The sequence below is a fragment of the Diceros bicornis genome, chromosome 13 (genome assembly GCF_020826845.1).
Source record: "Diceros bicornis minor isolate mBicDic1 chromosome 13, mDicBic1.mat.cur, whole genome shotgun sequence".
Taxonomy (NCBI): domain Eukaryota; kingdom Metazoa; phylum Chordata; class Mammalia; order Perissodactyla; family Rhinocerotidae; genus Diceros; species Diceros bicornis.
The window spans coordinates 37168211-37310483 of record NC_080752.1 but is presented as its reverse complement, the minus strand read 5'-3'; the positions used below and the strand labels follow the sequence as shown (position 1 = coordinate 37310483).

Sequence of the window (142273 nt, the reverse complement as noted above, 5' to 3'; positions counted from 1 at the left end):
CACCAGAGTGTTGCAAGTTCGTGGTCATTGAGCTCATTGAGTCGCTGAGATCCTCAGCAGCCTGGGAATCCCTGGCACCCCTGTGGAGGGGGTGGTCCAGGGGCTGGGAACCGGGCAGGAGAGGATCCTAGCCGTTGGCAGTCATGTGCTCACGGCGACTTCCCCCACTGGACGTTGAGCTGGGGCAGCGCACGCAGCCGCCTCCGGGCTGCAAGTGCTACTGGCTGGGCCTGTTGGGGGGGGTGTGGGTGATGGGAAGGTGCCAAGACCTGAGGCTGTCCTAGGTCATTGACTGGAGTAGCACACTGCCCTCCTATAGAACGTTTACAGGCACTGGAGTGGTAGAAAGAGAAATGAGTTCAAATCCCAGTTATTCCATTAAATTACTTAGCATGATAAACTTGGGGACACACTTACCTTTTTGCGCCTCAGTTTTCTAATCTGAGAAATAGGAATGATGCCAATACCCTCCCATGGGGTTGTTCTGAAGATGAAATGTGCTAAAGCGTGAGTATCTAGCAACGTACTGACTGCTCGTTAAATGATAGTTTTCTCCTTTCCCTCCTCCTCCCCAATTTGGCATGTATATGCTACCTCAAATCCTCGGTCTTCTCCCAGCCCCACCCTCCCCCAAACTGATATAGTCTGGAGGACCTGGGTTGAGACCAGTGTGCCTTTGGGCTAGGAGGTGGGGATATAATATCTTGCCCGTGTTAGGAGTGCCAGAACAAGTTGTGGTTGCTCATATTCTCCAACAAATTGTGATTCATAGCCTGGCGGAGTTTTTTTGTTTTTTCTTTAGGAAGCCTTTGGGCTTTCTGCCTGTTGCCATTCCAACAAGAGAAGACTTCACGGCATCTGACACATGCTGAGGCCACCATTCTGTCCTGCATGGCATTTCTGACTCTTTCTGGCTGTGTTTGTCAGGCCAGCTTTCCTGTGCTTTGGAATGTCAGGGTAGGTTGACTCTAGGAATTGCCAGGGTCACCCCCTGACCCCAATTCTGTCTCCTGCCTGACAGTGCAGGAAGGGATCCCAACAGAGAGGAAGTCGTCTTTGTTTGTGACGCAAACCTCAAAAGGATATGGTTGTACGGCCAAAACCTGGAGTTTCCCTTAATGGCCAATAGTGGGTCTGTCCTGTGTGAATTTACAGCAGCCCCTTCACCTTGTTACTTCTCTGTGGAGTATTAGGTTTCTACAAAACTGGGGAGGAAGCGTTTATTTGGTAGCATGGACTTAGATACACTATCTCACGTACTTATTCAACAATCCTATGAAATAGGCTTTATCATCTTTGTTTTACAGATGAAGACGTGGAGACGCAGAGAATTTCAGCAAGTTACTAAGATTGTACATCCAACAAATGACTGAGCTGGGAGGCAAACCCCGGCCCTTGACCAACCCCCCATCAAACACCGTGTTAGGAAACCACCCCTTTCTTTTAGATTCTGGGTGAACTGCTCAGGCCCTCCCATGCCCCCCGCCCTGCCTCCCACACCCCTCTGCAGAACTGAAGCACTCCTTCCTCCAGCTGCTGGGAGTGTTGGTGGCTGACAGCTCTCAGCAGAGTCCCCTCTGCTGGCCTGCCTGCCTCAGTGCAGCACAACTCTGCGGGGCCACCCCAGCTCCAGGCTCCCAGCGGGATTGGCTGAGGCTTTAGTTGTGACTATGTTGCAGTTCTATTTCTCCTGCCCGCACCTCAGCCTTCACTGGTGCAAAGCTGTGATGGGGGGGCACACTCTCCAATAAACTTTCCTGTATAAATCTCTATCTCAGGCTCTGTTCCTCAGGGAATCCAGCTTCAGTGGAAGAATATTCAGTGGCAATGTCCATATTCTAGCGCTTCTGCATTTGGTGCATGAGCCTGCATCCTGCTAACAGGAGATGGAGGATGGCTGTGAGCCATGCGGCCTGGATTAGAACCTTACACTCCACCACTTAGCAGTGTGATTTGCAGATTGATTAACCTGTTCCAAACCTCAGCTTCCTTATTTGTAAGAGGGCATCATAGCAGTCTGTCTCATCAGCTGTGGCGATCAGGGTAGGCCATGCATTTAGAACAGAGCCTGCCACATGGTGACGGGCAGTAAATGTTGGGCATCAGTAGTAGCAGACCCTGCTGAAAACTTCCTCATCTTCCCCGCTTCCTTGGTTTCCTTGAAATCACACACTCTTGGTTCCACCCACTGTTCTCATCATTTGCCCTGTTTGCTGGCTCCTCTTCCTCCTCCTCTAAATTTGGGTGCCTTCGGGTTCTGCCCCTTTCCTGCTTCTTCCTTTCTGTTCCATGTTCTCTCTCCAGTCTCCTCCACTCTCCTGGAAAGTGGCCCGCAAGCCCTTGAGTGCAGCGGATAGCCCTTGAAGCGGGCTGCAGGCATTTTTCAAGTGGTGCTGTTTATCAGGAGGATGGGCAGACCCGTCATTTGCATGAATAACCAGAGCATTTCCCAGTTTGGCTGCTCCAAAAGTCAGTCTGTCAAAGCTTTTGAATTGTGTTAGAGATTTTGTTTGCAATTTATGCCCTTGAGTGAGGGCACCTGCCTGTCTTGTAATAGGTGCTATTGTCAAGGCTGATAATGCAGAGAAGGCAAGAGGAGGTGGAGAGAAAGGGAACTACCATTTGAAGTTCTATGACAAGAGACAGGGTAAAGGGATTCTGCCATGAGGACAATGAGCCATTATTCTCAGGGCTTCGATTTTAGACTAAATACCTTAAATCTCAATTGTTTACATGTGAATTATAGGACTTCTAGGAAAGCATAAAACCCATGAAAATTATATACAAGAAATTCTGCTGATGGCCTGTTTTGGATTCAACCGATCTACAGCTAAATCAATGAAAAAATATTTTCTGGCTTCAAAGGTTAGGGTTTAAAAATGTGATTTTAGGAGGAGAAGAGGAAGAGAGGGGCCTGAGAGAGGAGAAGATGCTGCAGAAAAAGGTGAGGAGAGAAGGGAGAGATGGGAACTAACAGTTATTAATCATTACCGTGTGTTCAGCACTTGACAAGTGTTTTCACATTTAATAGCCACAAAACCTCAGTAAGGATAGAGTCTGTTAGCCCCATTTTACAGATAAGGAAACAGGGACTCAGAACAGATAAAAATCCTTCCTAAGACAACCCTCAGGCTGGTCTGACCCCAAAGCCCATGTCCTAAACACCCCACCCTGCTGGAAGGGCTCACTGGTGTAGGAGTAGGGACTGTGATCTTGTAACTTTAAGATCTTTAGTCAGATTTCTGTCCTCACCTTTGTGACATGTAGGGACAGTGCTATAAGGTTACACTAAATAAGATATTCCTAAGTAATGACCTTGATTTGTTTATAATACAAACCAATTGAAGTTTCATGATGAATTCATACGCCCCTCCCTCTAGTCCAACACCCATTCCCTCCACACACACGCACGCACGCACGCACGCACGCCATGCACACATTCCCCTTAATTCAGAAAAGTCTTAGAGAGCTTCAGTTCTGATAATTCTCATTCTATCTATGGTAGCCAAATGGATTGAACCTGCTTTCAATCTACTTTCTGAGCTTAGAAAATTCTGGATCAGGGTAGGGTTTTAATAGCCGAGTGCTAAGATAAGGCCTTGTGTTGGCCAGCCAGTGAAATCATTTCATCACAGTCTGTGAAAAATGCTTGCTTATATGAGGAGCCCTACCAAATCATTTATTTTTTGATGCCCTTTTATGATTGCTGCAAAGACATGAAAAGAAGGAGAATTTATTTTGAAGAAGAGGTTTAGGCAAGAAATAAAGATGTTTCCTCTCCTCTGTGCTTGATTTTTTTTTTTTTTAATAATATTAGCAGTAGAAATTTGATACTTGTGGTTTTGAAGAATAAAATTCCCAAGACTTGATGTTGGACTTTTGTGCTCTGACCTGGCTGCCGTCCCACAGTCTGTTCAGCTAAGCATGATCGAAACTCTCCATAGTGGCAGTTGAAAGTAACAGATAGCCGATAACAACTGCCACCGCCTCAGAACAAACATCTCAACTTTTAAAGTGGAGTGTGAGCTAGGATCTAGGCTCGCCTCTTTGTGGTATTGCAAGGAATGATGCTGGGATTCATGAATCTTAGGTTTGAGAGGTCTTTCCAAGATTCTTCTTGGTTGCCTAGAATCCAAGGGTTTCATAAGGTCGAAGAAAGTCATCCTAGGGAACATTTGAGGACAGACTGGAAGCCAAAAGCATCAATTTTGCTTTCTCCCTTTATTCCTGCCTGTGAAATATTTTCCAATTATTTTTCCATGTTGTTCTTAAGCAACCAGTTCTTTGTGCTTTACTGCCTAGACTTTCTAAGTAAGGGGTTGAACCATTCGCTTCAGAAATAAAAGGTTCTCAGGACTCCCTCTATATGGAAATCTACTTGCAAGAATGAAGTTTATGCCACTGCCTCAGGTTAAGAAACCCACTTACATTTCTTGCAAGTGTTCCTGTTCAGCTTGCCTCCACTTTCACTTCCCAGGTCACTCCGCTCTCTGGTTCTGATTTAAAAGCACCTAATTAGGTCGCTAATGAAGTAGTTGCAGGCCCAGATCAATTTAAAAAGGAGGAAGCATCCCTGGTCTTTGCAGCCTCTGCAGGAGATGACATTCGCTTTTGAATTGCTTTGAAACAATTTGCTGAACCAATCAGCCTCTGTCATTGACGCTTGGCTCCTGGTCAGGTTGCCTGTGCCAGCGACAGGGTGCAGTGCAGCAGGAGGGAAGCCTTCCGCCTTTGGAAAGCAAGGGTTCTCCTTTCTCTGTGCTTGATGCTTTATAAATCTTACACTTCTAAGAGGGTTGCTCTGCCCACCTATCCCCGACCACTTATTCTGAGATAACGGCCAAACATCCCGACTAAGCTGAATTATTATTTAACCAGCACATCCCCCAGAGTGTATATATGCATCCACCTGAAAAAGTAGCAGGGAGAATTAAAACCAGATAAATATTTTAAATAATATTTCTTCTTTTGTTTTGTGCTTACCTGGATGCTGGGCTTTAGACACAGAGCTCTGGAGTTTTGATGATTATTTTTGTAGAAATAACAATAGTGGGAGAGTTCTGACATAGTAGGCATTACTCAGTAGAAAATAAAGTTGCTTTCTAGGTTGCAGTCATCTTGCACAATGTGTGAGGGTTATTGTGAAGCCAGGCCCGCAATAGAACAGAAGGGCCTGATGATGGGAAGCAGACGGTGAGATAAGGGAGCTAGGAGAGGGAGGCAGGGACCTGAGGGCAGTGTGTACCAGTACTGCAGAAGAGCCGAGATGTACAAGTAGTTTAACAAAAAAAATTTTTTTTTTATGAGGAAGATCAGCCTTGAGCTAAAATCCATGCCAATCCTCCTCTTTTTGCTGAGGAAGACCAGCCTTGAGCTAACATCTATTGCCAATCCTCCTCCTTTTTCTCCCCAAGGCCCCAGTAGATAGTTGTATGTCATAGTTGCACATCCTTCTAGTTGCTGTATGTGGGACGCGGCCTCAGCATGGCCGGACAAGCGGTGCGTCGGTGCGCGCCTGGGATCCGAACCTGGGCCGCCAGTAGCAGAGCATGCGTACTTAACCGCCAAGCCGCGGGGCCGGCCCCAACAAAATATTTTTTTAAATACATATTGAGCACCTATGGTGAGCCAGGCACTACGCTGAGTGTGGATTATAGGGCAGTGAACAAAACATGATGCTTTGGAAGACAGACAATAAACAAATGATTGTAAATAAATTACAGTGTGCCAAGTGCTGCTGAAGATAAATCCTGAGTGCTATAGGCATGTCCTATATGGACACTGCAGACTTCTCTGAGGAATGAAGTTCAAGCTGAGAAGTGAAGGTCAAGTAAGAGACGGCTGGGCAGAGGGGCCAGAACAGAGTCCCTGTTGCAGGAATAGCACACGAAAGTGGGAGGGAAGGTGAGAGAGAGCAGATTTTGTTCTAGGAGCTAAGAGAAGTCCCAGGTGCTGGAGCGGAGAGCAGGAGGGAAGGATTTCACGAGTTGAGGCTGGAACGGTGCCCAATTGCTCCTAGTGTTTTAAGCCTCACAAAGGATTTTGGACTATAAGGGAATAGGAAAGCATTAAAAGTTTTTAAGCAGGGGATTCTTAGGATCAGATTGTGTTCTTGAAATATCCCAGCAGCTGCGTGAAGAATTGATCAGAAGAAGTCTAGATGGGAAGTGGGGAAACCATTTAGGTTCTTACAGTGGTCCAAGTGAAAGTTGATGATGGTCTGAACTAGAATGCTGACAGCGGGGATGGGGAGAGGAGGGTAGATTTGAGAGACATGTAGAAGATAGAATGAGCAAGAATTGGTGGTTATGGATGTTGAGAATGAGGGAAAGGGAGTAGTCAAGAATGGTCCCTAAAGGTATGGCTTGAGCAACTGGGTTATAGTGGGACCATTTACTGAGATTAGGAGTGGTGGGGAGAGAGTAGAGCGGGGGGTGGGGATGGGGCAATTATGATTCAAGTCTTGCTCATGTTTACTTTGAGGCTTCAAATGGCGATGTCATGGAGGTCGGTGGGATTGGCAAGTCTGGAGCCTGGAGGAGCTAGAGATGTGGGAGTCCTCGGCCAACAGTGGACTGTAAATCCCTTGCAGGGGAGGAAATTCCCTCCTCCGAGAGGAGGCTCAAATCCAGAGCAGAGCCCTGAGGAATTCCAGCATTTAATGGTCCCTTGGCAGACGAGGAATCGGGAATCAGCCAAGGCAACTAAGAAGGAGCTGCCAGAGACAAGAGAAGAAATCCAGAGGACCTTTTTTGGGAATGGTTTTCATATCCAAGGCTTTCTGAGAGATCACTGTGAACTGATAACCACTTCAGGCCTGAGAGCACTGGTTTTCAAAAATGTTTAAGCAGCAGAACCCGCCTGAAAGTAAAATCTTGTGTAGGTGACGCCAGAACGGTGGAGGCTGGGCTTGAGGTCCTGCTCGCTCAGCCTTCCTCTTGTCGCCCCCCGCTCCCATCTCTGAACCCCAAGGCTCTGAGGAAGGACGTTGGAACAGCCCTGCCCTGGAGGAGAGCCACTTGGCCCACAGAGTCTAGGGCTACTCCCGGTAGAATCATCTTGGATTCTCTTCTGAGGCTGCGCACACACTGCCCCATGAACCGTCCAAAGGCCCAGCTCCCTTGCGCTAAGGAGCTTACAGAAATCTGACCTCTGCATTGCTCCAGGTTAGAAAGTGTCGGGGAGCCAATTACCAGACACCTCCCCATCTCCCCGCTTTAAGAAATGCCTCATAATCCTTTGAAACCCAGCTTCGACGTCATTCACTTCATGAACCTTCCTAGGCCCGGCCCCCAGTGCAGAAGTGATCGTGCCTCCCTGGGCTGCTCCTTGTTACCCTCATCTCACCGGCTGCTCGGGTTATTCATTTACACACCCTTCTCCCCCAGGGACCAAGTCTTTATATCTTAAAGCCAAGATAATACCTGGCACAGTGTGGGTGTTGAATAAATGTTTGCCCAACTAGATTAAAGTACGTTGAATTAAACTCAGAAGGGCCCTCAGGTAGTCTACAGTCCTTCTTGGACATAAAGCTAAGGATCAGCTCCGGTTCGTGACTGGTGGAACTAGTTCTGGAATCCAGACTCCTGAATTCCAGTCCAATTTTCTTAAGATCCTTTCTTCAGTGTTGCAGAGTTAACAGCACTGAATAAATATGTAAATGTTGGAGAAAAAACTCCTTAGTCTGCAAGCTGTAGGTGGCTCTAGCTGGTTTAAATGGTGCTATCTCAGCATCACCCACCAGGCCCACGGCGTAAAGTGACTTTCTTCGGAGTTATTTTTCATAAGTAGAAGTGTGACTGTCTCTCCTACTTGTCCCTGCCACCTGTCATGGTTCAGGCTCCTTCACAGATTCCCCGTCACTTTTAATTCTTAGCTTCACAAAAGGGCTGCTTCTCACATTTTCTAGTGCAAATGCTTTGTTTGTTTTTAATCTCCTCTTACAGGATTTGGCCCAAGAGTGGTTCCATTATAAAGGCTCTGGGGCTTTCTCTGTGTGGACAAGGGTTAGGAAATTCCTTGAGGGAATAAGTAAAATTGGCCTCTCTTCCTTGGAGACAGAGTAACGGTTCATTTTTTGAAGACCACTTGAAGAGGGGTTCTCAAGAGCCATCCTTGAGTAGAAAAGCTGCAAACACCTCTCTTTCGCCATTAATGGTGGCAATGCCCCATCCCCAATTTAGAAGGAACCGGTCGAAGGTTCTGAGAACCTGGCTGTTCACTTCTCCCTGCCCTTTATCATTTACCTGGGTCAGTTATTTATTTCCATTTAGATCTCCCCTTCTCACACTACTCCGCCTCCCAGCTTTTGGCCAAGAATTATTGTCGCCCTACCCATTTCGTTGAGGAAGTGGAGAAGGCAGTGGGAAGAAAGAGCCAGCTCTGCCACTTCCCAGCGTGCAATCTGCCCCTTATCCTCTGAGCCTCAGTTTCCTTCTCTATACAATGGGACTACTGACACCTCCCTAGCTGGGTAGTTGTGAGGATTGGCGAAAATGTAGATCAAGCCCCTGGCAGAGTGCTTGGCCCATGTCACCTAATAAACATTTGTTGTTCATAAAACAATTTTTTTCTGTTGAAATCATTAATTTTACTTGCTTTAATCCTGGTTGCACATCCAAAACGGTTATGATTGATCCGTCTGCTCACCGTTTTGTGGGCGTGAATGTCTGGTGCAATAACTGGTTTGCAGCTATAATTACTGTTGTTGTTAACATCACTATTGTGATGCTTATTGATGGAATGTGTCTTTTAAAGACAGATTCTCACATAATAAGTAGTCACTTGTAGCGGAACGCATACAAAGAATGAAACCCAGGTCGCTTTATGTATTTTGCCTGTTTTGTGTTTGAAAAATATGATTTAAGCTATCAAAATAAAAGGAAAAACTGTTTAACCAACGGAGACACTTGGACCAATTGAGTCTTGATTCCGTAGCTACTCAGGGTAGCCGTGGCAACTGCTTAGGCCGGAGCTGAGCCTCCCAGAGCTCTGCTTTCAGATGGAGGACACACAAAGGTTATGCCGTCCAAGCTCTTTGTGTCTGTCAGCGCGTGACTGTAGGCAGTATGTGGTTTTTAGAGAGCCTGTTGAATTACAAGGAAGATGTGGGTGGCCAGATTCTTTCTCTTGAATAGAAATATTATACTTTTTAAACTAATGTCTGATTTTTATTTAATAGCTCTCTGGTTAAGAGGTGCCATATAGCAGGATCTTAACCCTAGTTTAAGAGCAACCTGTAGGGTTACTCTGCTTTGTATCTTTATACCAGAAGTCATCCTTTTCCTATTCATAGGCCCTTCCTGAAAAAGCTCTCCTACTTGAGTAGGGCTTTTGTAACATCAAACACAATGACTGGATTCTCTTTACTTTTTTCAGTATTGAGTATTTGTTGGAAATTATTTTAGTATGAACTAGTTGTATATGAGACTATACCTGAAGGAAATAATCAGGAACACCAAAATAGCTTAGAAAATTCACCTCAGCATTACTCACAATAGGAAAACATCGGAAACAGCTGAAATGTCCAGCAATGAGGATATCGTTAGGGAGATCAGAACACATCATAAGAGGGAGTTTTATATAGCCATGAAAAGTTGCGTTTATGGAAAGTTTTTAATGGAAGACGTGGGAAAAACGTTTATGATATAATGTTAAACTAGGACATAAAATTGTATGGTGAGCCTGATCTTGACTTAAATTTAAAAAGATATATGGATGAAGCCTGAAAGGCAATGTGCCAAGCAGATAATTGTACCAAAGCTGTTACTTGGCAGTGGGACTGTAAGTAATTTTATTTTATTCTTGATATCTTCCCATATATTCTAATTTTTCACAGTACATGTTAATAACTTCGATTTAGGTAAAAGTGTTATTAACAAAAGTAAAGACAAAATCTTGTAGGTTCAGGGAGGTGATGGTGGTAGAGCCTTTAAATTAAAAAATGGTAGCAAGTGGCAGCTGTTGGGTATTAATGCTTAGCACTTATATAACATTTCATGGGAGGCTTTTAAAGTGTTTTATAGCAGCTGAGCTCATTTTCATACCATCCCTGCGTGGTATGCAGCAGGAATTGTAATGATTTTATGGATTAAAAAAAAAAAAAACAGGCACAGAATGAACACTGCATTTTGCTTCTATTGATGTTTTTAGACTGTGAAATTAGGGCCTACATGAGGACATGTTGCCACTGTTCCTCATTCACAGAAGCATAGAGATTTAGGATGGGCAGGGACCTTAGAAACAGTGTGTAGTCCACCACCTTGCAAAGAGGAAACGTAGGTGAAACAGTGAGTTAGCCTGGTATTTGGAAAGGTAATTCCCATGCCTTGTTGTTTAGCATGGAGGATGTTCCAGAGGAGCTTTTCAGTTTAATACATAGTAGTATTCCTGCTGAGGGCCTTCAAAAGAAAAAGGAGAGACTCTGAATTATTACAGATTAGATTGGAGGTGGGGTAGGTAGGAAGGCTATCGGCAGCCAGAGAAAGTGCCCCCAACTCCTGCTTGCTAAATTCCCACCGAATCAGCCTATCTGTGTCTCCTCTCATCCTGTTGTAACAGTCAGACCATCTGTGCTCCTCTTCTGTGGAAATCCAGTCTCCTGGAAATCCAGCCCATCTAGGATAACTTTCAAGTTTAGGACCCAGAGTACACTTCCCTTAGAGTGATAAAAGAATTCTAAGCCTCTGTTCTTCCCAGTTTTCTGATGTGGTTTTTAAAGGTAGTCACAGCCCAGATTCAGAGGAGGCAAATACGCATATTCCCCAAGAGTTGCCATCTGTGACATTTTTATCAGTGCTTCACTGAGGATGGACTTTTCTTCATAGCACCAGAGAGTTTGCAGCGATCCAGGAAAAGGCAAACGTTAATGTGAAGATGCAACTTTGGAGTTCCGTAGGTACCTGGATTTTAATGGACCTTCCCCTTTTGGCTAGTTGACCCTCAGTTTCTTCAAAGTATAAAAAGAAGGTAATAAGAGTAACAGTATCTGTGTTAGTCAGGATAGGCTGGGCTATGCTGCAGTAATAAGTAAATCTGGAAACATCCCTGGCTTAGTACAGCAAAAATTGATTTTTTCCTCTTGCAGAATTTGATGTGTGTCATGTGGGCACTCCCCCAGCTGGTGACTCTGGGAGGTAGATGTCTTCCATCTAGTGTCGTCACTCTCTCAACATGTGGCTTCTAGGGTCGCTGAGCCAGGGAAGAGAGAGCTGAAAGGTCAGGCACTGGCTCTTAAATTTTGTGTCCAGACATGATACATGTCACTTCCACTCACATTTCATTGACTCAAACTCACTGCGTGGCTTTGCTTAACTGCAAGAGGAGGGATATTTAGAAGAACACTTGGGCTACTGAGTGGGCACTAAGCGTCTCTGCCACCTTGCTAACATTCATTGAGCCTTTCCTGTGTGCCAGGCACAATTATAAATGCTTTACATGTTCATCCCATTTAATCCTCAACCTTATGAAGTAATTACTAATATCTCCATTATATGGATGATAAACTGAGCCATACAGAGGTTAGCCAACTTCCCAAAGTCTCCCAGTTAGTAAGCGATGGAACCAGGATTTAAAGCAAAATAGTCTGACTCCAGGGCCTGAGTTCTTAACCTCTGTGCCTATTGCCTCCCTAATAATGTCTCTCCTGGAGGGATTTCTGTAAAATTATAGGCAATGTACATAAAAAGCCTGGTGTACAATGTCTGACATGTAATAGTTACTCACAAATGGCAGCCAATTCTCTTATTATTGTCATTACTGGCTACCTCAAATCCTTTCTGAGTCAAGGCAGAGTATAAATAGGTGAGTATGTGATAGAGCTTTATTAGAAGGTATCTCTTTTGTCCCGGCATCTGGGGTTGCATGGAATGCTTTAATACAACCTTGCAGAGAAGTATCAAGTAATTACCATCATATGGAAGTATTTTAGCAAGTCGTGCCCATTCTTACCCTGTAATGGCATCAAAGCAAAGTCTACATTTTAATTGCTGGCCTGCCATGTCTCATTACTGGTATCTGCAAGGCTTCTCTGAGCAAAATTTAAGGACACAACAGTAGTTTATTTTGTATTTGTTGTAATTGAACATTAGCACTGATCTTGACTTGTCCTGGAGGTAGTTAAAGCAAAACTTGTGCTGTAAAGTGATTTCTGAGCCTCTTTGTGAGGCCAGAAATATATTTGGTGTTGAAGTGACTCCCCTGGCCCTTTCCTGCCGCGAGTTAATTGATGTGGCTTCGGCCCTTTCTCTGGAAGCCTTGGCAGCTGGAGGCAGCTCAAGGTGTGGGCGAGTGAGCAGGCAGCACCACTCTGAGAAAAGGAACTGTTTTGGGTTCTCTAGATTTGCATAGACCAGTGAAGGGCATCACTGAGTTTGCAGAAGGACTGGTTTGTGTGCACAAACTTGTGTGACTGTGGTGGTTGGTGCCACTCTTCCTTGCCAGGTGGGAGAAGGAAGGCAGAATCTTGGTACTTGAGAATATTTCTCCTTCTTTGCTGACACTGGGAGTTGGCGGAGGGCTCCTTTTTATTTCTTACCTTCTTTCGGAAGCCCAGTTTCTGCCACAGACTGCAGCCCACTGTCGCTGACAAAAGAAGAGGCATTCCTAGGACTCTCTCACTCGTTACACTGTAGAGAGTGGAAGGTGCTGTGCTTAGCAATGGGCCAGGATAGAAAGATAAGGAGACACCGCCCCAGCTCTATCACACACAGATAGGTGAACAATAAACGAAGTGAGAGAGAACTTCCAGAGTGTGAAATAGACCCAGGGGAGTGCAGAGCAAGGGGCAATTAACTGAGGATGGGAGGTGGATGGCTGAATCATATATGTGGATGCCTTGTGGTCCTCTCACACTAATCAGAGCTCACAGGTATTACTGTCTCGACGAACTAAAAAGGTCGAGTTAGGTAAGTAATTCCTCAGTATCATTTTAGCTTTAACAGAATATCATGCTGAAGGATCTTTGGATTAGGTATTGACACTTTGGTCATTGGAAACAATGTCAGCCAGACATTGGATAAATTTTGGCAAGTCTTTAAAAAGAAATGTTCTGCAAAATAGCATGTATCCTATGATTACAACCTTACAAAAATATTATATATGTTTCCAGCATCCAGAAGGGAATATGCATGATGAAGGTAGTTATTTTATGGTGATGAGATTATGAATTCTTTTTTTTTTTGCTTGAGGAAGATTAGCCCTGAGCTAACATCTGTGCTAATCTTCCTCAATTTTGTATATGGGTGGCCGCCACAGCATGGCTGACAAGTGGTGTAGGTCTGAGCCTGGGATCTGAACCTGCGAACACAGGCTGCTGAAGCAGAGCATGCCGAACTTTAACCACTAGGCCATGGGGCCAGCCTATGAATTCATTTTTTATGAAATATTTTTTCAATATTGTGTTGTCTTCAATTTAAAGAGAGAAGAACAAATAATTATTCTGTTATATCCAAAACATTACATTTTTAAAAATCAATGGGAAAAGCATCAATGGTGAGGTTCAGAAAGGTAATCTTCAACAATAACTCAAGAACAGTCACACTGGATGGAAATTCTGACCTTTGGGCAGAGAACTTGAAAGGGGTTTTAAAACAGAAACATGTTTTTAGGGAAATACACGAAGCTTTTTAGAAGTCAGGAGATCCTGGTCATTACAGATTTGCTATTTATATTTTTTCAAGTAGCAGGGCAAAACTAAGAACACTCTAAATTTCAGAAAAAAAAATTCTCTATAATCACACCAATGCCACATACCAAACTATCTTTCTATTTTTCCCTTATACTCGAATGTTTGCTCATATATATATACACAAAATTTAACATAACCTAGCCTTAGATATATTTACACCATTTTTCCCCACAAAAGACTATAAGTATTTTTACCCAATACTATACTGTTTCAAATATTCAAAAAAGGGTTTACTGAGACTACCTTTTATTTATATTTATTTTTGTGAGGAAGATCGGCCCTGAGCTAACATCTGCCAATCCTCCTCTTTTTGCTGAGGAAGACTGGCCCTGAGCTAACATCCATGCCCATCTTCCTCCACTTTGTATGGGACACCGCGGCAACATGGCTTGACAAGCAGTGCGTTGGTGTGTGCCGGGGATCCGAACTGGCAGACCTTGGGCTGCCGCAGCGCAGCGCGCTCAGTTAACTGCTTGTGCCACCGGGCCGGCCCCCTGACTCCCTTTTAAAACATGGTTATTCTGGAACATTTGTTGACTTGAACTGTTTGACCTCTAAAAAAATAATAATAATATCGAGATTATGGCTGAAAAGAAAGAGATGTCAGTCTTGTCATCTTTGACTTGAACAGAAGAGGAAAGGTGCTGGTCACAGGTGACCTGGACTCCATTCACTGGGGCCTCCATGGCAGGGATGTGCAGCAGAGGGTACTTGTCCTAAGGTTCTTCCCAATGCTTCTGAGCCTTTGATCCTGTGCGGCTGACATTCTAAAAAGCTGAGCTGCAAATGGAGGTCCAGCACCAAGCCTGCACCGGAATCCTCTGGCGCCTCGCCCTGGTGAAAACAGGGTGCACATGGGGCGACACAGGGGATTCAGGCCCTGCCTCCGGGAATCTGCCTGGCCTACCCAACGGCAACCAGAGCGTGACGCTTTTTCTTCCTCTTTTTTTTTTTTGTGAGGAAGATCAGCCCTGAGCTAACATCTGATGCCGATCCTCCTCTTTTTTTGCTGAGGAAGACTGGCTGTGGGCCAACATCCGTGCCCATCTTCCTTCATTTATATGGGACGCCGCCACAGCATGGCCTGACAAGGGGTGCGTCTGTGCGCGCCCGGGATCCGAACCCGCGAACCCAGGGCTGCCGCAGCGGAGCGCGTGCACCCAACCGTTATGCCACCAGGCTGGCCCCCCGAGCTTTACCCTTTTAAAACCAAATTGCTTTTTGAAGTTTAAGCTCCTGACCATTTCCTGATCTGTCCTGATTCAGCCTGCAGAGCCCGATTGCACCATCTCGGCCGGGTCCTGGGAGAGCAGCAGCCACCGGCACCTTCCCGGGGCCTGGGCCAAGCGGAACCGCTGAACCGGCTGAACCGATACCGCGGATCGATTCCTGCAGGCCCTGGCCAGCTGCAGTTAGAGGCACAGTGCCATCTAGTGGATAAAAGAAAAAGGCCCCCATTGCATTTTTTTTAATTAGTGGAGAACCATAGACCAAAGAATCGACTGTCCTCATTTGATAACAAAGGAGCTTGAGAACGAGAGAAGGAAATGGATTTCCCAAATGTCACACAGCCCGCTAGTGGCAGCACTGACACTACAGAACCTCATCATTTGAGCCTTGATTGAGCATTCTTTGCACAATACCACAGTAAAGAAACCAAAAGAAAAAAGAGCTTCTAGTTTTGGTTGAGGGGCACTTCAGACGTTTGCTGAGGTGGAGGTGAACACATGCAGGGTCCAGTGTCTGAACCCTGGGGCGTCAGTTATTCACCGTCCTATCGAATGCCTTGGCTGGACTCTCGGTGATGGGCGCAAGGCCGGAGCAAATTCAGCTGTCCTCCTTGCCCTCCCTCCCCCGCAAATCTGCCGTGAAGCTCAGCACAAGATAAGACCAGGTACATGGCACTGGGTTAGGAAGCAGGAGGTGCCACAGGTGTCCTGTGCCCTGGGGGGAGAGAAGAGAAAAGCTTGTGTGCTGCCAGCCCTGTCTTCCCCATCCCCCTGCCCTGCCCACTTTTTTTAGAGCTAAGGAAAATTTTGTGCCTCTGATGTCGGTCCTACTTCCTTCTCCCACTTTTTAGAAACTCTCTAGAACTCTAAGTTCCTGGTCCCCAGGTGCACAGGCTAGGTCCCCAGAGCCCAGAAGGGGGGTGGGGTGGGGGAGGGGGCAGCACCATTGTTTTCTGCCCTAGGGACTGCCTTGACCTTGATTAAAGTGAACTGCCATGACGAAGCGCACGACATGTGGGCTTCTCAGCCAGGCTGCAGCTAAAAGGCATCTACACTGAGTCGACTGTTACCCACGATCGTGGGGGGGACGCACGCTGCATTATTCAGTGTCAGTTTGGGGGAGGGGGTGAAAGCCAATGCCTCACTTCATTCCCTCAAAATAAAATCCTAAATGTTGACTGAAAACATATGGCGATGCTTTGGGATCAATCTAGTTTCTCGTGGATATCCTAAAGCAGCAAAAGGATTTCTTGGCTGTGTTCCCTTCCTTCGGAGTCTGGCCTTTCCTTGACTCCTGGACCATCATTCCGCCCACCCTGCCTTAAACCGAAGATCGCTGGCAGAGTCCTGAGCTGTAAACGTGAGTATGAAGGGTGCGCTCGTAAATTTTAAACTTACTCCTTTCATTTAATTTCTTTAAAACTGATGAGAGTAAGGGGAACTTTTAATGCCATTTGTTTTTCTAACCCAGGGAATCTGACTCAGGGACTTCTGTGGACTGGAATGTCCTGAACTGGCCAAGATTTGACAAAGCCTTCGGTGCCCAGGGTGCTGGCTGAGTCACGGTGCAGCGTTGCACGGCCTGGTTCACCCCAAGCAGAAACGTTCTGAGTTCCCTGGATGAACAGCCTACCGGTGCCGATCACTGATGGCCTGTGCCTGGCAGCCCCCAAACAGAAAACCCACCCCCAAGTGGGGTCCTGCTCCAACGTCTCCCCACTGTCACCATCCTGCTCTCCAAAATCCACTCTCCTCCAAAGCGCTTGGTTAAAAGTGGGCTTTGTTGTGATGGCAGGAGCCTGTTGAGATGTAGAAGCACAGACAGTCCTGCTTTTCAGCCCAACACATCCCTGGAAAAGGGGCTCTAAAGAGCACCTTCAGGACGTGGATCGTATTTTCTTACAGGAACACTGTTCTAATTGGCGGGCATTTCTAACCAGAGACCTGGCTTCAAATGATTCGCAGTGATTTCCAGCAGCATGTCATAAAAGCCAATATGTCCCCAAACCTCTGTAATCATCTATCAGAAGAAAATCTCTGACAAGCCTTTTTCTCTTGAGGCCGGCAGGGCCCTCAGCTCATTACTCAGTGTTCCTGAACCGAGCCGTCCCTCCCCAGCTGCACAGGGGAAGGGACCCTCTCTTTCCTCTCCCGGCCTTGATCTTGACGCTGTTAGCCCCCTAGTTGTTCCGCTCGGGCTGGCTCTTCTCCTCTCTTCACTGAATTCCTTTAACTAAAAGACCTTTGAACAATTCACAGTTTCAATGCCCTCCTTTCCCTCCAAGCCCCACATTGGCATAATCCACACTGTGATGAGCAGACCCCAGACCATCATAACAGATCCCCCCGACATGACTGAACCTGGACTGTGATTAGCATATAAAGGAAACCCCTGTATAGTGTGCTTACAGGTCAGAGCCCTCAAACAGCCTGAATGAACCCCCAATCCACTATGCCTTAAGTGGACAGGGTAGCTAAATAGGGCATTCATTCATTCCAAAGGTATTTATTGATTTCTTTCTATGTGCCAGGTACTTTCCAAGGCACTTGGGATACGGCTGTGAGTAAAACAGAAAAAAACCCACATGGAGCTCTAGAAGGGAAGGCACAAGCAGCATTTGTCTAATGAGTAGAAAGACAATTGACTTGGAAGTCTGGGGAGCTAGTCTAGACGCTTCCACTAACTGGCTAAGCCACATCTCTCTCTCTGATCCAGTCTCCTCATCTGGAGAATGAAAAGATTGGACTTGGTGCCAGGAAAGGACTCACACCTGTGACCATCTAAGGGCTCTTTGATTTGTGACCCTCCTTGTACTATAGAATCTTTGCTTCCCAGCCAAGAGAGTAGAGCTCCCCTGCCTCTCCTCAAGTGGGGCATTCATGTCAACTCCACTCTACCCTCATAATTCTTTTCTGCTTTGATTCTTCTTTGGTCCTAAGAAAGAAAGAAAGAAGAGAGAGCACCTCTCTATCGCGTTAATCTGCCTGCCTTCCCCTCTTATTCCCCCTGCATCCTCCCCTCTCCACTTCCATGTGGTCACAAACATTTTCCAAGAACAAATGAGCCCTTCTTCAAAGATGGTTGCTGTGGGTGGAATGCCTCTTTGGGGTCACTGTGATGCCTTTGGGGGCATCTGTTCCCCCAGGCATGCTCAAGGAAGCCAGCGCACAGATCACAGGGAGGATTCAGTACAGTTGGTCCAACAGAACCACTGGAAACCAATTAACGGGCTGAAAACCAGAGAAAGGATGGTGGCCAAAGAACAGGCCCCCCGTGGTAAACAATTACCAGTGTGGGCAGGGACGGCAATGTAGGTCAGCTCTCAGCCGGGAAAGAGTGTTACAAGTGCGAAATGTGAGTCCCTTCTGGAAGCAGAATCTAGGTAGAGGTTTTCTTTCTATATTTGGGCAGATGACCACCTGGTTGTGCTGCAACTCCCCTTGGCTTCTGAGCAGAAACTTGGCTTCCACCTCCCTCCAAGAGAAAATGGCTCAGGGGCCTTCTAACCTTGACCTTGACCTTGATGGTCATGAGAGAGGGGGCTAGATCCTGCTTTATAAACTAGGTCCAGACAGGGTGCCCCTATTGTACTTGCACAATCTGAGGACACTGGATGTTTTCTGGCACCTGTGTGGCAGATTCTTTTCTGTTTGTTTTTGAGAGCACACCTCTCAGCATCTATGGTGCTTATAAAGATTTACCAGTTTTAGACGACTGTCCGGGGAACCCTGAAATTAAAATCAACATCCAAGCTTTAAGGACGATTCTGGCAGGGATTTGGTCAAGCAGAAACAGGAGACTCGGGTTCAGATCCAGCTGGGTATGAAATCGAGTCCTACGAGCCCTTGGCTGCTCACACCCGGAGGCTCAGGTCGGTAAGAGCCATTGTGACGTCTAACCTCCTAACTTGGTGTGGGCCCAGGCTTTTACAGCATACAAAGTGCTTCCACACTTATTCTCTCTCTGTGATTCCTCAGAACAGATTTGGAAAGTGAGGAGGGCAGGTGTTAGCATCTCCGCTTTGCAGAGAATGAAACTGAGGCTGAAAAGGCTCCGGACATGACAGAGCAACCTGGAGGGAGGTCTCCCAGTGCCGAGGCTGGGAGTCTTTCCACCACACCACAGTGTGTTGAGGTGTCTTCTGAGAGCCCTGGGTCAGACCAGGCAATTGTGCTCATGAAAACATATTTCTGGTATCTCTTGTTAAGTTTATTCTAGAAGATACTTCAGGTTTCCTAGTAACTCATGGGAGGCTGATCCTGACATATTGCTTGGTAGAGGTGTTTAGTCCACTGGATACCACTTTCCCTGAGGCCAGAGCCACAGAACACTGATGGGCATTCTTCTAGGCAGTTCCTGACTCTGCTTCAACAAGACCAGAGAGGAAGCTACACCTCCTAAATATCCATGGCTCCCCAGGGAAACAACAGTTGTGTTTACCAAGGGCTTCAGGGTCTCCACTCTCTGGTCTCCACTCTGGTGCAGCTTTGCCCTGAGGCTGTTTTCCTCCCTGACACTGTTTGGCCTCTGGATTATGCGGAAGTGTTGACCAAACCCTAAGATCCTCTCCTTCTCAGGCACTGCGAGGGGCAGCTTTTTGGCATCCGACCCTAGTGACGGTTGGACTTTCTGCTGGTCTTTTCACGGAAGAACAAAGAACTGTCATCCTCAACTTAGCAACATAAACCTCCACCCATGAAAGACACCTGCTCACAGCTAGTCATGGGGCATTTCTTAAAATGGTACATGAGAAAGTTTGCAAAAGCAGTTGTCTGGACTCCTTCTGGTCTTAGTTACCTTTGCCAGCTGAGTTGTCTTCCTAGGTGAGTGACAGCAGAATCCTGCTTTGACTCATCTCTAACCAGTTAGATGAGCTGTAGCTCACAATGGCCCCCAAATATTGTTCCATGCAGTAAATGCTTGGCATGAAACAGTTCGCTTCCAAGCCTCTCTGGGGCCTCATTATAGAGGGATAAATGTTAGGGGTGAAGGAGTTCACTGGGCACCTGTAGGAGTTTAATGTCTTTTTTTAAACCAGGAATTGAGAAGTGTAGCTAATGAGCATGCTGTAAAAGCCACAGACCACCTCATTAAATGTTGGAGTCATTTCCCAGGCTGAGGAGAAATGAAAATCCCCAAAGAAAGGCCACCCCGTCAATTAATGAAGAGCTTTTTTTTCAGTGTGATGAATATTTAGCAGACATTTTGATAGACAAAGAGCATCTACCAGAGGCCTTCAAAAAAACCCTCTGATTTCTGATGGGGTGTGGAGGGATGAGAGAGGGGGGAGGAAGAGATTTCTCTACATGATGTACGTACGTTATCAAAGAGCAGTTGGTTTGGGATTTCAGGGCTCAGATGATTCTGAACTGTTTCTCCCTTCTCTGCAAGGACCCTTCTGTCGTTCTGCGTTTTGCTTAACGCATAGAGCCTGCCCCTAGGGTTGTTGTAGGTTACAAGAGAGAATCCACAAAAAGCTTGTATTCAGGGCCTGGCGCACAGCAAATGTTTAGGGTATTGTTGCCTTAGGGGAGGAGATGTGTCCCTTTTTGTGAATGAGGAAATAGAGGCAGAAGTCAGGGAGGATTGTTGCCCTGGCCACTGCAGAAGGTCTCACCTGTACTCGGCTGATCTTTCCAGGCCAGTCCGGGTGGAGGGACAGTGAAGGAGAGAGCCCAGGCTGCACGTGGGCGGGCCGCTGCTCAGTCTTGTTCCACTGTAGTCCCAGCCCTCCCGTGCATATTGACAATCTGGGTTGTGCTAAGGCAGCAAAGCTGACCCACCAGCATGGCTGTAAATACAAAAGCTCCATACTGCCCTTTATAAAGAACCTTGTTAATTGGCTAGTGGCTTGGAGTGAGGCCAAACTTTATGTTGTAGCAGCCTCAGCTCGGGCCCTCCAAACCGATCTCCCGGCTTCCAGTCTATCTCACCGTCATCTACCCTTCACACAGCCACCAAGAGGCCTTTCTAGAACCAACTGCTGATTTTGGTCATGATACACTCCTGTTTTAAGGTCTCTGCTGGCTCCCCTTTGCATACAGGGTCAAGTCCACACTCCTTAGCGTGGCCTTCAGAGCCCTTGACCATCACCCCACCTAACACTCCCCGAGAAGGACATGCCCCAGTCACTCCGTGCTCATCCTTCATGGCAGGGCAGGCCTTTTCCTGACTCCAGACTTCTGCCCGTGCTCTTCCCACCGCCTGGAAGGTCATCCCCTACCCACTTCTCTGCCTGGCAAACCCCTGTTTCATCACTCAAGACTCAGCTGTAGGACCCCCTCCGTGGCCTTCCTGACTTTCTCAAGCAGAGGTTCACACACTCCTTTGCAAGCAGGAACCTCCTGAAGGGTGAAAGCCAAGGTGTTTCCTGTTGTTCAAGAGCTGCCCCTGCCCCCCACTGCCCCTACTTCTGCATGGGGCTTGCATACCACTGAACGGTGTAGCCTGGCCTTGGAAAACCTTCTTCCAAACTTGTCACATGCCCTCCATTTCAGCCTCCTTAGGAAACACAGTGTGGACATTTACACCAGAAATTGTCCTAGACGTGGAAATTGTGTAATTGATTACGAGATAATACATGCCGCTAAACCGTCTCATCATTTTAGTGATAACAAAATGGAGAAGCACTGGGATTTAGAATTGAAATGTTCTCTCTAGCAGGGATTCTTAACAGGGGTGGGAGAGAAGGTATTTCAGAGTCACCCATGGGGAAACCATGGGTGACTTACACAGATTAGATACAGACGCCCAGCCCACCTGCAGTCTGCCCACCCCTCTGCCACCTCTGTTCTGTCCCAGTCACTGAGCAGGGCTTCGTCATCAGAGACACCAGAATGCTTGGCAAGGCTAATCTTCCTTTCTGAATCTTCACTGCCTCGTCTGTAAAATGGAGGTAATAACATTTGCCTCAGAGGAATCTTCTAAAGATCAAATGAGATTCTACCTATGAAGTTCTTTTTTCTTTTCTTTTTAATTGCGGTAACATTGGTTTATAACATTATATAAATTTCAGGTGTACATCATTATACTTCTATTTCTGCATAGCTTACATCATGTTCACCACCCAAAGACTAATTACAATCCATCACCACACACATGTGCCGAATCATCCCTTTCGCCCTCCTCCCTCCCCACTTCCCCTCTGGTAACCACCAATCCAATCTCTGTCTCTATGTGTTTGTTTGTTGTTGTTTTTATCTTCTACTTATGAGTGAGATCATATGGTATTTGACCTTCTCCCTGTGACTTATTTCGCTTAGCATAATACCCTCAGGTTCCTTCCATATTGTTACAAATGGCTGGATATCGTTTCTTATGGCTGAGTGGTATTCCATTGTGTATATATACCACATCTTTTTTATCTATTCATCCCTTGATGGGCACTTAGGTTGCTTCCAAGTCTTGGCTATTGTGAATAACGCTGCAATGAACACAGGGGTGCATGTATCTTTTACGAATGCACGTTTTCATGTTCTTTGGATAAACACCCAGCAGTGGAATAGCTGGATTGTATGGTATTTCTATTCTTAATTTTTTGAAGAATCTCCATACTGTTTTCCATAGTGGCTGCACCAGTTTGCACTCCCACCAGGAGTGTATGAGAGTTCCCTTTTCTCCACATCCTCTCCAATACTTGTTGTTTCCTGTATTGTTAATTATAGCCACTCTGATGGGCGGGAGGTGATATCTCATTGTAGTTTTGATTTGTATTTCCCTGATAATTAGTGATGTTGAACATCTTTTCATGTGTCTGTTGGCCATCTGTATATCTTCTTTGGAGAAATGTCTGTTCAGGTCTTTTGCCCATTTTTTAATTTGGTTGTTGTTTTTTTTGTTGTTGAGACATATGTGTTCTTTATATATTTTGGATATTAACCCCTTATCAGATATACAGTTTGCAAATATCTTTTCCCAATTGTTAGGTTGTCCTTTTGTTTTGTTGATGGTTTGCTTCGCTGTGCAGAAGCTTTTTAGTTTGATGTAGTCACATTGGTTTATTTTTTCTATTGTTTCCCTTGCCCAGTCAGACACGGTACTTGAAAACATGTTGCTAAGACTTATGTCGAACAGTGTACTGCCTTTGTCTTCTTCTAGAAGTTTCATGGTTTCAGGTCTTACATTCAAGCCTTTAATCCATTTGGAGTTGATTTTTGTATGCTGTGTAAGATAATGGTCTACTTTCATTCTTTTGCATGTGGCTATCCAGTTTTCCCAACACCATTTTTTGAAGAGACTTTCCCTTCTCCGTTGTATGTTCTTGGCTCCCTTGTGGAAAATTAGCTGTCCATAGATGTGTGGGTTATCTATGAAGTTCTTAGTAGACACTAAAAACAATTTAGTTCCGTTCTCCTTGTCTCTTCCTCGCTTCTGCTAGAAATTCACCCCAGGTTCCACGGGCAGCCACAGAATAAGGAAGTTCTTCAAGCGTGGCAGTTGTGGCACAGAGACCAGTCAGGCCAGAGGGTCAGAGGCCTTGGTGAAACACTGCCCCTTCTCTTTTTTCTACCACTTAGGAAAAGCTCTACCCACAGACACTTGATAGTGAGGGTTCCATAGGTTTTAACCCACGTCTGTGTTCACATATTATGCAAAGAGTTGGGGCCTTAGCCACCATTTCCGGCCAGTGCCCGACGTGTCCACTCAGTTTAATCACTGGGGTCTTGATTGGCCTGTGAATGGCTGCAGAGCTCTTCCAGACAGTACACCAGGTGGCGCTGTGGAGCGACGAAAGGGCCTGCAGGGAGGGACTCGAGCCGGAGCACTTTGGGAGGGAGGAAGAAGCAGGCCGCTGACCAGGGCAGTGCTGGCGGTGGACAGAGAGCCCTCGGTGGCCCGCCAGCCGTCAGGCGCAGGCGCCCTGCTCAGGAGCACGCCTCTGACTCTAAGATTGCCTTTGAGCACATGCAAGAGCACCTCCGTCCGTTTTCCCTGCGGATTGTTGACAAGAGTGGGGACCATGAGGCACCTCATGTGTGTTAACCTGTTTAATTCTCACAACCCTGAGAGCGCTCTAAAAGCACCTGGAAACTGAGGCCCAGAGAGGCTCAAGAACGTGCCTGGGTGACTCAGCTGTAGGTGGGAGGCCCGGGATGGAGCCCAGGTGGTCTGGCCCCAGGGGGTTTGTGCTTCAACACTCCCCACCCTACACAAAGAGCTCGGTTTGCCCCCGCAGCTTCAATAACATCACGTGGCTCAACTTACCCTCTAGTCCTTTGAGGTTACATCAGCAGCACCCGCTTCCAGAAGATACTTCCGGGAAGCTGGGCATTCTACTTCCTCTTAGATAACGTACCTTTAGGTTGCCATTTTCAAGAGGCCAACAACCACTGTACTGGGGGTGGGCTCTTGGGCCGTGGGGCACTCATTCATTTATTCATTACCTGTTCACCAGCCCGGGTCCAGACAGGCAAGGGCCCAGCTCACGTGGAACTTACTGGGGCTGGGAAAACAGCTAATAAGTGAGTCCATAAATGCGAAAATTTCAGGTAATAACAAAAACGAAGGAAAGTAGAGGCAGGTTGATGGGGGTAGAGATTGACGGTAGGTGGAGGAGGGGAAGGAGAGAGAAGGATGAACAAGCTGGTGCAGAAGGCAGACCCTTCTGTGTGAATTTTGAACTAAACATTTCCTAATGCCGTGACCTCCTTCAGGCGGAGAAAATGTCATCTGACTTGCACAGCGACCTCTCCCCACACCCATCGTAGACCCACCCTCTCCTGTCACGGCATGGGTTCAGGCACAGGCTAGGCATTAAATGAGGGAAGACTTGTTCCCCAAGCGCCAGAGGGTCTGGAGCTTGGTCAGGCTGCCTGTGCACCTCGCCTGCTTGCCTGGCCCCAGGTGTAGATGGTGCAGAAACGCAGCCCCATGCAGGTTGGGGAGCTGGCCCAGTCGGAGGGCTCCGTGCAATTGTTGAACTTGAATCTCAGATTTGAGTTTTTCGCAGAAAGGAGCCTGTTCATGCTACAGCTTGGCAGTAGTGCTTGCTTTTAGCAAAGTCTCCAGTTATGAGCAATAAAGACCCAGACCCTGGTGGGCTGTAGAGACACAGAACCAAAAGGGGCCTGAGAGATTGCCCAGCGTCTGTCTTCAGACAGGGAATGGGTAAACCATCCTGGTCACCAGCTCCATGTCTCTTCTTGGATATCTCCAAAGGCAGAGGTCACAGAGGGACCCCCAAAATGTATTCACCCAATGTCCTCAGCATTGCAGCTCTGCCTCAGATAGAGTCTCGGAGCCCAGGTCACAGCGTTTTCATTCAGGAACGTGATCCTGGAAAGGGACATGAACAAAGGCCATTACGGTATTTGATTGTGTACTTGTATGGCGGCTGTCTCACCTGCAGACTGTGCTTCTGTTCTTGTGAAAATATAAAACGTTTAGAGAACAGGAACCTACCTGTCCCATGGTCCCTCGCTGCTGAGAATATATTATCTTGATTAAGATAATGAGAGACGTGCTCTGAAATAGGTGGACGAGGACCAAAGCAGATGGACTGAATTAATTTGTGTTTGCCAGCTCCACGCAGAGCACTGCAAGGACTTTGACAACCGTGCCAAGCTCGCTGGGGATGGCATCATTGTGAGACATGTCACTGTGAACTGGCTGAAGGGCTTGGGTGACCGAAACGACCTCAGTTAGTTTTATGCCTTTGATGCTGAGTGGTGGTTTTGTTTTGAGAGCAGGATCTTTAATGGTCTCATTTTGGGGAGGTTGCCACCTGCCGTGTGCAGGGCCTAATGCTAGGTACCCGGAGGAGCACAAAGACAAATGAGTCGCAGGCCGGTGTTGAAGGGCCTTGAAGCCTTGTAGAAGAGACCAGCTGTGTGCTGGTTCTGAGATATCGCTCCTCCCTTGGCTGGCTCTCTCCTACCCGGCCCTCTGAGCCTCAGCTCCCACATTACTTTCCAGAAGCTTCCCCCATCCTCAGTCTGTGATTCTATGATATCCTTTAATGTATTCATTAATTCCACAAACACTTACTGAGCGTCCATCTGTGCCAGGCCCTGTTTAGAGAATTGTGCTGATCTCGTGATATCACGATTTTCTGTGTACCAATCTGCCTCCCCGCACTGGACGGGGAGCTCCATGAGGGCAGTGAGCACATCTTCATTCTTGCATCCCCAGTACCTGGCACAGAGCAGCCTCTCAATGCATGTCTGTGGAACAAATGAAGAAAGAAATGACAACAATATAAGATGGGTAGTTACTAAAATAAAAATTAGCATTTATACATATTTTTATAGGTGTCAAACATTCTCAGTAAACATTACTTCATCTGATTCTTCACAACAACCCCTTGTGAAGCAATCGTTTCCATTTGTGGGTGGGAAGACTGAGGCTTGGGCAAAGTGTGCCCCACCCAGTAGAACATGAGACCTTCGAGGCCAAATCCTGTGGTCTTTCCACTCCACACAGGAGTCTTCATTCTGTGAGAATTTGAGGGGAATAATGAGTTGGGGGAACCCAGGGAAGGGACAGGTCACTTTCAGCAGAGAGCATCAGAGAAGGCTGGGCCTGAAGCTGGAACTGAGAGGTGGCTCCTGACCAGAGAGTGAGGGGTTGGGGAGGAGGACGGCCAAGCGGAGGTTGGAGAGCAGGACGGCCCAGGGTAGGTTCGGGGGCGTCTGGCCTGTTGAGATGGAGAGAAGAGGATCATAGACCACAGGTGTTAGAAGGGACCTTGAAAGGACCTAGCCCAGCCCAGCAGTTCTCAGCCCGGCTGACCCTTAGCATTCCTGTGTGTGGAGAGGGAGTTCTAGAAGGGTGGTTCCCAGGCTCCAACCCTGGAGACTTTAAATCAGGAGATCTGGGGAAGATCTTTTTAAAAAGCTCCAGAGCCTGTTGCATGCTGCGGTCTCCCTTTAAAATCCATTATTCAATTTTTGCCTATTGGACAGTCTTAGAGTTCAAACGCCATTTGGGAGGCCTTTGTGGCTGAGTCAAAGGTTTGTTGGTGATGGTCTGCATTGTCCCCGGTGCTTGCAGACTAGCTCTTGTCTGCCAGCTGCACACCCCTCTTTACACACTGGTCTTCCCACTCCTCTGCCTGAAAATGGAGGGACAGCCTCCAGGGTTGACTGTGAGTGTGTATACTGATTTGTTCTCCCTTGAGCAGGTGGCTCACACCTTGGGCTTCCTGGAGGATGGGACTGAGGAATCTAGACTGGTTGGTACCAGATGCCTCAGCCTGGTGGGGAATGATTTGAGCAGGATAGCACAGCGTGAGCAGCCAGGACCAAGTTCAAGAGCATTTTCAGGAAGTCCCAGGAGTGTCTCCTCAATGGCCCCTTTCCAGTATAAATGGCAGTGGGGGCAAATGCTCCCTGTAGAGGGGACTGACTTCCCGTGCTCCCAGACTGACCTTTGCATCAATCTGCCTCTCACACCTCCTCCACCCTCTTTTTAAACCCCAATTAAAAGGCATTAGAAGACAGTGGCGTGGTAGCCCAGGTCCTCAGACTGAATGCCCATGGCTTTGACCAGGCTCCTGTGAAGTTGAGCATTCAGACATCCTTCTGAGACTGTTTGTTGCAGATCAATGGGAACATTTTCTGCCACTATTCTGCTTAGTTGGTTTCAGATCATCAAATGAGATAAAAGCCTAGTATAGTACATACCACGTATAGTATTTTTTAATTCACATGCCTCTTCCCACTAGACTGGAAATTCCTTGACAGCAAAGACCCGTCTGATTCATCTCTATGCCCCATGTCTGGTGCATGTACACGTTCAGTTTGTTGGCTCAATGAAAAGAGAGGTATTTAAATAAGATCTGATTCATAAAAATCCAACATGCATACTGTCAGTTCATGACTATATGTATTTTGAAAAGTGTATGCTTATATCAAGTGTAATCAACAAATATGGATATTAAGAACAGAGAAATTTATCTCTCAGTCTCCCATCAGTCCCCACTTTCCTTGGCTTTAATTGGAATAGAGTGTCCAATATGATAACAAATTAACTGCACCTTGAGTTTTTAATTTTAATACTAAAAATATGTTGAAAGATATGTAAAAGTGTTAATATTTAATAGCAATCAAAGTCATGCAAAATTTAAATAAAAACTTTTAGTTTCTAGTTTCAACTAACAAAAGTAAGGGAAATTATAAAAAGCAGCAACCTCAAAACTGAAGAAGCTGCAATGAAACTGTTAGGTGCTTGCAATATAATCCTTTGAAAAGCAAAGCAAAATCCATAAAGTTTTTTATGTAATTTGACTGACCTATCCTATTCCTGGAAATTTGTCCTAAAGAAATAATTCAAAAGATGCAAAAAGCTACATAAATGAAGATTTCAGCATTGACTTCTATAGCAAAAAACCTGGAAACATGTAAATGTTCCATAAAAGGGAAATAGTTTAATAAATTACAATAATCAACATGTTGAACTATTAGTCTTAAAATAATTACGAACACTGTAGAATTTTGGAAAAAGAACATAAAACTGCTGTGTTTGTTAGGATTACAAATGTTAAAAATATGCCTGTGTGCCTACTGGCAAGGAAATAATGTGAAAATGAATTTAATCTTTAAGAATGAAATAATATATGCCAAATATTAACAACAGTTATCTTTGACGGAAAGGATTATGGACGTTTTTTATTTTCCTCTTCAATCTTCTTTATATTTTCCAAGTTTTCCATTAAAAAAAAATGTGTTTTGTTTTGGGGCAGAGCGTAATGGATTCTGTAAGAGTGAGTCTCTTCTGCCTGGAAAAATAATTGATGATGATGATGCATATTATGAGTATTTTCTATAATACTATTTTTGCAGTAAAATTAAATATTACTTTTGTAAAAAGTAAATGGATTATATACTCAGAAGATGCCCACTTTCCATGACATCTGTAGCTGCTACTCTGGGCTTCCTCTCTCGCTTGGATGATAGAAGTACCAGCTTTTGCTTGGTCTCCCGTCTTCCATTCTGGCCTGTTCTCAGAACCAGAATGCTGATCTGAACATATATGTCAGAATTGCGATTCAGGACATGCATCCTGTGGCAAACCATAGGCAAATCCAGAAGATAAAGGTGGAGAGCTGCCTTTACAGGGAAAAAGGGGGACTAGGGTGGGGCTGTTCTAAAAGAAAGTACGTTGGAGGAAGGTAACAGTTCAGGGCAGCAATGGCCTCTCATTGGCTGAGCTGAGGCTTTTCTCATTGGCTGGGCTGTTGCCGGGTGGCGAAAGAAATCTTCCTTTGGTAGTCAAGTACCTTTACTTCCTGTCCAAGATGTAAGCTGTTGGTCTCTTCCTAGTTGGTGTAATTTACTGTGGGTGATAGGGCATGAGAGCTCCTCCTACAGGCCTTCCTGACTCCAATTTAGTTAAAGTTTTTTAAATTAATTTCCACACTTTCTATCATACTATATCACTTATAATGTATATTGTTTCTTTTCTGTCTCTCCGCAATGGAACATAACCCCCATAAAGGCAGGGATTTGGGGCCTGCTCTGTTCACTGATAGGCCTGATATGTGCCTGGCATTTAGGAACCTAATATATATTTGTTGAATGAATTTGTTACAGAAGATTTGAATAAGATGAGGGCCTGCTGGGAACTCCATTAAGAAGGAAAAGAGCAGCCTGGGTTAGGGAAACTAACAAACCTTCTACAGAGTCTGGATCCAGAGTCTTCAGGGCCTGGGACATTTAAGTCTGTTCTGGGTTGACAATGCAGTATCCCAAGGCTGGATGCAGGGCTGGGGTGGGGGCAGCAGGTGATTTCCAGACTGTACTTCCCAGTTGGGAGGATGAGAGTTGCTGTCATTCTCCTATGGTTTGTCTGCAGATGGCTGGCCACTCTTGTTCACAGTGGGACTGGGGCTGGAGCTGACCCAGGATGTCTGCAGGAGGTACTCATCAACCAGAGTGGACCTGTGATCCCTACCTCTCCATCAGAGGGTAGATGTCAGAGAGGTGCCGTCCTCAGCTGGTCACAAAAAGGACTGAGACGTTACTGCACAGATCTCCTCATTGTAAAGAATAGGGGAAAATGTTGTAAAGAACACGTGAAAAGAACAGCATGAAAATTAGGAAACTAAAGCTTTGTTAACTAGTCCGAAGGACAGTGGTTTTATTTGCCCTCCTGAGAGAAAGGCATCCCAAGCCAGCAGCTGCATTTGAATGAATGGAATGAAGGGAGGCAGGAGAAGGGTGGAAGGAGGAGGGTGATATAGATAAATAATGTGTTATTTTACTGCAACAAGGATTTCTTATTAAGTAACCTTGGTCAGCAATCATACCCCTAGAGTTAGATGGTAATTGATTTTGTTTAACCTGCACATTAAGTGAAATAGCTGCCTTTTTAGTAGCATCTCTTCTTAATTAAAGCAATTAAGAGCTCTGGGATTCTCTATACACTCTGTCCAAAAACATTCACGCATTTCCTTCCTATGAACATTGCTGCTGGGCAGTGTTTTTCCCCTGCCTGCCATGTGTTTGTATTGTTGCTGTCATGTTTGTTTGTTTTTGCAGAAACAGTCCACATTAGTGATATGGTCAAGCTAAGTCCACTCGGGTAAATCCCAACTTGTCAAACTATCTTGCTTTTTTTTGTTTTTCCCTTAAGAAAATGGATTATGTGTCCAGAATCTGACCGCTTTTCGTGACATCTATGGCTAACCCCCCGGCTCAAGCCACTGTCATCTCTCCCCTGGTTACTGTCAATGGCTAGTGGTTGGTCTTCCATCCTGCATCCTGACCCCTACAGTCTACTCAACACAACAGCCAGAGTGCTCCTTTAAGCAGGACTGCGGGAATGAGGCTGCTTAATTGTACCCATTGGCAGTTGTCACATCTGTTGTTCAACCTCTTGGGATAGGATTTGTGTCCGAAAATACCTCCAGAGATTCGTTCTTCCGCATCGACTGTTCAGGAGCACTGCTGCTTCCTAAGCTGTTTGAAGGCAGAGGAGCACAGAGGGACGTCAGAAAGGGCTGGTAGAAACCGCCCTAATCAGGAAAGGAAAATGTCACGTCACCAGTGTAGACAAAATAAAGCACCCAATTTTCTTTTTATAACGTGAGTTACTGTCTTGTGTGTTAGTGAGTCACCGGAAGTCTGCTCCACTTGGATTGCTGGCTCCTCCGCAGTGGCCTCTGACCTTTTCTGCTTATGTGGTGGCATTTGGGTTGGTTCTGGTTTCAGGGCAAAGCTCCACAGGCTCGCGAACTTTTAACTTGATTGTAGCGTGTTGCCTTAGTGGACTGAGAAAACAGATGTTCCCACTTAATTCTCAGAATGATTTCTGAACTAATGCTAAAGTAAGACAATCTAGTTTTCTTTGCAATTCTGTTTAAAAGGTAGAAAAGTAGATCGTCTTACCAAATAAAAGGCTCATCTAAAATATACCCCAAACTACAGGAAACTGTGCCCCTTTTTATCTCAACTTATCAGGAAGACCTCAATAAAAAATGGTGTAAAGAGAAACTTTTTTGCCTCTTGGGGCAGGAAGGCTTTAGCCGACATCAGAAACCCATTTAAAATGGTGGTAAGAGCATGAAGGAAAGAAAAGTTTAGTTCCTGGAACACCTACTTTTGTGATGCATGACAGTGATAGTGATCTGTCACTAACCTTTAAGGTTTTTAATTGGAATGGAAGCTCAAGGCTTGGTTTCTCTGTCCGTGAAGCATATTATGTGGGAGCTCTGGGGTGACTGCTGGCCCATGGTCATGGTCACCCGCATCTCTTCAGCAGGGCTGCCCTGGCTTGACTGCTGTTGGCTGGGGCTCCAGGTACTTTCAGGGCAAGGGCTGCTGTGTTAAAACCACTTACCATCTGTTGGTGAAAACTTTTTGGATTCTGAATTACTTATTTCTCCTGCTGTTCCTTCGGCTGCCAGGACTCATTTACCTATTCGACTTTATCAGGGGAAGTACCAGAATAACTTGTCATGAAGCTTTGTCCTAGGCAAAGTTCACGTCCCTAATGAGCAATCTTCCTGTGCCAGCACTAAGAAAGAGGGGGAAGAGTTCCCTTTACACTTGACGAGGTGGGGAGGAGACACAGCAGCCGTCCAGCCTGATCCTCACTCTCGGGTCCTTCCGGGCAAAGCTCCAGCCGCTAGCTTCAGTCGGTTTGAGTTGAGAGTCCAGAGTGTTTCCAGAATCTCTTGCCCATGCTCCCTCGCTAGGGCACCAATGCCTGACACCAAGTGTGGCACAGGGTAGGTCCTCAATGACTGTTGGTTAAATGAATGACTGAGGTCTATGACCACAAAATGGGCAAACTGACCTACCCACCAGGAGTAGTGTGCTGGGCCCCGTTTATCCCAGTAGGCCAGGGTGCCTAGTTGGTGCAGAGCCACCAAGTACTCTGAAATTCTGATATAGTCTGTTCTTGCCAACCTCAAAAGGAGAGTACATGGAATAATTCTGGGGAGAAATTCAGGAGACTCTTCCCACACAGACAAGCTTGGTGCTATGATATAAGCTGAAAGCAAGCGCTATGGGAAGGGCGGGCATCTGCAGTCCTGGGGAAGAAGACTTGGATCTAAAGCAGAGCCAAGTGCTTTGCCAAGGAGAAACCTGAGGATCCGACTCACGAGCCCCTCGTCCACTAGAGTGTGGCAGCCAAAATCCTGGGCCAAAATATAAGATACGCTTCTCCACTGACTCAGTTTCACACAAATCGGTTTTTATTGTTAGTATCATCATCTTTTGTCCCCCCCACCAAAACGTTTACTAAAGTGCTTCAAATCTAGCTTTATTCACATATCCTAAAATATTTCTATGCTTTATGCCTTCCATTTTTTCACCACCCCCAAATTCTAAGCTAAATTGCAGCCACAAAACCCTAAGTGCAGAAGATTCTAACTCCTTCAAACCTGCTCCATTTCACGGGAGTTTCTAAAGATCTCCTGCCTGGAGAAATTACCACGTCCCAGTGGGTGGGATTTTATTCTTACGACAGAGTAGGTGTGATCCTGTGGGAGGCTCTTCCCCCGGCTCCTAGATCAGAGGCAGAGTTACGTGCGTGGGTCCTGGGTGGGAGGTAGAACTCCTGTACTGGGAGTACCAGGCTCGAGCCCCCAGTCCCTTCTTCCATGGTCACTAACTCAAAGAGGCGGCCAGTTGCGTGGGCCTGCCCCAGGCACTGCAAGCCCCGGCTGACCTTGGCGGTCAAAGGAGCAGCTGAACAAATGGTCTTAAGAAATGGTATTAGGAAATTTTGCCAAACATTTGAAAATAACCTATTCTAGAGTGATCTGGCTGGTGTGGGATGCGGTTAGGACAAGGTGAGCCTCCTTCAGAAGAAACAATGGTGGTGCTAATCTCCATGGCTAAGTATCGATTTGCTGGAAGTAACATTTCCAACCACATGCCTTATCTAAGCACAAGATACACTTGTTGCTGAGGTAGCGACACTGATATGCTTCTAGAACTCCTGTCTTCTCTGTGTACCTAGGAGGTGCGGTACAGATCGGTACTCGGGGCTTCGTGATGGCCAAGGTCTGGGGAGGGACAAGTGTTCCCTACTCTGAATGGTGATTTGGCCACAAAGGGATCAAGATGAGATGTGGGAGTCTTGCTGAACTAACAATACAAGAGAACTTTGGCAAACTGTCCACGTCACCACTTCAAAGTTGGAAAAACAAGACTCTGTGGTCTTCAGCACAGCTACAGGCTAAGGCAGGCAGAGGCACTTCATGCTGATCAACCCGACGCTTGGGCACACGGTCTCCCAGCACAGGCACAGCAAAGTGACAACAAACTGAGGCACCATCCTCATCTGGAGGATCCTAAATCAGAGAAAGGGGCACTGTTGTCGCTTCAAGGGAGGCTCTGTGTTTGAAGTAGGCGAGACACTGAAACCGGGAGATAAAACAGCGTGTCCACACCCAGATGAGCCAAGGAGGCCTTTAGTACAAACTGGTGCAGATTTGTAGGCTTGTGCAAGTTAAAAGCAAAAGATTCCATTACTGAATAAAGCAAAGGAAATCAGATTACACCGGCTTTTCTGAGTTTTGGAAAAATTTTGTACACAACGTATATCTACCAAAAATTGTAAAATCCGGTCAATCTCTATTAAAAAGTAGCTATTGGCTAATCCATGGTTGTGGAAGCAATTTACTTTCCAGCTCTTGGACTATTTTAGAAATGTTGATGTACTAGGGGATTTGTATTAGCAAAAGACCTGTCCTTTCCTCTGAAGCCACCTCACACAAACAGTAATCCCCAAAAAACTCTATAACTTAAGCCCAGCAAAGGAGCTCCTTCCACGATAGGGTCAACTGCCTATTTCTTAAAGATGCTTGCAAGAAACACAAATGCCAGTTTGACATTTCCTGAACTCTGGTTATTTACCAGATTAGAATCCTCTCTGGGAAGTGTTTAATCCTGCATCAAATACAGAAAGGCAAACCATTGGCTTCATGAGAGTGAGAATTCATTGTAAAGGCAAGCAGGGGCTCCAGAAGGGACCCAGACCTCTGGAAAGGAGAGGCCTGGTCGCAGCTGTTTCAGGAAGAGCCCTGGTAACCTGCCAGTTCACTCCAGTGGTGGAAAGAATTTAACAACTGGAAGAGAATCCTCTTCACGCACTCAGTGCGTGTGCAAATTTCACTGCTTCAAAGGAGATGCTGTGAAGACGAGAGTCCCGAGAATCACAGCTGCACCAGGTTCACGTGACACTTGGAACCAAGCTGCCCGGGAGGCCATGGCACCAGAGCATGCTCCTTGCTCAGAGACCCAGGACCCCAGCTGGTGGCTGCGGACTCAGGGGCACCCCTCCCCATCTTCCTGGGAGATGCCCAGCACCGACCTGTGGGGGATCCTACACTCTTGCAGAGATTTGGTGAGGTCAGAGAAGCGTCTCCTGGGCACCTCCATCGTTTCAATGCTGCAGCGTCGGTAGGCCGCCTTGTTCTTGTGTTCCGCCACAGCAACAACAGTTTGTAAGTCATCAGTTGGCCGGAAATGGTGTACAAACCTTCGGCCCGAAGGTGATCGGACAGCAAGCAGCAGCCTTGGCTCCTGATCTGATGGTTCCTCCAGGTCTCCAGCCCTGGAGGAGTTCTGTCTCTTGGTTTGGACCGCGAATTTCCTCTCCGGGGAACAAGCGCGAGCTCTGGAATCTTCTTCGCTTGTCTTCCTCGTGCAGGTCTCCTCTTGGTCCAGAGCCTGGATGCTGCCCAGTTGCAATGAACCGGCCTTTTCAGCTACTGTTTCCACAGCCCCCTCCTCCAGGGTCTTCCTGTTGATGGAGGGAAGGACCGGGTATTTATTGAGGGAAGAGGAAGCCCCGAAGGGCACCTGCTGCAGCAGCTCGGGGATCTCCTCAGGAGCTCCCTGATTTGGAGATTTGGGTGTGCAGGCTCCTGGTTTCTGGCTGCTTGGCAAGTCGCAGGGAATGGCTGAAGGCAGGGAAGACAGTGTGCGGCGAGAGCCCACCTCTGCACCCTGGGGTTTGTGCAGACTGGGCCGCGTGCGTCCCTTGGCAGACTTGGGCCTTATGACGTGCATGTTTAGCGAGTCTGGCTGCCAAACGAGGCTGTCAGCTGCCGTGCTGACCACAGTGCTGCATTCAGGGGGGGCTATGTTCACAGGGGCTTCTGTGGCCATTGCTTCTCAAGACCCCTAAGGAAGCAGGAGAAAAGAGAGGGGGCCATGGATTAAACTTCCTGGGACTCCTGGATCCGAGCCATTCACTCTCCAAGTGCCAGAATAACCACCAACCGACCAGCTACCGTTGGGGGCCAGAGGCTTCCCTGGATTTCTGGCATCTGGAGAGGAGCATCAGCTGCAATTCATTCATTCATTCATTCATTCATTCATTCATTGCAGGCACTTGGAATTTATCAGTCAACCAAAGTCCTTGCAACTTAAATTGTTACAGTGAGGAAAGACAAGAGTTAAACCCACAAGTAAATCGATATTTTCAAAGAGTAATAAGTGTGATGAGGAAAATGAACAAAGCATTGGACCAGAAGGTGACTAAGGTGGGAGACTAATTCTTATTTTTACTGGGGGGGGGGGATGGTTCTTTAAGCTGAGAGACCAGAATAATGAAAAGGAACAAGCCATGGTACAGTCTACAGCAGGGGTCAGCTAACTTTTTCTGTAAATAGTTTCGGATTTGGGAGCCACATGGTCTCTGTTCCAACTACTCAACCCTGCCACTGTAGCACAAGAACAGCTAGAGATGATACGTAAACCAGCCATTGCAGCTGTGTTCCGATAAAACTTTATTTACAAAGATGAAAGTAGGCCAGATTTGGCTCACAGGCCACAGTTGCCCACTCTTGATCTAGGACCAAGTGTCCAGGCGAGAGAAGAGCGCGGGCAAATCCTGAGGCAGGGCCGGGTTTGGTGTGCTCCGGGGAATCTGCTGGCTCCCGGGGTGGGCTCTGGTCTAGGATTCACCACAGAAGAGCCGCCCTCAGTGACCCCCATTTTCCCTTTCTCCCTCAATCCTTTACTTACTCTTTTCCCACCTACCCAGAGCTTGCCCTTACTTCATGTTCCTTCCTACTGTCTTTCCATTCAGTCTTGCTCAGTGGATCTGCACAAATCACTTAATGCAGGATCCCTCCACTGCCCTAACTTGGTCATTAGCGGTTGCAGGGAGAGGAGCAGGAGGCCCCACTGCTGACCCGCCCACTGGCCAGAACTCACAGAGAGGTACTCAGGTTCTAGACCAGGGGTCAGCAAACCTTTTCTGTAAATGGCCAGATAGTAAATATTTTCAGCTCTGTGGGCCATACAGTCTGTCACAACTACTCAACTCTGCCCTTGTCGTGTGAAAGCTGCCATAGACGGTATGTAAATCAATGGGGGTGGCTGTATTCCAATAAAACTTCATTTATGGACACTGAAATTTGAATTTCACGTGGCACAAAATATTTTTCTTCTTTTGATTTTTTTCAACCATTTAAAAGTGTAAAAGCTATTCTTAGCTCACGAGCCACACAAAAATGGCTGGTGGGCTGGATGTGGCCCGTTAGCCATCACTTACCAAACTCCGTCCTAGACCAACTCCAAAGGGGACTCTGGGCACATAATTCTATAGATGTGTGAGCCAGAAAGGCAGAGCAATCGCCCTATGGTCACAAAGCCAGCTAGCAACAGAGCCTGAAATAGAACCCAGGTCCTGTGACACCCGGTCCTGTTCTTGAGGATGGGGCTTGGCGTCTCCCCAGCACTTACCACAGTCTGTCTCTTCCTTAGCTGTTTACATTTCTGTCTTCCCAACTACCTTGTAAACACTTTGGGGGCCTCTGGATTTGGCTTTTCCACCAGGGGTGCTCATGAGCGCTGGCAAAATCACACGGAAGCAGTGTTCTGACGCGTGGTGGGAGGCGTGAGCATTTCTCTGTGCAGGCCCAGAATTGCCAAATCAGGTCTCCCCCTCTTTCCTCGCCATCTTGGTGGCCCCTTTGCTAACACGGTTACCACCACCTCCTCCTCCCAGTCCCAGGCTGCATATTTCCCTGGACACCACAATGTCTTGGGCTCCCTGCCTCCCTCTGAATCGTGACCACCACTGTGACCGCTGCTCTCTCTGCCCACAGGCTGACCAGGTCTCTCCCAGCCCTCTAAAGACCTTCTGGTAACTTCCCAGTGCCTCAATGTCCCCAAGAAGCAGCATGTTTGGGTGCAAAGGACACAGGAGCCGGTGTCATAAGACCTGGGTTCTATTTCAGGCTCTGCCGAGAGCTAGCCATGTGACCATGGGACAACTGTTTGACCTTTCTGCTATGTCACTTTCCTCATCTATAGGATTGGCTATATGACCTTGAAGACATTATTTAAACACCTCTGAACATCAGTCTCTTTATCTGCAACATGAGGACAGTAATATGAAATAATGTAGGTAAGGCCGTAAGCAGCGGGTTTTGCACACAGTAAAGGCTTAATTAAGTGGTAAGGTTTCTTTTGCTTTTGTTCTTGCTTTTCTGCTTGTTGAGTGCTTTGTATTATTTTTGGTCCAAAAGCCTTACCTGTGGCTTCAGAGCCTTTCCCCAGAGCATCCTTGGTGGTTCCACTTCTTGTCACCTCTCACCAGCTGGGTGAATCTGGGGACTCATCCTGCCCTGCGCACTGCACAGAAATGCTGGAAGGTTGATTTCAGTGAGCTACAGCCTATGAAATTGCCTCAAAAATGTGAAATAAATGCTTCCTAATAAATTTCTTCTAACTCCACACTTTAATTGTATACTTACCTCGAATTCACTTACTGCAAGCTACCTTCATCACACAATCCTGAACAAGGTAGTTCAAGCCTCTCAGATTTGCACTCTGACATTACCATTCTGTGTGCCTTACCATTATTGCCTAATTTTAGGGAGTATCTTCTTCCTCTCCACTAAAACCACAACCAAACGAAACACAATATCCCTATACATTCCTGAAGTCCTACTCAGTTCAAATCTCCCCTCTCTTTCTTGACTTAAAGGCCTGTATGCTTGCTCCATTCTACTCACAGACTGAGTCTGTCCGCACTTTCCACTTCTCACCAGTCTTTCACACCCAATCTGGCTGCTGGGAGTTCAAGAGCCTTCTCCTTAGCATCAAAAAAGACTACCCATCTCCTCGTTAATTTAATCTATTTTATGATCAACTGTGAAGAACGAGTTTTTTTATAAACATATTTTAGTTTTACTTTAGTTCTAAAGTCTTTCACTTGTAATTAAGCAGCTCTGCACTTGAACTCAGGATGGCATGAGAAGGTCCTAATTGGCCAACGGTTCTGCCAAAGCTAAGCTGGACTGGGAAACCAGCTCCCCTCTCTGCCCACCTTCCCCTCCTCGGGGAATGGCTATTAATTTGCCACAGCTTCTACAGAATTATCACAGACTTGGCTTCTAACTCCCACACAAGCCTCGGGAAGGTTTAACTGTCAGTGAGTTTGGTAACTTAGAAACCTCTTCCTTAACAACTTTGACGAGCAAAGTCATGTGTTCTCACAGCTCTCTGCTGGATTATTTTTAACAGGAAAACTTGAGTATGTGCATGTACTTTCTATACCTTTTGGTACTATATAATTATCCACGTACAGGGGGTGTCATATTCAAGACACCCTGGTCATAAGATAACATGACTGTGAGCTATCTCAGAGAAAAAAAAAAAAAAAACCTCAATTATGACTAATTCCTATAAGCCCACTCATGGTTATTTAGAGACTAACACCTCCTTCAGGTAAAACCATTCCATCGAACCTGCTTCCATAACCCACTGCCTCCTCCCGGGTGCAGGGACCATCTGTTACATGGAGGAAACACCAACTCTCCCCAGCCTCTATCACATGGAGAGGAGAGGGGAGGGAAACAGGTGTTGGGGACCTGGACCAACTGTGCCTGTATATTCACACCTTGGGTCCCGAACTCCACCCACCCCCTCAGTCCAGGAAGGCTTCTGCAGCACCTGTCATTGTCCCTGTTCAGCTCATTTCACCACCTCTTAGGCCTGGCAGGCTCTCAACCACAAAGAGATTTGAGAAGATCTGAGCGTAGGCATCCATTAAGCTGCCAGCTGAATGGGCAAGTGGCCTGTTTACTTAAACATCATAGCTGCACCCCAGAGGCCTGCTAGGCATCAGGAAACAAACACTGATAACTGTTTCCAAGGAACTGCCAAAACAGCAGGTGCCCATTCCTTAAGATGAATTGCCAAATCAACTAGAAAAAAGGAAAATTTGATAGGAAAAGCGAAAGCCACATTCTTGCTTTCCAAAGGCACCCACCTCCCACCACAGGGTCAGACCACCCTATTCCACTCACAACCCAAATCTAAATTGACAGTAATGCAATAAAAAATAACCACCCACAGCCCATCTGCTGGTATATACCAAGAATGCATACATTTGAATTGATCTTTTAAAACTGTTTATCAGTTAATACTATCCCCTGCCAATGCCCCCTCCTCCTTTGGAGGCTTCAGGATGAAAACAATCAGAAGAACCGACAGAAGATGGTAGTTGACCTGAGAATGAGAAAACTGTGGTACCATTCTACCCCAGACTAATGATTAGAATACACTGTCCTATGCAGAGTGCCACGTTTAGCAGGAGGAGTGGAGAAATTGGACCATAAGCCACCAAGTGATCAAAGGTTTGGAAAAGGAATTGGAGATGAGTCCAACAGCGGAGGGGTGGGGGGTAGCTCAATTATTTCCAAGAACTGGCAACTCAGGAAGGAAGCAAGCTTAAGCAGCAGAAGGAGGGATTTGGGGGAGGGCAAGAAAGCCAGGCTAGAAAGTGAGAGTTGACTTGGGTGAAAGAGCACTGGTCTGGGGGAGGCTCAGATCTGGTTCCGGTCTCGCCGTGTGACGGGCTGTCCTGCTGTCCCTCTGGGTCTGTGTCCCGGTCTGTCCTGCCCAGCCAAGAGGGCATGGCCCAGCGGTTTCCTAGGCCCCTCGGCTTCTGCAGAGCCCGGCAGGTGTCCTAGTCCAGCAAGGGTGAGCTCTGGCCAGGCTGGCTTTGCCCCTGGGGAGTGGCCACTTCTCTCACGGCCCCTGCCCTGTCTCCCCGGGGGTCGCCCCAGGGCCGGCTCTGGGGAGGCCCGCCGGGTCCATGTACCGGGGCTCGGATCGGCCTCCCTGAGCCCCTTCCGGGCCACGGGAGGGAGGCCGGGCCGCGCTCACCTCGCAGCTGGGCTCCATCCGCCGCCGTCGCCCGGCTCCGTCCCGCTGGTAAACAGCCCGGGTCTCCCGGGCAACCGCGCAGGTGGGGGGCCACGTGCTTCCGGTGTGGGGTGTGGCCGGATTGGCCTGGCCGGGTGGGGTGTGGGGCCGGGCACGGGGGCGGAGGCCCGGGGGTGACCTGGACGTGGCCCGGCCTCACCTGCCTCCTCCTCTTCCTCACCTCGCCTGCCCCTCGTGCTCACCTCTAGGGGAGAGGCCATCATGGGGAGGGGAGCCCCGGCCTGGGGGCTGAGGGTGGGGTGCAGACTCACCTGCCTCAAACCCGTTTTGTGACCTTGGGTCAGGCCCTGACCCTGTCAGTGTCCCGGGCTTTCAGAGGAAGCTGCTGGACTGACTGATTTCTGGGAACTCTAGAATCTGAGTGGCTGCTTTTAGGGCATCTGTTTGAGTTCAGGACCACTTGTCTGCCTCATGTGTCCCCAGTGCAACCCTCTCCACACCAGTTCCTGGACCTCCTCATTTCCACGTCAGCCTCCCGCTCCCGGGCCACACCCGGAACCTGGTTGTCAGCCACCCCCGCACCTGCTTTGTCCCTCCTGCCCACGACCTCTAGTAATTCCAGCAGTTCCAGTCACTTCTACCTCGTTTGTCTTTCAACATCTTCCAGACTCCCGTCCGTGGCCTTCTCTGCTTTCTCTCTGCCTATCAACCTGCTTCTTCCCCATCCTGTGGAGTCCATGGTCCGTTACCTCAGCCAGTCTCTTGCAAGAATCCTCCATGCCCTTGTCGGCCTGTCTCTCCACCCCTCCCACCTGATGAAACCCCAGTCAGTCCTCCTACAACCAGGTACGGAGGAAATCATGACCAGCCACAGTTGTTGAGGTAGTGGAAGCTGGTCTCCAACCTCAACTGGACCCTCAACCCTACACAGACATCCTTCCACCTTCCCCAGCTCAGTTCTGTCTCCTTTCTCCTCAGTGGCTATTTCAAACCTTGTCCTCTCTCCTGAAATTGCCCACCTCTGCCCCCCTCCTCCCACTCAGAAGGTATCCTTACTTCCCTCTTCAGAGAGAAAATAGAAGCCATCATATGGAAAGGTTCTCAGCTTTCTGCCGTCAAATCTACAGACTTGCCTACTTTTGTCTCCTTGCTTTCCTCCTTCCCTCCTGTTCTAACGGGAGGGAACCCATCCTCTGATTCTGTCCAAGACTGCCTGCTCTCCACGACTGCGCTGAAGCCTGTTCCCTGCCACAGGGCCTGACATATGCACACCCTTACCATACTCCAGGCATTTGCTCCTGCTCTCCCCCCAGCCTAGAAGATTCTTCTCCACCTTCCCCAACCCCCGCCCCTTCCTTTGCCTAATGCTCGTTTACCCTTCAGATCCCAACTTAATGGTTGAAGATTTTCTTTCAAGATGGAAGTAAGATTGCTTCATAAGATGTCCTAACTGGACTCATGTCTGCCAGGCGCTGTTCTAGACTCTTGCAATATGCAAATGAATAATTTAGTGACTATATTATTAGAAGGTAATCTTAGTAGATATTCAAGAACCATATCATCAGAAAAAAAGAATTAGGATTCATTACCTAGTATTGTGGCAAAATATTTGCTCTCTTGTCTATCTTGGACACATGGACACAGGATTGCAACACAGCACAATTCTGACCCTCCTACGAGTTCACAATTTGGTTGAGAAGACACGTCGCATATCCATAACGAGTTACAAATCAGATGGTTTTCAATACAGTTTGAGCCAAGGGTGGAAAAGCAGGCACAGGCTGGACATGATTATGTCCAAGTGATTGGCAACGACAGGAAGTTCTTTGGGGCGTGGGAAGGAGGGGATCCTTTCAGTGGCGGTGTTTCTGCCCATCTCAGAAAAGAAGCGCCTGGTCTGTGGCTGCTGCTGCCGAGCACATGCAGGGAGGCATCTGAGGTCCCAGGGGGGTGGCGGTTGTAGGAGCTGATGGTTCTGCAGCTCTGTGCTGGTGGCTTATTTCTTGTAAATGATTCTGTCAGAAATATCTAAGCAATGCTCTTCAGCCTTTCAACGCCCACCCAAAAAAGATGAAAGTGGATTCTTCATCAGCTATTTTAATATCACCTAAGAATTATGCAATCTTTTGGAAAATCAAATTGGCTTCTCACCCCCTTTGTGTGTGTGTGTGTGTGTTGCCATGTGGGCATGCAGGGAAATGGTACTTATGCCCAGGGTGTTTAGTATTTGGCAGTGTGTCCCTCTTGCTCCCTGATGCCAAGTAACGCACAGCCCCAGGGGGAGGCTGGCGGGAAGGAAAGGAGCTGACCAGTCAACTGCTATGCCCGCCTGCTCTTTAAAGAGAGAGCTGATTCTGCTGCCTTTGTCCCTCCTCCTTTAAAGAGGGTGTCTTCAGGGGACGAACTCTGTAATGCCTGGTTCCTGGCACACGTGCACAGTGGATTCTCAGTAAACGTGGCCAGAGGTGAGTGCTCTGCCAGCTTAAGTGTGGACTCACCCTACTTCCCGGCCGTGGTCCCCTCTGCTCCCCAGCTCTCTCCCTGGGCTCCAGCCAGCTTGTTCCCCAAATGGGCCCTCAGCTTTTTCATCTCCAGGGTCTTTGCGCATGCCTGCCCCACCCTGCTCCCTTCCTTGAAGTTAATCCAAACTTGCTGATCCTTCAAGGCCCATCTTAAAAGTCACCTCTTTCATGAAGGCCTTTCCTGACCATCCCCTCCCTGCCCGCCAAACCTCATGTGCTTTTTCTGGTCCCTTTTGGTCCAGTGGAACATGCCCAAGATGGCACCACGCACCCTCACTAGGTCAGCTCCTCTAATCTTCACGATTCTCCTCCATGGAGCCAGCATTGGTCTCCTTTGCCATGGAAAATAGCTGAACCACCTGGCCCCCTCAGGTTAATGAGTGACAAAGCAGTTGTAGAACCCCATCCAGCAGATTCCAAAGCCCACCGTGTACCCCAGAGCCCTGCCTCCACCTCGGCATTCCCACACGGCACTTCATCTGTACCCGCCTATTGCTCAGGTCATAGCAGTTGCAGGCATGGCCTCTGGAGTAAGGCTTGAGTTTGAATCCCGGCTCCCTGATAGCTGAGGACCTGGGATAACTGATTTAACTTCTCTGGACCTCTGTTTCCATGTCTGTAGAATGGAGATGCTAAGAATAGGATTGTTGTGAGGGTGAAATGAGATAACACATGTCAAGGTCTTAGCACAATGCCTGGTACATGGTAAGTGCTTGGTGAGGGTTAACAGTCATTATCATCTTGTTTTCAGCTTACAGTGCACATCTCCTTCCGTAGGTTATGAGCTCCTTGTGGGCAGGACTTTGCCTGTGTCTCAGTCTCCTGCTTTGCCCACACAGTGCCTGCTTCATGGTAGGTGCTCAGCAAATGAGAATTAAATTAATGATGATGGTGATGCTGATTCCACAGCTGGCTTTTCTACTGAGAGATCCAGCAGGCTGCCGATTGGTATCCCCCCAGGGATATCTGGCTTGAAGTCTAAATGACCTCCCCCAGGGCTGGGCGGAAGGCGGGAGCTTCAATTTCTTAGCTTGTCCCCAAAGAGTATTTGGCCTCTTTTTGAACTAGAGACTTCTAGATATTGGAGTCTATGCCTAATCCTACCCTGTCTGTCCTCGATCCCATTAGACATGTTGATTGAGGTCATGGATAACCTTCAAGCAGAAGGTGAACTGGGTGGATATTCTGGTAGAGAGGCCAAGAGGCTGACACATTTAGTCCTGCCTCCCAGTGGATCAGCTTCCCGAGGGGAACTGCAAGAGGGAAGTTTCTGGATAATGAAACTTACACCTTGAAGTATTGCCTGTCTTATTTTTATTATTATTATTTCCCCCACATGACTGGAAAACATTCAAAACTTTATAGCCTACTTCCCAGTCTTCTTAAGCAGAACATAGCAAACACCGTAACTCACCTTGGCTACTGTTGACCAAGAGCTTTCCCCTTCAGGAGCTGGTTGAATCTTGCCTGCAATCCGTGCGGGCCAGAGTCACTGTCTCCACCTCACGCAGTAAGAAGCTAAGGCTCGGGGAGCTTCAGTGGCTCTGCCAGGAAGTGGTAGAGCCCCACTCCAACCCTCTTCTCAAACATAAAATCCGGAGTTATTTGCTCTCCATCTTTGCAGTCTCTTGCACAATGCAACACTTTCTTGGTGACTGGAAGTCGACAGCTGTGCTCCAGGAGCAACACTGTTGATGTGGCTTGAGCCATCTGCTCCGACACTCAGTGGCCCCGGGTTTGTAGGCTTAATCATTCCTCCCTCTCCTTTGCTTTCCTACTAAGAGCAGCCACTCTGGCTTCACTCCTGTTCATCCTCTGGGTCCGGGAAAAAGAGGCTGATATCTTGCTAGAGTTGCGTCTAAAATAAGAGCTTTATGGCATCTGCTTGGATGCTCGGCTGGTTTTTGGTTGTGTTTTCTCAGCTGTGTTTTGGATAGGTGCAGTGCTTGGCTCATGACCACAGGTAAGCGGAAGACCTGCTAAGGGGTTAGTGGAGATGCCCTTGCATTCAGGCACTCCTGGGGTAAGTCCTGGCTCTGTCAGTTTGCAGAGCAAAGTGCCTAACCTCTGCCAGTCTCTATTCCCCCATCCATCAACTGGGGCTGATCATCTGTGCGTCATCGGGAGTGAAAGAAGATTCAAGGATATAACCCATGTCCTTGCATTAGCCCCATTCTGGTTCTCAATAGGTTGTAGTTTTGTTTTGATTTCTGTAACTCAAAGCATGATAGGACTCTGACCATTCATTCATTCATTCATTCCTCAAATGTTTATTTACTGCCCATTTCTCTGTGCCTAGTTTCCTTATGTGCAAAATGAGCATAATAACAGTACTTATCCAGCTGGGGGATGTGAGGACTTAGTGAGTAAATATATATGAAGTGCTCAGAAACCATGCAAGATATAAAATAAGTGTGACACAAGTGTTACCCGCCATCATAATTAGTACTGGTTTGTGCCAGGCACTGTGCTAGTTACACTCTAGGTGGACAAAATAGAATGACCTTTGGCCTATAGATCTTGAAGTCTCCTTCCTCCTTATTTTCTCCATTGGGGGAAAAAGCCAACCAATGATTCCTCACTGTCTATGAAAGATGGACTGATAAGTCTGAGAGGGTAGCTCTTGGGGACCTGCCAATTTGCTGGCTGCTGCCCGAGACGCTGGCATGGGAGTTCATGCCCCCTTCTCTACCATGTTCTCGCCTGTTATCACGTCTCTGTGCTCTTGGTTTTGGTTCAGCACAATCCAAAGCACCCGCAGACGATTAGTCAAATGGAGAGAACCGTGTTCATCTCACCTAACTCGTAGCCATGAAGATCAGTGTCTGTGAAAATACTCTATAACCTTCAAAATGCCGCACAGACAAGAGGTGGAGGCAGGGAGCCGGGTGAGGTGGAAAGAGCACTGGATTTGGAGTCATGGACCAGAGGTTAAGTTGTGGCCCTACCACTTGGTAGCTGTGTGGAACTTTTTCGGTTACTTCTCCTCTCTGAGACTTGGTTTCTCAACTCTCAAATGGGAAAGTGATAGCCCCACCTGGTGGGGTCTTGATGTGCTGGGGTGGTAGTGAGGAGTAAATAGGAGCAGAATGCAGATTTACAGTAATTCAAGGCCCCCTCAAACACCCCCTCTTTCTGGAGGTGAGTTCGCTGCCCGTTCCTCTGAGCTCAAAGGCATTTATTTACACAACCACTAGAGCAATGCTCGTCACTCTACACGGGCTTAGACTGGCCTCCCTGAACACAGACTTGGAGACAAAGAAGTGCATTGCCAGGAGGCTCCCAGGAGAGAGACCTGTCAGGAAGTAAGAGAGGCGAGATTGAGGAGGGTGAGAAGCTGACCCACAGAGAGAGAGTCTGACCAACACTCAGAGAAACTGACACACAGAGGGAGAAGCTGACACTCAGAGGGAGAAGCTGACACATAGAGAAGCTGACACATAGAGGGAGAAGCTGACACTCAGAGGGAGAAGCTGACACTCAGAGGGAGAAGCTGACACATAGAGGCAGTTGCTGAGGCCTCAGCTAGTCCTCCAGAGAGCTCTGGGGCTCGGATGGCCTTTTCAGAACTGTCCTGAAGGAGGCAAGGGACCGACCCTTAAATTGTCACCTCAGCCAGGCATTGGCTACTCTTCCCCTTCTCACTGGGAGGGGTCATAACCTTTGACCAGACAGTTCCCTGCAGCAGAGGCAACTCCCAGTGAGAGAGCAGAGCAGGAGCAGCTGATATCCCTCCCTGGAGAGGGGACTGGCCAGACACTGTGCTAAGCATTCCAGAAACAGTGGAGAACCAGACGTAGAATTTCTGCATGGGGCTTTTCGTCTATATATGATCTATGTTTACCCATTTCGTCTCTCCAGCAGCTTGGAAGCCCCCCCTTGGGCCAGAATCTTGTCTCATTAGAAGAGTGCATAGTTGGTGCTTAATAAGAGTCCGTGCAATTTTGTTACCGGTAATGCACCCGGGTCCCTTTCTTTGTCTCCAAAGTAACATCACCTGCTAGTTTGAAAGATGTGAGTCCTTTCGTCATGGACTAAACCATTACACAATTATTTTTTCAGACTCGAAAGAGAAAAAGGAAGCCAGCCTGTAGAGATGGAACCTAATTTAGAAACATCTCGCGCAGTATTTGAAATGAAGGCTGGCTGGGACCAGGCGTGGTCAGGGCCCAGAATCTCAGCATCCGCCAGAATTTTGCCGCAGAGGGGAAAAAAAGCAAAGGTGTCTGATGAACTCTCCCGGGGCTCTGCAGCAGGACACCCATTTTGTAGTTTTCCTGGGGAACTTGGCCACAGAGAGTAAATCTAGCCGAAGCTCCGCACCTGCCAAATCCTCTAGGCTCAAACGAGCTGTTGTGCATACTCCAAGTCCTGATGTTATCAGATTCAGCCCGATGTATGAGGGGTGCAGAGAGACCACTTGTATTTAAAGAGAGCTGTTGACTGGTCCGTGGGCCTCCACCTGACAACATGGGACTCGGAGCCTACACTCTCGCCTGTCATCCTGTGGGAAGTGTGCTGAATACGGCTACCATTGCCACTGCTGACAGGAATCAGAAGGGCGTGTTTACCTGTGACAGCATTTATAGTGCAAAGCTGCTGACTTGAGTGATTTCAGTTGGTCCCCCACAAGTCTGTGCAGTAGGGTGCTCTGTGAGCTCGAGGAAGTTGTTCAAACTCTCCGGGCCTCATTTTCTCCACCTCTAAAGTGGTAATAGAACCTCTCAAGTTATTGTGAGGATTAGATAATGTAATACCCATGAAGCTCTTAAAGAAAACAGCACCCAGAATGTAGTAATTTCTTATTAAATGTTTGCAATTGCTGATAGGTAATTTTAGTCTCACTTTATAGGAGAGGAAACGGAGGTCCACAGGGGCTAAGTTTATGAATAAGACACCTGGGTATCAAGGAAGGAAAACATGGGGACCAACGTGCAAATGGGGCCAGACTTTCCTGTGCTGCCTTTCCATCATGAACCCATTACAGTCATGCGCTGCGTGACGACGTTTCAGTCAATGACGGAAGCGTAGACGACGGTGGTCCCATAAGATTGGTACCGTACTGCCTAGGTGTGTAGTAGGCTATACCGTCTAGGTGTGTGTAAGGACACTCTATGATGTTTGCACAATGACGAAATTGCCTTATGATGCATTTCTCGGAACGTATCCCTGTCGTTAAGCAACTCTTGACTGTATATGCCTTAAACTTGGGAACAGAGGAAATACAGACTCCTCAAAAGAAAAAAAAGTTGAAGGGATAAGGTTGCCAAGGAAGGAAATTAAAAAAAAAAAAAAAAAACGCTTGCACTTTTCAAACTATTGAATCCTTCTTATCTTTATATTTAGATCTAAATACCAGAAGGGGTATCATATTCAGAGGTAATTAGGTTTGAAAAAGCTCTCATTGCTCTGAGCCCTCCACGAGGGCTTTTGAAGGCTTGTGCTGTGGTGGGGGTTTTGCACCCACCTAGCCTCGCCTCATTTTGGTGGTTTCCTCCCCCGGCAGGAGTTCAACTGGCAGACCCCTCAGGAGCAGAGGAAGGTGTGATCGTGGTGCCTTGGCCCCCTGGTCTCCTCGGGAATGAAGGTCATCGGGGTTCTCGTGGTCTTCGCCTCCTGCCGTGAGTAGCAGCAGCTGGGAGAGCTCTGAGGTGCTGCCCTCCTGTCTGGGTGTCTGTGTCTCCGGTGGCCCCTCCTGAGGCGGCATCTGTTGAGGGAAAATCACCAGCCACTAAACAGAGAATCAGGAGTGGGGCGGGCCCCCACCGGAGTCCTGTTACTTCTGTTTCTTCTGCAAAACGGGCTGATCCCCAGTTTTGGAATCGCACAAAATTTCTGGGAAACCAAAGTTTGCTCACTATTTGCTATGAAAGAGGGCATTTGATTACTGTTTTACCGCACACACCCCTTCAGGAGTCTTTTTTTTCCTTTAGATGCTAGTTGCCTTTATTTAAAGTCATGTGGGTTCCAGAACAAAACCGCAGACATGTATCTGGCTAATTGAGCAACTACTAATTCTTAACAGGAAGTCATTCTTATGGTGACTTATGGAATAATTGGTAATTGTAAGTCACTGCTACCAGGAGATCAGATTACGTACCTCTGCTAAGTCAAAGAGAACTTACTAGGAACAGTGCTGGGTCTGTTGGAAAACTCTTCGACTCTTTGATTTTATTAGTTGAGTAGAGATTTGTCTAAATCCATTTTTCTATGTTTCGGCTACATAGCAATAACTTTTATGTCCCTAAGTCAAAATGTCAAAAATGGGGTTCCTATTTTCGCTTAGTCAGTGGTGGAATTTACAGTTTTCAAGATCATGGTGTGGGGGCACCTGTATGCAGGAGGGCCACTTCTGCAGCCCCCACAATGTGCGCCCAAGATCAGCACCTGAGTGTGGTCCCCCCTCTCTCCAGGGCCTGCTGGGCAGCGGTGACCATCTCTGGGCTTTGGCCCCCTCTGTGGTGCTTTGTGACAATAAGGCATCCAAAACCACAAAGTGAGATGGGAAGGCTCCTAGGAAAATGTCCCCAAACCCTCTGTCTCTGTGTTTCTTCTTCAAGTTCATGTTTTTATTTTATTTTTACTGCAAAATTAATACATGCTTGTAATTAAAATGTAAAATAAGTGAGTACAGAGTGACAAGATAAAACTTCTTTTCATCCTTCCCAGACCCCAATCTTTTTCCTATACCCAGATATGACCACTCTTAAGAGTTCGATATACATTCTCCTAGGCCTTCACACACACACGTATTTCAAACATTTAATAGAAAAGTAATAAATGCTCAGTATAAAAAATATCAAGTTGCATAAACATATATAAAATAAATGTTGCCTGTTCTTTTCTCCACCTACTTCCTCAAGCCCATTGCCTAGAGATAGTGCTATTAAAAGTAATATGTTTTTAAGACATCATTTACTTATTATCCCCCTGTCAGTGGATATGTGGGTAGTTTCCAATTTTTTGATATCACAAATAATGCTGCAACAAACATCCTCATATATATTTTTTCCTCACACTTTTATAAGCATTTTGTAGAAGTAAAAATTGCTGGATCATTTGCCATTTAAAAAAAGGGATCAAGGGCATCTTTTCTGCGCCTAAAGTATTTTGTTTCTCCTATGAGACTGTAAATGCCCCAGGATATTTGTAGGGACCGGCATTTCTGGCTTTGAACTTTCCCATTAAAACTTCTCATTAGACCCAAGGTGTTTCTGCCCAGGACGGTGGGTTTTTACTTTTGGAGGGAAGACTGGAGTTGATAGTAGACTATTGTCCTGAACGTCATGGAAACTGGGTTCTCATTCTGGGCTAGCAAGAAATTAGCTGTGACATGTGGTAGATCTGATCCTATCTTCTTTCCCTTAAAGGGGCCGATGATCACAGCCATGCCCATGCACCATACAGGGGTCTCCTGATGTCCCGAATGCAGAGCATCTAGTCAGCGGATGCCAAGGGGCATGGCACTCATTGCGTCTTTTCTTCTTCCTTATTTCTCATTGGCAGTGATGGCCCTCACCCACAGCAGCTTCTGGCAGTTTCAAAGGATGGTCAAACACATCACTGGGCGGAGTGCCTTCTTCTCATATTACGGATATGGCTGCTACTGTGGGCTTGGGGGCAAAGGGACTCCTGTGGATGACACTGACAGGTGCGTGCAGAGGCTCCGAGGCCTCCTGTCATTTGATTTGCCTTGAAATCCATGCTTAAAGCGACAGGGAATGGGACTTTTGCATTGCAAGTAACAGAAACCAGTTCATGTGCACAGAAGAAAAAATCTGAATGGAAGTGAAAGGAAGGTCTTGAGGAACCCGGGGCCAGGGCTGGCTTCCTGAATGTGTGGCCCATGCAGTTCACAGGGCTGGTGTTCCTAAGGGCTGGCACGTGGTTTACTGCTCTGCTGTCACCATCTTGAAATTCTCAATGATGTTTGAACAAGGACCCCCGCGTTTTCATTTTGCACCAGGCCTCACAAATTACGTAGTCGGTCCTGCTCAGAGCTCTAGAAATGTTTTCAGTCCTCAGTCCTCGTGATCAAACAGGTTCTTCTCTCAGCTCCCCAGTTTTTAGGATTATAGGTGCAGCAAGGCTGACTCTCTGTCTCTCGGTCCTAATTCCATATTCTGGGAGAAAGAATCCTAGGGGCCCAGTTTGGAAAAGTTGTCCTTCCGGGTAAGGTCACCTGGCACAAACTTGGCTGCCAGGCCTGCTCCTGAGGACTGGGAGGGAGTGTGAGTTCCTAGAAAAAGTGCAGCTTGGTGTAATCTGGCGAGGAGATGGGAGGTAGCAAACAGGAGAGTTTGCATGTTGTTTCATTTGAAGAAATAAGAAGCAAAATGTTCCTCGCCACTTTCAATCTAGTGTCGATAAATATGCCCCCACTCCTGGGGCTTCATTCCTCTGGGTTGGGCTCATGAGACCATGGAATGTTCCCCCTGGAAGGACCCCAGAGCCCTGGAGGGGAACTGACGCTGATGAAGTGCCCATCATGTGCTGAGCACCAGGATTGATGATTTGCACCCAGGGCCTAATTTAACCCTCTCAGTGAATGGCCGAGGTAGTGTTACCATCCCCATTTCACAGGTGACAATGATGAGGACCCACTAAACCAAGTGGCAAAGCCCAAAGACACGCAGCCTGTGAGTGGCAGAGTCAGGATTTGAACAAGAATTTGCCTGTTCAAAGTCTGGGCCCTTTGATGCTCTGTGCCTGCCCTTCCAAGTCCAAAGGCTGCTGTGAATTTTAACACTATTAGCCAAAGACAACAGACAGCAAAGAGCCAACTTGCAGGTGGGGATGGTGAGAGAGGAAGACAGAAGCGTCTGGCCCAGGGCATCAGCAGAAGCATTTTCCTTTTCATGTCTTAGAATCCAGTCCCAGGTCTCTGCCTTCCTGCCCCTTGTGCGCTGGTTGAGGAAATGAGCTGAGGCCGTTGCCTGCCCAGCTGTTTTCTCTCCTCCAGTGTTCTCCCTTCCTGCCCCTGGCCGACTCTGAACACCATGAGAGCAAGGACTGAAGGGTCATGTATGTTTTAGCTTCTCAGTCGTCTCCTCAGAAGCTATCACAGAGCTTGGCACACAGTAGGTACTCAGTAAAAAGTCATTAAGTGAAGGAATGAGTCACACGGACCTAGATTTGAGTACCGCATCTATCATTTTCCTGCGGTGTGTATAATTTTGGGAAATTCACCTCTCTGAATCTCATTTCCTCCCCTATAAAATGGGGACGATAATCACACTTCACAGGGTTACTGTGAGGAGCTGTGACGGCAGGAGGTACTAGAAAGGGCTCACTCACTGTTAGTGGTTGTTTTTATTATTTTTAATATGATGAAGAATTTACCTCCCTACCTTCAGCACCTCCTCGCTCAGGGGAGGAGGCAGGTGAGTCCTCACCCATCCTCTGCCTGGTCCTCCAGGGCCTCACCCACAGGGAAGGCCCCCACCTCCCTCTGGTCTGGCCCCCAGATGCTGCCTGGCGCACGACTGCTGCTACGAGAAGTTGAAGCAGCTGGGCTGCCAGCCCGTGCTGAACAGCTATCAGTTCCACATCGCCAACGGGACCGTGCTCTGTGAGTAGCCTTCTCTGTAGAGAAACGTCTTAACCTGAGCCTTTCCTTAATGTCTGCCTCCTCGCAGACCCAGAGAACTTTTAGGAAAGGAGATTTTTCCAAGTGCTTTGGGATGGAAAGCAGCAATTCTGAGAATCAGAGCATTCGAGTCCTTGCTTGGTCTCCCTCTGGTCTCTCCTGTCCACAGCTGTATCTCCAGCACCCTCCAGGAGCACGGAGCCTGGTGCCTGGCGAATACTATGTGCTCAATAAATAGTTGTCGACTTGAGATTACGTTGAATTTCGCAGCTTCGCGTGGCAACTGTTGCTGTTGAGAACATTGCTCCTTGTGCCTGTCGTGTGTTAACAAAGGAGCTCGGCCGTCTTTCAGATGAACAAATATTTGTGAGGGCGACTGCATGCCAAGCACTGTGATAGGTGCCACGGGGGACACAGGAGTACATAGGTGGGGCCAGGGAAGGGAAGTCACATGCCATCGAGGCCATGCAAGGAGGAGGGCAAAGGACAGGCTGGGCAAGGACTGAGTGTCCAGCACGTGGGGAGCGGCCCCAAATATCCCGCAGCTTGTTCTGGACTCTGGGTGTGTGGGGGGCAAGTTCAGTCTAAAGAGCAAGCATGTTGGAAAGCGCTGGGCTGGAGCCGTCTTGCAAATGCCATTCATTCCAGTGGAGCCAGTGGTTTGAACGCCCCTTAGAGCGTGCATCTCGCCTCCTGCCTGGCCTTGTGGAGTTGCGTGGACCACTTTCCTCCCCGAGTGTATTTATTCACAGCTGGAGTGTATCTTGGAGTTCATCTGTCTCCTCCCGAGGTCAGGGAACCACCTCCCTTCCCCTCATCTCCCCACTTTTAGTGGGTGCTCAGCGCTCAGACTCCAGGTCTCCCCAGTGCCCCCACCCAGGGCTCCGGCTCAGGACACACCAAGACCCACCAAGAGTTAGGACTGCGCAGTCTCCCTGGTCCCAGTGGTGAGACCTGAAATGTAGTGGGCTGGGGACTCAGTCCCCTGCAACAGGAGGGCGATCTCCAGCTCTGCTTCTCTGCCTCCACAGCCCCATGCCCCTGGGCACACTGTCAATGGGGAGAGAACCCCTTTTCTTCTATGTGAGCTCTAGGAGACTTCCTGTGTTGGAGCTCTCTGGCCATGACCATCTTCAGGCCTAAAGCAAAGTGTCTCTTCTGTGAGGCCCCCAAAGCCACGTCCAGGAGATGGGAAGGGATCAGGGCCAAGTGGAGGGGCCGGCGACGGGGACAAGAGGAGGTTGCCCCCAAAGCATTGTTTGCTTTGGCGTATGATGCCCTCCGGGGGCCCGGGACCAAGGTTCTGACCACCTCCTCCCACCCCTCTGGGCCCCACACTGGGGGCGGGGAGGAGAGGAGCGGGGAAGTGTGACTGTTGGTTGGTGAGGGAGGGGGCACACAACAGAGGTACCCCCTGACTCTTCTCAGCCTGGCTCATGCTCTCGCTTTCTCGGTTTCGTCTTACCTCTTTTCATCCTGATCTTAACATCTGTCACGTCAAGTGTTACCTTAACATCGTTGAAAAGGCATCACTTTTAGAAAATATAAACTCAAGGAGGAAAGAACTCCCCCAAAAGTGCAGGGACCGAGGAAGAAGGGAAGAGTGCCCTGAGGAAGGAAATGGAATTTCAGCAGGTACAAAGGGCCTTCCTGCACTGTGGTCCCAGGCCCAGACCAAGCCTCTGCCCTCGGCTCCTGCGGGCTGGCTGCACTCATGAGGCCGGCCTGGGCACTCTGCACCTGGTGTAGTTTCCCTATCAACACTCTTCACCCTCCCATGTGGGGACCAGAGCCACAGCTCGGGACCCCAGAAGATGGAGGAGATGGAGGAGAGTGACCTGGGGCAGAGGCTGGAGCCCTGGGTGGTACCACACGGAAACATCCTCGCCTTAGCACGTGCAAGAGGTGCAGGCAGGGGCTGGGAGCTGGACCGGAAGGTGGCCTGGCCTGTGCTTTCTGCAGGTGCCACTCCTTGCCAGGCAGCAGCAGCCAGCTGCTCCTGAAGCTTGACCAGGGCTCCCGGAGTCCAGAGCCCTTCTTAGGAAGTTAGCATGGGGGACACTTCCCCGTCACCACCGGGTCATCAGCATCCCCTCCTCAGCTGACCCTGCCAGTGAGTACACACCCCCACCTTGCCGAGCCCCTGCTCCTGGGAGCTGGGTGACTGGGTTCTAATCCTAGGTCTGCTCTTGATATGTGCTGAGACCTCAAGGGAGACCCAGGCACGTCCATTCACTTGCCCAGTGTTGACTGTGTCCCTTGGGTGCCCATCCAGAGCCAGCACTGGGCCAGGGGCCAGGGGTACAGAAGAAGGCAGCCTCCGGCCCTGCTCCCTTGGTGTTCTCCAGAGCTGAAAACGCCCTTAGGGACCATCCAGACCCACCCCTCATTGTAGTGATGGGCAGACTAAAGCCCAGAGAGAAGAAGGGTTTGATCCAAGTAACAGGCAAGATTAAAACACATGTGTCTTGAGCCTTTCCAGTGCTCTGGAACACACTTCCTGGCCTGAGTGTTTGGGGCCTCAGTTTCTTTATCCATAAAATAGGTTCAGTAACAGCAGCTGCGGTTGATGAGCATCTGTGACAGACGCTTCACACACTGCACCTTGAACCCCCGCAGTAAACCTTGGAGGTGGGCATTGTTCTCCCCATTATTGAGGAGGACCCTAAGGCTCAGAGAGGTTAAGAGAGAAGGCCAAGGTTACACAGCAAGGGAAAGAAGAGTCAGGATTTGGAGCCAGGTCTTCTGACTCCAGAGCTGGTGCTCCCATGCACACTGCCCTCCCTCCCCAGTGGCAGGGGCGGTCGGGAGGGTGATGGAGATGCGCTTAATTGGAGGGTTCACACAAATGCAAGTCTTATTGTTTGCAGGACTCCGGTTACAACGCTCAGCCCTGGCCCAGGAGAGGCAAAGAAAAGCAGATGGAGTTTGCTCCTCTGTAATGCCCCAGATCTTTCTGTTCTAGCTCTGTGTACCCTGCTAAGAGGCCCAGAGAGAGCGCATGCTTTGGAGTCAGGCAGAGCTGGATCTGCGTCCCAGCGTCTCTCCTTCTAGCTGGATAATTACACAACCACCCTGGGCCTTAGTCTCCTCATCTGTAAAATGGAGACAATAATCTGCACCTCGTATGGTCGCTGTAAGGGTCGACGAAAGGGTCTGGCCCATAGCAGGTGCTTAGTTAATTTAGAAATTGAGATTTCTTTTTTCATCTAAGTTTTCTTTTCCCCTTTATTTTATGGAAAAGCCCTGGGAATTTTTCTTATTACTGTTGAGAGATTTCTTTGAAGCATCTGCTCTGCACTTGCATCCCCTCGACCTAATGCCATTAACCTGTGATAGAATAAAACCTCTCCCCCCACCCCAGTCACCCTGCAATTCAAAGAGCTGCCCTGCAAGGGTTAACTGCCTCCCCAGCCTCCAAGTTCTGAAATCCCACACCCAAGCCTGGTCCCCGGTTGCCTAGCAACCAGTGGCTGCTGGGGATGCAGGGGAGGGAAAAGAGAAAAACAACGGGTCTGTCCACCTCTCTAAATGTCACTGGGAGATCAGGGCAGAGAAAGGCCTGTGACCTGAGCCCTGGGGCTGGTGGGGAATGCTGCTCTTGGGCAACCAGGATGGTTGTTATCCCTCCTTTGAGTGGGCTTACATAAGGGCTTGGCATTTGCAAGGGACTTTAAGATCAGCCAACGGTGACACCCCCTCCACCCACACATGCATGCATATGTTGTGCAGGGAGGAGCCTGGCTGTGGGAGGCAGAGACTGGGTTCCAGCCAACGGTACCACTGTTACCTCCATCTCTGAGCCTCTGACGTCTCCCTCTGCCAAAGGGGGAAGGTGAACATGGTCACCACTGGAGTTTGCGGTTTGCAAAGATCTTTCTCCTTTAGTACAGAATGTATTGCTCACTGACACATCACCCTTTTTCTCTCTTAGCATTTGTCTCTACCTGACATTATCTTGTTTACTTATTTGTTTACTTCTGCATCGACTTTCTCCCCAACTAGAAGGTGAGCTCCGTGAGACCAGAGAGCAAGCTTGCGTTGTTGGGTGGCACTCATGCTCATAGAGCCCCCAGAGAAGGATGCCCCCAGATATGCAATGTGGGGTCCTTGCTCAGACCTATAACCCTAGTCCCTAGCCAAAGGCCAGGCACATGTTAGGAACCCAATACCTGTTTATTTAATGAGTGAATGAATGGAAAAACTCTTGAAATAGTTGATGCAAGTATCTTTATCCCCGTTTGAAAGCTGAGGAAACAGGCTTGGAGCAAAACACTTGCCTGAGATCCTAAAGCACGCGGGTGGAAGATCTGGAGCTGGAGCCGGGCTTCCTGTTTCCTGGGATGGGGCTCCTTTCACTGCCCCTCAGGTCATGCAAGTCTAGCCAGGGAGGCGGTACCAATAGTGAGGGAGCGTTCACTGTGTGTTCGAGGCTGAAGATCTGCAATGAAAAGATAAGCTGCCTGCCTGGAAGGAGCTGGCGTTCAGGCTGGGAGACAGACCATAAAATATTCAGAAATAAAGATACATTTGGGTAGTGACAAGTGCTATGAAGCATCTAAGACAAGGTGACAAGCTAAACAGTGACAACAGCAGGGGGAGGGAAGGATGGGCACTTTGGGTGGCCGAGGAAAGCCTCTCGAAGGAGGTGGCATTTAGCCAGCCTGGTAGAAGCAGAGAAGACAGGAAGTGAGGGGAGATGAGGTTGGGTCCTGCAGGGCTGGGTGGACAGGGGTAAGGAGCTCACCTTCTACTTCAATCACAGAGGGAAGCCATCTGAGCGTTTGAAACAGGGAGTGATATGCACTAATTTGGCTTTAGGAAGATTACTCTGGCCACTGTGCAGAGAAGTTGGGGAGCAGGAAGGAAAGAGGGGGAGCCATTAGTGGGCACTGGGGAGAAGTTAGCACAGCTTGGGTCAGGGTAGTGAAGTGGAGATAGAAGTGTCAGATGCGTGTGTGTTGGAGGTAAATTGACAGGACCTGTGGATGGATTAGATGCGGGGTACGAAGGAAAGAGAGGCTGAATCCAAGGTTCTCGGCCTGAGCAGCCATAGACAATGGTGTCATCCGCTGAGCTTGCGCAGATGGGGGAAGAGCAGACTGTGAAGACACAGCAAGAGCTTGGCATGAACCTGGGTGAATTTGAGAGGCATATCGGACACCCAAGGGGAAGTCAAGTGGACGTGAGCATGTTGGAGCCTAGCGCTCAAGGGACATGTCTGGGCTGGGATGAGAATTGGAGAGTCAACAGTGCTCAGATGGTGTTTAAAGCCCTGAGACTGAACAAGAGCACCCAAGGAGAGAACTTAGAGACCAGGACGGAGGCCTGGGGCGTGGATGGTTAGAGGCCTGGCAGGCGGTCTGAGTTGGCCGTAGGCAGGAGTGGAGACCTTCTTGCTTTGTCTCATTTGAGGAATTATGTTTCATGGAATGAGAAGGAATATCCTGAGGCCGTCAGTTCCATTCTTCATGCCTCAGTTTCCCCATTAGCAAATTGGAAGATGCAGGATCTGGATCTAGGCTTGTTTTGAAAAGATGGCTTCCATAGATGGCATTTCTTGGGCTAGGCCTGCCTCTTCTTCCAGGCTGTGACAGGCCTGATCCTACCACAGCTTCAGATGCCTGCAGAAATGACAGTCCACAGCCATAGACCACTGCTCAAGATAGGTTCCAGAAGGTCTGGGGACTGGGCAAGCCATGGGAGGTAGAGCTGATGTCAGGAGCAAATTTTACCCCACGCATTGGAGAGGATCTGAAGACAAAGCAACGAAGGGAGAGGGACGTGAAAGAAAGGAAGAAAGAGGTTCGGAGAACTGAGATGGAAAAGAAAAAGAGAGGAACAGAAGGCAAAGAGATAGAAAGAGGAAGGACAAGGAAGAGGAAAGGGAGAGGAGGTGGCTGAGGCAGGGCGAGAAGAGTGTCTCCTCTCAGGTTTCCAGGGAGACAGCACCTGGTGAGTGACAGCATAGGGCGCCTGGCCTTTTTGGGAGGAGAGCGAGGTTGAATGGGCCGGGGCCCTGCACCCAAGTAGCCCTGTCCCCTGAGAGGACCAGCCATACGACCAAGTGGGCCCCTGCAGACCGCGGCAGCTGCCCTGGGCGGGGAAGCAAGGGGCGTGCTGGATACAGACGAGGGGGGAGAGGTCTGGATGAGGACGGGGACGGGGGCTTTCGTGGGGCTCCCTGGGGGGCTGGGGCTTGGTGGATCCTGAAGGATTTCCACAGATGGGGAAGAGGGAGTGCCAGGGCAAAGGTGATCCAGGCGTCGGGAACAGTGGGAGCAGCAGAAGCCGAGAAGCGAGGCGTGAACATCGCTGGCACATTTCCTGAGGGTGAACGGAGAGGTGCCGCTGAAGCGTAGGGCGGCTGTCAACGTGTCCTGAGAAACCAAGTCTCCAGGGAGCTGTGGGAGGACAGCTTCCCGCGGGAACTGTGGACTTTGGAGAGGGACAAAGACAAACAAACAGACCACAGCCAGCGCTGGGTCCGACTTCTTTTTCCTACGTGTGAGGCTAAGGTGCCCCATCCTAATGCTAACAAGCGTTTCCAGAGCACTCTGTGTGCTGGGGACATACCACCACTCCATCTGTAAACAATAACGACGAAAATCCTCACAGCCATCCTGTGAAGTAGACACCGTTGTTTATTTTTGACACTATTATTTTTATCACCATTTTCTATGAGGATACTGAAGCTGACTTGCCCAAGGTCAGCCAACCAGGGAGTCTGACTGCCTCCCTTCTTCTCTGCCAACCCTTGAAAGAGAGTGGAACCGGGGTGGAGTTATCTAGAAAGAGGAAGCTGTGCCTTAGGCACCCCCTACACACACACACACACACACACACACACACACACACACACACACACACGGGGCACTACAGCTCTGACTACTAAATAAAACATCGCCATCTAGTGGTGACTCAGACAAAGGGCAGACACCTGATCCCAAAGGCCCATAGAGGTTTCATTCATTTATTCACCACTGTTTGTTGAGCGCTCACTATGGGCCAGCGTTGGTTCTGCATGCAGGGGATACTGTGATGGACAAGACAGACAAGGTCCCAGCCTCACAGAGCTTAGTATCCACTGGGGACAGACAGACACAAGCAAGTAAACAAATAAGAGAAGTATGGGTTGTGAAACGTACCAGGAATGAAATAAATGGGGATGTGAGGGAGAGTGACTGGACAGAGCTTTAGATCAGGTGGCGGGGGAGAGCCTCTCTGAGGAGGGGAAATCTGACCAAGACCCAAAGGGTGGGGTAGATCCAGCCACATGAAGATCCTGGAGAGGTGTTTTAGACAAAGAATAGCGAGTGCAAAGGCCCTAAACAAGACAGAGCAAGACATGTGACATAGAGGCCAGTGTGCCTGGCCAGGGCAAAGGTGGGAGAGTGCAGAATGAGGATGGAGAGGTTGGCAAGGGCCAGGTCATGGCACGCCTGCTCTGGAGTCCATGGCGAGGATTTGGGATGTCTTCCCCAAATGGTAGGAAACCACAGTGAGGCTTTAAGGAGGAGAGGGAAGCTAATTCAGGTTACATTTTAAGAAGGTCCCTGTTTATTTCCTTCCATTAGGGAGGAAGAAGCCAGCCCTGGTGGTCAAGTGGTTAAGATTCAGCACTTTCACCACCATGGCCCGGGCTTGTTTCCCCGTCAGCAAACCACACCACCCGTTTGAGGGTTGTCATGCTGTGGCAGCTGCACGTTGCTGTGATGCTGAAAGCTGTGCCACCTATATTTCAAACACCAGCAGGGTCACCCATGGTGGACAGGTTTCAGCGGAGCTTCCAGACTAAGACAGACTAGAAAGAAGGGCCTGGCCACTCACTTTCAAAAAAATTGGGCATGAAAACCCTGTGAATAACAGTGGAGCATTGTCTGATACAGCACCAGAAGGTGAGAGGATGGGACAAAAAGACCGGGCAGGATTCCGCTCTGCTGTACACAGAGTCACTAGGAGTTGGAATCCTCTCAACGGTGCTAACAGCGACAGGGAGGAAGAGTTGGTGGTGACAGGGGTTGGGGTAGTGGCCAGGAAGATGCAGAGAGGAAGGCAGAGCATGAAATATTTTAAACGTAGAGAAATCAGTGGAACTAGCTGGTGGACTGGATGTGAAAAGCGAAAAGGGGGGAGGAATCGAGGTTGGCTGCTAGTTTTCTGGCTCGAGTAGGAGGCGGTGCCATTTATGGAGCAGAGAGTGTGGGTGAAGGACAGGCTAGGTGGGCGGAGGGAGCATTTACATCAAGTGTTCCCTTTCGGGCGTCTTAAGTTGGAGACAGCTGAGACGTCCAAGTGAGATGTCAAGCAAGCTGTTGGAAATATGAGATGAGTGCTGAGAAAATGCGTCCCGTTACCTTGTTCTGTGTGCTGCCCAGGGGCACTGACTCGGGGCGCCCTCCCTGCAGCCCACACTCCTCCCTTCTCTTGCTTCCTTGTAGGCTTCTCCTCACTGCAGTGCTGTGGCATGCCCACGTGTGATCAGGGAAGAGCTTGGGGATGAAAAAAAAAGGACTCTCAGTCTCTTTCCTTTCTGTTTTCAACCCTTGACCCCTTGCAGGGAGCTCCCTGTTCTCCCAACCGTAGCACCAAACCCTGGGGGTGGGCTGGGAGCCCCCGGTGACCCTATGTCTCTCTGCAGGTGAATGTGCCCTCGGTCCTGGTGCTGCCTGCCTCTGTGGGCTGAGGGCCTGCGAGTGTGACAAGCAATCTGCATACTGCTTCAAAGAGAGCCTGCCCACCTACGAGAAAAACTTCAAGCAGTTCTCCAGCCGGCCCCGGTGCGGCAGGCGTAAACTCCAGTGCTGTGGGGCCCCGGGGTCCCCTTGTTGGTCAGCACCTGCTCCAGAATCTTCCAGGAAGCCCCTCACATCTTCCCCACGGGCTCCGGTTTTTGCAGCTCACGCTTCAGCATCCGGCCTAGGGCACTCCTCTGTCCCTCGGCATCGGGGGACTGGAGATCAGCCATGGAAGAGACAAAGCCCTGGCCTTCTATGGAGGGAGACAGACCGTAAATATACACACAAATAAATGATACCCTCCAATAGCAGTCAATGCTAGCAAGCAATAAAACAAGGTGTCGAGGTAGATGTACCGAACCCCCATCCCATGAAGCTTCCAGGAGGAGAGAGACCCCAGGATCTACCCTAAACTCTGCCTCCACCCCTACCCCATAATCAGGATGCAGGGTGGACTTGGGAACCAAGCCCACAACCCAGATCAAGCTGGGAGCCAAGCAGACATTCTGGAAAACAAGGTCGTGGCACCCATGCCGAGGACCTGAGAGGCTCACTTGGAGTTTGTTTCCCATTTTCTCAAGTTCTGCCTTCTGAAATCCTCAGGTAGGGAGAAGTTGATGCCATTGTCACCTCTCAGGAGACGGAGCACCATGGAACCTCAGCACCCACTGCTGCTGTGCGGATGTCCTGGTCCAGGCGGATGGCAAAGAAATGGATGGAGAAAGAGGGCATGGGAGAGGGGATCAGAGGTATCCAATGTTTCCATCCAAATTTAGAAGCTCCTGGTTATATCAGACTTAAATTCTAATAAATATTGAAGTGATCTAACTGGGGTGGATTCTGATCTTTATAATGCCCAACTGGTGTGGCAGGTTGCAAAAACGACCACAATTATTCTTACCTCTCTGTATCCTCACCTCTCACGATGCAATGCTCAGCTTCTCAGCTAGAGTCTGTTTTCCCCACTCCTTAAGGCTGAGCCGGCCTTGTGACCTACTTTGGTAAGTAGAATGTAGTGGAAGGGATGCTCGAGCAGTCCCCAAGCCTGGGGGGGTCTAGTGCACTTCCACTCTCTCAGAAGAGTGGTCCACCATGAGAAAAACCCTGGGCCAGCCTGCTGGAGGATGGGAGCCCACCCTGATCAGAGTCAGTCATCTCTCTCAAGATGCAATGCTCAGCTTCTCAGCTAGAGTCTGTTTTCCCCACTCCTTAAGGCTGAGCCGGCCTTGTGACCTACTTTGGTAAGTAGAATGTAGTGGAAGGGATGGTCGAGCAGTCCCCAAGCCTGGGGGGGTCTAGTGCACTTCCACTCTCTCAGAAGAGTGGTCCACCATGAGAAAAACCCTGGGCCAGCCTGCTGGAGGATGGGAGCCCACCCTGATCAGAGTCAGTCATCCCAGTTGTCTCAGCTGAGACCTCAGACATGTGAAGGTGCTCAGCAAAGATCAGCAAAGCCAACTCGTAGCTGACCAGAGACATGTGAGAGAGCCTCACTGAGACCAAAACAGCTGCCCAGCTGAGCCCAGGCTAGATTGCCCACTTGCAGAATCATGAGCTAAATAAAGGCTGCTGTTTTAAGTCTCTAAGTTTTGGTGTGGTTTTTACACAGCGTAACTCACTGACATAATTGGTCTTATTCATTGAGACTCCTGGGTTCTCAGCACTGTACTGCACTTGGAGGCCATAGAAACACTGTGGATGTGGCCCCGCCCCTTAACCTTATCGATGTAAAAGGAGAAAGGCCATACTCATGTAATAACGGAGAACACACAGACGGCTGTAATCACTGAGCCACCCAACAAACATTTATTGAGCCCCCGCTATGCATCAGGCACAGTGCTGGGCATTAGGGAGTCAGATTTAAAGAAAACAAACAAACAAAATCAAATCTAACTGTCCTGGGAGAACATTGAGAGCCATAACAGCTGTTACAAGTTCAAGTGCAGACACTTAAAGTCTGGATGGAGTGACGCTGTCACTGGTGTGAAGACAGAAGGGGAAGTAGACCCTGGGAACCAGGGTCCTGGGCTCTGCCTGGCTTGGCTCGCATGGTCATGCGGTGAACTGGTTTAGTCTTCCCGCATGCCCCGCCTGCGCCTGCTGTAGTAATCACAAGTGCTGAAGGGAAGCTTGAGGTTCGTGGGCATCAGCGGGGGTCTTAAAGGTCTGTGAGAGGAGTGGCTGCAGAAAAGCAGACATGGAACCAGGGGGCTGTACCCAAGCCAGGCACCTCCCCTCCTGGGGGGTTCCTGACCACAGCAGAGACCAGCTCCGGACTGAGGAGGTATCTGGGCGACCGACAGAGAGGCGGAAGAGAGGCTGGGGCCAGGCTCAGCGTGGGGGATAGGGGTTCAGTGTGAGATCCAGGCCGTCTCCCACTGCCTGGGCCTCGGCTCCTAAGCTGTAAAATAGAGGAAATGGGCCCCGGGATGATACCCAAGCCCCGCTCACGTCCATGCCGATTCTGCGAGGAACGAGGTGGGACTATGGGGGATGTCATCGCCTTTCCCTGGGAAAGCCAGCTCTCCTGGGAGGCAGTCATTCATCCCTCAAATACACGTTGAGGGCCTTCTCCAAGCCAGGGCTGTGTGAAGGGCGGAGAAACAAAGATGCATCTGACTCCACGTTGCTCTCAGACTGGGGCAACACAAGTCAACAGGTGATGTTTGTAAAAGCAGCTGAGAAATGCTGGAATTAGGCTTGAGGAGCAATGACCACCATCCAGGAGGGTCAGACAAGGCTTCCCAGAGGAAGGCGGGGCTCTGACAGCTCCTCTGAAAGATGAGGAGGAGTTGGGAAGGCCAAGTGGGGTGTGCAGGGCCTCCCAGTAGAGGATGGAAAGAAATTCAACACACACAAAAGCGCCTCTGCCACCCGCCTCTCCCCATCTCAGCTGAGGGGCCCTCCGCCATCTGTGGCTCCCCCAGGCCAAAAACCTGCGTGTCCAATTCTTTTTCTCATATCCCACATCCCACATTCAATCTGTTGGCACCAACTTCAAAATACATCTAGATTCTGTATTTATAAAATACTTCATCTATCGACTGACAAATGAATAAATAAAATGTGGTATATCATTTGGCAATAAAAACAAAACAAAAAATCCCAAATTAATGGAAAAAGCATTACCTTCAAGAATCATAACTTCTTAAAAATCAAGAAGATGGAATTAAAATTGTATTATAAAATTCTAATTGTATTATAAAATGATCTCCTTTATATATTTCTGGTTTCCATAACATAAAGCTTTTGTCATTAAAAAATATATATATAATCAAATTAATGAATAATGAAGTATGACACATCATTATTTATGGTGGAGGATATTTGTAAACATTCTAAATGTCCAAAAAGAGAATAATTCTTAAAAGGGTCGTAGTGCATCTGTACCTGGAAAGTTATGCATTAAGTTTCTTAATGATTTTAATGACACGTGGAAATGTTTACCATGTACTGTTAAATGACAGGGATAGGTTTTTTAAAAAAAACTACAGTATAACTCTAATTTAATTGTCTATCTGTACTATTTATATGAAAAGTCAAAATAAAATATTTATATGAAAAGTCAAAATAAAATATTAACATGTTTAAAAAAATTTTAAGTAAAATGTACACAAAAAATTAAAATGAGAAGGGAAAGATCTAGAATCTGACCACTTCTCATCACCCTCACGGCTGCAGTCTCCGTCTGCGCCACCAGCTCCTCGTGCCTGGGTTCCTGCAGCTGCCCCTCAGCGTTCTCTCTGCTGCTGCCCTGGACTCTGCAATCTCTTCTCTACGCAGCATCCGACCTTGTCATGCCTCAGCTCACACTCTCCGACTTCCCTCTCAGTAAGAGGCAACGTCCTTCCAGTGCCCTACAGGCCATCCAGCACCTGGACCTCCCTTCCTGTACTCTCCTTGGCATTCACTCCACCCCAGCCTCCCTGGCCTCCACGCTGTTCCTTGAACACGCCAGGCACGTACCCTCCTGAGGACTCTGCCTCGGCTGTTCCCTCTGCCTGGAAGGTGCTGCCCACATGGCTCACTCCCCACCTCCTTCAAGTCTTCGCTGAAATCTCACCTTAATAAAGTTGATGCTGACTACCCTATTCAATGGCACCCACTCTCCACTGGCGTTTCCCTCTCCCTCGTCCTGTCCTTCCAGTTCTTTCCTCTGTCACCCAATGCACTATGCAGTCACTTGTATCCATTGTCCATTGTCCATCTACCCCTCTAGATAATAAGCTCCTGAGGGCAAGGACTGCATCCTTTTTCATCACTGATGTGTGTGTTGAATGACGTGAGGTCAAGAGAGAATGTGGAATGTGAAGGAATTGCAAGGAGCTCAGAGTGGGGAGCATGGAATGTGGGGGGTGGTCTTTAGGGCGAGTGGAAGAGATGAGCTGGACAGGGCCAGGTCAAGGAGGGCCTTGGGGCCACTCTGAGAAGTCTGGGCTTGATCCCTGGAGCAGTGGGGGTCCAATGTTCTGAGCAGCCCACCACTTTCCACCTGCGTGAACTTGCGCAGCTCAGCCTTCTTGAGCCCCAGTGTCCTCGTGGGCAAAACGGACGGCTGAGACCACAGCACATGATAACTAACATGCGTGGCGATCACAGGGACTCAAGAGTGTTCATTCCCTTTGTCACTTGGCACTGTGGTTGGCACAAGCGCCCTGTCTCAAAGGGACAGACTTTGAATGAGATGTGTTTTTACAACAGCTCTCGGGAGATTTTCATCAGCCGTGTTTCCTGCTGTCTGGTTGCAGCCGTCAGACATTCGGAGAGGAGGAGCGGGGGGCACGCCCTCCACCACGGGCGGGCGTTGGGCTCAGGGCTGACTGTGTGCGTGTGAGCTGAGGCAGGCAGAGTCGCTGTCCCCCGTTCCCACTCCTGGGGTGTCTGCGAAGCCTTGAAAGGCATGGGGATGAGCAGACATGGGGAGTGTGGCAGAAGGCAGCATGGCTGCGGGCCCTGGAGGAGGGGTGCAGCCAGTTGGGGTGCGGCAGGGAGTGAGGCGACTGGGTTTCTAGGTCAGCGAGTGCTCTGGCTGGTGGCTCCTGGGATGGGCCAGGCAATATCATGTCCAGATGGGAGAACAAAGAGAGCCATGGCGGAGGGCGGGTGCCAGGCCCTGGGACCCTGAGTGGGGAGAAGGGGAGTCCAGACACGACCCCAAGCCTTGGTTGCTGGAATGAGCAGCCCCCAGGTTCTGAGCACTCACCCTGTCCAGGCACAGGGCTACCTTCATAGACAGTCCACCTGAGCCATCTTCAGACAGGTGCTGTTGAAATCCCCAGTTTACTGAGGCTCGAGGCCACAGAGCTAGCACACTGCAGAGCAGGGACTTGAGTCCAGTGCTGTCTGACTCCCCTCACCCTAAGACTCCCCTCCACAGGCTTGTCCCAGAAGGAATCCAATACTGGAGAGACTTGGGGGAGGCAGTGACTGAGGAGGCTGCTCCAAGGGTTTAAATACTTGCCTGGAGGAAGGCCTGGGTTCTGGTTCTGGCTAAGCTGCTAAATTGTTGTGTGGTGTCATTTACTCATTCGTCCACCCATTGCACAAATATCCGGTGTGCTGAGACTGGGCTGGGCTCTGGGGATTCCGGGGCAGTAGCAGAGGTTCCCCTGCCTGAAGCTCACAGCCCAGGTGGAGACAGACAGGTAAACAGAGGATAACGGTGAGGAGTGGGGAGCCGGGGCAGGCACACCTGGGGGCACCCCATCCAGACCTGCTGGTCAGCGAAGGCTTCCAGACCTGCAGGTTAAGTGGAGTTGGCCAGGCGGGCAGAGAGGAGAGGAGAGTGCTCCGGGCAGAGGGGATGGCCTGGGCAAAGGCCAGGAAGGAGTGAGGGGAGACAGGCTGGAGAGAAGGCCTGGGTCTCCGTGAAGGAAGCTGGAGTAAGGACCACTTCACACAAGCCCCCTCCTCATTCTGGGCCCCGGTTTCCTCATCATAAAGAAAACCCTTCCTGAGGTTCTTTCTCATTCACTGTCTTGTTGATCATCAGAGGGATCCCAGGAATTATTCATCCCCATTTCACAGATGAAAATGGAGGGTCCGAGAGGGCAGGTGGGGCTGGAATGGGAATCCGTGTCTTCTGATTCTAAATCTCTGTTTCCCATCTCCGTTCTCAAAATGAGGGGGTTGACTGGATGCTTTCTGAGGCTGAGGCTCTGAAGTCGGGGTCAAACCCTGCTTTCGTTGCGACCTTGAATAATTTACTTGGCTTCTCTGGGCCTCAGTTTCTTCCTTTTATAAATGAAGCTATTAATAATCCCACTTCCCAGGGTTGCTTAGAGGGTTAAACGAGATGGCACACACAAAGCTCTGAGCCCAGTGCTGGGCATACAGTAAGTGCTTAATAAATCCCGCTCTTCTTACCGGGCCCTGACGTCCTGAGATCCTGACTGCCTGCCTAGCGGAGGGTGTTGGGGCAGGGTTGCTGTTGGCAGGGCCACGTGCCTGTGCCTTTGTACTGTATGCCCCTGCCTCCCGATGCCCACCTTGGCTGGTTGTCACAGTTGGCGTCAGCTGCTTGTTAGAAAGCCACCACTGGGGAAGCTGACAGCCAGAGTTGCTGTGCCAGCCTCTGGGGAGGAAAGGGCCACCTCTCTGCATTCACAGTCAGTGCTGAGCGCGAAGGAGTGCTGGCTCCCAGGCCCAGCCAAGACCAGGGCCCGGCAAGGCGCCAGGTGCCCGGCTGTGGGCTTGGGGCAATAAGTGCCCCCAGAGCCTTCCTACTGCCTCCTTCCCCTCCTCCTCCTTCTGCCCCTCTCCCCCTCCCCCTCACACCCACATGCAGGGAGCCAGATTTTCTTGCTAAAACACAGCTTAGCTTCTGCCAGGTTTCCATTTTGGAGAGACTCTCACAGGACATACAGTTCCATCAGCTCCTCCTTCCTTTCACCTACTACTGGTTGCTTATCTGGCCCTGAGGACCTCTGGCCCAACACGCATCCAAAGGCCCCAGTCACCAGCACTGACAGTTTCCATTCTCCACACCAGGCCCTGTGCCAGGGGCATGCTCATCCGTGGCCTCATTTAATCCTCAGACCCCACGATGTGCTCTTCACTATTACCCACACTTTACAGAAGGGGGCAATCAAGACTCGGGGGGTGAAGTGGGTGCCCGAGGCCACGTGGCCCGTGAGTGGCAGAGCCCAGGTTGCACCCAGTCTGCTCTTTGTGACAGGCAATGTTGGCGGCAATGATAAGATGGTGGAGGATACGCCGATCATCTCCTGGGCGTTGCCAGCCTGGGGCAGGGTCTCTCATTTTGGGTCCAGAAGCAGAGGGGCCGGAGGTGTAGAGCACAGCATTGATGGTGACCTATCGTGACCACCAGGTGTCACCCAAGTCCTAGAAAAGAGTTGGCAGCCACTCCCTGCAGGGGTCTGAAGAATGGCAGGGAGGGGTGGTGATCCTCCGAATGGAGAAGGCTGACTTAGGTCTGGGCAGAGCTGGTGTTGTAGATAATCAGAGCCAGACAGAGGTTAAAATGCTAAAAACAGATTTTATTCAAGAACTATCACAATGGGAGAAAAGACACCTCAGTATAGAACTGGGCTCAATTCTGAATTGAACAAAGAAAAGTGGAGATTTATAGCTAAGGAGCAGTGTTGGGGGTCAATGGATGGAAAATTGCTAAGAGGGTAGGGGATTCTTGACCCAACAGGATTCTTGCTGAAGGCAGGTCATGGTGATCACATATGGTGGAGAATGAGGAATTTGATCAGTATTGACAGTGGAGGGGGATTCCAGCTAACCTGACATACATAGCAGGGGTCTTGCTACAACCAGGCAATGCGAAGATGGACACGGAAGGCCAAAGGTCAAGGCCTAGTTGAGAAGAGGTCTCAGAGGAGCCTGACTAACGTCCGGTCGAGGAGAGACTCTCTGTCCGTCCTTCCTCTTTGCTCAATTCAGAGATGTTCTTCTGAACAATACGAGTCTATTTCTCAGTCAGTCACTTTTAGTTCACTGGTGACCAGCAGCACCGTCTGTTGAGACTTGCTAGTAGAGGATATTTGCTGGATGGTGCAAAGTGTCAGTCATTTAAATGAGGGAAAGTTCTGTGAAAGCAAAAGGAAAACAAAGATTAACAACGGTTGGAGCAGACTAAACCCAGGTTCTGAGTCCAGAGGGCAGCCAGTCGAGATTTCTAGATGTTGAGCCTGAAGCATCTTTAGATGGTGAAGTGAGGATGGTAGGGGCAGTCCAAAAGACTTCCTGGCTTGTAGTTTGAGTGTCTTTGGTGATGGCACAGTCGTCAGTGTCACAGTCGTGTTTGTTTCTTGGAGAAGAGCGTGGAAGCATCCAGCTTCAGGTTGTAGGGCTTCTTTAGATGGGCCCAGTAAGGATCTGGGCAGTCGGGTTTTAGTTCTCAGTGACTTCAAGTCAGGAGGGTGGGAGGAAAATTGGAAACATTAATTTGGAGAGTTGTAGCCAGATCTTGGAGGAAACTAGAAGAACGGACAAAATGTGTAGAGGGCAGGATTCGGTCCCATTTACAGGCAGATAACAAAGTAGAAAAGAAAATGGAGTTAACCAAGAGGCAAACAATAGCTCAAAGACAGTGCACAGGACTATAATTTAATAACCCACAAGGGTGAGTTATAGTTTCCCATTGAAACACGGAAAATTTCTCTCTCTAATCACCCCGTTTAGACTCCTGTTTACAAAATAAGTCTGATCTCATTAGATTTGGCGTGATTATTTACATAGGGCAGCAAGAATGGTAATTGACCACGTAGACCCTTTTGAGTTTGCTTTGCTGGAACCTTTCACAAAGAATCTCAGACGAGACTTTTTAAAGCCTCTCAAGGCTAGGAAGACAAGCCACGATCTCACCACCACGTTTTTCTTGCGATGCCTATAGATTGGGTGAATTCCTCTGCCCTCAAGGACCCCTAGATATCCTAAGCTTCCTGGGTCCGCCGGGAAATGACCTTCCTTACCTGTGATGCTGGGAACTCTGGAAGCCAAGTACCAGGCTGGTTTTTGCAAGAGGGCTGTGTAAGCGTTGACTCCATAAAGTCAACCCTGGTTCCTTAAATCGTGTTCTATGCACTTCGTTTTCAAATACGACATTCTAGTCAAAGCTTTGGTAATATAATCAACGTTTCCAATTATGTTCTGTTATAAGGAAACAGATTCTTATTGAACTTATGCAAATAACTATATTGCCATGAAAACAAGAATACTCAATAAGAGTCTCCAAATTCTGGAGGGATCAGGCAGGGAGAAATGATAAATGTTTCATTTCTGTTTACTAAAGTATAATCTACTAAACTGTCATGAGTTGTAGACAGCTTAAGACAAAAGGGAAAGGAGTGTCTTAAATCCAGAAAACAGAACATTAAAGAATGATCAATGTTCAAAACAAAAACCACAGTCAACCTTTGTTAGTTCATTCAGTCCCATCTAATTAATTCTTGTTCTGTTTAATCTTAGGTTAGCAGTTTTACAAACCCATCAACTTCTCTACTAGTTCTGGAAATCCTTACTCAGTCATGGTATGAGCTCAGAGTTCTTCAGTGTCGTCAAAAACCTGTTCCCCAGAATACCTGTCCTAGTCCTTTCCACGGGTCTCTGAAATAGTCCATTCTGATGAAGACAAGCATTTTAGCAACTAGCTGATTGCATGAGCTTTCAGAAAAGCATCAGAGGAAAACAATAAGTATCTGTGAATAACAAAAGACTTAAAATGGCTGTGGTTAAAGATCTGTTGAGAGTTCATTGTAATACAATTGACAAGGAAATTTGGTTGTCTCTGTGACATAAACCAAATTAAGATAACTGGAATTATGGCTGATAACATTATACTAGGACATTTTGTGGACAGCAAGGGCATCAACAAGTTTCTATGAATGTCATATAATTTCTAAAATTTATATATATTAATATTAATATAATATAAATATTAATATTAATATAATATTTTTATATTAACTAAAAATATTTACAAATATAGTTTAGAAAAAGTTAAAGCATCTCCTCTTATTTGACAACACCTGTCATGCAATTCAACAGGTCAAATAAACCAAATTATTTTTAACATCTCTCTTTGTACAAGGTGAAGGAAAAAATCCTTTGAGATTGTCTGGGGGCCCTCTGGAAACGACCAGTTCAAGGTCACTTTGAGATCAAGATTTCATTTAGGGTTTGATTTTGGGAAGGCAGAATTGTCAAAAATGTAGAAACAACAAAAAAAGAAAACCTTAGCTTTTTTAAAAGTGAGAGGTCTAGTTTCTCTTAAATAATCAATGACACGATTAATATAAGCACAAGAAATTAATCTGATAAAACACAAAATCTTTATTTCCTAGGCAGTTTACTCAAAAGGTAGAGAAAAACGTTGTACAATTTCTTATTAAGAGCAGACCAATAATCCAAGAAAACTTTGTTGTTTTGACAGAGCAAAAACCAAATTCTGGTTTTGTATTAGTATGCTATTGGGCTCATTTTCAAAAACTTAAAAATAATTCAATCTTAGCCAGCTTGGCTTCACATAAAATTTCTCTCTCATAAACCCTCTATAACTTTCTATACCCACTGAAATTTTTTTTTTTGTTCTGTATTTTCTTCTTTCTCATTCTGGAACAACTTTTAAACAACCTCTAAACAACTACTTTAAGACAAGATTACCCTCTTTTTCCTTAACAAAAATATATTCTATATTCTTGCATATTTTGCTTATCATTTTTTTCTTCATCCTTATTATTCCTAGCCGTTTCATTTACATATATTGATTAGAATTCTTAACCCTTAATAACCTTAATTTTCAGTGAAAATGAGGAAGTAGACAATTTTAACTGTTTGCCACATATCAACATTCTATAAATTAGCAAATTATATGAATATACCATCTCACAATTTCTAGAAACATATGCTGCTTCTAGCACAACTTTACATGTCTATTACAGACCCAAATATATTTCTCTATATTATACAAAAATAAGAAGCCAGAAGTATATCAGGTTAAACTTGTGCTTAGTAATTAATGTTTCAGTAGTTTATCTTACTTAGAAATGATCTAGATAGTTAATGAATATTTATTACTTAATTTAATTTAGCATAACTCTAAGGTTGTGAGTTACTAAAAATATTTTCGAAACTGTTCTTAGGCAAACATATTATAACATTAAACAAAGCTGGCCATCATCTCAAGTCATTTCCCTGGTAACTATTTTTACAGCCCATGCATGTTAGGCAAGTTTCATAAAAGTGAAAAGCTAAAAGAAGTTAAAGACATAGATTTCCTGTTTTACTGCTTTCCTTGATCTATGTGATATGATAGACGTTAAGCAATTCATTTTTACTGCCTTAATACAGCTCTACATTTGTTTCTAGGTTAAATTTATAATTTGTATAATGGTGAACTTCTAATAGATGGGACACTACCCTATGTAGTGTGAAATGTGGAATAAAGTAGAATAGAGTGTATGTAGAATAGATGTGTTCTCGTATTATGCTTTAATGCTGATAACTCAGAAGACATAGCTGTTTTTATTAAACCAATGATGTTAAACTGGTCTTTTTTATCAAAGATTTGCTCAAATCACATGAACTTGAAAAATATTTGGATTAGTTTCATTTCTGGGTGTTTTAGGAAGACAATTTATTTAAGTGCTTATTTATCTCTAAGCCATTTTGAATAGAACTCCTTTAAGGGATTTCATAAATTAATTTAGTAATACAATCTTGAGTAGAAAAATATCACATATATGTTACATACATACATACATATACATGCTGACAGATGCAAATAGAGATCTAATAGGTTTGTTTCTAAAATTTTAGCCATGGATCAATAAAACATAGTGATATAAATTTAGTGGTTTATATAAAATAGTTGAATCTCATCTTTGTTCCATTTTATATTTTTTCTCCAAATTGTGTTTCTACCAGATGGGACAAGTTGAGGTTACATATTCAAGATGCAGCTAAAGCTTTGTACCAATATTTGTGGAGGAGACTTGAAAACTTTCATTTGCCCCCATATGTCATCTTAAGGAGGCTGTGACTACATTTTACGTGAGAGACTGGGGGGGCATCAAGCAGCTCCTGGATATCTCCAAAGCCCATCTGAGTGGACAAAATATCCAGTCTGTTTCCAACGAGCCTTTTCATTTTCAGCTTCGGGTGGTTGCCTTCGGGGGCCCCTGAGTCCCTTGAGAGCCCTGATGGGGGAGGGGAGCCTAAAGTTCAAGTGACTGCAGCGAGTCGAGGGACTGGAGTGGGCAGGGAAAAGATCTGGCAGGGATGGACAGAGGGATGGATTCAAAGTCCTCATCCTCCACCATATCACAGGATTCAAGGGAACTGAAGGGGAGATAGAAGCAGTAAGTAGAGAAGATGGGAGGGGAGGGGTCTTAGAGGAGCCAGTTTGGGGAGATCTAAAGTTTCTTAAAGAAGCCAGTGAAGTTCCAAATTCAGCAGAGGTTCAAGAAGGGGGTTTCAGTTGACTGAGAAGTTCCCTTGAGAGAAGCCAGATCAAATAGGGAGAACAGAGACTTCCCAAAGAGCCAGGAAAATTTTTCTGGCCCAGAGAGTCAGGAAGTGAATCCTCACTCACAAGAAAGAGCCAGGAAGAAAGACTTCCAGCCCAGTAGGTACCTTTCAGACCAAGTAGCCTGGAACTCTAATGCAGCTCCAGAGTATACTCAGAATCTTAAGAATCAACATCTGTTCTTACCGTGCCTCACCAGGCATTTATCCAGATCCCTGGCTCAGGAGTCAGACTCATCTATGGATCCCTGGTCAGTCAGTCAGGGGTGGAGACAAAGGCTTCAAAGATGCTCACTTGGGGTCCTGGGTCAAAGGTCTGGGGGTCCAATGGTGAATCTGATCCCGTCCAAGTCACAGCGCCCCAACTCTTAGATAACCAGAGCTGGATGGTAGTTTAAGTGGTAAAAACAGATTTTATTCAAGACCTATTGCAGTAGGGGCCAGTATAGAACTGGGCTCAATTCCGAATACAATTCCAAATTCTCACTTTTCTTAAGTGGGGATTTACAGCCAGGGAGCAGGGAGGGGGGTTGGTGGATGGAAAATTGCTAAGAGGGTAGGGGCTTCTTGCTAACCTTACCCGACAGGATTCTTGCTGAAGGCAGGTCAGGGTGATCCGATATGATGGAGAATGAGGAATTTGATCAGATATTGAGGGTGGGGGGATTCTTGCTAAAACTGCGTGATGCAAAGATGGACATGGAAACCCAAAAGCTGAGGCCTAGTTGAGAAAAGGTCTCAGAGGAGCCTGACTAAATTTTGGTCAAGGAGAGAGTCTGTCAGTGGCAGCTCCCAGACCAGCCCAAAGCAAGCGCAGCCCCCTCCTCAAGCCTTAGCACAGACTATGCCTTAGAGCTCACTAACTTAGAAGGAGTCCTGAGAAAAGAGAGACCCCCCCCGACTGTAGAAGTAAAGAGCCCCCTCCACAAACACTGTGACCCTCGCTCCTCCTCTCCACCTCCAGAGACCTCAAATACACCATCCCAGCTCTATCCCTCATCCCTTTGGGGGCCCCTTCCGGGACTGACGTGGACACACTTGGGGCTTCATGCTCCATGCTCTCCAATACCTCTTGGCACCATGTGCCAAGGCTGTCAGTCCACATTCCTGCCTCCTCATCCTGGCTCTGGGCTTCCTGTGGGCAGAGGCTGTGTCTGATTAGTGTGTCTACCCTGAAGTCCAGCATCATGCCTGGTCCATAGGAGATCATCGGCATAGGTGCATTGAATGAATGAACCAATGGAAGACCATGTCCAGGGGTTTTCAAACTTTTTAGAAATTTTAGCTGAAGAGTCTCTTTTGTTCTTACGTAGCTCGTGTGAAAGCTCAATATACAATACAGGGAAAACAGGGCTACTCAAGTGAAGACTGAATTGGGGGAGGCAGAGCCCCATCTCCCTTCCCCGGAGATCACCCCTAGATGTCCCTGGGAAGACCCATGGCTTGGGGAGCATCTGAAACGGCTGCTCTGGTCACTCTGCACATGGAGAAACTGATGCCCATCACAGGGAAGAGACCTAAGTCAGAGAAGGGACCAAGGCCAGGACCCAGGACCTGCTGGACTCTCAGTCATCGTCCCACTGCCCCCAGCTGCCCGAGTCATCATTACGAAGGTGTGAGGAGGGGTGGTGCAAAGTCAGATGCTGAGGATTTGGATCCCAGCCCCACCACTCATGACCTGTGTGACTTTGAGCAAGTTACTTTCCCTCTCTGGGCCTTGGTTGTTCAACAGAGAAGGATGGGGCGGAGGGAGAGCATTGTGGAGATTGATGTCTGACAAACGCTCAGCCCATAGTTGTTATCCTTGTCTGACCGCTGGACCGCAGTGCCCGTAGCCTCAGCACCACTTTCCAACCTTCCTAACATTCTCCTCTCTGCTGGGGCAGGGCCGCTTTGCCCAGGCCAGGGGCGGGAAGGGACCGGGCCATGCTGGCTGTCAGGGACACTTTCCCCAGAGCTGGAGACCCAGGAGGGAGTCACCGTGCCCTCCCCGATGCCTGGCCACTGGGTGCCCCGCTGAGGAGGACCCAGCAGTGGGGAGGCGAGGCAGGAGGCCTTTATTAGTTTGAGGAGGGGATGCCAAGTCCTGTGGAGAGTCTCTGGGAGAGTCTGGGGTGGTTTGGGGCCAGCAGGACTCCTTGGCAGCAGAATCTCATCCTAACACACTGGCCCAGACTCTCAGGAGGGGAGAATGTGTGCACACATGGAGCGACACAGCAGAAATCTGGGCTCCCACAGGCAAGGGGCTGAGGCCTCTGCAGTCCCCACCTCCAGGAGGACTGCAGGTGCACCGTGCTGGCTCCATCACTGCTTGGTGGGGGCTTCGCTCAGAGATGATGGGCCAGCCCGGGACGGCGAGGAGAAGGTAGTTTGTTCTCCTGAACAAACTGGCTCCTGAAAGGGTAGAAGAAGATCTCAGTGACTGGACAGGTCAGGTCAGGGCGCACAGGGGAGCCAGCTATCACACCACGGCCAGCAGGAGGTGAGCAGTAGAAGGGCCTCCTCCCACACACTGACGGCTGAGCGCAGCCGGCAGCCTCACCCTCAGTCCCCAAGGCTGGAGTTCTGCTTCCGTCCAGTCTTGCCATCTTTTTCATAGAAGTTCTCTCCCCATTCCCACACCTCTCCCTGCCTCCATCCCTCTTGGCTGTCCCTCCCCAGTGACAGTGGTCCACGGGGCACTGGCAGGCTGAGCCGAGCTTCCTGGTAGTGGTTCTTGGTGTCCAGGGTGGGTCGCAGTGCTGTCGGTGGGTCCTCGAGGTTGACACCAGATGAAGGCAGAAGGCAGGGTGAGGCAGGCATGCTGGCTACTTGGAGGCTGAGGACCCTGAGGTCAAGAGGTGAGGTAAGAAGGACGGGGAAGGTGCACCTGGAGAAACAACAGTGCTGGCAGAGTCAAGAAAGCTGGTCGGCTGAGACCGGATCCTCCTCCGCCTCTGCCCACAATCCCACGGGCCCCTGCACCCCAAGTCTCCCCTACCCCACTTCTCCCGCGGAGTCCCCTCTGGTCTGGATGTCTGACCCTCGCCTTGTCTCACCTCTCTCCCACCTTCTCCTTTCCTTTTTCTCTTTGCATCTTGCCCCCTCCCTACTGCCTTCCTGAATCATCCACACAGCCTCCTGCCTGGACGCAGTCTCTCCTGCCTTTGCTTCCCTCTTTACCAAGTAGGGTCCCAGCCCTCAGCCTCCTCCCCATCGAGAGGGCTTCTGATGCTGGGTTGCAGCCTCGCCTCTCCCTGCCCAGAGAGAGAGGGGTCTGGGGTCTTTCCACCCCTGGCCTGGCTGCTGCATGAGGGGAAGCACAGGGGGAGGGCCTGGAGACCTGGGCCTTGTCCCGTCCCGTGTTTGTCAGGGAACCAGAGGTCCTAAAATCAGGGTTGTCCTCAGAGCAGTGTGGTATTGCAGGGCCAGGATTTGCCTCTTTTGTGAGAGGGTCAGTGGGGCAGGCAGAGGAAGACCTGTGAGTGTTGGGAGGCATATGTGAGTGTGTCCCATCCTGGTCCTGTGCACCTAGGGGAGCACAGGTGGGTTCTGTCAGTGCCCAGGAGCCTGCTCTTGGGGTAACTGAGGCCAGACTCCAGGGCTGGGACACTGGCACTGTGGCCATCCTGTGGTGTCTGGGCCTGGACTCATGGACAAAGGCCAGGATGGGGCCACTTGCTGTTTGATGGGGCTCTAGAGAGCCACAAGGCCTGCAAAACAGGGGTCACCCTGAGTCATCCCCCAGGAGCAGCCAAGGGGCCCCCAGAACCCAGGCCTTGTGACCAGCACTCTGTTTGCCTGGGAACCTGGTCCTCAGACACACCAAGCTCTGGGCCTGTGCTGGTTGCTCAGGGTCGGGGTCTGTAAGACCCCGGGGCCCAGCCTTGAGGGCGAAGAGGAGGAAGTCAAGCCGGGGCCAGTGACAGAGGCCCCCAGCCTCCTCTCTCTCAGGCCTTCCCCTCCACACTCAGGAGAGACCCCCAACAAGCCGCACGCAGGGCTGGGCTGGAGAAGCCACGGTCAGCACCCAGGCCTTCCTGAGTCCTCTGGGGGCTGGTCTTGCTAGAGGGTGGGGTCGAGGCAGCGGGGCAGCCCGTGGGCTCCTGATCTGCCCCCACCCCTGCCTGCTCCATCCCTCTGGTCCCCAGAGCCTGAACCTCCACCCCTCCTCTCTGTCAGACCCCAGAGGGCGCTAGGGAGGTGCAGAGGGCTCCGGGGAGACATGTCTTCAGGCCACCTCCTCCAGGGGCGGCTCGTAGATGCTGCAGTTGGGCTTGGGGCCCTGGCAGTAGACGTTGAGGTAGTTGCGATGCTGCTCGTTGTACGTCTGGCTCTGGAGGCACAGAACCACGCTCCTGTCGCACTCGCACGTCTGCTTGTCACACTCTGTCTCGTTGAGCTCGCCTATGGGGAGGGGAGCGCATGGACCCTGAGGTTCCAGTGGTCCTGGGAATGTGGTCCCGGGGCCAGTAGCACCAGCATCGCCCGCACCTCCGCAGGCCCACCGCAGGCCTGCGGGCTCAGCGGCTCTGGGCCAGGCCCGGCAGTCTGTATTAGCAGCCCTCCAGGTGACTCTGGTCCATGCTAAACTCGGAGAACCACTGAAGTCCTCCAGGACATTGTATAGTTGGGGAAACTGAGGCCCAGAAAGGGGGATGGGTTTACCTACGTCACCCAGCAAACCAAAGGCAGAGCTGGAACTGGAACTCAGGTGTCAGGAACTCCCCACTCCCAGGCCAGTTACTTTCTACCATCCCAGGCCTCCTCTCTTCAGCCACAGAATCATGGCACCAGCCCCGGAGGGAGTTCGTGGTGAGGATGAGTGAGGCAAACACTTATGAAGAGCCTAGCTCAGGGCCTCCCACGGAGGAAATGCTCAACACCTGCTCACCGCTGCTGTTGTTGCTGGTGTGATTATTCTTGGCCTTCAGAAATCGTCTACCCTGTAGTTCCCAACCTTAGGTGTGCTTTAGAATCAGCTGGAAGGCTTGTTAAACAAAGACTGCGGACCCCACCTTTAAAGTTTCCGATTCAGGCGGGGCCTGAGAATCTACATTTCTAACAAGTGCCAGGTGATGCTGGTGCTGCGGGTTCAGGGAACACCCTTTGAGAACCACCCACCAGCCCAAAGGTTTGCAAACTTTCCATGAGCAGAATCCTTTATCTTAAAAAACACTCCTCGCAGAAGGCTAATATATCCAACAAAACTGAAAGAGAAGATGCTTAAGCTATAAAAGGGGGAAGGGGACTCCTCTCCTTGAAATGCTTCATGGGGGGACACCCCCTCTCTCAAACCAGCCCCTCAGCCCACATTTGAACAGCAGAATATGAGGACCACAGTCAAACCAGCCCCTCAGCCCATATTTGAACAGCAGAATATGAGGACCACAGGCCCCAGAAGTGCCCAGTGCCCCACCAGACTCTTTCCCAGAGACCAGGAGAGTTTCTTTGCAAAGTTGGCATTGCTTGTGAGCTATCCCTGAGGGACAACGTGCAGAGACACAAGGAGAAAAAGGGAGCTAGGGCCGCCCATGGGACAGGGCCGGGGCCACCTGCTGCCCCAGGGAGGGGCACTGAGGGGAGACAGGGCAGGAACACCTGGGCCATCAGCTTCGATGCCACGCTCCACAGTTGGGGGATGGCCATGAAGGGCTTATCGTAAAGGAGGGAGCCCCACCGGCCTGGCTCCAATGCCTCCAGTCCCTAGAAACCGTGCGTATCCTGGGATGGGGCCACTTTCTAGTGGGGTCCTAATGACAGACTGGGAGGGAGCAGGTCTGCTGTGATCCATCCCCTCAATGTACCCACGGGGAGACTGAGGCCAGGTGGGGAAGGACTCTGCCCAGGGTTACACAGCGAGGAGATGCTGGCAGGACCAGGGTCAAAGCCAGGTCTCCCGTCTCCTAGGCCATCGGATCACAAAGTCTCAGAATCACCTGAGGATCTGGCTGAAAACAGATTCCTGGGCCCACCCAGACCCGCTGAATCAGAATAGCCCACCTAGCTCTCCAAAACTTAAGAATCTCAGGGACTGGAGAACCAGGTGCCGACTCAGGTTGGGGGACCAGAGCACATCATGGAGATGTGCCAGCACCATGGCGAGGGTTGTTAGATGTAGCAGACAAACAAACGAACAAAAAGAAGAGGACTGGTTGATTTGAATTTCAGACAAATGATGAATGTTTTAGCATAAGTATGTCCCAAATATGGCCTGGGACATACTTATGCTAATTCTTAATTTTGTAACAATACTGATGAATTTTATGCTAACATTTAATTTTTAGTGTATGTATATCAGATGCAATATTTGGGATATACTTATACGAAAACATTTTTTGTTGTTTGTCCGAAATTCGAATTTAACTGGGCATCCTGTATTTCATCTGGCAATGCTGCACGTGGCCCCAGCACAGGCTGGGGGGCTGGTGGTCCACACCCTTCTCTTAGGAGGGCTGGCAGGGGGGACTCACTGCAGACAATCGTGGTGTTATTCTCGATGGTGTATTCGTAGTGGTCCGTATAGGTGTGGCAGCCCTGTTCAAAGAGCTTCTGGTAGCAGCAGTCGTGGGCGTGGCAGCACCTGGGGCGGGTAGAGGGGAGCAGACAGGCGTAGCCAGGCGTGGCCAATCTCCCACGGGCAGAGATAGTGATCATCTGTTACAGTTCCTCATGAGTCAGTCCTTCAGACTGAGGCCCAGAGAGGGGCAGTTACTTGCCTGAGGTCACACAGCCAGGCAGAGCTGGGCCTGTGCTCCAGGTTCTTGTCCTGCCTCTTTGTTCTATGCCTAGGGCTCCCAGCTTTACCCTCTGGAGCCCTGGCTGCGGCCGCAGGAGGGGTCAGGCAGTATGGTCAGGGTAGGAGGGAGGGCTAGGGTTAAGTCAATGTCAGAGGAGACCAACTATATGCAGAGGCCATACCTGGCTGTGCACACTGGCCAGAGAGGGACAAAGGTCTGGAGGATTGAGTGGGATTTAGCGGGTGGGCGACAGGAAGCAAATGTGGTGTGGCTGTCCCCGTCCCCTCTGGTGGAGGGAGGGAAATTAGTCAACTTGCATTTATTAAGCCCCCAGTGACACCAGACTTGATGCTGGCTGCTTTGGGGAGATGGGAGCAGAAGACAAGCCATGGCTTCTGGGAAGTCCTCGTCTGAGGGAGGAAGCACAGTCCTGTCCTCCAGAGCCTCCAGTCTGAGGGGGCCGGGTCACAACCCCTGCCTTTTTGGAGCACGAGCTGTGTGACAGTTGCTCATATGTGTTTTGGAGCAGGTCAAAGCTTCCTTCCCACGAGGGTGGGAGTTCAAATGTCTACAAGTTCAAATGTCCATCTACAAGGGAGATGGACAATAGAAAGTCCAAAGGTCACTAACTCATCGAACAAGCCTTATCCTTTGGGGAAAGTGTCTCCCCCACCTCTCAGAGGTGGAGCTCAGTCTGACCTTGGCTGCCCCCGCCCTGTCCCCGACAGCAGCCCGGGTGCTCTGGAACCTACCAGTCCACCTCATCCATGGGCAGGCCGCGCCCCCCCAGCCCGCAGTAGCAGCCGTAGCCCACGAAAAACAGGATGGCGTTTCTGCCCGTGACGGCTTCCACCATGGACTTCAGGTTGAGCAGGCTGCTGTGGGCCGCGGGCAGGACTGCGAGAGAACCGAGGGGTGCTATGAGCTCCCTACCAATGGGGGGCCGCTCCTATCTCACTGGCTGGCCTCCCAACACCCCAGGGCCAGGGAACGGGGAGGGACGGAGGGAGGGCAGGAGGAAGGAAGGAATCTACAAGCACTGACTATGGTGTGTTACCCACATTCTTACATTAAGCCCAACGCCCTGCGAAAGGAGTAATAGTTACCATTTGGTGAGGGCTTCTCTGTGCCAGGCACTGCCCTAAGCCCCTCCCATGCACTAACTCAATGAGTGCTCACTGCAGCCCCACCAGGTGCTGTTCTTGTCCCCATTTTACAGAAGAGGAGACTGAGGCCCAGAGCACTTAGTCACTTGCTCAAGAACACATTGTCGAAAAGTGGTGGAGACAGAATTTGGACCCAGGCAGCAAGAGCGCAAGTGCCCGGTAAACTGTAAGGAGCTTTGCAAATGCCATGTGCTCTTCTGGGCACAGGGTTTGATTCTGGCCCCTTCCAGCCTGGCCTGGCTCCTCTGCCCCCAGCCGGGACTCAGTGTCCCACCACGGTCCTGGCGCTGGTGCATCTCAGGATTAATCCAGAGATAATTGGGTGCTCTGGTCATTCAATGAAGACACACAGACACACACACAGACACACACACACAGACACACACACACACACACACACACACACACACTCCTTTCCCCTTGTCCGGGTCGAAGCAGTAGAGCAACGTTGCTTCCCATACCAGCAAAATCAGCTTCCTGGCCCCTCAGGCTGGCCTACCCCAGCGACCACTCTCTCCTCTGCTTTCCTGCCTCCTGGGCTCCCGGCCTGTGCTGCCTCCACATCTCCTCCTGGCTCCTTCCTGAGTCACACGGAGCCTGGCGCTCAGGTCCTTACCTGGGTGAGGCCGCCCCACACACAGGTGGGAGAGCCCCTCTATCCTCATTTTACCAATGAGCAAGCTAAGGCTCAGAAAGGCGAAGTTTCGCCCAGGTCGACCAGCATGAAAGTGGCAGAGCCCAGACCTGAGGGTGGTTTGTGTGCCCCAGAGCTGTGACGTTAACCGCCATGCAGTACAGCTCCCGCCTGCCTCCCCCACCCGGGGTCTCTGCCAGCTGTGCCCAGGGTTAGGTGCCCGGTTCAGCATCCTGCCCCCTACCCTCCACCTTCCCCACCCTGCTCCACGGCCGGAAAGAGGAAATGTACCGGGAGAGGGAGGAAGCCAAGATTTCAGGAGCTGGAGGCTGGATAGAACCCCAAAGACCATAATTCTTGTTTCTTGACGCTTATTCCCTCCACCTCTTGGGGCTTGTCAGGACCCTGGGCAGGGGCTGCCTTCCCTGTCAGGGGGTTGATTTGGGGAATCCTGCTCCACCCGAGTCTTCCTGTCCATTGGCTTAGTGATTTCCATCATTACAGAGAATAAGGAACAAACAAGAGAGGAAACGAGGCAGGAGTAGGGAAAAGTGACAGACTCGAGGATGGTTGAGAGCCATCTCAATGTCTATGTTGGGGTCCGGGGCAGGGAGAGAGGACCCTGCGTCCAGGGGGTCCTGAGCTGTCTCGAGCTGCACAAAGGACATGTGGCCTGTGAGGGCTGTTGAAGAAGCAAGAGAGAGGGACCAAGAGAGGAGCCCCAGGAATGTTGGCTCTTCCCCACCCCTTCCTCCTGCTCTGCTGGGTTCTTGTTGCTGCAGTAAAATGTGTGTGCCGAGCAGCCAGGGAGTCAGACAGACCTGGGTTTACAAACAGGTTTCTCCATGAGCACCGTGAGGCCATGGGCAGGTTGCATAACCTCTTTGACCTCAATTCCCAAATCTGAGGATGGCTGATAATGACGCTTCCCTGCATGGTACCTTGTGCAGAGAGCCCTGCAGAGGAGGGATGGCCCTGGGTGAGGTCCTGGCCTCCTCGCTCCCCCAGGCTGAAAGCCCCTGCCTCCCACCCCCCCCCACTAACTGTGCAGGTGTTACCACAGGGGGCAGCTTCTGTCCCTGGTGTCCCCAGACCATCAGCTCCCACGTTGCAAGAGAAGAAGACTGAGAAGCTCATCCAGCCACACACACAAGCATGTGCATACACACACACTCTCACACTCACAGACCTCACACACACACAGACATAAACACACCCTCACCCACCTCACACTTTCCTCCACACACTTGTGTGCACACTCACACGTACTTCATATACTCACACACACCGCACACACAGATTCACAGTCTCATACTAGCGAACCTCGCTACCGGCTCAAGACAAGGTTGACATGAGGTAAGCCATATTAACTTTGAATGACCTCTGACAAACTAACCCAGCTGGATATGCACCCTCCAGGAGATCTAACTGTTCTGTAGATTTTACGACCCCTGCTTATGCATGTACCTCCCAGCTGCGATAAGATGATAACTGCTTTTTTGAGTTCCTTAGGAATGTGATGACCCCGGAACAGAGAATCTATGCTGATAGCCATCATCAGTGAAAACGGAAAGATCTGGTGTGGCACTCCCAGTCTGTAACACCAGAAGGTCAACATTCCTAACTCCCTCCCCAATAACCCAATGGCCTATATAACTGCTGTAAGATTTCGTGCCCCCTTAAGATGGTTCTTTTGGACGTGAGTCAGCCATCTTCCCTCTTGCTAGCAAGCTGTAATAAAAAAGTCCTTTTTCTCCTACCACCTTGCCTCTTGACTATTGGCGTGTCCTGCGGCGAGCAAAAGGCCCCAGGTTGGGCGGTAACACACACACTCATACACACACTTACCCACAAATACCTCACACCCTCATGCACAACTTATACATCTCACACACACACTCACTTCACACACTTGTACACTGTTTGTATGCAAACACTCACACATCACAAACACACTCACACACACACGCAGCACCCAGAGTGGAACCCGTGGCCTGAAGCCGAGGCCACGTCACCCCTCGCACGCCAAGTGAAAGGAACAAAGTCTGCATCCAGTCAGGCTGAAGGTTCCGTCCCCGACAGTGGTTTGGGCTGAACTCGAGCAGTTATTCTGTAAATAACAGGTTACTTTGCCTGAATTCTGCCAACACGTCTGGCCACATTGAACCTTATTTTATTTCTGGGATTTCTTTCTTTTCCTCAAACCTGGCTGTGCTCAGCTGACATTTAACAGGCTTGGTAACAAGTCAGCAAGGGGTTTGGTTCACCTTCCACCCATCTGAGGCACCTGCCATGGGGACATGTGGATATGGGCGGGGTCAGATTTGTGTAGGAGCCTCAGCTGTCCCCAATCCGTGTGCCTGGGAGCACCACCCCTGGGAAAGAAGTCCCCAGACCCGTTCCATCGTCTTCCTGTATACTCACACATGGACACCACTGTTACACGCACACTGTCTGCAGGTACATGCACCCCTAGGTTCAAATACACTCTAGAGACCTCACACCGCAATTAACACACACTTACCTATTTTGTTGGCATGTGTTTACACATAGGCATCAGCATATGCTCAGACACACCTGCACACATAGACACGTGTATATCTACACACAGACTCATTAGCTCCCGTCTACACATACACATGGACACAAATACAGATTCCCATGTACACAAACACCCAGGTTTGCCGCGGTGCCCAGACGCCCAGTGAACACCACCACTTTACGATGTTTGCTCAGCTCTGGGCCTTGCCCCCCTGAGGCTCATAAAAGCCGCTTGCCCCTGGCGTGTTTACAGGTGGCTGGAGAAGTAAACAGCCTCAAAGAGAGGAGGCAGCCTGACAGGGGGCTGAGCCGGGAAGTGGAGGCCCAGAGAGAGAAATGGCAGGCCCAAGGTCTGGCTGCCAGTCGGTGGAATGAGAACCGGGCGCCCAAGGTCATGGGAGAAAGGCTGGGAGGAGGGGAGGAGGAAACTTGACTCACCGCTGCCCGCCAGGATGGCGATGGTGAAGAACTTCTTCACACCCAGGCTGGATCTGAGAGAGGAAGGAACCCGAGTACTGAGTCAGTCCCTTCCACCTTCCTGTAGTTCTGGGCCTGCTCCCTCCTCCTGGGCCTCATTATAGGTGCCGTCAATGCCATCCCTTGATGCCCTGGTTCCTGCTGCTCCAGCTCTGTGATTAGCACCTCCAGAAGGATCTGAGCACCTCTCGCTTGCCCTGCACCCCCTGGCGGGACAGGCCCCAGGATGGCAGAGCCAGGAGGCACCAGAAGCCTCCTTCCCTCCCACCCTGAGCAGGAATCCCCTCCATGCATCAGCTTCCAAGACAGGAAGTTCCCTGTCTCAGGGTGTTGGGCCACTGTCACAAATCAGAACCAACCTCTCTTCCATACATGCACCAGGGAGTCACGTGACACAATCTGGTGGCTGGGTCTGGCACCCGGAGCCAAGAGACCTGGGTCCCTCGGCTCTAATCCTGGCTCTGCTTCTAAAATGCTGGGTGACAGTGGATAGATCCCTTAGCCTCTCTGGGTCTCAAGCGCCTCATGAGAATTGACCAGATGATCCCTAAGGCCCTTCTAGTGCTGAAAATGCAGTGACATATCTCAGTCACAGCTCAGAAACTCAGAGCTCTCTTTTCTGGAAAAATGGATTCCAGGAGCCAATTCCCCACCCCTATCCCCACTCCTCTCCATGGAGGGTTCCATCCCAGGGTAGCAGCCACGTACCTGGAGGTTCTTGAAGGAGAAGAGGCCCTGAGACTTGGGCCCCTCCACCCAGAGGGGTATCTAACCAGCACCTTCTTCCTGAACCCTTTGGGGTTGGCCTGCGCCCCATGTGCCATGTTCTGGGTTCTGGGGGGCCAGCAACATGGGGCTCGTGAGGTCCGCAATCTGCTCTGAAGGCTCTGGGGAGCAGGCCCCAGCATCTCGCTACCACGCACACGGGCAGTAGTGCCGGGGCAATGCCTCTGGGCAGGAGGCAGGTGACACATGCCCTAAAAAAAGGAGGCTCCACCTCCTTCCTCCCACCACCACCACCCTGCCCACAGTGGCCTGGCACAGTGCCCACTCCAGGGTGCCCTGGCCTATGGGGAGAGGGAGTTTACGCACCTGACCAGGAGTTGACCCTTCCCGAGCATCTGAAGGGAAATTGGCCCAAAGCCCTCTCTATTTCCACCTGAAAGGGATGGTAAAGAAAAAATTATTCGGTGACGCTTGTTAAAGCATAGAAGCACAGTGAAGCAGACTTTATTCAAAGGCGGCCATCGGGGAAGCGTAGGGACCACTACAACGGGGTCTTGCCGTAGGAGAGATTGGACTCAGCTCCAAATATTACAAAGAAAAGCAGGGATTCCTAGCCAAGGAGCAGGGTGGAGGGCAACGGGTGGAAAATGACCGAGAGGAAACATCGGGGGCAGAAGGAATTCTGGCCAAACCCACCTAGCAGGATTCCCGCTAAAGGCAGGTCAGGGAGATCAGACATCACCTGGGGTGGGTGGGGGATGAGGAACCCCATCCGGTGTTGAGGGTGCTCAGATATCGAGGATGGGGGATCCTGGCTGAACAGACTTGGCAGGATTCTTGCTAAAATCGGACAATGCAGGAAATAGACACGAAGTCCAAAAGTCAAGGCCTAGCTGAAAAAGAGATGGAGTGACCCGGCGTAGAGTTTGGTCCAGAACAGAATCTTTGTCAGGGAGGCCCTCCGTGTGGATATGCCCATGTCTGCATCCCTCCACATCTGGAAGGGCTTTAGTGCAGAATCTGCAGAGAACTCTATACCCACATCTACAAGAATGTTGATGCCCACATCTGGCTAAGACTGCAGGGGCCCTGGCATGTGCATCTGGCAGGAAGCCCCCCACTTTCCTAGAGTCCATCTGATCTTGAGCAGGGCCACTTCACTGCCACACCACTGTCACGTGGCCTGACACCCCTCTGTCGGAGGGCCGTCCTAGGCAGCCTAGCGTGCTGAGCAGCATCCCAGACCTCCACCACTAGACCCAGTGGTAGCCCCCTCCCTGTACTCCTCTCCCCCCACCTCTCCAAGTTATGACAATCAAAAATGTCTCCAGACATCGCCAGATGTGCCCTGGGGTCACAGTCGCCTCTGATCGAGAGTCCGGTGGCCTGGGAGTCGGTGCCGTTTGCCTCTTGCTGGGGGGTGGCGTGTGTGTGGAAGGACAGACAGGAGAGACGCAGGGGGCGCTGGAGCCCTGAAGCCCCTGGAGATTTGCGCTGACAGGGGCTCCCATCCCAGCACCCCCACTTCTTGGCTGTGAGACCCTGGCAGAATCATTCCCTTCCCTGGCCTCTGTGTCCTCAGCTGTAACCAGGCCTCATGGGGAAGGATTATGCTCACAGATGGCAAGTGTGGGGCACGTGTTAAGTAGGTGCTCAGTTAAAGATCTGATAGTTGCCAAGCAGAGGCCGGTTCTCCAGCCTTGAGGTGAATTGAGGTGGTGGGAAGGGGAACAAGGGAGGGAGAGAGAAGAGTACTCTTGGAAATTAACACTCCAAACAATCCCCCCACCTTCACATTGGCCCTCCTCTCCCAGTGTCCCCAGACTTGCTGACAAGGACAGAAGAGACTCCGAGGGACTTCCCGCCTTCTGGCTCAAGCAAACCAGTTGGGTGGCCAATCCCATCTGTCTTTCCCCTTTCCCCCAGGTCCCATTCTTCTCCCGCCCAGCTTCCTCTCTCTGGAGCCAGGCCCTCCTCTTTCCCAGGAAGTTATCCTAGAAAACCCCCTCCTGCATGCCATTACCACCCTGCGTGGATGGCGTTAGTCTGCACTTGCTTACACAGCCCTTTGTAGGTAACTGTACATGTTTTGGTTTGTGGATCTGACACTTCACTCAGACTGTGGATCCTAGAGAACAGGGGCCTATAATTTCCTCCCAGAGCCCACGAGGTCCCCATGGGACAGGGGCTGCATCTGCCTCATCAGACTGGGAGCTCCCTGAGGCCTGAGAGTGAGGGGAGGGTAAGGCTGGTCTCTGCCTTCACTTGTCTGCACAAAGCTTGGCTTCAGTCATCGCTTCGATTTTTGCACACGGCTCTTAATGACATCACTCACTCCAAAGGAGGAAAAACCAAGAAGTAGGGCCCGGGACAGCCCACACACTGAAGATACAGCCTCCAACCTGCAGGTAACCAGGAGTCACTTAGGTCTATGCCAAAGAGGCCACGGCTGGGATGGGGGACCCCCGAGAGCCCCTGAACAGCCCTGTTGCCATTTTCTCATCACACATTCCCATTGGCTGTGCTGGTTGGGCTGGTCCGCAGAGATGGCAAACCACTGAGAGGGGATGCCATCTTCCCTCTCCCCACCCTCTCCCTACCAGGCAAGGGTGCTCAATACCAGAAGTCAATAACAAACTGGTCAACCCAGTTTGTTGGGTTGGGTCCGTGTTATTTCTTCCATAAGTATTTGGTTAAATTCACCAGTGAAGTCATCTGGAGTTTATTTATGAGAAGGTTTTAAACTACGTACTCAATTTCTTTAATAGACACAGGGGCTATTTCCAGTTGAGTGAGTTTGTGTCTTTCAAGGAAATTGAACTTGGAAATTGGAAGGATACACAGCAAAACCTTAGTAATGGCTATTTTTAGAGAGTAGAATAACTGGTGGTTTTATTTTCTTATTTGTAATTTTTTTTGTATTTAAATGAATGTAAGACAATATATTCAATAACTAAGATGGAATGGTCCATTTGCTTAAAAGACACAAACTCACTCAACTGGAAATAGTCCCTATGTCTATTAAAGAAATTGAGTATGTAGTTTAAAACCTTCTCATAAATAAACTCCAGAGGACTTCGCTGGTGATTTTAACCAAATACTTGAGGAAGAAATAATACCAACTATGTTAGTCTGCTAGGGCTGCCATAGCAAAGGACCACAGACAGGGTGACTTAAACAACAGAAATTTATTTTCTCACAGGTCTAGAGGCTCGTAGTCCGAGATCAAGGTGTCGGCAGGTTTGGTTTCATTTGGAGGCCTCTCTCCTTGGCTTGCAGGTGGCTGACTTCTCACGGTGTCCTCACATGGTCTTTTCTCTGTGCGTGCACATCCCTTCTCTTTCTTTGTGTGTCCAAATTTTCTCTTCTTATAAAGACCAGTCATATTGGATTAGGGACCATCCTAATGACCTCATTTTAACTTCATCATCCCTTTAAAACCTTATCTCCAAATACAGTCACATTCTGAGATACTGAGGGTTAGGGCTTCAACATATGAATTTTAGGGGAGACACAGATCGGTTCTTAACACCAATTATACACAAATTCCTGCAGAAAATCGAAGTGGAGGAAATGTTTCCCGACTCATTCTGTTAAGCCACCATTATTCTGATACCAAAACCAGATAAAGACATTAAAAGAATAGAAAACTACAGACTAATATCCATCATGAACATAGATGTAAAAATTCTTAACAAAGTGTTAGCAAACGGAATCTAACAATAAGTAAAAAAGGAAAATACACCATGGCCAAATGGGGTTTATCCCAGGAATAAAATGTTGGTTTTATATTAAACTCAATCAGTATACCAAGACATAGAAGCAACCTAAGTGTCTTATTGATGGATGAATGGATAAAGAAAATTTGGAATATTATTCAGCCATAAAAAAGAAGGAACTTTTGCCATTTGTGAGAACATGGATGAAGCTTGAGGGCATTATGCTAAATGAAATAAGTCAAACAGAAAAAGACAAATACCAGATGATCTTACTTATATGTGGAATCTAAAAAAAAAAAATGAACTCAAAGATACAGAGAACAGATTGGTGGTTGGGTGGGCAAAATGGGTGAAGGGGGTCAAAACATACAAACTTCCAGTTATAAAATAAATAAGTCCTGGGGATATAATGTACAGCATGGTGACTATAGTTAATAACACTGTATTGTATATTTGAAAGTTGCTAAGAGAGTAAATCTTAAAAGTTCACATCACAGGAACAAAATTTTTAACTATGTGTGGTGATAGATGTTAACTAGACTTATTGTGGTGATTATTTTGCCATATATACAAATATTGAATCATTATGTTGTACACCTGAAACTAAACATGATAGTCCATGTCAAAAATCCTGTAGAATCTAAAAAAACCTACTAGAACTAATAACTGAGTTTAGAAAGAATGCAAGGAGGCAGGATATAAGATGAAAATACAAGAAAATAATTGTACTTCTATATGCTAGCAATGAACAACTAAAAATTGGAATTGAAAAAACACACTTACAATAATATCCAAAAATATGAAATATTTAGGGATAAATCTCACAAAATATATGAAAGACTTGCACACTGAAAACTACAAAACAATGTTCAGAGAAATCAAGCAAGATCAAAATAAATGCAGGAAGATACCACGTTCATGAATCAGAAGACTCAATATTGTTAAGATGTCATTTCTGCCCGTTTGTTCTATAGAGTCAGTGCACTCTCAATCAAAATCCTAACAGATTTTTCTCGTAGAAATTGACTGATCCTAAAATTCATATGGAAACAAAAAGGGCCTAGAATATCAAATCAACTTTAAAAAGAACAAAGTTGCGGACTTACACTGCCTGATTTTTAACACTTACAAAGTTACTGTAATCTAGGCCGCGTGGATTGGTTTAAAGATAGACAAATAGACCAGTGGAATGGAATAGGTGATCTATAATTAGACCTACACATATATGGAAAATTTACTTTTGACTAAGATACAAAGGAAAGTCCATGGAGGAAGAATAGTGTCCTAGAACAATTGGCTATCAATAAGAGAAAAACAGAAGAGAAAAAAGAATTTCCATCCATTCTTCTCACCATATGCAAAAATTAATCAGAATGGATTATAGTTCAACAAGGATGCCAAGACAGTTCAACAGGGAAAGAAGTCTTCAATAAGTGGTGCTGAGACAATTGGATATCCATATGCAAAAGAATGAAGTTGGATTCCTTCCTCACACTGTACACGCAAGTTAATTCAAAATGGACGATAGGTCTAAATGTAAGGGTAAAACTATAAAATTTCTTACAAGAAAACATCAGAGTGAATCTTTGTGATCTTGGTTTAGGCAATGGTTTCCTAGATATTACAACAAAAGTACAAATGACAAAAAACATAACCTGAATTTCATCAAAATTGAAAAATTGTGTGATACAAACTACACCATCAAGAAAGTAAAAAGACAACCCACAGAAAGGGAGAAAATATGTGCAAATCATATGTCTGATAAGGGACTTGTATCCAGAATATATAAAGAACACTTACAACACAACAATAAAGATAACAACTCAATTGAAAAATAAGCAGATGATTTGAATAGATATTTCCCAAAGAAGATAAACAAATGGCCGATAAGCACATGAAAAGATGCTCAACATCATTAGTCATTAGGGAAAGACAAATCAAAACCATAATGAGATACCACTTCACACCCACTAGGATGGCTGTAATAAAAAAGACAAATGAGAGGCCGGCCCCGTGGCGTAGTGGTTAAGTTCGCATGCTCCGCTTCAGCGGCCCAGGTTCTCGGATTCGGATCCCGGGCATGGACCTACACCACTCATCAGCCATGCCGAGGCGGCGTTCCGTATACAAAATAGAGGAAGATTGGCACAGATATTAACTCAGGGTGAATCTTCCTCACACACACACACACAAAAAGACAAATGATAACAAGTGTTGGTGAGGATGTTAAGAAATCAGAAACCTCATAAGTTGCTGGTGAGAATGTAAAATGGTTCAGCCATTGTGGAAAATAGTTCAGCAGTTCCTCAAAGTGTTAAACATGAAGTTACCGTATGACCCAGCAATTCCAGTCCTAGATAGATACCCAAGAGAAATGAAAACATGCACCCACACCAAGAATTTGCACACAAATGTGCATAGTAGCATTATTCATAATAACCAAAAAGTGGAAAAAATCAAGTGTCCATCAGTGATGAATGGATACATAAAATGTGTTATATCTACACAATTAAAAGCATTGAACAATTAAAAGGATTAAAATATGGATACATGCTATAACATGGATGAACCTTGAAAACATTATGTTAAATGAAAGAAGCCAGTCACAAAAGGCCACATATTATATAATTTCATTTATATGAAATGTCCAAAATATGCAAATCTATAGAGACAGAAAGTAGATTAGTGGTTGTCTAGGGCTGGGGTGAGGGAGTGTGTGGAAAAGGGGGTTGGGCATGACTGCTAATGGGTAGGGTTTCTTTAGGAGATGTTGAAAATGTTCTAAAATTAGATTGTGGTGATGGCTGCATAATTGTGAATAAACAAAAGAAATATCTAATTATAGTACACTTGAATGAATGGTTTGGTATGCAAATTATATTTTAAAGCTGTTTTAAAAATGGATCATATTATTCAGCTTTAAAAAGGAAGGAATTCCTGACACATGCCATATGGATGAACCTTGAGGGCATTAAGTGAAATAAACCAGTCATAAAAGGACAAATAATGCATGATTCCACTTATATGAGGTATCTAAAGTAGTCAAATTCATAGAGACAGAAAGTAGAATGGTGGTTGCCAGGAGCTGGGAGGAGGGTAGAACGGTCACATTGTCTAATGGGTACCGAGTTTCAGTTTTACAAGATGAGAAGAGCTCTGTGGATAGACGGATGGTGGTGATTCACAACAATGTGAATGTAGTCAACAATGTTGTGTACTTAATGTACACTTAAAATAGTTACGATGGTAAATTTTGTTATGTGTATTACCAAAATTTTAAAAAATAAATATTAAAAATATGGATCACAGACCTAGATGTAAAACCTAAGGCTTATAAAATTTCTGGAAGAAAACGTAGGAGAAAAATCTTTGTGACCTTAGATTAGGCAGACTTCTTAATACAACACCAAAAACACAGTACGTAAGAGGAAAAAAACACAATAAATTTAACTTCATGAAAATTGAACTTCTGCTTTTTTAAAGACCCTGTTAAGATAATGGAAAGACAAATCACAGGCCAGAAGAAAATATTTGCAAATCACATATCTGATACAGGATCTGTATCCAGAATGTATAAAGAACTCAAACTCAATAATAAGAAAACAACCCAATTTTTAAAAATAAGCAACAGATTTGAAGAGACTCTTCACTAAAGAAGATATAAATCTAAAATCTAAAATAAGTCAAATTAGCACATAGAAAAGGGGCTCTGTATCATTAGTCATTAGAGAAATGAAAATTAATACCACATGAAATTCTACTACACATCTGTTAGAATGCCTAAAATGAAAAAGACTGACTGTATCAAATTTTGATGATGACGTGAAGCAATTGGAACTTTTGTATTCTTGTGGTGAGAATGGAATGTAAAATAGTACAACCAATTTGGAGAACAGTTTGGCAGTTTCTTGTAAAGTTAAACATACACCAGCCATATGACCCTTATTTCACTCCTAGGTACTTACCCAAGAGAAAAGAAAGCATGTGTTCATACAAAGACTTATACACAAATGTTCACAGCAGCTTTGTTCATAATAGCCAAAAACTATAAATAATCCAAATGTCCAGCAATTGGAAAAAGGATAAACAAACCCAAGTACATTCATACGATGGAACACTACTCAGCAATAAAAAGGAATGAACTACCGTTACAGGCAACAACACGGATGAATCGCAAATGAGTTTTGTTGAGTGAAAGAAGCCAGATACAAAAGCCTACATGCTGTGTGATTCCACCCACATGAAATTCTAGAAAAGGCGAAACTCACCTAGAGTGACAGTGGATGAGTGGTTTCCTGGGGCTGGGGCTGCTGTAGAGTTGACTTCAGAGGGGCCCAAGGGAACGTTTTTGGGTAATGGAAATGCTTCATATCTTGATTTGGCAAGTGGTCCTACAAGTGTGTACATTTGTCAAAAGTCACGGAACTTTAAAGGGGTATATTTTATTGTATGTAAATTACACCTCAATAAAGTTGATCTTAAAAGAAACACAAAAGGTTTATAAGAAACACCTATTGTTTCTACATTTATAACAAAAATGTTTTATATATACATGTATATAATGACTGTTTTGCCAAATAATTCCTAATCATTAAGCAGTTGACTCTGGAGGAGGGAGGCATCAAAGGACATCACTCCCATTTGATAGAGGTGGAAATTGAGGCAGCAGCGAGCTGGGAAGCCGTGTGTCTCAGCCTTGTGAGTCAGGAGGCCTGGCTATAGGCAGGGGCCTGAGGAGCAGGCCAGTCCCTCAGACCAGGTCTCTGTGCTTCAGGGACTGTGTGTGTATCCCCGGGGGGAGGGGACAGGGGAGAAGAAAGAGGGCGATGACTAACAGCTGCTCGCCTCCTCCAGGAAGCCTGCCAGTGCATACATTATTTTCTCTGGGCTCTCTTGACACCCATATTAGTTTCCTCGTGCTGCCATAACACAGACTGGGTGGCTTAAACTACAGAAATTTATTTTCTCATCGTTCTATACGCTGGAAGTCAGAGATCAAGGCGTCAGAAGGGTTGGATTCTTCTGAGGCTTCTCTCCTTGGCCTGTAGATGGCCATCTTCTCCCCGTGTTGTCTTCACCTAGTCTTCCCTCTGTACCTGTCAGTGTCCCAATCTCCTCTCCTTGTAAGGACACTAGTCATCTTGGATTAAGAACCACCCTAATGACCTTATTTTAACTTAATTACCTCTTTAAAGACCTTATCTCCAAATATGGTTACATTCTGAGGTAGTAGGGGTAAGACTTCATCATACAAATTTGGAGGGGGGGGAGCGGTATACAATTTGGCCCAAAACAACTCCCATATGGCCCATGGCTGTGGCCCCTGGAAAAAAATCAGCCTTGGCAGTGAGAAGACTGGGTCTGGTCAGTCCTCCGCTTGGGAATTGGCTGGCCCTTTGGAGCCACACCAACCCCATCTGCACATGGGACAAATGATACCCACCCTGTAAATTGTGTTTTGAGGAGCAAGTGAGATCAAAGACTTTGTGCAAAGCCAAGCATTGTTATTTCCCTGCGGAGTTAGCGGTGTATCCCTCCGGGCTAACCCTTCACCAGGTCTCAGGAGGGTGTGGGCCCCTGGGGGATCATATTCACAGTAAGAAACGCCTCTGGGTTCTTGTCCGGTCCCCATAAGTCAGCACCTCCCCTAGCCCCGCAAAATAAAGTCTTGCTGTTATTTCTGGGTGCCCCAGGCTTCCCATAGTCTTCTGCTCTGCTCCCCCACCCCACCTCACAGAGGCCTCGGCACCCAAAGCTGCAGGCTGTCGGGTACCTGGTGGAGTTGCCCTGCTTTCCAGCCTCAGACCCATGCTGCGCTCTGCACAGAGGAGGGGGCATGCTCCCAGCCCTGTCCTGTGCCACATTTGCACCTGTATGTCCCCAGTGCCCTGCAGTGTCCCTCCCAGTGACTGTAGCCTGTGCCTGGAGCTTCTACAGGCCTCTCTCCACGGGCTCAGGCTAACTCCACCAGACAAATATCCTGGTATCCACGCTCGTTCCCCAATCCTGACTCCTCAGGCAGATCATGCAAATCAAATTGTGCAAATCAGTGTGAGCCCCACCCACACCCACCAGATGGGCCACCAGGGGTCTGGCGCACAGTAGGTGCTCAGGAAAGGCCTGTTGAATGGAATCGTTTGCTGGGTTCCCATGGGATTTCCTGAAAGCGTAGTCTTTGCCTCCCATAAGCTAAGACTGATAATGACAACACCAGCTACCATTATTGAGCACTTACTGTGTACAAGCCAAGCACGGTGTGTGTGCCTCATGTCTCAGAATCCTCACAAGAACCTTGATAGCTGGGCCTTCTCATTTTCCTCCACCCCATTTAACAGATGGGAAAACAGAGGGTGAGTCAGGATCCACGTCCGGTCTGTCTGACCCTGAAGCCTCCTTCTGAACCACCAGGCTCTGCTGCCTCTCAGCCTAATGTGACCTCGAGGAAGGTAGCAGGGGGCTGGGCCGGTCTGAAAACAAGAAGAACCTTTGAGCGATGACCATCTGGAAGCTGCAGAGTGTGGGGATTTCAAGTGATTTTGAAAGTACACTCTGAGGCCACAAGTCTAAACTTGAGTCACTCTGAGTCAACTGAGAGGTCAGAGTGGAAATCCCCCTGCTGTAGGTGACCAGCTCTGTCTCGTCTAGAAACAAGAGTTTCTGGGCCTGAGGAGTGGGGCTGGGGGGGTCAGTTGGCCTAGCCTCTTGCTTTGGTCAGAACTTTAGATTCTTTCCTCCTGGGTGGAGGGGTCACCAGATGCCAAGTATTTACTGACCACCTACCTTGTGTCAATCATTCCACCTGTAATCATGACAACAAGCCTGCAAGGCATGCATCATTGGCCCCACTTTTCAGATGGGAAACCCCAGGCTCGGGAAAGATGAAGTAATGTAATCAAGGTGATGCCATTGTTAAGCTAGAATTCGAAGCTGGATCTGTCTGATATCAAAGCTGAGATTTTCCTTCTGCTATACAACCTCAGTTCATAATCTAGAAGGCTATCTGTTAACCTAGAAGCTTATCTGAAGTACTTCCTGCTGAGTTTGAGCCCATTTGCTTTTTTTGTGTGTGTGTGAGGAAGATTAGCCCTGAGTTAACATCTGTTGCCAATCCTTCTCTTTTTGCTGAGGAAGATTGGCCCTGGCCTAACATCAGTGCCCATCTTCCTCTACTTTATACGTGGGACGCCGCCACAGCATGGCTTGACGAGCGGTGCGTAGGTCCACGCCTGGGATCCGAACCTGCGAACCCGGGCCGCTGAAGCTGAGCGCCCGAACTTAACCACTACTCCACAGAGCTGGCCCCCGAGCCCATTCGCTTTTATTATCATCATCATCATCATTACTCAAATGTATTGAAGTGTAACATACATACAGGAAAATGCACAAATTCAAATAGCTGGATTTTACACAATGTGTACACACCCCAATGTAACCAACACCCAGTCAAAGAAACAACATAAGCCGCATCCCCGAAGCCCTCTTAGCAACCCCTTCCAGTCACCACACCCCTCAAAGGGGAGTCGCTGTGCTGATTTGTAAAAGCACAAATGAATTAGACTGTTCTGGAAGGTCTTATAAATGGAGTGTCTCTCACAGTCTCTGCTCTTTTGCGTCTAGCTTCTTTCGTGCAGCATTACGTTTGTGAGATTTTTCCATGTTGTTGTGTGTAGCTGTGGTTCACTGGTGGGTTATCATGGAGTGGCTCTACTGTTGTTTATCCATTCTGCATTTGACAGGGATTTAGGTGCTTTCCAGTTGCTTAATCCGCTTGGTTTGGTTCGGTTCTGCCTCAGTGCAACGGGAGAAAAGTGGGTCACTCTCTCACAAAGGACTCTCACGTCGCTCGCTCCCTCCTGTTCCCCTGCCAGGGCATAGCAGAGAAACAGCTCAGAAGCCCCTGGGGAGGCCCAGCTCCTTTTACATTCCTCTTATCCTGCAAACCTTCAGTAATTCTGAGCTTCCTCTCCGATACCCTCTGGCAGGTTACATCATAGATGGAGTCCAGGCAATGAGACCATTCCAGTAAATGGGACTTTGCAGGGAGGGATGGGTCAAGGGGAGGACTCTGGCTGCTGGCTGAGAGGACATGGTCTCACCCATCGGGGTATCTCTTAGGGGATGAGGGTCCTCTTTCTTCCCTTCTTCAGGGAGGTTGGGGGCAGCAGGCTTCCAGGTTCTGCCAGCTCTTCTCATATCCACCTCCGTCTATATTGGGAGGGCAAGAAAGTACGGCAGACCCCCTGGGTACAGCGACTCATCTGTAAAATGGGGATCAGGGCAGTACTTACTCACATTTACTATGTGGGACCGCAGCCTCCAGCCCACAGGAAAGGCGAGCTCTGGCCAACCTGTGTTCTAACCCAACCTCTGCTGCGTACCTGCTGTGTGACCCTGGGCAAGTTTCTAATCTCTCTGAGCTCCAGTCTCCTCATGTGCAGAATGGCAATAGCAGCATCTCCTTCGTGGTGTGGGCGTGAAAATCAAGAGAGATAACAACCTCCTGTTTGACACGTGGTCAAGGCACAGCCAACGGTCACTATTCTTAATAGAGTTTGTACTCCAGCATCTAAGCCCCCTCCTGCTCCTTTCCACCCCCACCTGGAGATCTTGACAGATTGTGGCCTAACAGCACCATCATGTGCTTTTTCTAGGGAGATAAAAACACACAGACTTGCTGACAAGTCTCAAGAATCCACCAGGCCCAATGAGTGCGCGTGTGCTGCTGATGGAGGCAGAAGCAGAGGGGTTTCTAAGTCCCCGCAGACTTCAGAGAGAGGAAGAGCCTTAAAAATCTTCCTATCTTCTGACCCAGCATTTTCACTTCTGGACTCTAAAGAAACTACCCTTTCAAAATAGGCAAAGCTTCATCATCAAAGTGTTATCCATAACAATAAGCAATGGCAACCTAAAGTCATAATGAGAAAAAAAATCAATGAATAGAAACAGACCCAGAAACGGCCCAAATGATAGAATTAGTAGATAAAGACATTAAAACGGTTATTATAAGTGTATTCTATATGTGTAGGAAGATAGAGGAAAGCTTGAGAATGTTAAGTAGAAACACAGATGTAAAAAAGATCCAGATCAAATTTCTAGAGAGACAAAATACACTGTCTGAGATGAAAGATACAGTGGATTAACAGCAGATCAGGCAACACAGAAGAAATGATTATTTATTCTGTTTATTATAAGCAGTGATGGTGTGGATGAAGATGATGATGTTGGGAGTAACCATAACTAACATTTATGGATCTCTAGCTATGGACCAAGCCCCGTTCACATATCATTTCGTTTAATCCCCACAACAAGATTATGAAGTAGGTACTATTGCCACCCCTATGCTACACATGAGGAAATGGAAGACACAGAGCTGAGCAACTGTCTCCAAGTGAAGCAGCTGGAAAGTTGGGGAGGCCAGCCATAACCCAGGCAACCTGGGTTTGACTCCCGCCTCCCCATCCACTTCACCTCCACGTAATGCTACATAACACGTGTTGTGATCTTCATAATGGCATTCTCTCCGTGGGTGAGACTTGGTGCAGTATGCTGTATGCATGTGATCTCTAAACCCACAGCAATCAGAGGAGGGAGGGACTGTTGTCCCCATATTGTTCCCATTCTGCAAATACGGAAACCAAGGCTCATGGAGGTGAAGAGATGTGCACAGGCTCCCACAGCTGGGAAGAGAAGGAGCTGGAGTTTGAACCAGGTCCCTCTGATCCCAAATCCAGCCTTTCAGATGTGCCCTGGGGCCTCTGGAGGCACCGGGACAACTGTTTTTGAGACCTCTTTGAGCATCAATACCATGTCTTCTCTCCCACTAGGGAAAATCCTTCTGGGGTCAACAAGTGGTCCTGGCTACGTTTGCTCCCGCCCAAATGATACAGATCAGGGACAGCTGGGGCTCTAGGGGGTAGCCACGTACCCCATCAAGAGCCCAGACTTGGAGCACTGTCTGTAGGGTAAGGTCCTATGCTGGTAAGAGCATATGTGGGGGAGGCGTGTCAAAGAACCTGCCAGAGACATTTACTTTTCCTGCTGTTTGTTTTGTGTGCAGCTTGTTTTCTCATACATGAGGTGGTCAGTTGGTGACTGAGTCAAAGAATAATGGCAAAGATGAGATTTAAAAGAGAGAGGGAAGAGAGCCGAGAGACAGAGAACAACTCCCAGCAGTGGCTCTTGCTGGCACACTCTTGTGGGTGAACTGATTAGCTGGCAGCAAAGAGGTCAACCTTTGCTCTGTGATCTTATGTCCTCGACCAGCCATCTCAGGGGCATGGGAGAAAACCAGTTACTGCTATCAATGGGCTTCTCGTTAAACCTTGAAAGGCTACCAGTGGAGCCTTTGTGGCAGACCCTCTCTTTCTAACGCCTTGTGTGTCCTGCCATCAGCACCTCCACCCTAGTTAGGCTGGGTCCACACCATTTGCCTCATCAGGATTCTTAAATGTAAACTGGGGCAGATCTTCTGCACAGTAAGTTGTCAACACGCAGCGACTGCCTTCAAATTGTGCACGTGCTTTGACTCAGCAAGTCCACTTTAGGAAAAGATCCTACAGAAACAATTCTGGATGTAGAGGCCCCATAAATATGGAGATTTAGCCTCAAGGATTTCTTTCAGTGTACAGTCTAGAATAGTAAAAAATCAGAAACAACCCGTATGTCCATCAGTAGGGGATTTGTTAAATGAACAGCATAGACGTATAATGGAATACGAGGTTGCCTTTCAAAATGTTACTGCAGAAGAATATTTAACAACATAGAAATATGTTTAGTTATAACGGTAAGTGAGAAAACAGATTACAAAGTGCTACAAAGACTACCTCTAACATTTTCCTAATTTAGTCAGGGAAAAGTATGGAAAGATATATACATAACAATAGAACCAGAAGAACATACACCAAAATGTTAATGGTGGAAACAACCTAAGTGGCAGTCAAAAGATGAATGGATAAAGAAGATGTGGTGTATATATATATATATATATATATATATATATATATATATATACACACACAATAGAATATTATTTAGCCATGAAAAGAAGGACATCCTGCCATTTGTGACAACATGGCTGGACCTCGAGGGCATTATGCTAAGTGAAATAAGTCAGAGAGAGAAAGACAAATACTGTATGATGTCACTTACAGATGGAGTCTCAAAAAAGCCAAATTCATAAAAACAAAGAGTAAAATGGTGGTTACCAGGGGATGAGGGGGTGGTGAGAATAGGACAGATGTTGTTTAAAGGTACAAACTTGCAACAAGTAGTAAATAAGTCCCAGAGAGCTAATGCACAGTACAGTGAATATAGACAACAATATTGTATTATAAACATCAAACTTGCTAAGAGACTGGATCTTAATTATTCCAACCACTAAAATGAAATTATAATTATGTGATATTATAGAGCTGCTAATTATTCCTACAATGGCAATCATATTACAATATATAAATGTATCAAATCAATGTACTGCACACCTTAAATTTACACATATTATGTGTCAAATATATTTCAATTGTAAAAAGTTAATGGTGCTTAATGGATTCACAGCTGACTTAAAATTTTTTCTTATTGTTTATGTTTTCCAAATCTTCTATACTGAATTTGTGTTTCTTTTGCAATCAAAAAGTTAAAAAAAAAAAACACTAAAAAACAGATATTAAAAATTAAAAAAATAAAATTCCCCATTCCAGAGAAGAGGAAAAAGAAAGAGCGCGGATGAACTCCACTGGAGCTGGAGCTGGAGCTGGGAGGGGTGGCGGTGGGCTGAGGAGTGCATCTGATATAAGGGGCTGCCTGTACTGAAGGGAACTTCCAGTAGCTGCTTCCACTGCTCCGTGCTGGGATCATGGAAGTCCCCCTGCTGTGTGCTCTGGTCGTGTTTGCTGGTGAGTGGGGACAGGACCCACAGCTGGGAAGGGAAGGAGGGATGTGAGTAGGTCCTTTATCTCTTTCCTAGACTGAGCTGCTGCTCTGATGCCCACTGCCCCGGTCCCCCAGTCCTCAACTCTCCCACCTCCTGCAGGGAGCCATCAGCGGCCACCACTCGCATAGAACGGTGGCTTCAGCCGGAGAGCTCTGGGCAGCCAACCTAGTGGCCTGCCTCTGGACTGCTGTGAAGAGGAGAACTAGAGGTCCAGAACCTGGGGGCCCGCTGAGCTGACCCCTATGGAATTACAGACACAAATTACAGAAATGGATCTCCCCACCTCCTCCCTGCTCCCCTCTGACCCTTTGACCGAATAATAATGATCTTTTACACATGCAGGGCAATCTCTTTTTTTAGAACCCTTTTGTGTTCATTCTCGCCCTGGAGCCCGGGCGGAGGGTTCTGTTGACCGTTGGTGGGAGATGGAGCAGTTTCTACTTGGTCTTTATGTATTTATTTTTTTTGTGAGGAAGATCAGCCCTGAGCTAACATCCATGCCAATCCTCCTCTTTCTTGCTGAGGAAGACTGGCCCTGGGCTAACATCTGTGCCCATCTTCCTCCACTGTACGTAGGACGCCGCCACAGCATGGCCTGACAAGCGGTGCATCGGTGTGCGCCCGGGATCCGAACCCAGGACAGACACCAGCAGCAGAGCGCACGCACTTAACCGCTACGCCACAGGGCCGGCCCCTCCACTGGGTCTCTAGCAGATCAAATATAAAACTTGGTTGCTAGCAAGGCGGCAGGTTTGTTTCTTGATCCATCCCAAAATATGTGATTTTAGAAAGGGTTTGCATTTCTGAATGTGGTTTTATGTTATCTCGGGACTCCCAAATTCTCGAGAGAAACTCATCTTCAGGGTTACAGTGAAAACCATTGGTAAAATTGCAATCCAGCTACAGAAATTCATCTCTCAGACATAAAGAGGCAACACAATGTAGAGATACAATGCACAGATGAATCTGCATTCAAACGCTGGCCCTGTCATCTGTGGGCAGTATGCCCTCGGCCAAGTCACCCCGTTTCTCTCTATCTTCATCTGTAAAATGGGCACAGTAGCACCTTTTCCATAGGGTTGTTAGAAGGACTCTAATGAGAAAATATATACAAAGAGTTTAGCAAGTATAAGTAATAGTAGGCAAGCAATAGCTTAACACATAGCACATGCATGATATGGTAGCACTGTTGCCTCCCATCGCTGTGGCTAACCCTTGGGAGAAGAGGCTCCTTCCCCCTTGGTGGCAGCCAAGGTTGGGAAAATACCAAGACAGGAACTGCTGAAAAGCAAAGCCAGTTCTCCAAAGCCCCCATATCCACGGATTGAGCGCCTCAATTTCTTAGGGCTGGGTTTGCCTCACAGTAAAATTATGGGAAATAAGACCACCCAAGAGTATTCTGAATCAAAGCAAGGGAGAGGTGCATCATTCAGTGTGAATTTATTTGTGTGGGTATTTCTGAGCTGAAATGAAAAGGGCTAGACTGGGGGCAGAAAGGGGAACGGAGGAACACCAAAAAGGGAAGATTTTGAATTCAGGTCCCTGGCTGGCCCTCAAGGTGTACTGTAAGTCTCTTTCCAGTTGGTTGCCTTTGGGTTCCTTATCACTGAATCTGGGAATCCAGAGGGCCTGCGACCATTCATCAGCACAGTGGAAGCTTAGCAAGGTTTCACTTTAACATCCAGTGTAACTAGAGCCAAACAGGAATGGCAATGTGGATTCCCTAACATTGAAGGGACACACTGGGGACACAGGCCTGCAAGTACCAGACACCACCAGTCCCTTTTAGCTGCAGCCCCAGGCCATCTGCTTGTGATCTCACCCTTGGTCCACTGCACGAGTCCCTCCCAAGCCCCCTCTTCCTACCCCAATGACCCCGAATGTGGGGGTCACCCCCAGTTTATTCTTTACTTCATTTGTGCGAGGAGCTTTCATTGTAATATCATTTCCCCAAGGTTGTATGGGGAGCGTCTTCCAAAACTAGGGGCCCACCCAGCCCAGTCTCCATGAAACTCTGGGCTCCATCTGTGTTCTTGAATCATCTCTTGAGGTTCCACACATGTACATTTCAGTCCCTTTCTAATCTTGTCTGTTCTCCCAAACTCTCCCCTGAATTCATTGACCTAATATATTTTATTTCTCCAAACTCAACATAATGCATTCCTCTCTCCCAATAAAATAAATTCCCCTGGTGATCAATTCTAACTACAGCTATTATGACTGAAATGAAAAAAATCCATGAAAATCATCGATTTCTAAATTACACTGCCTCCCAGGACAGCCGTGCATGCTCATTAATACACAGACTTTTCTGCTAGAGGCAGTGGGGAGGGAGGAGAGTGTAGTCTGATTATTCTTGCTATTAGAAACTGGGAACTCAATGCCCAGAGACAGAGAATGGAATTAAACTGCCTTGGTTTTCAACCCTGGTTCCTCCATTTACCAGCTACTATGACCTGAAGCAAGTTACTGAGCCCCAGTCTGCTCATTTTCAAAATGGGGATTAAAAATATTATTTATTGTACCAATGTTGGTTTCTTAGTTTTCATAAATATACCACAATTATGTAAGATGATAATAGCATTAGAGGAAACTGGGTGAAGGGGTATACGAGAATTCTCTACATGGTCTTGGCAACTTTTCTGTACATCTAGAATATACCAAAATAAAAAGGTTATTTATTTAAAAAAATAGTATTTATCTCATGAGATGGATGCAGTCAATAAATTACTACATGAAAAGACCCATAGCAAGCACTCACTGACTGTCATTATTTTTTTTAATAGCTATCGTGGTGATTGTTACTTTATTAATCAACGTCATTGCTCTGGTCCAGGCAGAGCAGAGGTGCCAGGCCTGTGGCCTGAGATTCACGTCCTCTCCTTGTTGCTGGGCTCCTTGGCAGGTGTGATTCCAACCCAGGGCGGGATCCTGAACCTGAACAAGATGGTCCACCAAGTGACCGGGAAGATACCCTTCTTCTCCTATTGGCCCTACGGCTGTTACTGTGGACTCGGTGGCAGAGGCCAACCCAAAGATGCCACGGACTGGTAATCCCTTCGCAGGCAGGCCCACGGTGGCAACCCTGTCCTGCCCCCTCCCCAGGACTCTCCCCTTTCCTCTCCATTCATTTATTCATTCCGGGAATTCATTTTGTACTGTGTGCTAGCAACTCTGCTGAGCTCCGACACAGTCCCAGCCCTCTTGGAGCTTGCCTTCTAGAGGGTTCCCCACAGTCCCTGAAGGCCCCCCTTGCACTTCCAACCCCTAATCTAGTTAGAATACCCCCACACACATACTCCCTGCTGCCATTGCATGTTGTTTTTAAAAAGTCCCACCTCTTTGTGCCATTATCATGTGATCTTCACAACAACCCTGGGAATCACCCAGGGGAGTGATGAGAGCCAGCCAGGCCCAGGGTCACTTCCCTGATCCACCACTCACAGGCTGGGTGACCTTGGGCAAGAGGCTTGACCTCCATGAGTCTCAGTTTCCCCATCTATGAAATGGGAATAATACCAGCACCATTAAGAGACAGTCCAGAGGTGAAGGAGTCACACAGGGGGCACTCAATAAGTGTTAGCTAGCATGACCATACAGAGGACTAGAACTCTTCCAAGGTGGGCACTTGGTTCCTCCTCTGTGGCAGGGGCAGCCAGAGACCCGAGTCAGCCAAGGACCCACGCAGCTGTGCTCTCTGCCTGTCCCCCCTCCTGTCCTCTCCCTCCAGGTGCTGCCATGCCCACGACTGCTGCTATGGCCACCTGAGGCACCACGGATGCCGTAAGCACACGGATCATTACAACTACGTCTTTTCCCACGGGGACATCCAGTGCTGTGAGTGCCCGGGCCTCGGGGTTGGAGTTGGAGGCTGAGGAAGGGAGTTCTGGCACACACTGCCTTCATATGCTGTGTGATAATGCACAAGACGCTTGACCTCTCTGTTTTTCTCATGTGTCCAGTGGCCGTAGCTGGGCTTTGGAGGATGGGCAGGAATGGGGGTGGGAGTATGGAGAGGTCCAAGGGGGGCTTTGACTCCTTCAGGATCTGGAAGGCCAGTGGACCTCAGCTTGGATCCCAGACCCACCACCGACCAGCTGTGTGACCTTGAACATGTTGCTAAACTTCTCTGAGCCTCAGTATCCTCATCTGTAAACTCAAGATGATGAGAGTATTCTACTCCGTAAAGTTAACTCAAGAGCTAAAATGAGAGCAGACAGATGCCCACTGCAGAGAGCATGCTCGATCAATTACACGGGCTGCCTGTATTCTTGCTCCTACCATCGTCATTACTGACGCTCATGGCAGCCCAGCCAGGAGGCAGCACCACTCTGATGATCTCCATTTTGTAGACAAAGAAACTGACCAGAGTGAAGAAGTGTCAGCCTGCGGTCACCCAGCTGCAAGGGACAGAGCCTGGGCTGGAACCCAGGTCACCCGGGCCCTGGGCCCATGCATGGAGAAAGGGGGCAGGTCCCAGGGCTCGTCACAGCAGTCTTTGTTAATTGAGGCTTAATAATAATAATCATAACAGTAAGAGCCAACATTTACTGAGCACCTACTGTGTGCTGAGCACTTTGCCTCCTTCCTTCCGTTCTCACAACAGCCCCCTGCGACAGCACCTCCCGTTGTCCCTGTTCCACAGATGATGAAACTGAAGCACCATGGTCCCTGCTGCCCCAGAGCCTTTGCACACGCTGTTCCCTCTGCCTGGGACACTGCCCCTCCTCCACCCTGGCTTTCCGTGGGGGCGTAGACCCTTCTGCTCTCAGCTCCAACGGCTCTTGACGCTGAGTCAGGTCTCCCCTGTTTCACCATCTTGTAGCCCCGGCATCTTCCTTACTGCTGTGTAGCACAGATATTCATTTTTGTGGTTCTCAAATATCTGCCGCTCCCATGGGAGTGTGACCCTCACATGTCCGTGTCCGTTTTGTTCAGTCCTGTCCCCCCAGGGCCTGCCGCAGGATAGGTGCTCGATTGTTTATTGAACGGATAAGTAAATAAACAAGGGAGCAATGATAGACAGGGAGGTCGTGGTACGTGCCCAAGGTCATGCAGCTAGAGGCACAGGAGCTGGGATGGGCACCCTACAGCTGAGCAAGCACTGCGTTGTCTTCAGAGGCTCCCTCCAGGGAGCCTAGACCCAGCCCTGGCTCTGTCTCAGGAGGGGACAGACGCTGAGCTCCCCCCTCCACCCCACAGCTGACAAGGGGAGCTGGTGCGAGCAGCAGCTGTGCGCCTGTGACAAGGAGGTGGCCTTCTGCCTGCAGCGCAACCTGGACAGCTACCAGAAGCACCTGCGCTACTACTGGTGGCCCCACTGCAAGGGCAAGAAGCCCATGTGCTAGGAGGAGCCCGCCCCGGCTGTCCCACGCCCTCTGCCCCTTGGCGTCTTGAGCTCTGGAAGTCCTGCAGGATTGCTGAGACCCCCGCCCCAGTGTCTAACCCCCTGAACCAGCCTGGCTCCTTTAAAACACTCCCTGGAAGAGGGAGGGTCTTGCCCTCCCTCCCACCCCCAACCCCGTCTCTTGGACCTTCTAAAATTTCCAATGGAGGCAGTAGCTGTCTCCTCTGAAGGTGGACTGGGATCTTAGGAAAAGCCAAGGCCGGGGAGCCCCCAGGTATGGTGTTTGAGCCAAAGCAACAGGCGTTGGGGGCGGGGACTGGGGGCCGAGGTGTGGCAGGTTCTCCCTGACACTGCCACTCACCAGGCCTCCCGGCCCCAGGCGCACCCCTTCCAGGACCCCGTCCACCTGCAGCCAGAGTGGCCCCTCTAAAGGGTGACACTGATCTTTCTGTCCATGTGACTCTACTTCTTAAGACCCCAAGGACCTTCACCGCCCCAGGCCAGGGCCTCTCACAGGAGTTCGGGACCTGCACTGTCTGGGGCTGTGTCCCCCTCCCCAACCAGTCTTGAAGGTCCTTGTGGGCAGGGCCCGGGCCTGTCTTGGACTCATTTGCATCTCTGGTGCCCAGAGCAGTGCCCGGAACCTAGAGGGAGCTCCGTAAATCCGTCTCTAGGGAAGGGTGGGATGAAGCCACCTGCTCCTCTGGCTCCAAGCACCACGTCCCGGGCACAGGCCACGTGTCCTCCAGGCTTTCCTGTCCTGCTTCCAGACACTTGCTCAGGTGGGGACTTCTGCAGAAACACTTTCCCAGGCTCCTCAGGGTGCAAAGGCTACTTCCCACAGAAGTCTCCCCTGGCTGATTCCTCCCAGCCTCCAAGGGCTCACTGCCTCCTCCGAGCTCCCATAGCAGCTTATGGGCCTGCAATTACCAAGATTTATCTCGAGTGGTATATAATTGTCTAGACTTCTCTGATCTCCGACTAGCCTAGAGCTCCAGGAGGATGGACCATGTCTGTTTCATCTTTATTTCCTCTGCTCCCCTACATAATAGGTGCACAGTTAATGCCTGTGGATCAAATGAGCCCATAATGGATAGATGGAGGTTCTGGCAGATGTTGTCGGTTCCCGCACCCAGATGCCCTCCTGGCCCAGCCCCCCAATCCCCAGCTAAGCCAGGTGTTGGCTGCTAAGTGCTCATATATGCCTCCTTCTCTTAAGGATTGCCCTTGTCTGCTCATCTCCCCCTCCCCACTCCACCCGCTTCTAACCAATGACTAGGGAGTATAATACCATGAAGGGTCTAATTGCCCGGACCTCTGCCTCCGTGCAGGGCCATCAAGGTGGCACATTGCATGCCCCAGAGCTCCTTGTGGGATCAGGCTGAGGGTAGACATCTGGAACCACTTCTTTGCTTAGCTTCGTCCCCTGGCCTATGCTGTTTCCCTTGTTCCCTTACAGGTTTCTCCTGAGAGCACTCCCTCAATAAATCGGTCACTTGCTCAAGGATCCTTGTCTCAGGCTTGGCTTCTAGGGAAACTGACTTGGGTAGATGGATGGATGGATGGATGGGTGGACAGACGGACAGATGGACAGACGGATGGATGGATAACTTTTTCATATAAGGATCCACAATCTGTCATTCATATGTGATTAGCTGTGTCTCCAGCAACAGGGTTGGAACGCCAGGAGCCACCCACACTCTCCAGCCAGCCTGTGACACACATCTGTGACACAGTTGATTGAGCAGTTTTCCTTCAACATGAAGCTCAATGGCTCATGTAAGTCGATGTAATAGGAATTAAGAACTATGGGCACTGGGTTCAAATTCCAGTTGTACCGCTGACCAGCCACGTGACCTTAAACGAGGAATCTCGGTGTCCTCATGTGTGAAGTCTAGAAGAAAATATGAAGAAAACAAGACGAGGTCAGTGTGAGTATTAAACAAGACTAATGTATTTTAAGCTCTTGGCACAGTGCCCAGCACGTGGTAATCCCTTTTTAGATGTCAACTGTGTTATTTTTGTTGCTGTTGTTACGTAATGACCAAATCTGATGTCACTCCCAAGATAAATGAAGAGGAGAAAATAGTTAATCAGTGTTCTCCTCTTCTACCCAATTCCTCTCTCCCTTCTACACCACTGTGCAAGCTGTGTCAGTTAGATCCTGAGGCACGATATCCATTTGTTCAAGACACACAGTCAAGAGCTGGTGACCTCTACTTGACCATCAGAGCTCCCGTGTGCCGGGCTCAGTGGTTTTGTGACAATTTCAGGGTTGGCAGGTATGGGCATTATTATCCCCATTTTACAAATGAGCAGCCTGAGGCTCAGAATGGGGTTAGGAACCTCCTGAAGTCCCACGGCCAGCAAAAGGCAGAGCCGAGACCTGTCCAGACTCTCCCCGTGCTGTTCCCTGTCACCTTGGTCTGTTTCTACCGGTCAGGAAGCTTCCAGCCGAAAACTGTGACTCAGTGGGCTTCAATGATGAGGACATTAATGACTTCAGATGATAAGAAGTCCAGGTGGCTTTTTAGTGGCTTGGTGATGTCATCAGTGTCTGGTTTCTTTCCTGCTCTCGGCAGGGCCACCCTCACTGTGTTGTCTTTGCCCTGTGGATGGCTCCCATCCCGGCACCTAGATGGCAGCCACGGTCCAGACCTCAAGCCAGGACATGATACTATCCAGCAGAGAAACATCTAGCTGTCTCTTCTGTGTCTCTCTTTTTTTTTTTTGTGAGGAAGATCAGCCCTTATCTAACATCTGCCAATTCTCCTCTTTTTGCTGACGAAGACTGGCCCTGAGCTAACATCCGTGCCCATCTTCCTCTACTTTATATGGGACGCCGCCACAGCATGGCTTGACAAGCGGTGCCTTGGTGCACGCCCGGGATCCGAACCTGCGAACCCCGGGCCGCCGCAGCAAAGCACGCGCACTTAACTGCTTGCACCACAGGGCCGGCCCCGTGTCTCTTTTTAATAAGCCCAGCACCACCACCCAGCAGATCTCCCCCTCAGGACAGACCACCCTAAACCATGGTGGCCCAAGACAACGGGAATACCCTGCTCAGTCTAGATTACTCAGGATTTATCTAACCCTGAGAGGGAACAGGATCAATGTCCCTGAGGCGGCAGGTAGCTGCTAGAATCGAGGCTGGTGGGGTTGTTGATAGGATCGGTGTGGGGTGGGCAAGCCCAGGGCTAGGGCAGGAGCAGGGCTGAGCCTGAAGCACTCCCTCTCTGAGCTAAGCACCTAGAGCAGGGCCTGGTGATCACATAGTAGGAGATCAATAGATATTTGCTGAATGAATGAATGAATTCCAGTTGGTAAAGACGTGAGACTTTGGACCAAGAGGTAGGATGGCCAGATGGGGTCTCAGGGCAGCCAAGACTGAATCCCCAAAGCAAGGCAAGACCCTCCCAGCCTGTGAGTTCTCATCCTGGGCCAATTTCCAATTACTGAAATTGGATAAGAGGCACAAGGAAGGAGGGACAGGCAGCTTCCGCTCTCTGCCTCCGTCTCTCAAATAGCTCTGGATGGAGGAGGCAGCAGAAGGACGCAGTCCCTGAGCTTCCTGTTCCCTCTGGGGTCGGGTTATGCAAAGGGACACCCGTGGGGGAGAAGCGGGGCGAACATTGAACTCCTGACACTGAAAACCTGAGACGCCCACGCACCCACTCCTCTCACCTCCCTCGGGACATTGGTATGGTCACCTGCATTTTCCAGCTGCAGAAACTGAAACTCGAGGATGAGTCACTTGCTGATCATTGGCAGGGCTGGGATTCGAACCCAGGTTTCTCTGGCTCCAGGGCCATGTCTCACCCTACCTCCCACACTCTTTACTGGGACAGTTGGTGATTCAGCCCTGAGTGTCCCTTAAGAGGGGAATAGCCATGCCCAGGGACCAGGAGGTGAGGGTGGGTGCAGCCAGGCAGGATCATGGGGGAAAGGGGTAGCAAGAAATAATCATACTGACAATAATAATAGCCCTCAAGTAGAGCCCTCACATTTGGAGCACTTCATCCTGCATAGAGCCGTTCCCACCGTTGTCAATCCAATCCTCAGGTCACCTGGATCCAGGGTTCTACCTCCCGGATGTGGGGGCCCAATTCAGGGGCACGATGGGTGGACGACTTCTTCACGTCTCTGCCTGTTTTTCCAGCTGGATCCTGCTCGCACCTGCCCACGCTCCTTTCATCTTCCTCATTGCTGTGATATGAGGGTGGAGCTGGGGCTCCTACCCCCCGCCCGCCCCCTGTCTCAGGGCCCCCTTGGGGGGGAATGGGGGTGTTCACACTTGGGGTCCCTGGCATCCTTGCCCACTTCTGAGGTCAGCCTGAGAGCCGACCTGACCCCAGGCAGTCTGGACAACCCAGAGTCAGGTCCTTGCTGGCTCTCTCTAGCTTGTGGTCCTCGGTTAGTTTTCACTTAAAGAACAGACTTTCAAGACAGTTTGTGAAAACTTGAAGCAGGTCAGAGAAGCCAGGTGGAGGGATTCCTCCCTGTTCTCTCTGTTTTAGGTTCCTGGCTGAGCTTTGCCGATCTCGGGGCCTCTCCTGGAAGGCACTTCCCTGGGCCCTCTGGAAGACTGGCCCCTTCTGTCAGGGGCTCAGCTGACAGTCCCCCCTCAGGAAAACTCCCCTGCCCTCCCAACCTGAAGCAACCACCGCCCCACCCTCACTTACTCTCTGTCACCCTGCCTTATTTTATTTTATTATTTTTTTTTAGGTTAAAAATATGAGTTGACATTTTTTATTGAAATATAGTTGACATACAGCATTATATTAGTTTCAGGCGTACAACATAGTGATTCAACATTTGCATACCTTATGAAATGATCACCACGACATCTAGTAACCATCTGTCACCATACAAAGTTATTACACCATTGTTGACTATATTCCCTATGCTGTATATTACATCCTCATGACTCATTTATTTTATGACTGGAAGTTTGTATCTCTTAATCTTCCTCGTCTATTTCACCTATCCCCCCACCTTCTACCCTCTGGCGACCACCAGTTTGTTCTCTGTATCAATAGGTCTGTTTCTGTTTTGTTTTGTTTGTTCATTTGTCTTGTTTTTTAGACTCTACATATAAGTGAAATAATATGGTATTTGTCCTTCTCTGCCTGACTTATTTCACTTGGCGTAACACCCTCTAGGTCCATCTGTGTTGTTGCAAATGGCAAGATTTCATTCTTTTTTATGGCTGAGTAATATTCCATTGCGTGTATATACCAGATCTTCTTTATCACTCATCTATCAATGTAGGTTGCTTCCACATCTTGGCTATTGTAAATAATGCTACAATGAATATAAGGGAGCAGATATCTTTTCAAACTAATGTTTTCGTTTTCTTTACATAAATACCCAGAAGTGGAATTCCTGGGTCATATGGTAATTCTATTTTTAATTTTTTGAGAACCTTCATACAGTTTTCCATAGTGGCTGCACCAATTTACATTCCCACCGACAGTGTATGAGAGTACCATTTTCTCCACATCCTCACCAACACTTGTTATTTGTTGTCTTTTTGGTAATACCCATTCTGACAGGTGTGAGGTGACATCTCATGATGGTTTTGATTAGCATTTCCCTGATGATTAGTGACGTTGAGCATCTTTTCATGTGTCTGTTGGCCATCTGTATGTCTTCTTTGGAAAAAGGTCTATTCAAGTCCTCTGCCAATTTTTTAATCAGATTGTTTTTTTGATATTGAGTTGTATAAGTTCTTTATATATTTTGGATGTTAACCTCTTATCAGAAATATCAAAAAATTGAAGAGGAAGGAACACCTCCAAACTCATTCTATGAGGTCAGCATCACCCCGATACCAAAACCAGACAAAGACACTACAAAAAAAGAAAATTACAGGCCAATATCCCTGAGGAACATACAGGCAAAAATCCTCATCAAATTATTAGCACACCAAATTCAATAACACATTAAAAAGACCATACACCATGATCAAGCGGAATTCATCCCAGGGATGCAGGAATGGTTCAATATTTGCAAATCAATCAATGTGATATACCACATTAACAGAATGGAGGATAAAAATCATATGATCATCTCAATAGATGTAGAAAAAGCATTTGACAAAATTCAACATCCATTTATGAAAAAAACTCTCAACAAAGCAAGTATAGAAGGAACATACCTCAACATAATAAAGGCCATAAATGACAAACCCACAACTAACATCACACTCAACAGTGAAAAGCTGAAAGCATTTCCTCTAAGATGCCCCATTCTCATCATTTTTATTCACCAAAGTATTAGAAATCCTAGACATAGCAATTAGACAAGAAAAAGAAATAAAAGGCACCTAAATTAGAAAGGAAGAAGTAAAACTGTCACTGTTTGCAGATGACATGATACTATATATAGAAAACTCTAAAGACTTCACCAAAAAATGTTAGAACTAATAAATGAATTTAGTAAAGTTGCAGCATACAAAATCAATATATAGAAATCAGTTGTGTTTCTATACACTAATAACAAATAATCAGAAAGAGAAATTAAGAAAACAATCTCATTTACAATTGCATCAAAAAGAATAAAATACCTAGGAATAAATTTAACCAAGGAGGTGAAAGACCTATACTCTGAAAACTATAAGACATTAATGAAAGAAATTAAAGATGACACAAATAAATGGAAAGATAAACCATGCTCATGGTTTGGAAGAATCAATATTGTTAAAATATCCATACTACCCAAAGCAATCTACAGATTCAACACAATCCCTATCAAAATACCAATGGCGTTTTTCACAGAACTAAAACAAATAATCCTAAGACCTAAAATAGCCAAAGCAATCTTGAGAAAGAAGAAACAAAGCTGGAGGTATCACACTTCCTGATTTCAAACTATACTACAAAGCTATAGTAACCAAAACCCTATGGTACTGGCACAAAAACAGACACGTAGATCAAGGGGACAGAATAGACAGCCCAGAAATAAACCCATGCTTATATGGTCAATTAATCTATGTCAAAGGAGGCAAGAATACACAATGGGGAAAGGACAGTCTCTTCAATAAACGATGTTGGGAAAATTGGACAGCTACATGCAAAAACATGGAACTGGACCACTTTCTTGCACCATAAATAAAAGTAAACTCAAAATGGACTAGAGACTTAAATGTAAGACCTGAAACCATAAAACTCCTGGAAAAAAACATAGGAGGTCAGCTCTTTGACATCAGTTTTAGCAATATTTTTTTGGATTTTCCTCAGGCGAAGGCAACTGAAGATAAAATGAACAAATGGGACTAAATCAAACTAAAGAGCTTTTGCACAGTGAAGGAAACCACTGACAAAACTAACAGGCAACCTACTGAATGGGAGAAGATATTTGCAAATGATGTATCCCTGCCTTATTTTAATTCTCTGCTTTATACTTTCTGATGGCTTTATTCATCACTTACTCATTCAGCCATTTGTTTATGTCACCCCAGCCCTCAAGTAGCATGTAAACACTGCAGTTACAGGGGGGGACCAGAACAATGCTGGGGGCATGTGAAATATCTGCTGAATGAATGAATGAGGATTGGTAGGAAAGCTCATCCTATTTCTCTCAACTGGGCTACTTCCCAGCTGTGTGACTTGGGCTAGTGGTTTTACTTCTCTGATCCTCAATTTTTGATCAGTAAATGGGGGTGATAACACTTACCTCTTGGGGTTGTTTATGATCCCCATGAAAGGGAATTTTTGGGCAAACCCTCTTCTCTTTCCTGATGAGCGCTTCCAATTCGTGAGAAGGTTGGGACAGAGTGGAAAGAGTGGGCGGGCAGATTGGAAAGGGGACATATTTTATCACTTCCCAGTCCCCTCCCTCAGGATTATCAGAAATCACCCACCACCCTCTGCCAAGAACATTCCTCTACTCCCGGGAGGCCGTGGAAGTGGGGTCAACAATCATTCTCTTCCAGGGTCCAGGCTGGACTGAGGCAATCAGAAGCCTAGACTGTTCCCTCCCTTCAAGGATCCAGCCCCGAGATAAAGCCGCCGCTGGTCCTGGCTCTGCTGATGGCCTGTGGTAAGTCCCCCTCCCTGTCCCAAACACCCCTGGTCTGGGACCCACAGAGCAGAAGGAAGAGGAAAAACTTCAGCTGTGGTGGCTCTGGTTCCTAAGAGGGAGAGGGGAAATGCCATTTTCTGGGTTCTTGTGTGCTGAGGACCTTAGACACATTTTCCCTTTGACACTTCGTCGTGCTTGGCCTTGCCAGGTGGGTAGTACTGACTGACCTTATTTTACAGATGAGGAAACAGGCCCTGAGAAGTTAAATATCCCACCCGAGCTAACTCACTCTGTGAGTGGCAGAGGCCGGGCAGTGAGGTAACAATCACACTAAGCCCTGCATCCTGGCGCCACCCTCTCCAGCAGGATGGTGCACTCCCTAAGGCAGCGGTTCTGAGACTTCAGGGTGGATAAGAATCCCCCCCCCGCCCCCGGGGAAGCTTATCTAAAACGCAGATTCTTGGGCACCACACCTGGAGGGTCTGATTCTGTAGGTCTGGGGTGGGGCCCAGGGACCTGCATTTTTAACAAGCGCTGCTGAAGATTCTGATGCCTCTGGCTGAGGATTATGCTCGAAAAAGGGTGCAAGTCCCCTCTCCTTGATCAGCGGGCCCCCATTACCCTCACTTGCCCTACACCTGGCACCTACAGCAGGCGGAATCTGCCCCTAAGGCCAACCCCAGGGCTGATGGGCCTGATGATACCAAGGTTTGTTCACCTTGTGCTGGCACAGCTCCCTGGGTGGAAAGATTGGAGACCCACATTCCAGCTCAGATTTCATGCAAGCCCCGTTCTGTTGGCCTCCACTGCTTCATCCACAGACAGGAGGGGTGAGGATTAGGCTTCCCAAACCCCAGCCTTTCACACATCACCTTCCTGGTTCAACATCTCACTTTTACTTTACTTTTTTTTTTTAACTTTTCTTAATCTAAATAAATTTATTTAAGAAGGAAACTTACATCACTCTCACATTACAGAAAACCAATATCACTTGTCATAAACAGAGGGTGACCATAAAAATAAAGGCAACGAAAATAAAACTCGTGTTAGACGGAGGAAGAGCACTATCAACAGCGGTTGGGTGAGCTAGCCAGTGTTTGAGAGGAGCTGAGGACACCCAGGCTCCAAGCTGGGACCGCCTTCCCCTTGACGGAGTCACGAGGATTGAAAAGACTGGACGGGAAACGACTCAGGGCCCCTGAGAGCCAGCGCTGCTTGTTCTCTTCTCTGGGAAGTCCCACGCCAGGGGAAACGCCCGGCCAGGTGATACGTAGAAGGTTCTGGAGACGAGGTATGGGGAACCTGGGGTCTGCTTTTTTTGAAGGACTAAGTGTGACGAGGAAAGAGGGTGGACAAGGAGCACTGGGCTGGGAGCCAAGAGACTGGGCCAGCTTCTGTCATTCCTTTGCTCCATGGCCTCAAAAGGGATCAGAATACGCCACCTCATAGTATGCCACTTTGGCCTAAGAATTATTTTGAGCTGAAGGCAATTGAGAATTGGCAGAGGCTGAAAGAGTTCTCTGCCCTCCCCTTATCTGCCTGAAGGCAAGACACAAATTTCCCTTTGAGGAAGGTGCCCCCCGGCCCTTATACTAGGGAGAGAAGAGCAACTCTTATCATCAAAGATGGGGCATCAACACCAAGATGAGTTTCATAACTATGACATACAACTATCTAATGGGGCTTTGGGGAGAAAAAGGAGGAGGATTGGCAATAGATGTTAGCTCAGGGCCGGTCTTCCTCAGCAAAAAGAGGAGGATTAGCATGGATGTTAGCTCAGGGCTGATCTCCCTCACAGAAAAAAAAGATGAGTTTGCATAAACAGACTTTACCAAAGTAGTGCTTATCATCCATTAGTTCCCCCATATATTTCCTAGTCATTTTCCCACAATTTCTTATCCCCTGAAGTCCAAACCCTCTTTCCTTTTCTAAAAAGGTAGATAAGCCTCTGAATCTAACCACTTTGAGTTTTACTTCTTTTCTGTGAACTCCTGCGCACATAAATATTAATAAATATCCTGCGCTTTTTCTCCTGTTACTCTGTCTTTTGTTAGTTTAATTCACAGGCCCCTATTCACTAAACATAAGAGGGTAGAGGAAAAGTTTTTCCTCATCAACACTGGGCTGCAATTCCCCATTGACACCAAAGTAACCCAGATGAAAAAGCTCATGTTAAATGGAAAAATAAATAAAACATGATGTAGAACAGTATATCCATCTTGGTTTTATGGGGAAAACGTGCTACATGAAAGGCTGGCAGGAGAAATGCTCTAACATAGGAGTCAAGAGCATGGGCTCTGAGTCCCACACGCAAGGGTTGCCAGCTCTGGGGTCTCCTGACTCCGGGACATGGGGCCTTGGGCACAAGTCATTGAACCTCTCTGAGCCTCAATTTCTTTACCTATAAAATGGGAATTATAATACCGTCTTCACAAGGTATTGTGAGGGCTGAATGACAGACCTCTGGAGAGTACTCAGCACCCTGTCTGGCGTGTAGAGACTAGCCTGGAACACAGTGCAGCTGTTGCAACTGTCGTGGCTGTTGTTGAATGAATGTTACCAGCAGCATCACTATCATCATTTTATTGAGGTTTTCTTCCTTCCCCGCAGGGCTTGTCCTCACCAGCTCAGCTTGTTAGAGCTCTATTGCAAGATCAAGCAGGCCACGGGGAAGTGGCCCCTCCTCAGCTACTTCCCCTATGGCCATCGCCGTGGCTTGGGGGCCAGGAGCAGCCTGTGGAAGCCACCGACTGGTAACTCTCCCCTCCTGGGACAGCAGGCAGGCCGGCCAAGGTCTGACCTGAAACCTTCCCTGCGCGTCCTCTTGAGCAGGGAGCGGCCACGTTGACTCAGGACACTTTTCCTGGGCAAAGAGGGTAAGGTCTGGGGAGCATTTCCGTCTGCATTGCTTACCAGCTGTGGTTCCTGGGACAAGCTCCTTGACCGCTCTGTGCCTGAGTCTCTTCACGCAGAGGATGGGGCATTCGTAGTACTTCCCTCGGGAGTTAATATGAGGATTCAGTGAAACCATGGTGAAGGACACTTAGGACACTGTCCATACTGGGATCTGCTCCATTGTGTCAGGCACCAGGCAAGGCAGTGGGCTCATAAAGGAGTCGCAGTCCCAGTCCTCAGGACACCCCCATTCCCATGAGGAGCTCTAATGCTGCTACAGGGAACCAGCTTGGACTGAGGAGACCGTCCCAAACTTCAGGGTCTGAGAGCCTGGTTCGAGGCCTGGCACCACTAACTTGGATGCGACCTTAAGCAAAACCCTTTTCTGTCTCTCAGTTGCCCGCTCTGTAACACGGGATGTTTTGAGGCTGTACTGGATCATGGATTTGAAAACACTTTGAAAAGCATAAAATATTAAAAGGTCTGGGGTGTTCTCTAGAGAGAGGAAGTCTGCAAGCTGAAACACGTTAAAACCTGGACTGGATGCTAAATGTGATAGCGCAACTGTCTCTAGATAAAGAGAGCCTCAGACAAGATAATAACAGGTTCAATGTTTACAACCAACATGTTTATTTGAAACCTGAGTAATCTCAGCGTCTGGCAGCTGGCTTACTTTGATTTATAGAAAACCAACTACACAACATTCCAGATTTATTAAATCAGCTGTTTAGAATTGATGACTCACAGAGTTTTAGACTTAGCAACCAAACGATTTTCAGATTCCCTGATCAGGGGTTCTCAGACCTGATAAATAAGTTGTTTGCCAATTCCCAGAATCTATCTTTTTTGGAATTGGTGGATCGGTGACTTTTCTTTCTGTAAGATTCATCTCATTTTCTCCCCAGCTCTTTGCTGGACCGGGAATGGGGCAGCTGAAGTATAGAGGGTTTAACACAATGACCAAGAATCTTCCAGAAAAGGGTGATATCAAAGGAAACAGAGCTGGACACAAAAGTAGCTACAGCAGTAGTTTAAGTGGTAAAAGCAGATTTTAACCTGGAACATTGCAATTGGGGAGAGACCTCAGTATACAACTGGGGTCAGTTTTGAATACAACAAGAACAAGTGGGGATTTATAGCCAAGGACCAGGGTGAGGGTCAGTGGGTGGAAAATTACTAAGAGGAAACATCAGGGGTAAAGAGAAATTCTTGCTAAACAGACACAACAGGATTCTTGCTGAAGGCAGGCCAGGGTGATCAGATATTACCTGGAGGATGGTGGGGATGAGGAGTTTGATCAGATTTCAAGGGTGATCAGATATTGATGGTGGGGGTTCTGGCTAAACTACCTTGTCAGGATTCCTGCTCTTAAGGATGAAGCCTAGTCAAAAAACGTCTGACAGTAACCTGACTAAAGCCTGGTCAAGGAGAGAGTCTTTGTCAGTCCGAGAAGAGACTTTCTTCTTTCCTCTGAACAATATAAGTGCATTTCTCATTTGGTCACCTTTTGTTCATTAAAGATCAGCTAAACCATGTGTTGGGGTATGGTCATAGAGGAAATGTGCTGGATGGTGCGAGCAGTCAGTCATTTAATGGGGAAACTTCCATGAGAATAAAAGAAAAACAAAGATTAGTGGTTGGAAACCCAGTTTCTGAGGCCAGAGGGCAGCCAGTTGAGAAGACTTCTAGACGTTAGGCTGCAAGCATCTTGAGATGACGGAGTGAGGATGGCAGTGGCGATCCAACGAATTCCCTGGTTTGCAGTCTGAATGTCTTTGGTGACGCATCAGGCGTTCCAGTGAACTTGCTGAGTGGCCCACACAGCAGTAAGTATGAAGGCTGCCCATACATGGTCTGTTGTGGTGATTTCTCCAAAGTTTATATCAAGTCATCTAGCTTCTGCTTGCAAGGCTTCAGGAAAAGGACAGTTTTAGTCCTCTGTGATGCCAAGTCAGGAAAGCGGGAGAAGACTTGGAAAGTTCGATTTGGAGAGTTGTAGCCAGATATTGGAGAACCCACAACAGTGTGCTATAGTGTTCCACTGAAACAAAATTTCTCTCTACAGACACCCCTATTTTTGATCAAGGACAACCAAAGTAAGGTTATTACTATTTGCAAAATAAGTCTGATCTCCTTAGATTTGGCATGATTATTTATAGAAGGGCAGTAAGAATGGTAATTGACCACATAGGCCATTTTGAGTTTGCTTTGCTGGAAACTTTCATAAGGAATCTCAGACTAGACTATTAAAAGACTCTCGAGGCCAAGAAACCAAGCAGGAACTCACTACCAGTTTTTGCCTTCAGTATCTACAGATTTGGGTGAATTCCTCTCTTCTCAAGGTCCCCAAGAGATGTAAGCTTCCTGGGCTCGCCAGAAAATGACCTTCCATACTCACCTATAAGGCTGGGAGCCCTGTGAGCCAGGTACCAGACTAGTTTTCCAAGAGGGCTTTGTAAGCACTGGCTCCATAAAGTCCACCTTAGTTCCTTAGAACTGTCTAGTCGTATCTGATTATATATATCATTCTCAGATATGACATTCCAGTCATATCTGAGAGCCTTGGTAATATAAGCAATGTTTCCAATTATTTCCTGTTACAAGGAGAACAAGTTTCATTACCATAAAAACAAGAATACTCAGTAAGAGTGTCTGAATTTTGGAGGGATCAGGTAAGGAGAAAACATAAATGTTTCATATCTGCTTACAAACATATAGTTTACTAAATTTCTATAAGCATAGATACATTAAGAGACAAAGGAAAGAGGTTCCTTATATCTGGAAAATAGAGCATTAAAGAATCAGCAATGTTCCAGATTAAAACTGTAATCATTCTTCATTAAGTGCCATGTAATTAATTCTTGTTCTGCTTTATCTCGGGTTAGCAGTTTTATGAACACATCAGCTTTTCCATTGATTCTGGAAATCCTTACTTAGTCCAGTGGTCTGGGCTCAAAGTTATTTAAGCAATACCACCATGAAGGATTCTGGCCTGCAGATCACTGCAAATGTTTTCAGAGAAGAATCAGAATAAAACAACAACTATTTGCGAATGACGAAAGGCTTAGAACAGCTGTGGTTAAATATCTGATGAGAGTTCATTCTACAAAAGAATTTGGCTATTTCTGCAGGATCCAACATTTTAAAATAATAACTGGAATTATGACTGATAACATTAAATCAGGACATGGACATAGCATGGCAGCAAGGACGTTGACCAATTTCTAGGAATTTCATACAATTTATGAAATAATGTTTTACCCATACAAATGTAACCTAGGGAAGGTTAAGTATTTTTCCCTATTTGACAATGCTTTCCAGGCAACTTAATATATCAAATAAACTAAATTATTTTCAACATCTCTCTTTTTACGAGATGAGGGGATAAATCACTTGAGATTTTCCAAGGATCTTCTGGGAAATCTCAGAGTCAGTTCTGAGATTTCATTTAGGATTTGATTTTGGGAAGGCTCGATTATCAAAATGTAAAAAACCTTAGATTTTAAAAGTGAGAAGTCTCAGCTCTCTTATATAATCAAGGACATGATAAAGGTTAACGTAAAGTACAGGAAATTATTCTAAGACAAAATCTTCATTCCTAGGCAGATTGCTTTTTACCATCTCTTAAGAGCAGACCAATAGTCTAAGAAATCTTTGTCATTTTAACAGAGAGAAAACCAAATTCTAGCTTTGCATCAGCATACTTTTGATATCAAGTTCATTTTAAAAAAACTTTACAAGTAAATCAATTCAATCTTAGCCAGCGACCGCACATAAAATCCCTGTTCGGCAAATGTACAACATCCTATATCCGTTCAGGTTTTGTCGTATCTTTTTTCCTCTTTCTCATTCTGGAACAATCAGTCATCTTACTTTAAGATAAAATTACTCTCTTTTTCCTTAACAAAAACACATCTTTCATACCTTGAATACTTTTCCTTACTAAAAATACATCCTAATTTCCTTGCGTACCTTATTTCTCTTATTATTTTTCAGTAGTTTTATTTTCATATTTTTATTATAATTTTTAGCCATTAGTAACCTTTCTTTTCCAGAGAAAACTAGGAAGTAGACAATTGTGAACTGTCACATACCAGCATGCTGTAGCAGACTAGCAAATTTTATGAATACACCTCACAATTTCTAGAGACGTGTTTCTTTATAGTACAATTTACCAACGTGGCAAAAAGAACATGTTTATTAACAGACCCAAATATATTTAGCTTCTCTATACTGTGGACAAATAAGAAGCCAAAAGTATACCAACTTAAACTTATATTCAATAATTAGTGTTTCAGTAGTTTATCTTATAAATGATCTAGATATTTAATAAATATCTATTATTTAGTTTAACTTAGCATAGGTCTAAGGTTGCAAGTTACCAAAACGATTTTGCAAACTGTTTTTAGGCAGATATAGTATAATATTGAACAAAGTTTAATCTCAAGTTATTTACCTGTTAACTATTTTTACAGCCCATGCATATTAGGCAAATATTACAAAAGTAAAAAAAAAAAAAACCCGCTAAAAACATAAAAACAGGGCCGGCCCCGTGGCTTAGCAGTTAAGTGCGCGCACTCCGCTGCTGGCGGCCCGGGTTCGGATCCCGGGCGCGCACCGACGCACCGCTTCTCCGGCCATGCTGAGGCCGCGTCCCACATACAGCAACTAGAAGGATGTGCAGCTATAACATACAACTATCTACTGGGGCTTTGGGGAAAAAAAATAAAATAAAATTATAAAAAAAAAATTTAAATACATGAATTTTTTGTTTCACTGCTGTGCTTGATATATACGTAGTAATGGATATCAAACAATTTATTTGTATTGCATCTTTACTCGTACATTTGTTATTAGGTTGAACTTATCATTTTGAATATCTAGTAAATACACTATTAGTTTATATGACTAGTAAACCCAAATAGAACTAACATGTATGCTCGTTTTATACTTAATGCTGATTATTTGGAAGGCGTAGTTGTTTTTATTACACCAGAAATATTTAACTAATCTTATTTACCAAAGATTTACTCAACTCACGCGAACTTGAAAAACTTGGGTTCGTTTCTATATTTCTGGGAGTTTCAGGAATATTTAATGGATGTAAGTGCTCGTTTATCTGTAAGCCAATTTGAATAGAACTCTTTTAAGGGATTTTATAAATGAATTTGGTAATACCATCTGGAGGAAGGAAAATATCACACACATGTAACATGTCTACATAAACACACAGACAGACGCAAATAGAGATCTTATAGCTTTTGTTCTAAAATTCCAGCCATGAGTCAGACAGACAGAGTAACACTCTCTCATCTTTGCTCCTCTTTATATTTTTATCCAAACTGTCCTTCTACCAGGTGGCACAAGTTGAGGTTACTTATTCAATATGAGGCTAAAGCTTTGTACCAATATTCGTGGAGGAGACCTCGAAGATTTTCATTGTCGCTGATATGTCATCCTAAGGAGGCTGTGGACTACATTTTAGGCCAGAGACTGAAGGGGCATCAAACAGCTGCCTGGATATGTCCAAAGCCCATCCGAGTGGACAAAATATCCAGTCTGTTTCCAATGAGCCTTTTCCTTTTCAGCTCCCGGGCACTGCCTTCAGGCGCCCGTGAGTCCCTTGTGAGGGCAGGGGGCAAATACTCAAGTAACTGAGGGGATGGAGTGGGAGGGAAAAAGGTCCGGCAGGGATGGACAGAAGGATGGAGGAGGGAGGGGTTTGAAGGGGGTCATATCAAAGGATCCAAGGGAACTGAAGAGAGGATGGAAGGTGGTAAGCAGAGGAGATGGGAGGGGAGGGGTCTTAGAGGAGCCAGTTTGGGGACATCTCAAGTTTCCCGAAGAGGCCACTGAATTCCACGTTATGCTTAGTAAAGTCACACCACCAAGAAAGGAAGCAGACAGAGCTGGCAGAGCGTAGAGTCGGCAGGGGTTCGAGAAGGGAGTTCTCAGTCGGCTGAGAAAATCCTAGGTTCTTAACTAACGATGCCTTTACACTTGTGAAGGGAGTCACTTCAGACTCTAACCTAGCATCTGTTCCTTCCAGACTAGCCTCTTACACAGAGAAGCGAGTCTAGGACTCTAACCCAGCCTCTGTGTGCCGGGGTCTCCAACCCAGCTTCTAGAGTGTACTCAGAACCTTAAGAATCAACACCTGTCCCTACTGGGCTTCCACGGACATTTGTCTGGAGCCCTGGCTCAGGAGTCGGACTCACCAATGGAGCCCAACCAGTCAGTCAGAGGTGAAGACAAAGGCTTCGAACGTGCACACCTGGGGTCCTGGTGAGAGGTCCAGGGGTCCTATGAGGAATCGGATCCTATCTGAGTCTCGAGCACATAAGTGTTAAAGAAAACCAGAGTCAGACAGCAGCTAAAATGGGAAAAGAGATTCTAACCAGAAATGATTGCAATAGAGGAAAAGAGACATCAGTATAGAGCGGCTCCAAATCCAGGGTGGACAGGTAGGGGTTTCCGGCCAAGGAGCAGGGTGGGCGACACAGATGGAAAATTACTAAGAAGAGTGGGGGGGTTGGGGCGGTTCTGTCTAAACTGACAAGATTCTTGCTCTCAGGACAAGACCCAAGACATGGCCCAGTCAGAAAAGGGCTTAGAGGAGACTGACCAAAGTTTGGTTAAGGAGCGTCTTTGTCAGTAACAGAGTTACAGGGGCTTGGTTTAAAAGGCAGAGAGGTGAGTAACATATTTTAAGAAAATGTTCTATCATTGTCTTTTGTTGTTGTTGTTAGTGCTGTGGAGTGGATTCTCACTCCTACCCACCCTGTGCATAGCAGGGCGGAACCCTGCATGGTCTTTTTGTGCCATCCTCTCACCTTCCGGCGCTATATCAGACAACGTTCCACTGCTATTCATAGGGTTTTCATGGCCAATTTTTTCATAAGTGGGTGGCCAGGTCCTTCTCCCTAGTCTGCCTTAGTCTGGAAGCTCCACTGAAACCTGTCCACCATGGACCCTGCTGGTATTTGAAATATGGTGGCACAGCTTTCAGCATCACAGCAACGTGCAGCCGCCACAGTATGACAACCGACAGATGGGTGGAGGGGTTCCTTGACCAGGAAACGAACCCAAGCCACGGTGGTGAGAGCACTGAATCTTAACCACCAGACCACCATGGCTGGCTTTGTTCTGTCATAAAAGATAAATGAATTTTTTAACTAAAAAAGAAAGTTATAAAACGTACGTATGTTAGGTGGATGATCACGGTGATATGTAATTCTGTTTTTATTAGAGGGATGCATCTCCTACACCCCTCTGCCTGGGATCACCATCCCAAATTTAGAAATGTGTAAAATTAGGAACAGGACCACAGGTCGTCCCAGTCTCTGTGGATGTCATCAGGCTATACCCATGGATATATGCGAGTATATCAAGTTTTACTCACAATTTGTGACCTATACAGCCTCCCAGTGTCTCCACACCTGACCACTATCTGCATCACCGGAGGAGCCTGTTTACAGATTTACAAAAGTTCTGATTCAGCTTGGGGATTTGTATTTTTAACAACAGGTAATTCTGAAGCCGCCCTTCTTCCTGTGAGTCCTTAGGGCAGCCTGAGAATGCATCAGGATCCACCCACACAGAGCTTGCTCCTCTGCACCAAGACTAAACTCTTAACCCTTTCCATCCCAATGGAGAATGTGGATGACACTGGGAAGTTGTGGTCTGCGAGCTAGAGTCACAAGGTCCCCCTGTATTGGCGAATGGGGCCGAGTGACCTTTTCAAGGCCTGAGGGCGTGTGAATCGGGTCCTTTATGCACAGTGCACGGGCTCCTTGCTTGCTCTAGTGGAGATGGAGCAGAGTGGTCCACGACAGACCCCAAGAGAATCTGTGAGGAGGGAGCTGGCCCCCAGCCTTAGCCTGCCCCCTTTCTGCTTAGATGACAACCTCTTGCTTTAACTCAAAACTCCTTCATTCGACATCCCATCCTCATCACGCTGTGGAGTGCTTGTCTATTGCGTCTCTCTCTCCTTCCCTCGACCAAGTTTCTTGAGGGAGAGATTTATATTTTGTGGTTGTTGTTCAGTCTGTGTCTCCAGTGCCCTCTGTGTCCTGGCACAAGTATGTGCTCCATAAATGCGCATTGAACGACCAATGGTGGGTGTTGGAGTGGACAAATGACTGGTACTCTATGGGAGCCCAGAAGAGGGACAATGACCTCTGCCAGGGAAGCTGGGACAGACATCACCTGGAGGCAGCATTTGAGCTGGGCCTTGGCAGATGGGAGAGGTAGAGGGACAGGTGTTCCAGGCTCAGGGAACAGCACAAAGGCCAGAGGTGTGAAAACGCGTAGCCTCTGGACCAGCTGCAGGGCCCCTCGCCCCAGGCCCAGCGTGGATCTCCCCACAGGTGCTACCTCCCCCACGACTGCTGTTACTCCCTCCTGAGAGCTCGCCAGTGCTCCCCCAGATGGGACCACTCCAACTACAGCATCACCGTCGGCCACATCCAATGTGCTAAGTGCTGCGTGGGGCCGCCTGGGAAGACGAGAAGAGGGGCCACCTCTGCCCTGGACACCAACCTCAGCCCCTGAGCTTGTGTTTGGAGTCAAAACTCTTGGGCTTGGATTTGGTGGTCCTCTCCATGACAGATGCCATTTACTGAGTGCCTACTGTATGCCAGGCACTGCAGTGGGTAATTTATGTGCATCGTATCATCAAATATTCCCAACAACCTAGTGAGGAAGGTGTTATTAGCCCAGTTGACAGCTGAGGAAACGGAGACTTAGAGAATTTAAATCACAGGCCTGAAGTCACACGGCGAGGAACTACACAGAGCTATAATATGAGCCCCTATCTGACTCCAAAGCCATCAAACACTAGCTCCCTATGATTTAAACTCAGCGGCTTGGGTTTCTGTTTCCTAATGAGGAGCCAAACCTCTGTGTTTATGTCCAGTTCCTCTGCTGGGTGGTTACTGAAGGTTTAGGAACTGATGCCATCACAGGCTTGAAGATCTACAGCCAAAAGCCCAATTCCGATCTAAGGTTTGAGGAGAAGGGTGAAGGGGCCCAGGGGATCGAGCCCCAGGGGATCCTTTGGGGTTTTTGTATAACTAAGGCTAAGACATGGAAGCCACTCAGACGCCTGCAACTTCAGAGCCAGGCGGGCCCTGAGAGGTCATGTGAATGACGGTTTCTCAAAGCCTTTTGATGGCAACTCACAGAATGTAATAGAACTTACACCTGGACCCAGCCAACCCACACATACACAACCACAATAGAAACACAATTTGCTGAAGCAACGCTTTACTACTTGTGTTATATCAACACATGCTTGCACATACACACACAACACACACGCATGCTAGCACACACACACGTACACACTCACCAGACGCAACCCTCTAAACTGATTTCATGCTTCCCTAATGGACCGGGGTGACAGTTAAAATTATCCATCAAACCTGCTCTTGTAACATGAAAAAGCCGAAGTCAGGAAGGGTAAGGGGCACGTCCAAGGTCACCCAGGACATGTGCAGAGGCAGGACCAGAACCCGATATCTAGCTCCCAATATTTCTACTTCCCTAAAATTCTGATTAATAGAATGTTAACCCGGCTGAGTGTGTAGGAGGTGTTTGGATGCTTTTGGGTACAAAATCCCTACAGCTAGACAGGGTCGAATTCTGTGCTTCTCGAAGGATCAGAAGGCACTCGAAGCTTTGCAGTGCCTTTGGGTCACTACGGTGGCCATCGGTTTTCACTGAGCCAGCAGGAGTCTTGGGGGCCAGTCTTCCCCAGAACCAGGTTTTCTGTGCTGAGTTCCTGTTTCTGATCCCTGGGTGTGGTTCCTGAGAAGACGCAGACGTGACCCCTGCTCTCTGGGCATCTGTGATGGAGACAAATGAGGGAGCATTGTACAGAGGGTCTGACTCAGTGGACATTTCCTGGGTGCTCCCTCTGTGCCAGGCTCTGTGCCATCAAGGAAGGGGGTGCTGAGAGCAGTGAGGCACAGCCCTGCCCCCAGGGAGCTCAGCTTCTGGATCTGCACAGACCCAGGTTCAAATCCCCACTAGGCCTTTCTCCAGTCGCTTGGCCAAGGTTACATGCTCAGCCTCAATTTACTCACCCATTAAATGGGATAATTATACCTACCTGTTGGGTTATTGGGAAGATTAAATGAGATAATCTGTATGAAAGCCTCTGGCACATGGTAGGCAGTCAGTAAGTGGTACCTTTTATTATTATTATTATTACTGATAAGAAAAAATGCAATTCACGGGTGAGGAGAGGAGACAAATATCCCAGAGGAGAAGAAACAGCATGAGCGGAAGCAGAGTGTAAAGTATAGGACAAGATCAGAGGAGCGGAGGTTTTCTGAGGTAGGAAATAATTGGGAGAGCAAACTGGAAAGGCAGTACAGCCGCCAGGGTAAAGACTTTAAATGTCAGGCTGAAGAATACAGTTTCAGCTTAGCTAAGTCAGGCAATGGGGAGCCAGTGAAGGCCTTAGAGGAAGGGAGGGACGCAATTGGAGTGCATGAAAGAAAAGATGGATAGAGGACCCTTGATTGATAACAGCTAACCCCTGCCAGGGGGGTTACTTATTGTATAGTTATGGGCTTTCTGAACTCAGCAGGAAAAGGGATTCTGCCATCATCCTGGGAGCTTCCAGGAGGTGGCAGGATTTCGGAGGTTCCCAAGAGAGGCTGTTGCCAGTTAGGTGGGATGGGCTGGGATGGGTGTCTCTGATTGGCTAGCCAGAGGTGAGCCCTCCTGTTTTCTTCCCAGGCTGGTACAGGTCCCAGGAGCGAGTGCCAGAAGCATATCTGCAAGTGTGACCTAAAGTTGGCGGGCAGCGTCTGGACACATACAACGGTGGAATCTTATTTTCAGGAGCAAGACATGCAGAAAGTCCACGCCCCCCTGCTGGACATTAGGGCACTGAGTTATCTCCCCCCAGCCCCCTGAGGACACCACCTAGCATGGCAGTCTAATGACGTGCCCATCCCCTCACCCAGCACAAGCCCAGACCAGGGAGACGTCAGTGACTGGGAAGCTAATAGGTGAGCCCAGCGCTTGTCCAGCTGCCCCACCACCGAGGTCAAAATGCCACACCCACTGTATTGTCTGCCCAACTCCTCAGTTCCCGTTCCCACACTGGTCTGTGAACTCCTTGAGGGCAGAGACTGTGTCTCATTCAGTCATTCATTCACCCAACAAACACTTGTTGAGCACCTGTATGTGCCCAAGCACTCGTTAGGCCCTGGGAAGCCTGCTGTATCAACCACCACTTGGTCAGAGTGGCAGCACTACTAGGAGATACTTACATATAAAATACGAGATTTTTTTTATAGGGATTTGGCTTTCCATGATTGCAGGAGCCAGTAAAACAGTCTGTGAGAGGCTGTTTCTTTTTGTGCTGGTGTTGCTGCCTGGAGTCTTGTGGCCCAATTGGCAGGGCCAACTGGAACTACAAGGATGAGTGGAACCCACGAGGACAGCCTGGAACACCCTTCAGCGTCTCACCACCTCCAAGTCTTCAACAAGAGAAGCTAAAGGAGGTGATGGGGCAGGACCTGGAGGTGTGCAGCTCTGGCTACTTCCCCACAGTGACACGGTGAGCCAGCAGATACGGGACAACATGCCCGAGCCACAATGGCATCTCGTGCCCTGCGGAGACTTTCTGATGGTAAAAATCATTATGCCTGCTACTCCACATTTGCTTCCAAATCTCATGCAAAACATCTCCTGAGACCCATTCTAACCTGGAAGTCTGCAGGGATGGAAATTCCGGGAAATACAGTTTCAGCTTAGCTAAGTGACACAATACAGATCCATGACAATCCACCCCTTGTTGACTTGGCACCCATATACACCTCTTCCAACCGGTCTTAACTTCCAAATAAAGACCGTAGAAAAATCAGGTTTCTGCCTAACATAATGCAGTTATCCCTTGTACAACCCAAAACAGACTAACCTCCCCCAAAGAGGGTGCAAAGTCCTTTTATCCATCCTTGGGTCATGTTCATTTCTATTCTGGTTGGGTCATAATCCCCTTTGGATATTCTCTGATTTAAATACTGAGACGTAAGTTTAAGTATAGTAACACCTCTTCTACAAGACAGTAGAGCCACCCCGGGCTGTAAGGCTGCAGCCGCCCACTTTCAGGGAGTGCCAGCATATTCTGGAGAACCACCTGCAAGACAGGCTCAGATCTTTTTCTTCCTCAGTCAGCTGGTCCTAGAGAACTCGCCCATGAAGTCATTGGTGCAGAGGAAGAAGGAGAGGATGATGGCGCAGGTGTAGGGGCCAGAGGCATCTTTTTTCCCCCTGCTCATGCAACTAACCTGTGCCTTCAGCACCTTTTCAAGTCCAGTTCCACATACATCCTTCCACGTGGTGATGGAATTGCTGCTGTGCACACCCAACTTGATAACTTGGTGGGTCAGATAACACCCAGTTCACGATGGGCAACTCAGGTCTCCTGATGACTTGGTAACCAAAGTCAAGAATTCAGTCTCTACAAAGGCCCGTTAACAAGCCAGATGCTATTTCTCAAAAGGAAAACAATTACTTGCAGCTGATGGCAAGGCTTTGCTCCAAAATCCTGAGTCTGCCCTGTGCTTTACGCATAGGGGCCTGTGGAAGCTTCCATGGGGCATTTCTACTTGTACACACCAAGGACTATTAGATCCACTGGGTCATACTCTGCCAAGTAACGGAGCAACTTGCATGGCAGCCTGGGCTCATTACAGAGCCTTCTCTTGTTCTGGGCCCCACCCAAAACTGGCAGCTGTTCAGGTCACTTGGTAAACGGGTTGAAGTAAATCTCCTAAATCCAAAGGGACCCACAAGGCGTTGTGCTTCTCTCTCAAGGGATGGAAGGGCCAGATGCCATGACTTGTCTTATATCTGGAAAGGGATGTCTCAACATGTCCCAGACCACAGGACACCTAGAAACGCCACTGAGGTAGCAGGCCCCTGGATTTTTGTGGGATTTATTTCCCCCCCCCACCCCACTCTGGCACACCTGTGTCTTACCACTGAGTCTAAAGTAATTGCTTCTTCCTGATCACCAGGTCAAATCAGCATGATATTACCAACGTAATGGACCAGTGTGACGTCCTGTGGAACGAGACAACTGAAGTCCCTCTGGACTAGGTCACGACAAAGGGCTGGAGAGCGGATGTAGCCCCGCAGCAGGGGAGGGAAGGAGTGTTGCTGGCCCTGCAAGCTGAAAGCAAATTCTTCTGATGGCTTTACTAATAGGTGCAGAGAAAAAGAAACCATTCTCTGGATGAATAGTTGCAAAACAGGAGCCAGGATGTGTATTGATTTGCAACAAAACCACATCTGGAACAGCAGCTGTGATTGGAGTCACCCTCGATTAAGTTGACATTACTCCACTGTCATTCTCTAATAGACATCTGTCTTCTGCACAGGCAAAGGACTGTCATGTCCCTCATGCGGATCTTGAGTGAGAATTTAATGCATGAACTCATCGTTTTCTTCTTTCAAGTTCCCCATCCCCATAATTTTTTTATTTCCGCTAAAATGCTCTCTGGCATCAACTACTTGGTCGCCCAAAGCCTGTGAAGATGAGGCCTTGACGAGGGGTGTGTAGAGGTGGATCATTTAAGCAGCTGTCTTATCCTTGCAGGCATGGATAATCAATGTCCCCTTGACCACTAAAAACCAGTCATTCATGCCTTTAAATCTAATCAGATAAGAAAACCAACTCCAGATAACCCCAGAGCAATTCAGAGAACCCATCCTTCAAGCTCTGTTCCTTGGAACCACTTCTAGTTGCAGATTCCATATCAGTCATGGAGTTCAGGCAGAGAAGCAGACTACTTTCTATATCACGCTATAGAGAAAGGGATGTGGGAGCTGATTTAGCACTCTACGGGAGGCTGTCTTCTGTGCCTGGAGCTACAGGCTGAAGTTCACAGGGCAGACAGTCTGAAAGGGAAGAAGGGTGTGAAGTGGGGCGAACAAGGGCGAACGGGAACCTGCAAGGATGAGTGGAACTGAAAAGGATGGACTGGAAGCCAAGTGGGTCTCTCACTACCCCCCGGCCCCAACCTCGATGCTAGGTAGGTCTGCCAGGATAAGCTGGCCAAAGAGTCGGAGATGTTCAAAGAGGAGACCAGTAGGCTCACACCAGCAAGGTGAGCCAGCAGATCCGTGACAGCATGCCTGAGCCACTGCCTTCCAAGTGTAAAAAGAAAACGCTGAGGGGCCGGCCCCGTGGCTTAGCGGTTGAGTGCGCGTGCTCCGCTGCTGGCGGCCCGGGGTTCGGATCCCAGGCGCGCACCGATGCACCGCTTCTCCGGCCATGCTGAGGCCGCGTCCCACATACAGCAACTAGAAGGATGTGCAACTGTGACTCACACCTTTCTACTGGGGCTCTGGGGGAAAAAAAGGAGGAGGATTGGCAATAGATGTTAGCTCAGAGCCGGTCTTCCTCAGCAAAAAGAGGAAGATTAGCATGGATGTTAGCTCAGGGCTGATCTTCCTCACAAAAAAAAAAAAGAAAGAAAGAAAGAAAATACTGCTGCTTCACTTCTGCCTTCCAGATCTCACACAAAACATCTCTTTTGGCCTCTGCTAACCCAGAGCTCTGCAGGAAAAGGAATTCTGGGAAGTGTTGTTCCAGCTTAGCTAAGGTAACAGAATCTAAATCTACCTTGCCTGCCCTGAACAAAACCAAATGCGTTTTCCCCCAGCACCTGTCCCAAGGCCTGGCTAGGCTCCAAGTCTCCCCAATGTAATGCCGTTGATCCTACAGCCTAAACTCAGATTTCGAATCAAGCAGACTGCTTCCATCCCACCTGTCTTCCTTAGCTCTGCGGCCTCAGGCAAAGCATTTGACTTCTCTGAGCTTCAGGTGCCACCCCTATCATGGGGATGAGAACACCTGCCTCATAAGGTGGATGATACTGTCTTCGTGGTGTCCAGCACGGAGAAGGGACTCTATAACCAGTGGGTTTTACTCTGGTGCCTTTTCAGTTTGGTAACAGCTATGGTAACCCTCCCCCGAAATGTGCACATGCGCATAACAAATGATTTTACGTATGTTGGGGGTGCTGGGGGGTCCCATTTGTATCTGAGGCCAATTTCAACTATCGGTGACGGGCCTGTATTTGTAAGGCAACCTGTTGATTGAGTGTCTATGCGTCTGTGTTATCTGCCTGCTCTTACATAAAAATCTATCCAGAGGGGCATTTACAGTCTGGGCTGCGCATTTCAGTATCTCCCTTGAAAGGGGGGGTCATGTAACATTGAGAGGGACGACCTCCCTGGTGGTTCTTTTCCCAGTCAAGAGGTGGTCAAATAAAACAGTCACGGAGACCGCCTCTTCCCAGGTTTTGGTGCCCCCTTGGCTGTCATCATTTCCCCAGAGCTGTTCACTGCAGTGAGAGGGCGTCCAGGACAGCAGCCATGGAGGACCTCAGTGGGGTCCCCTCTACTGATGTTGGAGCCCAGAGCCCCCGCCAGACTAACCCCCCAAGGACAGACTCTGGAATCCCAAGAGGCAGTTCAAGCAGAGAAGAAATGGAGCTGGCCGTCGGGTGGAATCCAGGGATCCTCCTGAGAACCCCAATGCAGGTGAGTCCCTGAACCCCTCCAGGGTCCATTTTCTCTCTCTATGGGCTGGACTGAAGACAGTGGGATAGTGGCCAGAGCCTAGGATTCAGAACCAGGATCTGAGGTCTAATCCTACTTCTGCTGTTGATGTGCTGTGTGACTTTGGGAAAGTCTCCTAATCTCTCTGGGCCTCGGTTTCCCAGTAGATAAATGAAGGTTCTCCATGGGCCCTTCCAGCTCAAACTCATGTCAGCCTGTGGTGTTGCTTTTATAACCTTGCAGCATCCCTCACCCACAGATGCCTATCTGCCTCTGTCTAAATACTGGGGCCCCAGAAGAAAGGCTTGCCCACAGCCGCCTCCTGCAGAACTTACCAACAAGACACCACCCTGCCTGCCACCTGACCTTGAAGGGAAGGGAGAAGCCTGGGCTTGGGTCTCTTCTCCATCATCCAGAATATCGCGATTGAAGAGAAATGGCATTGAGTGAAGCTTCTGATTTCCTCTACACACCTATTTAAAAATGGATTTAGGAAATGGCTTTGATCAAAAAAATTTCATGAGTAGATTGGACATTTGGGCCCCATTCCGTGTTCCATTGTCAAATATAGACAGGAGTCCATATCAAACTTTTCTAAAACACCAGTACATTCAGGGTAATCTTATAAAATTAAATTTTATTTTGAAAATGTTCAGCATTGGAGGTTTTTAAAAAAAGATCCCATTTACCATGTGGTTATTTTTGGGTTTGTCGTTGTAAGGAAGCCAAAGGTCCTTTCTTGGAAAGGACTCTCATTGTTTTGGAATGTGTCCTTTCCTCCTGCAGTCTTGGTATTAGAAGGCCCTTTCTTTTATGAATTGATAGATGAGTTGGGTTTTTAAACATCCTTACTTGGTAAAAATAAACCCCATAGATGAACCCTTTTTTTTTTTTTAATGTCCTGCTCTATAAAATCCCAGAATCTCAGCATCCTTGTGTCACCATCAAGGTGTCTTCAACATTCCCTTTTTACATTGCAAGAAGCATTACTTTCTTATTTAAAAAGACTGAAAGTCAGGGAGTTTCCGTAATGGGCCTGAGCCCACACAGCTGGAGAAGCCAAAGCTAGGATTGGAATGTGATCCTCTCTGGCCTGGAACCCCAACCTGGCATGACTGCCAATCATCTTCTCCTCACCCTCTCAAGGAAGAATGAGACCCAGGGCTTCGCTGCAGAGGACCCCCAAGGTTAAGGAGATGAGCACCAAAGAAGGGTTGGATCTCAGCCCAGAAAACCTTTTATTTGCTAACCTGCACCTTCTCCCTCTGAGAGAACGTGGTTAACTTCGGGTTCAGTGCCATAGTGGCAGAGAAAAGCACAGGCCATCCCCCACAGCAGAGGAAAATGCCTGTGTGGTTTTTATTTGTCTTGAAAATGAATTTTATTTAATATCTATATGGCAGATTATGGAGTCAATTTTGCTTCTATTTGAGTAAAAATTCTCTAGAGGGTGGTAGTGACAATCCGACTGCAGAAACTGAAAAGTAAATGCATCCCAGGAAATTCTTCCTCCTGGAAAAGGGGCGCCGTCATCAGGGGCGAGGAGAGACACAGCTGGCCTGGAGTCAGGGGCGAGCTCTGGCACCAGAGCGGCTGACCTCACAAGTGGAGGCTGGGGACCCTGACCTCACCAAGTCCTATATTCAGAGTCACTCTCTCGGGACTGTCTGGAGGGTGAAGTGTGGCCATGGGGCTCCTCCCAGCCCAGTGGACCACTGAGAAAGAATGAGGTCCGAGACCTGGGAGCCTCTCTCAGGAAACCCGCCGAGTGGGTGAGCTCTGTGCTGTAGGAGAAGGGAGAGAAAGTCTGGGTCTGGGAGGAGCTCACTGCGGGTGACTAGATGCAGAGGATGTTGGGAAAGTAACGGTAAAGAGGGTTGTAGCTCCACAGGTTTCTCTTCAGGCAGTAGACGAGCTTCTGGTCGCAGGTGCAGAGCTGCTGCTGGCAGAGGGGTCCGAGCTCTGCAAACAGGACACCAAATGCAGAATGAGGAAGGGAGGATATGCTCTACCGACACTGACTCCTGGGCTTGCTTCAGTCAGGACTGGCTTCTAGTCTGAGCAGATGCCCCAGTCTGCTTCCTGCTCCAAGGAAGCTCTCAGTCTGATGAGGGAGGCACAGCTTCTACACTGGGGGAATGCATAATCTGATGGAAGATGCACAGCTGCTGCCCAGGGTGAGGTTTCAGCTCAGGGAGACACAGCTCCTGCCCTCAGGGAGTTCCCAGTCTGACGAAGGACACATATTCCCTCGCCTTTGGAGTTCCCAGTCTGGTGGCGGAGACAGCCTTTGCTCTGGAGGAACTCCAGTTCTCATAGAGGAGACACTGTACCCAGACTTAGCTTTGAACACAGATGGACCTGAGCTTGAATCCCAACTCTAGCTGTGTGCACTGGCAAGCCTTTGAGTCTCAGTTTTCTCATCTGTAAAATGGGGAGACTAAATCTACCCCACAGGGCTATTTTGGGGGAACAAGTAAAAGGAAGTATGCGCAGCATCTGGCACCTAGACAATGCTCAGTCTAAAATGTTTTAGCCCTTCCCCCAGAGGTTGGATACAGCTGCAAAAATCCTGCCCCTCTTGCCCCCAGGCTGGCTGACCTTCAGGGGCAGCTGACCTCAGAGCCAGCAGAGACCCAGGCTCTTCCAGTGGCCCAGCCTTACCACAGGTGACCAGGCCCCGTGCGAATCTGTATCTGTATGACTGTGTCCAGATGTAGCAGCCTTTCTCCTCCAGCTGCCCATAGCAACGGTCATGCACCCAACAGCACCTGTCAACAGGAGACTCTTAGATCCTGAGTGGAAGGGGCAGAGGCCATCTTGGTGGGTGTGGTCTGGCAGAGAAAGAACCTAATGATATAGCTGAGTACTCCCCCCCTTTTCCACTAGGGCTGCCTGCCACTAGCTAGCAGTTCACTGACCCACTCTTTTATTCCTGGGCTCATGGTGAGACTACATTTCCCAGCATCCCTTGCAGGTACGTGTGGTCACATGACTAGGTTCCCACAAGGAGAATGCGGGCAGAAGTGACATACACCACTTCAGACCTACCCATAAAACCCTTCCACACTATCCTCTACTTTCTCTTTCTCTATCTCTCAGCTGTATGAAGATGATCCCGCTGAGGACTCTGAGGCCACAGGGGAGGGCAGAACCACAAGAGGGAAGGAACCTGGGTCCCAGAATCAACGTGTGATTCACATTGAACTGTTATGTGAACAAAAAATAAACTTCTGGTATGTTCGGTGTGGCAGATTGCATTTTTTAAAAAATCTTGATTTACAGAAAAAATTAAGAAGACTGTACAGAATGCTTCCTTTTACCCCACACTGAGTTTCTCCTATTATCAACATCTTATGTTGTTACATTTGCTACAGCCAACAAATTGATATATTATTAACCAAATAATTAACTAATTAACTAAATAATAGTATATCATTATCGATTCATTAATTGTAAAAAGTCCATAATTTATGTAGATTTCCTTAGTTTTTATCTAATTTCCTTTTTCTATTCCAGGATTCTATCCACGACACCACGTTACATTTAGTTGTCATGTCTCTCTAGGCAACTCTTGGCTGTGACAGTTTCTCACACTTTCCTTGTTTTTGATGACCTTGACAGTTGTGAGGAGTACTGATCAGGTATTTTGTAGGATGCCCTACTATTGGGATTTCTCTGATGTTTTCCTCATGATAAGACTGGGACTATGGGTTTATTTATTTATTTTTTTTGCTCAAATTGTCCCAGCTTTGGTCATTGGGAGCTCTTTCAGTTGGTTCCTGTGCTCTTTGACATATCTCTATCAATGTGGGGTCTGGTTTGGGTTGGTTTTGTTTGAACACTTCCTTAGTTGGGGCGTTATAAGAAGCTCCAGGCTCATCTTATATATGTCCTTCCCTAGTCCTAGAATCAGTCATTTTTCCATAGAGCCTTGGTTCCTTTTATTGGAGAATGGTATTAGAAAAGATCTGGGCACTAGGTGTTGCTTATTGCTACTGGGGTGTTGATTCTTTTAGGTTCTGTCAGCTGACAGAGTAAAAAATATGTGTCTGTATTAACCCATGGATATGCACGTATCTATAACGTATTTCTATACGTAACCATCTGCATCTATAGTAAGCTAACCAGGAGTTCATACTGAAGTCTCTGACTCTAATCCATCACCACATGGATCATTCTAGCTTCCTGTCCTTGCTTGTCTGTAAACTTGCACTCCAGCAGAGAGAAAATTGGCTCCAGCCATCTGCCATCCATTGCCTTAATTGCCCCATTTCATTATACTTGTCTAGCAGTATCAGAATTGTCAACCCAGCAGGTTGCATTTTCCGAAGAACAATCTCTCCCGTTTCATGTGTTCTTCTAGAATTTTGATACTTCCCCATCAAGATGTGGAATCTAGGTCCCCTCCCTCTTAAAGCCCTTGTGACTGCCTGGACCACGAGCCCGCTGGAAGTAACGCCATGGAACTCCTGAGGCTAGATCGTAAAAATGCCATACTCTTTCTGTCTTGCAGTCTTGGGACACTTGCTCTTGGAACCCAAGAGTCACCCTGCTGTGAGGAGATCCAAACAGCCTTGGAGAGGCCTAAGTGAGAGGAACTGAGGGCCCCAGCCCACAGCCTCATCTGAGCTCCCAGCCAGCAGACAGTGACAACTTGCCAGCCATTGGAGTGAGCCATCTGGAAAGTGGATCATCCAGCCTCAGTCAAGCTGCCCAAGCTAAAACCGGATGGAGAAGAGACAAGCCAGCCCACTGAACAAGAAATTTTTATAAACTGAGGTGTATGGGGAAGCCACTCTGGGTTAAACCTGATTTGGCCTAAATTTTATTTAAACTAAAGGAGCCTGACTTATGACCAGTCAAACATACATTGTACATCTGCTTTAATCATTACCCTGAAATAAAGAATGTGCTCTTTGAAGATAAGAATTAATGGCTCCCTTCTTATGACCCCAGGTAAGTCATTTCCATGGCACCAGGGTCATGTTGACCTGCTGTGTATGTGCTAATCTGTAACAAAATATCTCCTTGAACCCTTGCAAGAATGTATCCCTGTCATGCTTTGTGTCAGTCTCCTTGTTTGGAAATTGTATGTAACTGTGCTGAAAATCACTCTTCTTTGGAGAGCTTTCTTCCTTTGCAAAGGCTGAGGCTCCCAGGCTATAGTCCTCAGTTTGGGCTCAATTAAAACTCTTTTTAATCATAATCCTAGATTATGATTATGGATTATTTGCATCAACACCACTAAGCCCTGCCCAAATGGCAGATTCTTGGCAAAATAAATGGTCATCATCACTTTAAACCACTACGTTTTAGGATGGTTTGTTACGTAGCAATAGACCAACAGATATATTAGGCTGCTGAGATTTGGGGAGTTACTAGATGTATCTTGGGCAAGTCAGTTAACTTCTCTGAGACTCAGTTTTCTTATCTATAAAACGGGGCTTTAATACTCATCTACCAGCATCGACGTGGATTAAATGAGATAACATGGGTGCAGAGCCTGGAGCATAAAGGGCAGTTATGATAATCAGCTCACCAATCGGTACCATCCTTGGGGGTCCCTCGACCGCCGAAGCCACAATAACAGCCGTAGAAGCCATAGTCCATCAGAGCAGTCTTTCCAGTCACCTTCTCAATCATTGAATTCAGTTCTAGCAAGCTCCCTGGTACAGCAGGCACACCTGAAAGACAGCCCACATCCCCAGAGGAAAGCCAGGCACGCCTGCTCCTGGCCCACTTCCCCAGGGTGCTCCAGCCCTTTCTCCCACCCGAGGGCTTGGAGGGACCCAGGTGTCTCTTTTTTACTCTCCCCATTAGAGAGAGAGGAACAAGAAAGGTGAGGGCAAGCAGTATAGAGAGGTGGTTGCAAGTTTGGACTTGGAGAATGAGCAAGCCTGGGTCAAATCCTGACTCTGCCACTAATTCACAGTAAGGTGTTGAATAGGTCACTTAATCTCTCTGAGCCTCAGTTTCCTCATCTGCAAAATGGGGGCCTACAATGAACGCCTACCTCTTGGAGTTGTCATGAGGGTTAAAATAAGATAAGGTATGTAAATTTTGAGCACAGTGACAGACACAGAGTAAGTGACCAAGAAACATTAGGTATAATTAATATGGTATCCGTCTGAAGCAGGCAGACAGGTGCTCCCTGTCTCTCCTGACAATGCACCCCTACCACCCCCACAACCAACACCAGTTAGAACAAAAGGCACAGAATCCTAGAGCAGATCTTAGAGATCCTTGAAGCCAGCTCCCTCGTCTCACAGACTGAGAAACTGTAGCTTGGAGGGGAAAGTACCTTGTCTAGAGTTTCACAGTGACCTAGAGGCTCTCCCCCTGCCCTAGGCCTCCCCTCCTCCTGGAGTCTCCAGGGATCTGACAAGACATCAAAGATGTCTTGGACAGCCTGTCAGGGGTTGTGTACGTGGTTATGGGGCTGCAGGGGAGGCCTAAAGCCATGCTCCCCCAGCAGTTACCTTCAGCTGGGAGGTGGCAGCAGGTGGGGCAGGTAGAAAACCCAGACAGGCCTGAGTAGAGAATGACCCAGGAACCATGGAACGGAGTATTTATATAAGGATCTTGTTTTATTTTGGCTTTATTTTATTTCATTTCTCATCAAAGTAAAAAAATCTGCCTCCCACATTTGCAAGCCACATATCTTCCGCACAGCACAACCTTCACACACCACCTCCTAGAATCCTGCCGCAGCCCAGCCAGTTGGCTGAATACTATCCTGTGTCACAGACGAGGAAACAGATGCTCAGGGAGGTGAAGGCTCTTGCTGACGACTACACAGTAAGTGCAGGGCCAAGATTCAAACTTAAGTCTCTATGACCTCAAAGACAGGTCTCCTTTCCACTACCCTACTGCTCCTATAGAGTGGAAGGTCACAAGTTCAGAGGTCGTGAGGCAAGCACTTACTACAAGCCAGGAACAAAGCCAGTGTGAGGAGGTCCTTCATCTCCGGGCTTCTGGCAAAGAAAACACATCCATGACATGCCTATCAGGAGATGCTCCCACGGCCCACTCAGACTCCACCCCTGCTCCCCACCAGGCACCACCCCCACCCCCCCATGTTGGGCAATCATCGGGCAAGCCCAGCTGGAAAAGATGTGGCAGAAACCTCAAGGAGTTGATCCAAAGGGTCCCTGGGGGCAGAGGGCATTTGTGGGGCATTGTCCCCAATAGAGATGGGAAAGGACTTTCCCCCCACAAATGCCCTCAGCACAATTGCAAGTTCTGCAAAAAATGGCTAAAAGTAACCAGAGAAACAGGTGGGATTCTTAAATGGAGATTTGGTGGCACAAGTGAGGGGCGGGAATTGACACAACCTGAACATGGCCCTTGATGAAGGACGCAGGGACCTGGCAGAGAGAAAAGAATCCAGGACAAAGGGAGCGACTGGTGCAGGTGGTGGGAGGGCAGAAAAGAGACTGATGGTTTCAAATCTCATATTTCTTTTATCTCGTGGTGCTGAGGGGCTGATTTCAAGAATGTCTTTCTGGCTAGTGTTTGGAGGGCATAAACTGGGCAGATTCACCCCCCTCTCCCGACACTGAGAATGGGGCAGGCTGAAGAGCGCTCTGGAATGAAACATGAGCACCCCCCTGTGAGCACCCCCTCAGGGCCTTGTCCCGGCTCCTGCGGGTCCCAAGCACTTTTGCTTTCATAGGCCCCTTCCTCCAAAAAACAAATTCTTTTAAAACTATATTTTACAAATGCATTGGTATAAAAACAAATACAATCCAGCCTGGATTCATTATTATATATTGTTTTTGTTTTTTGTGAGGAAGATCAGCCCTGAGCTAACATCCATGCCAATCCTCCTCTTTTTTTGCTGAGGAAGACCGGCTCTGAGCTAACATCTATTGCCAATCCTCCTCTTTTTTTCCCCAAAGCCCCGGTAGATAGTTATATGTCATAGTTGCACATCCTTCTAGTTGCTGTATGTGGGACGCGGCCTCAGCATGGCCGGAGAGGCGGTGCATCGGTGCGCGCCCGGGATCCAAACCCGGGCCGCCAGTAGCGGAGCGCGCACACTTAACCGCTAAGCCATGGGGCCGGCCCTATATTCATTTTTTTCCTCCTGATTTTAAAAGAATTTAAAACATTTTCATGGGCCCCACACCCTGTGCCTACCTCAAGAATTAGTCAACCTCGCGTGCTCATGACAGCTCTGATGGGTAGGTGTCATTGTTACTGTTTTGCCAGTGGAGAAATGGAGGCTCAGAGAGCTCAAGGAACTTGCCAGAAGTGACACAGCTAGTAAGAAGTGGGGGCAGGGTTCAAGCCCAGGCCTTGTGTGCCCCTCACTGCACCACACAGCCTCCCATCAGAGAGATGTGTTCTCTTTTGAGCAGAGGGGGCTGGGTTCCTTCACATGCTCTACCCCACGGGCCTGGAGGCCCCAGATTCCCTCCCCAGCATCTGCCTTTGGCAAACACATGAATCGCTGGCCTTGAGTCCAAAAAAATCACATCCAGAAGGCAGAGGAAATTCCACATGTTTTGGGCCAGCGCCCGATTCTAACTTGGCCCCTCAGAGCTTCCTTACTGGTGGCTGCCTGCTCCCCTTCCCTCTCTGGATCACAAAGTTCTGGTTTATCCTCAGCTGCTCAGCTGGCCTATGCTCTGTGGGGTGTCACCTTCAGT

At 48.0% G+C, this 142273-nt stretch overlaps 5 protein-coding genes across 5 annotated transcripts; 2 read left to right on the top strand and 3 right to left on the bottom strand.

The window, feature by feature from the left end:
- Positions 1-34252: 34252 nt before the first annotated feature.
- Positions 34253-35488, bottom strand: UBXN10 (UBX domain protein 10). Its single transcript, XM_058552041.1, has one exon. The coding sequence runs from the start codon at positions 35482-35484 to the stop codon at positions 34639-34641; it is 846 nt and encodes a 281-aa protein (XP_058408024.1). The 5' UTR covers positions 35485-35488; the 3' UTR covers positions 34253-34638.
- A 13118-nt stretch (positions 35489-48606) lies between these two features.
- PLA2G2C (phospholipase A2 group IIC) lies at positions 48607-61897 on the top strand. The gene is made up of 5 exons (XM_058551936.1): positions 48607-48646; positions 50532-50676; positions 52493-52596; positions 61256-61445; positions 61795-61897. Exons 1-5 carry the CDS (start codon positions 48607-48609, stop codon positions 61895-61897), a joined length of 582 nt encoding a protein of 193 aa, XP_058407919.1.
- A 16160-nt stretch (positions 61898-78057) lies between these two features.
- PLA2G2F (phospholipase A2 group IIF) lies at positions 78058-86208 on the bottom strand. Its single transcript, XM_058551935.1, has 5 exons — positions 86093-86208; positions 85346-85398; positions 81319-81463; positions 80300-80409; positions 78058-78233 (listed from the first exon to the last, which is right to left on the bottom strand). The coding sequence occupies exons 1-5, from the start codon at positions 86206-86208 to the stop codon at positions 78058-78060; spliced, it is 600 nt and encodes a 199-aa protein (XP_058407918.1).
- A 15472-nt stretch (positions 86209-101680) lies between these two features.
- On the top strand, positions 101681-107106 carry PLA2G2D (phospholipase A2 group IID). The gene is made up of 4 exons (XM_058552040.1): positions 101681-101720; positions 104664-104808; positions 105489-105595; positions 106961-107106. The coding sequence occupies exons 1-4, from the start codon at positions 101681-101683 to the stop codon at positions 107104-107106; spliced, it is 438 nt and encodes a 145-aa protein (XP_058408023.1).
- A 28347-nt stretch (positions 107107-135453) lies between these two features.
- PLA2G5 (phospholipase A2 group V) lies at positions 135454-140583 on the bottom strand. Its single transcript, XM_058551934.1, has 4 exons — positions 140544-140583; positions 139159-139303; positions 136281-136387; positions 135454-135578 (listed from the first exon to the last, which is right to left on the bottom strand). Exons 1-4 carry the CDS (start codon positions 140581-140583, stop codon positions 135454-135456), a joined length of 417 nt encoding a protein of 138 aa, XP_058407917.1.
- Between the last annotated feature and the right edge of the window lie 1690 nt (positions 140584-142273).

Excerpts from the sequence above, each read along its gene's own strand:
- UBXN10 (XM_058552041.1), bottom strand. The coding sequence starts at position 35,484 with ATGGCCACAGAAGCCCCTGTGAACATAGCCCCCCCTGAATGCAGCACT.
- PLA2G2C (XM_058551936.1), top strand. The coding sequence starts at position 48,607 with ATGAAGGTCATCGGGGTTCTCGTGGTCTTCGCCTCCTGCC. Across the intron at positions 48,647-50,531 it reads CGTGGTCTTCGCCTCCTGCC|TGATGGCCCTCACCCACAGC; the intron begins GTGAGTAGCAGC and ends TCTCATTGGCAG. Across the intron at positions 50,677-52,492 it reads CCTGTGGATGACACTGACAG|ATGCTGCCTGGCGCACGACT; the intron begins GTGCGTGCAGAG and ends TCTGGCCCCCAG.
- PLA2G2F (XM_058551935.1), bottom strand. The coding sequence starts at position 86,208 with ATGGCACATGGGGCGCAGGCCAACCCCAAAGGGTTCAGGAAGAAGGTG. Across the intron at positions 85,399-86,092 it reads TCTCCTTCAAGAACCTCCAG|ATCCAGCCTGGGTGTGAAGA; the intron begins GTACGTGGCTGC and ends TTCCTCTCTCAG. Across the intron at positions 78,234-80,299 it reads TAACACCACGATTGTCTGCA|GCGAGCTCAACGAGACAGAG; the intron begins GTGAGTCCCCCC and ends CCCTCCCCATAG.
- PLA2G2D (XM_058552040.1), top strand. The coding sequence starts at position 101,681 with ATGGAAGTCCCCCTGCTGTGTGCTCTGGTCGTGTTTGCTG. Across the intron at positions 101,721-104,663 it reads TGCTCTGGTCGTGTTTGCTG|GTGTGATTCCAACCCAGGGC; the intron begins GTGAGTGGGGAC and ends GCTCCTTGGCAG. Across the intron at positions 105,596-106,960 it reads CCACGGGGACATCCAGTGCT|CTGACAAGGGGAGCTGGTGC; the intron begins GTGAGTGCCCGG and ends TCCACCCCACAG.
- PLA2G5 (XM_058551934.1), bottom strand. The coding sequence starts at position 140,583 with ATGAAGGACCTCCTCACACTGGCTTTGTTCCTGGCTTGTA. Across the intron at positions 136,388-139,158 it reads CCCAAGGATGGTACCGATTG|GTGCTGTTGGGTGCATGACC; the intron begins GTGAGCTGATTA and ends TCCTGTTGACAG. Across the intron at positions 135,579-136,280 it reads ACGGGGCCTGGTCACCTGTG|AGCTCGGACCCCTCTGCCAG; the intron begins GTAAGGCTGGGC and ends TCCTGTTTGCAG.